Here is a 144,179-nt window from a genome sequence, read left to right on the forward strand (position 1 = left end):
GAACAAAAGGAACGTAACCAGCATGAAGCTGTTTGGATCGACAGATTACCAAATGATTAGCACCCGGGCCTTTTCCTACTCGCCTCGTCAACCTGCTGACGTTAAAGCTTAACTCCCCGAGTGAATTTAAAACACTTTTAAACAACCTGGAGAGAGCGTCTGTGTACCATGTTACTCTTATTGACACTCCTGCATTTATCACTTGAATGATGTTATTACTGTTTTGTGTCTGTCCTGTCTGTCTGTAACTCTGTGTTGTTGCTGCTCCCTCAGCAGGTCTCTCTGTGAGATCACCTTTCTAAATAAGACTAAAAAATTGAAAAAGTGTTTTGTAATTAATGTGTTTGTTTTAAAAATCATTGCTTTGATGGACGTGTGTATTATTGATGAGTTTGTTTTAACACGACTCTGCTGTGATCATCACAAGGTTGTTTAAAAAGAAGGTGCCCTGAAGTTTTAATGTAATTCGACAACTTATTTTATCTCATACCGTTTATTCTGTTGTTAGTTGTTGCTGTTTTATTCCTATTTTATTTATTTTAGTATGATTGTGTGTGTGTGTGCATTGTCTTTGTTGGACAGCACTTTGGTCAACATAAGCACGTTTTTAAATGTGCTGATAAATAAACTTGACTATGTGTTCCCCTGAAATTAAAAACACCTTAAACTAACTCATCTTCAACCTAGAAGCTCTCCTAGTCTTATATATATATATATATATTTTAAATTAAATAAGTAATACATTTATTTGCCCTGCAATTAATTTATTTTAACTCTTGATACAAAGACAACTTGAGAAATATTTCTGGTCTGAAAGGTTATGTTGATTTTGTACAGAAGGTATGAGGAAATTATTTGTTCCTTGTATATGCAATGGAAATATCTGAGTGTTATGATGTATATACAGTTAATACATTGTAAATAAATAATTATACATCTTGTTAAAAGTGATGATAAATAATCACCTCACACACATAGGCTACTTCCTAAGTTTAAAGCAACAGTTTGACTGTGTTACACTGTATAAGACACATATAAAGTGTAAACACTTTAAATTAAAATGAAATAATATTTATCTAAGGAGAAAAGTGTAACTTCTTTGTGTAACTTCTTTGTGTAACTTCTTTGTGTAACTTCTTTGTGTGCGTGTGGTTTCTGTGTTGCAGACTTCCATGGCTCGCTCAGGTTTTACAGTCACACAGCTCCTCTCTCCGGGCTCCGGGTGGACGTCGCCGGCTGTGCCACAGGCGCTGAGGACCGCCTGAGAAAGGAAATTAATTCCTCTTTGAGGGAAAATTACTTTAACAGATATCACGGGGGAGGCAGGCTGCAACTCCCCCCTCACACACACACACACACACACACACACACACACACACACACGCGCGGCCCCTCCGAAGCGTCTGAAGGCAGCAGAGCAGCGCAGCACAGAGGAAAGGCACCTCAGGTGAGTGAGTGTCAAACTCTTCTACTGTTTACTTTACAAATTAAGGCTATTAGCAGGTTAGCCGGGGCCATATATTTACTCTGAGACGTGAGCAGGTATTAATACACACGTGTTTCCAATCCTGTCGCTGCTCTCGCTGCAAAGATGGCCTGAGGTGGGGGGGTTCAGTCGGTCATGGTCGTCGCCCCTCGTGGGCTGTGAGAGGAAATATTTCCCACCATATGAAAGTATGTGTGTGAAATATATCTGAAATTTAATGGGAAAATCTGCCTCATATAACATCCATCAATTAAACGTTATTTTCTTTACTTATTTTGTTAATTTCTTTGAACAGAATTGCTTCCTGTAAGAGCTGCTATCCCCCCAAAATATGATTTTTAGTCTCCCATGACCGTGTAAGATCTGTTTCAGATGCTTTAATTAATATTTAATACAACTTGAAACTTTTTATTTGGGTGTTAAAATGTTCTCATTTCATCAACCGTCCATGACAAAGTTCTAAAACTGCCTGTATTCGCTGCCTCCTATTTATCTGAACCTTTGAAGCTCTGACACATGAAACAAAGACTAAAATAAAGGAGTTAATGTATGTGAGTCGTTGGAGAGGAGAGGTCCTGATTTCAGACGCATTCTGATGATCGGGAGGCCTTTGCGTCAGATATGATCAACAGTGGACACACGCTGAAGGTAGACCTGCGTGCTGCTCAACCTGTGGCTGTCAGTCACTCGTGCAGGAAGGATTACAGCAAACACAGCTCAGAGCCGCCGTCACCAAAACAAACACACAACTACCACTTTAGTTCAAGTTTGCACGGTCATTACAGTGCATGCTCTGGGGTTTGGTTTTCACTGAAAAATAAGCAAACTTCACTCACGGATGAAGTGCATTACTCTTACTCTGGCTTCTGCAGAAATTAGCCAGAAGATAATGCGACAATTTCTTCCTCCTTTTTACAGTTTCACATTTAGAGTTCCTAGTTTGTTTAAATCTTTATTCCTCATTTTTTCACAAGCACACGACACAGTTTACTACTTTTTATACAGAGAAACCAGTCGTGTCTTTATACCACAGAAAAGTAGTCCCTTCATGGCATTAATATGTCACAGGAGTCCTTTCAAAGCTCCTTTAACTTGAATAAAACCCTTGATTTAAGCCTTTATTTTGCATTTATAACAGAATATAGAGATTTATTTAACAGTTTATAGCATACTAGAGAGATGTGAGCAAATATTAATGCACTTTTTGACAACTTAAACTCCTTTGCAGGGCGGGTTTTAATGATTTTAGAGTAAATTAAAGTTAAAATGGTTAATAGATATTTTACAAGAATAAAAAACTTATATTGTAACATCAAATTTAACAATTTATTAAATCTTTATAAAAGCAGAAGAGGAGGTATATTCAGTTATTGAACAAGAGACCTGATTTGACATTTAAAAAGCTGCATTAAATAATTTAAATAAGTCATAAATTAGATTTATAATTAGGGGATTTTTCTGAAAATAAAGTAGCATTTCATATAAATGTGTTCTCTTCACGCTCTTTTTCCTACATTTACCACACCCGGACGTGTTATTCGCTGTCCTGCAGGAATCTTTGATGTCGCTCTCGACCTCAGACTCTAATACGAGCGTTTAAAAGGACCCGGGGAGTGTGTGTGTGTGTGTGTGTGTGTGTGTGTAATCATTATTCCCTTGTTTTTTTGATTCTCCAGCTAATATGGAAACATTTCAGAGCGTGTAGCGCTCACCGAGCCTCTCCTCATGTATAAACCATGTGGGACGAGCAGAGCGAGATGAGGACTGATGAGTTTTGTAGCAGCAGTAAACCAAACAGACTTCGTTAATGAGACAACGTGATAACAAAAGACAAACCTGCAGAGTGCATTAAAACCTTTCGGAGCTGAGAGTTCAGACTCTGTCAAATGTCTGTCCTGATTTTACACAAGGATTTTAATTTGTAATTTTCCTTTAACTGTTTTATTTCTTTAAGAGTATTTTTAATTTCCTATTTTAAGCCTACACTGAATTTATATCTGATTTCTTTTAACACCTGATAATTAAGGTCATTCTTTATTGATCCCCGGGGATGAAATTGGGGAGTTGCAACAGCACAAGGCATTGAGCAAGAAGGTAAATACAAATAGAAATCAGAGATACATATTTTAGACATTTCAAAATAAAAGTGCTCTATAAATAAAGGTTATTATTTCAGTATTATTATTCTGAAATAATTGCTGCCATGACATGATTAGTGTCAACAGTAGGTGACGTGTTATAGGACACAAATTAATGCACAGTGAAATAATGGTTCATTGCAGCCCCGTTACTTTCAGAATCAGCTTTATGATCAAGTGTGCAGACACATGCAAGGAGCTTCACTCCGGTTTACCATGACTCTCCATGTTCAGACAAGTTGACAACTTAAAACAAAAACAAGTTACAAATATTAACACACACACTAAAACTAAAGCTACCAGATACAGGCCTATGGATAGCTACCATATATGTTTTACACATTATTTAAAAACACAACACTTGTACAAAGAAGACAATGGAGAGTGCGAAGGTGTGAGATAAATATTATTGTGGACATGGTAGCTTTATATACACCAGAGGTAGATGGTTGTAGTCTTGACAGAGAGCATGGATCGATCGGTGTTTCCAAAGGCTCACTATGATGCCCTTTAACAAACCAAATATATATTCGGATAACTCTCACAGAAAATATTCACATTAAAGAAACTTAAATCAATGACTTAGTTAGCTCAGTTAGCTTCACAACTAATTCATCTGTCGGTTTGAGTCCAAAGCTTTGATTTCAGCTTCTAAAATGTGAATATTTTCTGGCTTCTTTCTTCTTTCATGTCAGTAAACTGAAGTTGTTTGTGTTTTTTGTCTTATGGACATCTGAGAAGCTTAAATCAGGTAATTTTGACTCAAACTGATTCATTGATTAGCAAAATTAAATGTTTACAACTAATTCATTCGTTGGTTTGAGTCAAACTTCTTTGGTTTCAGCTTCTAAAATGTGAATATTTTCTGGCTTCTTTCCTCTTTTGTGTCAGTAAACTGGAAATCGACAAAAAAGAGACGTTTAAATGAGAGACTTTTGATTTAACTGATTATTAATTAGCACAATTAGTAGTTTACAACTAGCTCAGACATCGATTAGAGTCACAATTCTAAAATGTGAATATTTTCTGCTTTCTTTGTGTTATGCACAAAACAAGACATTTCTGCAGCTTAAATCAGAGAGTTCAGACTCAAACTAATAAATTGATGATCTAAATCCTTCTTTAAAAGTCGACCACTTATCCGGGTGCTGGTTTAGCGCAGTAGGCAGAGCAGGCGCTCCAAATACAGAGCCATCGATGCAGAGGCTGCAGCTTCGACTCCCGCCCTCGGCCCTTTGCTGCAAGTCATCCTCCGCTCTCTTCTCTCAGTGTTTCCTGTCTCTCTTCAGCTGTCCTTTACGTAAAGGCAAAAAAAAAGCCAAAAAATTATTAAAAAGTTGACTTATCGAGTAATTGTTGACCATCTATAGACACACTTATTTCTGTCTGATGTTTTTTTCATTAAGTGACTATTCTTGGATGTAGATAAATCATTTTGTGTCCCTGTTTTGCTCCAGCTTCCAATAACAGCAGCCACAGACGGTGACAGTGTTCTCAGTGTTGAGATGAACGTCTGCGGCGGGGAGGAAACTGTCGTCGCTGCTCGTTTCCTTTCAAACTTCAGCCGCAGATTTACAGCCGTTGTCAGGAATATTGTGCGTACGGAGGATAGCAGGGACGCCTGTGATATATGACGAAGTGAGACAGTGGATGTTGTCTCCCTTTACGGCTCGATTACATGTGGAGAACAGCAGTCCGCTCAGGGAGGGAAATGTTGACAGCTTTGAACGCATCTGTGTTTTTTAACTCCAACGTGCTGGAGATGGAAAAATAACTTGTTTATTTAGTCTTCTGCAATTTACACGAGACTCAACTATTTTCTGTTTGTGCAGCAGGGGAAAAATTATCCTTTGAAGTGGTTGGACATTTTTTTTTACTTCTAATTGCGGCTCAGGCTTTTGAATAGTTAAATACAGTTTACATTTTTGTACCAAAAATGGTTGTTAGAATTATAAAAAGGTCTTTTTCAACTCGGCCTCACTGTTTAAATATTATTTCAGTCAGTTTATTTTAACATATTTTGGAATATTCCTGCTATAAAAGCACCAAAGCAGCACCAGTTTTTGTAGCTTGCTCTGTTTTCACCTAAATTAAAGCAGAGGTGCTCAAACGTTTTCACGTGAAGGACCCCGAAACTGACACGAATTACTGACACGTATCGACACTTGATAAGATTTGGTCCTACTTTGCTTTAATAATTTCTGCTTGAAGATGATTTTATTGCAGAAAATGAATAAAACCTGTCGTTGTGTTACTTTATAGTGGAAATAAATTCATGGGGACCCCTGACGGAGCCCTGTGGGACCCCATTTTAAGAAACACAGATTTAAAGGATTTTATGGCCACTTTGGAAAGAGATAATGTTCTCACGCCCAAATCCTCAGATATTCCAGCTTGGTCTTTGGCCCTTACTTTCAAAATATGACGATCTAGGTACCCGTTTCAGTTTAGCAACATATAAATATGCATTGTCTGGTTGGACGTTCAAAATAAAGCGGTCCACTCAGTGATCGTAAATTACCAATGTTGTTTAAATTTTAAAGATAAAGCTCGACACCAAATGTTTCATGTTTTCATGACTTTTAAAAGTTAACACGTGTTTAAAGTTTGGTTACGTTCTGGAAAACAGATCTTGGTTTGGAATTAAACAAGTGAGGAGGTTTGTGTTTGTTACGTAATTATGTATGCAACATAAATGCCCTGTAAGTAATATGTTCGTCAACTTCTTAAATGACGCCAACGTTTACTATTGTTTTCCCGAGAAATCGATGCCCGCTTCCCATGTTTGCTTGACCCATCCATCACCTAGACCTCCACCCACCTCGGGCTGGGGAGAATAGCGTTTGGCTGGTGGATGAATGTCGGGCTGCTTCTGTCAGCATTTGGCGGTGTCTTCTTGAGCACCAAACAAGCTGTCGTTTTATGGTCAGAAACAAAGATATCGTTGTTTCCACTCACTCACTGTTTACCCATTTGATTGAGTTGTATTCAGTTGTATGAAGAAGAGAGGACCGATTTACTTTGACGTCATTATCAGGGCATATTCATTTATATTTCTGATTTATTTAAGTTTGATTTTGGCACTTTCATTCCTCCATAATCCTCTAGTTTTTAAACTGTTTTTTTTTTTTTTTGTTGTTGCTTACATTTCAGTATTTGATCACTTGATGCTGATATGAAGCTTTGTATGCTTACGCTCTGTTTTCTATTGCGTATGTGATGGTTGGGTTCCTGGCAAGGTTATGACTTGGGCTGGTTTTGAGTTGTAATTGAGCTGCAAGCTGTCGATCTGATCTGGCAACACTGCCTGTTCCCAAAATGGACATTCGTGCTCTTCAAACCACGTCACCTGACTTCAGTGCGACATCAAAACAATAAGCTTTATATTTAGACTTGTTGGGCGACCTACCTCACTGCCGGATTTAACTTTGGAGTTGGAACGGGCTGGATTGATAGATGACCCTTTCTGATTATGTTACTCCTGAAATAAATCCAAATCTAGCGTTAAAATCAACCCAAAAACGAGCTGATTCTGTTTAAAAAGTAAAAATTTCCGATATAAAACAGCTCTGATGCCGTCTCAGTAAAAAGCTGAGTCTTAACAGTCTGATTTCCGTCTCTAATAGAGTCATTAAACACAATGAATGAGCCGTGCAGCTCTTTGGTGGCCTCTCTCTGTGTCTGTAATGGCAGCGGACAGCCGAGGTGACATCATCCTCTATAATAGGGGGGGCGGTTGGAGCCGCCTGGTGTGATGCTCCCCCCTCTGCCTCCAGCTTGAAGTCTTTGGAGCCTGAGCAGACGCGCGTGATGCTGTGCAGGGCCTCGCACCGAGTCAGACCACACCTCAAACGGCTCGGGGTCGCCGCACTAAAACCTCCATTTAGATCTGGACCCGGCACAACCCACCAAACCCAAAAGCGGCACCAGGCTCCAGCCGGCCGCAGCGCTGAGCCCGTTTCCTCCCAGACTAAATTTGTAAACGCCCTCCCTCCTCTCGCCCCCTTCACACTCCGCGCTGTCTTCAGGCGAGGGGGAATTGGTGCCAGGCGGAGAACAAAACCAGACTTCTTGATTTGTGAACGGGGCCATTAGCGATTTTTATTTGTTCAATCGGATCGCCCGCCCACCTACCGTCCAACCAACCCCTCCCCCTGCACGCCAAACTTCCTGCTCCACAACTCGAAAGCACAACACGTCCAATGGCTGCGAGATTTGTGGCCGTATTGCATCACCCGGCGTCCCTGTGATGGTCCAGCCTCGACATGCTGTTCCAATAAGACGAATCATTCAGAGTGAAGTCAAGCTTTTATGATTTTACGGCTTCCTTCTCTCCTTAGGTTCCTGGGAGTTTCTGGATGATTCCCAGAGCTTTTATTCTGCTTCACAGTGCGGGGGGAGCGGCCTGTTCCTCTGACTGATGTTCAGTCAATGTGTCACGGCTGGTGAATCTCATTAACACTTAATTCTGACTCAGTGCCGTCACTGTGAGATCTGCTAAGCATCATCATCGGTTGTACCACGGTGGGTCGTGAAAGTGTTTGATTTGCAGCCCTGTCTCCATGAAATGATGGTTATGTGCAACTAATCTGTAACAGCGCCTTGGAAGGAAATGTTGCTCGGATTTTGATTTCTGTCCTTGAAATGGGGAAAATATTGATGCTGAACATGTCAGTAAAAGTTTAATCGATGCTCAGATATCTGCTCCTATCAACTTACAACATAGTTCTACTTTGTAAGGTTATGTTTGGGTACATGCACGTGATTAAGGTTAGGCGTAAGTTTTGGTAACCGTAAAAAATAGTTGCTTTGTTGCCTAAACTCAGTCTCACAGAAGACCGCATCCTCTAATACCACATTACATTATGGTGGCGTGTAAGGTGTTAAAATGATGCGTCGCCGACACTGAAACAATGCAGAGTGCTCGCAGGAGAAGAGGAAAGCCTTTACAGCTTGGTAATGTTCCAAAGTTTGATTATGTTTGGCACCAAAACTACATAGTTAGGCTGATAAAAATCTGGGTATAAATAAGTCGCCCGCTTACCTTCCTGCAAAGTTACGTTACACGGCATAATTAAGTCGCTGTAGGTCGATGTAGATTTTTTCCCCGTCTCTCTTCAGCTGTCTAATAAAGGCAAAAAAAAAGCCCCGAAAATAATCTAAGAAAAGAAAAAATTTACCACGTATGGAGGAATTGTTGCACCTCGAGACGTAGTTATCTCTGTGAGATGCTTTTACCTGAAACATGTGTGTGCACATGTGACAAAGTGACTCTTAAAATATGCAGCGTCTGGTTAGACGTTCAACATAAAGCAGCCAGGACAGTGATCATAGATTACCAACGTTAACATTGAAAACAACGTCTGATGCCAAATGTTTCACGTTTTATGACTTCTGAAAGAAAAACATCATTAACATGTGTTTAATGTCACAATGTCACAATTTAATTTAGCAGACGCTTTTGTCCAAAGTGACGTGCATAATGTTGTGAAACGGTTGCTGTTTACTTGGTTTGCTACCATAAGCAGACTTTTTATCACCTTTCTAAAGGAGTTGTCTTTCCATCACCTCAAAGGATCCTAATCGACTTCCTGTTGGCATGTTTCTGTGGTGCCGTGCTGCAGTCACCACACAATTCATTTTTAAGACCTTTGTCAGTCACGTATTTCTGTCGATGTCGAAAATGTCGAACTTTAATCACTCAAAACACATCGTTCTTTCTGAAAATAATTCAGCTGCAATTATGCTTCAACAAAACAGGAAAATAATTTCATAATAAATAAATGTTGTATAATTTAGTGCAACTTTATCATAATACATCATCATAAGACCCAGAGGTTAGAGTAGAGTTGTCCAACTTTCTTGTTGACGCCTGATTGGTATTCTGCAGTCGACAGTGCATCATGTATCCTTTGTTATGCACTGTAAATTAAAGCCAGTACACATATTTCACCAAACTTTAACCTGTAGTCTTTAGTTCTGTAGTTCTATAGTTTTGTTATTTACAGCACTTTGTTTAGCTCCAGATGTATTTAAAGGTGTGCTACAAGCCAGGGTTACATTAACCACACCCTCTGTGAACTCCCACAGGTGCTTCTGTTCATTGTGTCTGATTTAGACCTCTCTAGGACCGTGTGGATGAGACTGGGCTTGATTGACACCTCCCTCGCTCTCCTGTTGCACCTTTCAGGGCGGGACAAATTACACCTTCATCATTCATATTAGCACGTGGCCCTCACATGATTTCCAGCGTTGCTTCACGCACTTTAAACCTGGTCAAAAGTTTAATCAGATGGAACAACTTGAAACACCTGTGTGGGGAGTTATACTGCTGCTACTACTAGTATTAGATGCTCTAAAACCACATAATAATAGTCGTGGTTCTTCATATTCTAATGATCATTTGTGATGATCGACTGTGGAAATAAAATGTGCCTCTCTGCAGAAGCAGCTGTGGACTCCAGTGATGGTCCAAATGCTTTTCACCTCTGCAAACTCAAACTAATGGGGAAAAAGTTTTTTAGGAATGTTTCTCACTTATTGGCAAAATCCATCAACGACGGAGGTCCAGAGATGTTGACACAGAGTGTTTCCTAACCTGGTGACTCATAGGATGCTTAACACTTACTAAAGGACATTCAGAAAAACTCCATCAAACTAATAAAGTTTTCACATAACTGCATTAAAGTTTAATTATCTGTAATTATGGATTCAGCTGCCTGTTGCTCCTCTGCCTGCTCCGGTGTTTTATTTACTGTACAATCGTTTAGTTGCAGCAGACACGGCGAACCTGCTCGGGCTGCTCAGTGATCCATCGTCTCTCTTGACCTCTCGACCTGGAGGTGCTGTCATCTCCTTTCCTGAGGTCACAGGAGGTGCAGTGTGCAGCAGGAGAACAGTGACCTCTACTGGAGGGAGAGGAAAGTGATGCATGGTGCGTGTGTGCATGCATGTGTGTTTCAACAAGTGTGTGATTCCAGCTAATGCAGAGATTTGTGACACGCTTGACCTGTGCCGTCCTAACAGGTGTACTTGTAGTTAATTTATCCCGACTTTAAATACAGAAACAGCTCGTTGCACAGACAAAACTATGTGAAAAGCTGCCTTTAAATTAGAGAACAAGCTTCAGGAGAAGGACGCTGAACAGGAAATAAAAAGTCGACCTCGTCTTCTGCTGAGTGTTTCTTCATAACTTGGCCTCCACTTCTCTTTATGTTTGTTTTTCCTGTTAAGTTTGAGCTCTGATTGATTTGAACTCCTCCCTCCTCTCTTTACATCCCAGACTCTTTTTAACTGGATACATGAAATCCAGAACTGTTTGCTTGACATTTATCTGCCTGCAAATAAACAGCGCGTCTCCCCCGCAGCTCTGGAGTCAAGGGTTATTGCTGCTCGCTGTCAGTCATCTTTAGCTCTCGCCCAATAGGAACGCGATGACCTCTGCATATTTGGCACTCAGCGGGGTCATGGGCGGCGTCCCAGGGGAGCCGTTCTGCTCTGCGTCTCCTCTCACGCTGGGAAGTGGAGTTCCCAAGCATTTCCCCCCCGACTGCGATCCAGAACAATCCCGAGTCGCATCCAATCAGGGACCAGTTTCAGCCGCCTGCTCCGTGTGGACATGACGCACTGCCGGGACAATGGGAGGATACAGAGGCAGGCTGGATGGGTGCAGTTACCCCCCTGTTTGATAGGTTGTTTTACAGTGTAGTGCCGATTTCCTGAGTTTTATGTTGTGACACCTCAGTCCAGCTGCAGTTTCTTGTTACAAAATGACCCAAACATGTCGGATAATGCATAAAATGTGTTCTTTGTGGATCAGATCCACCGAGAGTCACGCTACAAGCTGACCAGAACCGTCGTTTTCTGCTCTGTGTCGTGACATCTGTTGGAATCATAGCAGGCCCCCGTCCCGTCCTGTTTGCAGTTGCTGTGGTGATGGGGCGAGTGCGCAGGAGGCAGAGCAGGGTTTGGTCCGAGCTCGCTGGGACTGAAGAGGAGGCGGCGGTTTGGACGGGATGGACGGCATTCAGTTCCAGGGCTTTCCAGAACCTCCCAGGGGCTTCATTAAAACAAAGGGAGGAGGAGGAGGACGAGGAGGAGGAGGTGGGACTTCCTGCAGGAATGTTTCAGACCAGCTATGACCCCAGAGGAACTGCAGCTTTTATTGTGGACAGAAGGTCTGCAGACACACTACGGTTACATTTTATTTATCTAGTGAAGAAGTTCCTTTATGCATCAGAGCTGCAACGATCTGTCGACTATTCTGAGCAATTTACTGCAGAACAAAGCTGCTGTCAAAAGTTTCCAGATGAACCTTTACAACCTCATTTTGTCTTTGTGTGGCGCTCATCACCACCCATCCTGCCCCATGTGCAAGCTTTATTTCAAATGTACCAAAAAAATCCACCAAATTTCCAGAAAATAATCAGATGAAGAAGCAAACAGGTTGATCGTAATAAACAGAAGGTGGCTCTAGCTAGGTGGAATTGCGCACTGATTGTGTGGTTTCAGTAACTGACAGAGATGGCGATAAGTAAACTCAAGATCAGGCTGTCCTCAGTTGTAAGGCCGGAGATATATTTGGGGTTTTTTTATGCGTTCACGTACACAACCGGCTGCGTCATGGACAGCATTACCGGCATGCTTGCCTATGCACTACACTTGTTACTGGAGGATACCCCTAGAGGGCACACCAGTGAGCTCAGGATGTATGCAACTACCGTATGTGGGGGATGTAAACAACAGACATGGCGACACTCTAGGAGGTTACTTTTGCGTTAATTCTAAAATCTCAGTGGCTCGGCGAGTGACAAAATTCTGTAACCAGCTCAGGCGACTGATGACCGGTGGACAGAACACACCGTCGCCATCGACCGTGCTCCGACTCTCCAACATGTTCCACCGTGCACGGACTAAACGGTCCTGGACTTGTTTTCATTCAGTTCTGCAGGTTTCCACGTCGACTTCTAAAGTGGAACTAATCTGTCTCCAGATGTTCTGACAGGCATGTTTGTCTCTGTGTAGTGGCAATGACACATCGCACAGATGTGGATAATTGTGGACTTGGTCTATCGGCTTGTCTTCCGAACTTTCTGCCATTGTTGTGGGGGCGGGTCCAGACTTTTTTGACTGGGGTGACCCAACTGTGGCACTGACGTATGAAGGGGTGACATGAATTATGTGTCCACACACACACAAGCAAATGAATAGCATTTAATTAACCCTTCCTTCTTAGCTTAATTTTTTAAGGACTCAAACAGAAGATGTGTGGTCAGAGTAACAGTTTAAACATTAAAGGAAATGTGCAACTTTGAAATGGAAAGAAAGCTACTAGCAGCCTGTTAGAACACAGCCCAAATAGTATAACACAAGTCCCGCCTCTGACAAGGCAAATAGCCAATCCTAGTTTAGGATTTTGGGGTGGCTAATCAGATTTTAAGGGGGGCCAGGCCACCCCTCTGGATCTGATGCTGTGTCGACCCTGTCACTTCCCTCTGCCCCTACCGCTCATGTGCATACTGCATCTTGCGTATGCGTAGCGTTAATTTTTGAGGACGTGCACAGCCGACGCTCCAAACAGACGCAGGGAACGCGGAGCAGCCATCATGCACACACCAATGCGTGGTTAACAGCAAGTATATCTCCGGCTTAAGGGGAAAAATCCTCTCATGGTGTTTTAAAAAACAGCCCTAATTGAAGCACTTGTGGTTTTGTTATAGTGTCGTTGGTTGGCCACTGGGGGGCAGTATAACAAACCAAAAACACAGTGCTGGCATGTTAGCCTGTTTAATCGCATGCATGCGTCCATTTCATCATTTTTTGGAGTATTTTGCAACCCTGGAATATTCGTGCATGACAGCCCAGTAAGGCCACAGGCGACCTCAGACTGATTCTGATTCTCTACGACGTGAGGAGAACCTTCACACTCATAAACGTTTTGCTGTGACAGCGTCCTTTTTGGCTGAAATTACCTGTGAAACTTGCATCCATTTATGTCTTTGCTATGACATCGTAAGTTGCTGTGCGGCTCGAAACATTTGCTACGTGTTTGATCTGAACACCTGCAGAAGCTAAATGCTCCTCAACATGTACAAGCTCTTACTTTGTCTGCTCTTTGAGCCAGTAGAGTACAATTTAGTGCTGATGGAAAAAAAATAATTCATTATTATCAGAGAGGCGCTAACAGTCCCCTTAGAGCTGAGAGGACCTGTGGGTTTTCCTCCTGTAGGTTTGGCTTTAGGTGTGCATGTTAAAGTTAGCTGTTTTTACCTCTGCAGTTAAACATCTGCTGAACACTCTCCATGTTTTTCTGTCACTGTTCTCATGCACATCATTTTCAACAATAGACAGTCGCAGCATTGGATGCTTATTTGTTGTCGTGTTTTTCATTATCGGGTATGACAGCTGGATAATGGATACCTCTGAGGGGGCTGGAAAGCATCTCGATCCGGCTTTGTTCCAAGCGGAGACGAGGCCAGAAAAATATCAGCACAGAAAACTGATCCATGAGTCACTGCTGATGAAGGACAATCGAATCAGCTCCCTGCAGACATGACGGTGATGTGTGTTTACAGAGAATGTTACAACACATGAAGCTGATCTGAATTCAGGCGTGACAACATTAATTACTTTTTATTGAGACAGAAGGAGTGAAATGAGGCTGAGAGAGAGAAGAAGAGAACCGCACCTGTGCTGCGTCGCTGCAGTTCATCACTCAGCAGGAAACAATAGAGACGTGTTCAGTCTGAAGGAAGAGACTCGCTCAGGAGCCAGCGTGGGACGACTTGGACCAGAGATACTTTCCATAACAGTCATTTCCATTTGTAAGTGTTTGTTTTGTCCACTGAATTTCCTCTGGCCTCACTTTGGGAAGAGATTTCTCTCTTTGTCTCTTTCAGGTCCGACACACCCGTCTGTGAGCGTCTGGATCCGGCACACCTGAGACCTGCTGGATCACCAACCCACAGAACAGCTCTTCTTCTTACTGAGCTGATGTTTTTAAAGCGCTTGCTGCAAATTTTCCTTTTTGTTTTTAAAAGTTAATTATTTTCAGTCCTTTTAAGGAAGCCTGGGAGGTCGAGCTGTTCCAGACTCTCATATTAGATTTAGGTTCATGTTTCACCCGTAGGAAGCACCTTGTATCAGAGTTTTTCTGATGTTCTGGCTGCCAGATGGACATTAAAACATTTCCAATTATCTGTGTACTTCACGTTTCAAGGTTCAAGTTGTTGTTTAAAGTGTCATTTCGCTGGTTGAAGTATTTTAGTCAGGTGCCAAGATGGGCAGAAGAGTGTTACGGTGCGTTCACACAGAACACGAAAATCTGCGGCGAGATTCCACACAAAGTTAATGCAATGACACGAGGAGATGCGAATTTGCGTGAGTTGAAATAATTGAACTTCCTCTGCGAATTTGCGGCACGTGGTGTAGTGAAAGTCTATCAACATCGAGATTCTTCTGACGCCGTTGGTAACCATGGTGATAAGCCCCGCTTCCTCTCCTCCATTCTGGAAGCGAAGGGCGAATATTCGCCTGTATTTAAATGCAAATTTTGATCCGGTGGTGAAACTCGCATAAGTAACGGTGTGAACACACAGTTACAGAGGAGCTCATTTTAAACAGAAAACTGCCCCATCTCGTGTTTTTGTTTCACCTCTGGTGAACAGTGTTTCTGTGGTCTTTCCTTCCATATCAACGTTCAGTGAGCTCAATAATAAACTTTAAATAAATAAAACTCTCACATTCAAATTGTTTTTTGAGTTTTCTGCTGAATCTTTCACAGATATTTTTTATATTTTCAGCTGTTTATTTTTCATTCATTTTAGAACTTTCTGGGCAATTTGTCCAAAACCCTGCTTCACTGTGCACACTTAGTGTTGTTCGATTTGAAACAGATACAGTGCTACAGATATAAACAATAACGTCTTATAGAAGTGTTTTAGTAATGGTACATCAGACTTAACCCCACTCCACAGGGCAGGGAGGTAAAGGCAGCTGTGAATCAAGGAAACAATAACAGCAAAGTGAAGCAGAAGAACTGAAGTCTGAAGGAGCTCGACGGGTGCAAATAGTCATGAGCTAATGAGAGAATAAGGTTCAGGTGAGGAGGTGGCTGTGGAGAGTCGAGCTGAAATGAGACGGTCTGGTCTACGGAGGATTTCCTGTTTGCGTCACTAAATGCCGCCCCTGTTGCAGAGCAACAGGTAGCTAGCAGACTAACTTGCTAGCATAAAAAACATCGAGTAAGTTAAAGATGCAATCTCGAAGATGTTAATTGTGCTCTTGAGCACCTCCCACTGGTGATAATCGGTAATACCAATGAGTGTCAAATTTGCTTTCACTTCTTGTTGAAGTTGTATCTGTAGTCATCCATCTTTTCTTTGTTTGTTCAGCCATAGTAGATTACTGTTTACTCGCAACACTTGCAGAGAGCGGAAAAGCAGCCGCTTAGCTCCGCCTACCCTCTCTGGCAGACCAACCACTGCTGGGTGATGGAAAACGCGTCACTAACTGGGCGCTGCTTGGGATTTTTTTTAACCTATTATTTTAAAGATATTTTGTTTCAAGGGTCCTTTGGTTTGAATTGGTGCGCAATGCATCTCGCGATACGTTGGGCTGCGAAGGATGCAACCGATGGATCCTTCGCGGCCCGGGAAACGGAGGACGCATTAGTCGGCCGCATGTGAAAGAGCCTTGGAATCGGGACAGCCTTCGACGCGCCGCTGTGACACAATCTGCCTTCGAGTACGGCCGAGGGCACCTTGTTATGGTAGGAGAGGGAACACGTCGGGTGAAAACGTGGTTCAGATAATCTCTGAACTGTTTTTTACTCTCTGACCTGTCGCCAAAACTCCTAAAACAAGACCCAATTTGTTTTAAATAAAAGTTATTAATAAGACAACATATTTGGAAATGTCTTTGCCTCCGTGAAGAGTGTAAAAGTAGAGCGATCTTTAATCTCATTAGACCCACTGAGAGGTGCAGACGTCGGTGTAACTCCTGACACGATGTTCTGTGATCACACGGCTCCATTTTCCCTCTTAATGAAGTGTGTTACACAACCAGGCCGTGTTTATCTTCCACCTGATTGATCCTTTATAAGGCGCTGATTACAACCCACTAATTACATGATGAGGGGGAGGAAGAACACACGCATGCACGCACCCACTGAAACTCTAAGGAACACACACAGAGGTGAAATAGACACGCTTGATTAAGAGGACACAAACACATCCACGCACGCAGTATCTCTGCAAACATAAACACACACACTTTCAGGCGTGGGTATAAATACACACATTCCCTTCTTCTTTCTCACACCCACACGCACATACACACACATTCCTGTGTCCCGGCTCATGTGTGCTGTGTTTACATGCCGCCATCACTCCGTGGTCTGGCGTGAGGCATCGAAAGTGATCAGAAAGCGGACCAACAAAAAGCCGGAGAGTAAATAAGTAATAAATCTCCCCCACATCAGCGGAACGCTTCACTGTAAACACGCTCTGTAAAGCTGCTGTGTTGTGGCGTCTCTGCGCGGAGGACAAGATGGCCGACATTCCTGCTGCTCTCCACAAGAAAGAGAAGGAGCGGAGGGTTTACGGGGGTTTTGGCCGCTTCTCCTCGGAGCATCTGGAGGCTTTAATCACAACAAAACATGATTAGTCAACGTCAGAGGGACGGAGGAGGAGAGAGGGAGGACGATGTGCGGCGCTTACAACGTGTGAGAAAGAAAGGAAAGTGTATCATGCTAAAAATGTGGCAATAAAGGAAATTTATTCTGTTACTGAAAAGGACATTAATATCCAAACTACAGTATAAGGACATTTCTTAGCCCTGTAAGGAGTCTAAGAGGTCATTTTAAATCTTTCCCATCATGCACGTCTCACAGGGAACAGTACAGCTCTTACCCGCTGTATCTTTCCCGTCGATTTGTTGATGAGATTTTTCCGGTTTTAAAATGTGTAACAGATTTCCAGAGGGCATTTCCCCTTAAAAAGACGTTAAAATAATGACTTTGTTTTCCTGTGAATCTGGTGGTCGGTGCTTTTCAGCGAGTGTGTGGTAACAGTGACTGAAATTTACCATGAGGCCGTATTTCAAACGGATTTGCGCTGAAATTTATCATCCTCTACAACGTGCAAATAACAGAGCATGCGGTCACTTTGGAGCCTCAGTGAGACACCACATCCAAATCTCTGCCGAAAACCCAAATTATTATTTTTTGTTCTTTATGCCTTATTTAAGGAGAGAGGACGGTGGATAGTGTTGGAAACAAGGGAAGAGAGAGAGGGGACGACACGCAGCAAAGGGCCGAGGGTGGGAGTCGAGCACAGGGCCGCCGCATCGAGGACCGAGCCTCTGTGTGAGAGGCACGATTTAACGGCTGAGACATCTCCCCCTAATAGTCTTCTTAAATATCTTTTAAACCTAAACTTCAGTGCCGTTTGATTTTTGAAAAACTGCAAAGTAGACAGCTGATGCATGAACAGAATACAACAGAAAACTAATTTTATTCACTCATTTTGTCTTAGGAGGAACTAACAACTAACAAAGAAGCATTCATGTACAGCACTTAATTTATTATTCACTTTGTAAGGAGTCGTGTGCAACATAGAACATCTTTGTTTGTCTGGGGATGTACCAAAGTCCTTTAGTTTTTCTTCAGCCTTTAATAAATTATATTTATTGTGCTTTTTTAAAGCTCCTGTGAGGATTTTTCGCTGGTTATGAAACAGACTGAAATTAATTCTGATGAGTCTTTATGAGCTACAGAAGCAAACCAGACCATCAGCGACAAGATGGATTATGTCTACATGATTATTTTTAATGCCTGAAACTGCTGACGGGGGGGTAGGCGTCAGACTGAGCGATTAAGTGCACGCTGCCTTTGTTTACATTTTAATTTATGTGATACATATGACTGTTAAAGAAAGCAGGATGAGATTTTTTGTTAAAAACAACCACTAAAGCACGTACAGGACAAAATCAGCAACGAGGTAAGAGGTACGGCTTTGTCCACAGGGGGCGCCAAAATCAACACAAACCGAAAGTTCCTCACAGGAGCTTTAAAGAATGAAAACACAACAGATACACATTGAAAGGTCTACACACACACACACACACACACAGACACACAAACAAAGCAAAAATAAAATAATACACAACATAATAAAACAAAAAACATGTTCTATGGTTTTTATGTAGCTACATTATATTATAAGATATCATCTTTATACACATTCCATATACTCGAGTGTTCATACATCTTAGTCCTTTAGATATTTAAAGGTATAATAAGTAGGTTTTTTTCTTGCTTCAACACATTCAAACTGGGCCCCTCCTCTCCCCGCCGAGCTAACACCGTCAGCTTCACGGTTACCTTTGCTCTAGCATGCTAACCGCCGGTTAGCTTGTCCTACCCGGTTTGAGGCACCTACCTGTCCAACAGAAAGAAGGCCAACTCTGCATCGCTCTTTCGACATGTTCGCCGGTCTGAATGGGGCCCAGTTGCTCATTTGAACCACTCCCACACTCACCTGTACGCTGTGATTGGCTCAGGGAACCACAACAGCGCCCCTCCTGAAAACATCCCATGCAAAGCAAAACAACAGAACAGATGCAGAGAGAAGGGTCTCACAAGGGTCTGCACACACTCACCAACACACATGTATAGAGGCCCAGAAGTGATGATTTATATTATATTTGTTAAAAGCCTATATTTTATTTTTCTAGGAAAATCCTACTTATCATACCTTTAATAAATTGTCCCCATTTTCTGAATCAGCTGTATTTTCCGTTTAGTGTCATCAGTCACTTTTTCCACGGCTAAACATTTGGAAAGACTTTTAAACAAATGTCCAGCTGTAGGCTTTATCAGTGCTTCTCCAGGCTGCTGTTTCACACGGCTCCTGTTTAGCCTGAAGTGAGCGTAAAGTAACTGTTTTAACTGTCTTACAATTCAGGTGGAAGCAGTCCGAGGACAAATGCCCGAGGGCAGACAGGTGACCCAACAGAGATAATGTCAGTTTGTTTGACCTTTTCGCAGTTTAATTTTCAGGCAGCTCCAAAGGCAGCAGAATAATGAGCCAATACATAGATCAGGATTATTATCAAAGCGATGTAAGTGGGAGGGGTTTATGTACGTACACATATTCCATTTAGTTTTTCTTTTACAGAAATTTCCAGAAAAAAGACTAAAAAGCTGCGCAACTAAAAAAATACACGTTCTAAATAACACACAGTTATTTGTCATATATTCATATAAAACAACTGTTAATAATTATGTAAGAACATTTCTTCTTGCCTTGTCCACAAAGTTTAGAAAGTTTCGCTTCATCCAAAATCTCTAAACATCTTTTCTCTTTTCTTTCGTGGCCTTTAAAGACGACCGTGTTCAAAGTGAGAGCGTAACTTTACGACGAAGACTGAAAACGTTTTAACAGCATCTCCAGACTTTCTCTTTGTCTTCATGGTCGTCTAACTTTAACACCACTCTGAGGTTTGTGCATTTTATGTTGGTGGTTCAGTTTAGTTGTTTCTCTTCTTGTTTCTGTGTTGACTTCCTTTCTGTCAAACTTCTCTTTTAAACAACAGACACCTTTTTGCCTCTGTGACCCTCCCGTGACAGACTCCAGAGGTCAGCGCGATCGTTTTACTGGTCAACATCAGGTCCGTTTAATAGAGATGGAAAGAAGCTGGGATTTCTGGGGGAGTTTGAAACTGATCCCTCGCTCCCTTGTAAAAGTTGCACACTTGACTGGACGCATGCGAGGAGGTGAAATTGATCGTAGCAGAGTGGGTGTGAAGTATACGCACAGCTCTGGGCCACCTGGAGGTACGTGTGTGTGTGACTGAGAGAGCGACCTGGAGCTACAGCGAGGAGCGTAACCCCAATAACTTCTACGGCTCAAATTAGCGGTGCTTTTTTTTTAAAGAGGCCTCCCACGCAGCTATCAGCACGTCCACCACTGAAGAGCCTCATTATCAGCTCTGAGAGGCCGAGCTCACTCCAAACACTGAACCTCGTAAGTCATGGACACACACACGGCCACGCCTCCCTCTTTACAACGGGAACACTATCATAAAAAGGCCTTGATGACATAAAACAAAGCGATTGGCTCTGACAAGGGAGGAGATTTTAGCTCATTTGGGGTTTTTCAGAAAAGGGAACAGTTCAGATTGATCCTGCGCTTTACGGCCTGCTTCCCCCTCTGCGCTCGCTCGCTGGATTTATTTCTGCGTCTGCTCAGCAGGACATAAATCATCCTGGGACTCTCTTTCTTCTGCTCCCTCTTTCTTTCTGTCCTCTTTTTTTCTTCTCCTCGCTCTGAAGCGAGGGATGTGGCTGTCTGCAGGACAGAGTCCGGCTCTCTCGCCTCCGGAAGAATTAGGCCCGCAGACATTACCACATTGTACTTTGTGGTGCGGAGTTTTTCAAAAGGGGGAACCAGTCCTGGCTCCGCTCCGGTCCCACTCCTGCGGGCCCCTCGGGCCTCTTTCCCTCACTCTCTAATTAGATTAGCCTGGTCCCCAATCTGGCAACCCACGGCTCCAATCTGGCAATCCGGCTACCTTTTGCGGCCGCAGAATATCTGGTCTTAAGAGCAGGAAATGACCTAAATGTTGGTCACTTTGGTATTCTGTTACGCTCCATGGTGTGCTGACAAAACGACTTCAGTAATGAAGACGTTAGAGAGAGGGGAGAAGAAAAAGAGGATTTACAGCCGCGCTCTGAAAAGTGCTGCGCCAAGCGAAGGTTTGTGGTCAGGGCGGCCATTTTGGGAGGAGAGCTGGCAGGCGAGGGAGCCGTCGCAGGTCGGGTCAGCTTCAAAACAGCCAATTAGGCGCTCCGGGGCTGTCGCATATCAATAAATATCACCGGAGCATGTCGCTACTTGGAGGCCCAGAGTTAATGTGTAATAAAAAAGCTGAAGTGGATCTTTCAGGCAGGATGAACGCTGAAGTCACTGAAATATAAGCGGCCACTCTCTGTCCGTCTCTCTTGTGCGCAAGTGTTTCAGCATCTTCAAGCGTCTGAGCAGAAGGCCGTAAAATATCACATCGGAAAGGAAGTCGTCAAGCCAACATGCGAAGCCAAAGGTTTGGACGGTTTAGGAGCCTGAGAGTCTTACAGGCGATGTATTTCTGTCAGTACGACGGCTGAACTCGCTGCCAGAGAGATGATTAAGAAACGTAAAGAAAACACAAAGTGAGTCTGTGCGTAAAAGCGGCAGTTAAATCCGAACGAGGACGGTCAAGCGGCGCACAAGTTCCCGCTGAGAAACACATGTGCAGACAAGACTAATCCAGCCGTGCACTAAATTCCTCCGCCAGCCATCTCGATGGGACGTGACAGCATAAAACAGGGGAGGACGTCTGGAGATTTCTCTGACAGGAAGTGAGCGCTGCGAGTGATTCGGACTCATAAATCATGTTATCAGGGGGAGAGATGCAGGGAGCTTCCAAACGCCCGAGGCTTTTGGTGCGGCTGTAAAAAGGTGCTGTGTGTGTGTGTGTGTGTGTGTGTGTGTGTCTGTGTGTGTGTGTGTAACAGCTCCCACGCTAAAACACAAATCAAGATGTTATGGCAGGTTGTGATGACTGTGTTGCTGTTGTTGTGTTTGAGGTTTGGTTGTGGAGAAAATAGTTGCAATCCTTCACTGAGGCCCGGAGGGAGCCGAGGATCGGAGCGCCGGCCCGCTGAAGGGAGAGTCCTGAGTCAGGGAGACATGTTCATGGGAAAGATCAGCTGGGGATTTGTCTCTGCGGTGTATTTAGTCTGTGAATGTGTGTGCGTGTGCGTGTGTGTGTGTGTGTGTGAAAGAGGCAGCTACGTTGGAGCAGATATTCACAGTAATTCAGATACATTTGTTTTGGCGTTCATATCGATGTTGAGCTTCTGTTTTTTGGCCCCCGATCTTTGCAAAAAGTTCTCTCTCTGAGGAGTTTGGTCTCTGAACATTGCAGTGATTCATTGGGGGTGGTGGTTGGATTCCCTGGAAAGCTGAAGGACAATAAATGTTCCCTGCAGCATTTCCTAAATGGACCGGACACATTCTGACTCACATTCCTGCACATTCATGCTCACAGGCGGTCCGCGATCTCAGGCCGGGCTGTTCAAAGAGAAACCTGAATGTCTACTTTATCTACCGTGTCCCTGCAGCGGTGCAGCAGCTCAAGTGAAAACTAAAAGATTAAACTACACTGTAAAAAAAAGTTTCACTATGTTTAGTTCCTGAAATCCATCTCTCCAGGATCACAGGGGGGCTGCAGCCTATCCCAGCTCTGATTGGGCGAGAGCCGGGGTTACACCTGGACTGATCACCAATCAATCACAGAGCTGACACACAGAGACAGGCAACCTTTCACACTCACATTCACACCTGCGGGCAATTTAGAGACACCAACCTCTTTGGACTGTGGGAGGAAGCCGGAGTGCCCACATGCACGGGGAGAACAAGCAAACTCAACACAGAAAGGTACCCTAACCTCCAAACCGGGATTTGAACCAGGAACTTTCTAGCTGTGAGGCGACAGCGCTAACCACTGCCCCGCCGTGCAGCCGCGTTGAATCAACATTTTTTTTCCAGTTCTACTCAAAAGTTTAGAAACTGTCGGTTTAATCCGGATAAAAAACTAAAGTAGATGATTTCAGAATCCTTTTTTTCTTTTGAACAAAAAGTTCTCAAGATTTGATCCAAACGACAGCTTTGATCAAACAAGCAGCGCGCAAAGAGTTCTCTGTGTGGTTAACAGGTGCTAGAGCCAGAAGAGCCGTTTCCTCCTTCTTCGAATTGAATTTTGAATTAGAAAGTTTATTTTGAGCCAAAAAAAACAACAGACAATGAAAAGTTTGTTCAAAAAGGAGTGGGAAGAAGTCGAAACTTATCTAATCCCTGCACAATGATTTATAAATCTATAAATCTATCCTTCCTTAGAAATACTACTATTAATAACAACAACAACAATAATAATAATAATAATAATGAACATGATTTATACTAACTATACACCAATATATTCATCTACATTTATAGAACGACAAAACGACCTAACAATAACAAAACACAACATAAAAGAAATGAACCAACTAATAATAAACATAAATATGTATAAAAAACAACAATTAAAGAAATAAATAATCAATAACAGTATCCTGTGCACACCTGCGCTCTGCAAGGCGCCTGGTACTCCCATCACAACAGGGCCCTAAGTCTCTAAGGGTTGCAGGACTGCAGCGAGTGATTTGCTGAAGGGAGGGGCAACCGTAAGCTGCAGCGACTGAGGGTCTGTTGGAGCCTCTGTTAGTAAAAGAAGTGTCCAAGAAAAGTGTCTGATCTTTGAGATCAAATAAAAACAGACAGGATCAAAAACAGAAAGGGATCCACTCTGTAACATGTTGGTTCCGCTCTTCGTTGTTGCAGAGCGCTGAAACATGAAGGAAAGGACAGAACAAAGCTCGTGTCGAACGTGTAATTACTCTCAGTGTCTGAAGGGGGAGACAAAAGTTCCACACTGCAGGTTAACTATGAAGATGTTGTAGATAATCACTTCAGATTCATTGACGGTGAAGCTGGAGCCCATCCCTTGTTTGCTTTATGTGAGCTGTCATGTATGAACGTCCTGTCTGCTGGAGCCGGGCGTGATCTAACGGCGCTGGAGGAGCAAATGAGAGCTGCCGGGATGGATGCAGAGAGGACACGCAGAGCTCTGCTGATGTTCCATCATCTGAGTCATGAGCAGAGGAGCAACATGGCCGTCAGCGTGATGGAGATCCTGTCGAGGAGGGGGGCGAGCACACGGAACAGGCCCACAGCTGCTTCCAACTAACTCCACTCCTCTCTCAGCTTCAGCTCCGTTCAATAAACTTTATCAGCACAAAGGAAAGAGACACTTTCACTGTGCGAGATAAGACATTACATGTCTTCCTCCTCTTCGATCAGCTTCTGTCAGCGGCTGGTTCAGAAGCTGGAAGCTTGTTTCTTTCAACCTCTTTTCTCTCCTCTGGCTTTTAGTCTTTCTTTCCTTTGTGTTTTTATGAGTTTTTCTGTCTCTTTATTTCTGTTTTTCTTCTTTCCTAACAGTTTTATGGTTCCTTCCTTCCTAGTTCTACTTCCTTATTTTCTTCCTTCCTTCAAATTGTGCTTCCTTCTTCCTTTCTTTCATTTCTTTCTTTTCTTTCTGTTAAGTTAATTTTAGTTCTTCCTTTCTGCATCCCGTTTTTGTTTACATCCCATTGTCTTTCTTTATTTCCATTTCCCTTTTATGATCCTTTTACCCACTTATTCTTTCTCTCCTACTTCTTCCCCTCCCATCTTCATTCCTTCGTTCGCTCTTCCTTGCAAGATTTACTTCCTTGATTAATTTGAATCCTCATTCCTTTCTTTATTTGTTCACTCTTGTCTTGTTTGTTCCTTCCTGTTTTTTGCTTGTTTTTGTCCTCAACCCTTCCCTCTTTTGTTTTATCTCCTTCCTGTTTTCTTTCAATCCTTCACTTCTTTTGTTCGACTCACTTTTTCCTTTCCCCTCTTGCTCCTCCAATATTTCTACTCATGCATTATAAAGGATTTTCACACTCCTGATTTTAAAGACAATCACAGCTCAAACTGAAAAGACGCACTTTCACATCGTCGGCTGATGAGTCATCCCCTCCTCCTCACCTCTGATGATGGAGCACCCGTTAACCCGCAGCACCCGGCCGCCTCCAAACACAATAATCAGCTCTGATGTACCATCGCCTCCTCACACCGACATAATTGTAGAAAATTGTTGGACCTAATTTGGCCCAATTCACCCCTTTATAAACTCTCACTGCAGCTAATCTGCCCGTTTGGCAGCGATCGTGTAGACACGGTTTGGATCTGCTGAGCGAACGAGTTGAAAGATTTAAGGACCGGAAAACTCCTCAGCTTCTGATGTCAGACATGTGGATGTAAGAAGAACAGAATTATCTCAAACTTTTCCATCTTTTAGCCTCGTTCGGCTTCTTGTTCTGGTTTTATTGAACATGTTCTCGTTCAGTTCAGTAAACCTCGTCTCCAGCAGCTGTTTTGAGCAACACGTTCCTGATAAACCCTCCAAACATTTCCCTGTCCAGCATCAAACAGCAGATGGACACAGTTAGCAACTGGCGACTGAACCAAGAGGAGCCTAGGGCAGCTTTAGACGCTGCCTCAGGAGCTGGTAACGACCAAAAACAGAGCTAAAAGGAGATTGAATATTGGACTTAGGTTCCCCACGTGGACACAAACACAACTAACTGTTACTCTGTAGCTCCGGATGCAAAGATTGCTTCAGCCAACATGTCCTACTACTGGACAAACACGTTGTGAACAACAATGTGGTGAAGTGGTTGCACTTTAGTTCGGTTAACTTAAACAATACTTAGGATGGCTTAGAGGATCAAGGTTTAGGATTACGTAGTCATGTTAGTTACATAAGTCCATCCATTCCACATCCTTCATACACACTGTTTCTCGCTGTCTATTTGGCGTCACCTGACTTCCTACTGTCCTGTCATGATTACTAGAGCCACTAGAGGACGCTGACAACCTTTACAGCCATGTTTTTACTGGAGGATGGTGACAACATTAACAAGGCTAGGTCTAAACCTAGTATGTGGCTGACCGCATCGGGTCAATGGGGGCGATGTGTTACAAGAACTGTCCTTATGAGGCCGATGACAACGTGTTTGAAAGCAGGTGCGCGCTGTGGACGTAGGTGAGGACAAGTAGCCCCACCTACTCCCCTGAACAAAGTATCCAGAGCCGTATAGACAGAGAGTTGCGACCCTCCAACCTCTGTGCGATCACTTCAGCTGTTTCTTTCTTTGCTGAACTTGATCAGAGTCTTGCTGCTGCTCACCTTTGTCGTAAATAAAACCCTCCTAAATGAATCTGCAGCAGATCTCCACAGCATTGCCACTCAGCACCAGGTCCCTCTCCATACACCTGCGGTTCACCACGTGCCCCGGGGCCCTGCGGCTGCAGCGTTCAGATGAAGCTTCACGCCGAAGGAGCGACTGACTCCTCGTCTCCAGCAGGTCGTTTCAGACGCAGCTGTCAGCGAGACGTCCAGCGTCCTGCTGAGCCTCATTTATAAAGAAGCGTCAGCTGTGAGTGGAGCAGTGACAGCTCAGGAGGAGAGAAATGTGAAATTCATCTGGCCCTCAGGAGCGGTCAGCTCGGGGGGGATGCAGGAAATATGTGGGAGTGGGTACGGGGGCCGCAGAAGACAATAAAAATATAACAGTGAAATCAGTTTGTTCTGTTGTGTTCCAGCAACACCGAGCCGCACTGCGAGCTACTCTCTAACAGTGATCTGTGTCATCTTTTCCTTCAGCTGCAGGTTTATACACTAGCTGTTTATTTTCCACTCACAGTGATGTTCTGTTGCCTTCAAGTGCTGCGGGAAATTCTACAATCACACACTGAAAAAGAACCATAACATCTATAAATGTCCCTCCAGTTGACTTACTGAGGTTTTCAGACTTTGGGATACTATAAGTGAAGCCAAATCACAGTTACAAGTGTGTGTGTGTGTGTAAATAATTTGCATTATTAAATATTCTAATGTTTGCTGCCTCTGCCAACTGTACAAAACGTAATGTCAGTCATACGATCAATCATTAACTAAAACCAATCGCAATAACCTCTCCGTTCAATGACTCCGGGGGGACACAGAACAATCCGCTGTGAAGCTCCACAAACATTAAATCATGTCATCAACCAGCAGGCGCATTATTATAAAAGTCCAAATCAATTTAAGATGACAGTGAGTGTTAACATCTGACATTGGTTTGAGGACACTGGGTCACATGAATTAACCAATCAAATTGTATTTGTGTAGCGCCATATCACAACCAAAGTTATCTCAAGACACTTTACAAACAGAGAAGGTGTAGACTGACTCTTTGTTATATTATTCAGAGAGAGACCCGACATTAATCACCATGAGCAGCAACATTTGGCAACACGACATGGAAGCTATAAAAAAAAAAACACCATAAAATTTACAAACAAATATTAAATCCAATGTAGTGAGGTGTGTCTGATTTGTCCAAGTGAGTGTTAACATCTGGCATTGAATTGAGGACACTGGGTCATTTGTCATTTGGGTGAAGGGCGGGGTACACCCTGGACTGATCGCCAGTCAATCACAGGGCTGACACATAGAGACAGACAACCTTTTCGCACTCACACCCACACCTATGGGCAATTTAGAGTCACTAATTAACCTTACAAGCATGTCTTTGGATGAATGGAACAGGTTCTGCTACTTCATTTATTTAAGTTACCGTAACAATAAATAACAGAGTTTGGTTTCCTCAGATGGTTTGAGTTGAACCAACTCATCAGGTGTTACAGTGTACTTGGAGACATTAAGAGCTCACATCTTCAAAACTCTAGACTCAGATAAACACAATCATTTCCCGACACAGTTAAGTTCTTTGACTTACTTTTCCCAAGCTGATCGGCTGACTATTTTTTTTAAAGTGAACTCAACTTGTTAGAATTTACAGTGTAGACCTTTATTCATGCACACAACACATCAGCAGAAAAGCTGCACTAACGTGCGATTGATGCATTTCTTTGGTGACGATCCTGATGATGCTCTATAATAAATAAGCATTAAATAAGCCGTTAAGACGAGAGAAAACAGTCTGACTCTGTCTTTAAACCTAAAATCACAGTACTACACCCCCCATGCTCACACTGCAGCTTCTCTGACCTTTGACCTCACAACAATCCTTTCAACTCAATCTGTCTTTGCAATCTTTTACATCACCTTCCATACAGTATTTGTGTCTGCATGTAAGACTGTTTTAAATCCACTAAGAAATCCAAAGAGATCTCCACCAGGTGGCGTTGTTGTCCACGGTTGTTCCTCTTTGAGTTCAGGTGCTGTTAGATGAAGTTCTAGCGCTGCAAACATTTACGTTTATATTGCTGGCATCGTTTGGAATCCATTGATTCCAAAAAGATGTTTAATCCGATCAATTTCCAAATCAAAGTGTTTTCTTTCTCCAGGATACCAGACGTTGTTGCTTCGCAGTGACCTCATGGGGTCACATTCCTGCACACCTTCCTCCTGTATTCATGGCTGCTTTATTGTACTTGGCATCCGACCTCACGCAGCTTCCTGACCCGTCCAAAGTCCTCATATTCTTCAGTCTGCTCCTTTGACCCCCTCGCTGTTTGTTTTCCAGTCTCCAGGAAGAGGTGCTTTCTTCTGCTTTCTCTCTGCGTGCCCTTACGTTAGGCGTTGCTGAAGTGGACGTGCCGCTTTTATTGTGATCCAGATTTGGGAATCCCTCGGCCAGGATGGACTCGGAGACGGGAAGCTAAATTTAAGTTAGTCACATTCACTTGAACTGATGCACACGGAAAACCTGCAGTAAATGTGGTTGTATGGAAACCTTTCGTCTAAATCAGGTTTTGAATGCTTGACCCTAACCCCGACCCTGACCTAAGTATTTTTACAGCATGAGAAATACTTTTGCTTAAGTAAAGGATCAAATACTTCTTCTGCTGCTGCTGCATAATAAGGCTGTAATCAGAGCTGTGGTTGGCTGTCGGGGTGCCGACGTGCTGTCTGAGCCTGGCAGACCTACAGACGGTCAAACTGCAGGATCTGGACTTGGTCTCCCTCGCTGCAGCACCAGCAGTGGCACTATCAAAACAGAACCTGGCCTGAGGTATCAGCCCAGACTGGTGGCTCTGGTTAGCATTAAGCTAGCTCTGCTCAGACAGAACACAGCGGCTCTAATAACCAGCAAAAAAAAATTAAAGTTTGGGAATTTGTAAAGAGTTTGCAGGTGTAGAAATGTTGTGTGCACACAGAAAAGATCTGCAAATGTGTAAAAAGTTTCTGTAGCTGTGGAGGTTTCTGTATGTGGACTTAAAGGGAGGGTGGGTAGCCGGTTCAAGTCCTGCCACGGACCAACCATAGATTTGGGGCTGGTAGCTGGAGAGGTCCCAGTTCCCTTCCTGGGCACCGTCGAGGTGCTCTTGAGCAAGGCACCGAATCCCCAACCGCTCGGGGCGCATGTCCATGTGCAGCCCCCTCACTCTGACATCTCTGCATTAACTGTCCATAGTATCCTGTTTGTGCATGTGTCAGGCCTTTATGTGTGCAGTTTGTACTAACAGAGTGTTCTTAGTTACAGACAAATTTCCTATCTGCATGAGTGAACCTGAAGTTTCAAGCCATGAGCTACGAGTTACAAGCTGAAATTTTGACCATTTTACGCCTCAGCTCTCCACTGACCATCCAATCAGAGGAAGCTAAATTGTCTTAAAAAATCTTGAGCGTTGACAGTAAAAAAAAAAAAGGTAAATAAAAGCACAAACTGCAGCCTCAAACCCCTCTGCTAATGCTATACACCATGTTAGGGCTACAGAAAAGCTAACTTTACACTGTTTACACTTCAATCTGACCTTTCCTACACACACTGAAGAATGCCTTCTGAAGGCTTGTTGTGGATAACCGTCATCATAAAGGACAGAAAAAGTGCCAATCTGAGACGATTTGAAACTTTTAAATCAAGACTGAAAACATATTTATTGTCCTCCAGTTAAATACTAGATTCCTTGTTCTGGTTTCTCAAAGTAAGAATTTAAAATAGAGTTATTATTTGGATTTTACAAAGTGAAAACAAATGCTGTTACACAACATTTCACACCAAATTTGCAACACTATAAAACACTTATTTTTGTCTTTATGTGGACTCAATCTTTTCAAAACACTTGCACAATTTGATACTCCTTCTTTAGAAAAGTCCAATGTGGCCCCCTGGTGGACAGAGCATGTCTAACACGCTCGTGCTACCACACTCATTAACCATGCTGTCCACCAGGTGTCACTACAGTCCCAGAAATCACTGATGTACAAATCCTGCAGGTATGTCGTTAGTTAAAAAATGTGCCAGTCTTACCCTTTCAGAAATCACACCAAGAGTTAGAATAAAGTGATATAAAACATACAGATGGGAAACAAGAGGAGAAACCCGAGTAAATGAATAAAAAAGACGAGATGCTTGCAAACATATTACACCATCATTTGCTTGCATCATTTGTCTCTGTGGGTTCCAGTCTCCAGAGAACCCCCTGAAATACAAGCGTATGTAGTGAGCAGTTCATCACAGGAATCTGAATCTGAACATGGAGCTCCTCTCGCCCGAGGCGGCTCTCTATCAACAGTCGGAATTCCACCGAGCTGCAGAGGACGGAGATGAGCAGGAAACCGGAGACGCTCTGGAAGTGTGAGAGGCGGAGACACAAAGCGACCGGGCCTTTGTGGCCGTCTGAGGAATGTTCCGGCATCAACACTTTTAAAGACTCTTTGATGTGCAACGCTGTTTTCTCCTCTCCAGTGACAAATACGTAATCCCCAGGACGCCTGCCGTAACCTGAACATACTCAGAGCTCAAACACAAAGTTTAATCTGTCTTAATGTTGTCAGACATTTTGATATATTTATTATGCTTCACTTTATTTTTCACTTCAGGTATGTGCAGTTATGTGTAATTTCCTTTCCTGATAAAAAATGGATGGGAGACAAATAAAAAGGGCGCCAGCAGCTAGTTACAGAGCATCAGCGCGAAGGAGACTATATGTAAAGACCTGATCCCCCATAGAGGGCACTTAATCATGTTTTACCAACCGTAAGGGCACCTGAGGGCACATTTGCAACATTGTTTCAAACATAGACGCACCAGGAGGAGAGGTCATCTATCTTGCAATTGCTCTTAAAGGGACAGTACATATTTTTCAAGTGGGGGAGTTTAAAGTAATAATCTTGAGGATTTTAATGTAAATAAATGTCTGTTAAGTCTCTATCTATCGCTGAATGAGGTAACACAATGGTGACTGAGCCTATGGCCCACTGATGAAAGCCTTTGCATTTGCAGTATTACAGACTGGGTGTCTGTGGCGACATTCGTGGGAAAAAATCCCAAGCAGCGCCCAGTTAGTGACGCGTTTTCCATCAGCCAGCAGTGGTCGGTCTGCCAGAGAGGGTAGGCGGAGCTAAGCGGCTGCTTTTCCGGTCTCTGCAAGTGTTGCGAGTAAACAGTAATCTACTATGGCTGAACAAACAAAGAAAAGATGGATGACTACAGATACAACTTCAACAAGAAGTGAAAATCCAAAGAAGAAGAAACAAACTCGACGCTCAGATGAAGCAAACAGTCTGAAAAGGAAAGCGACCGTCAGCGAGGAAAATCAAGAGTTACAACCGGAGCCAACTGTAGACGTCTGGTTAAATAGAGAAGTGTCCTCCAGCATTTACCGCATATCACCATTGGGGGCGCCCAAGAGAATGAAACAGAAATCTTCGGATTGTCAATTTAAGGAACTTATCAATTGTCAGAGTGTTCCTTAAAGAAGATGCTGTCAGCATACAGATGTTAGGAATACAGAGCCATGGCACCTGGAACATATCCCACACAGGTAGATACTGATCTCGTATTGCAGCTTTCTGGTGTCTAATATGTAACTTGGGTTGATGGTAAAAACTGCTGAAGGATTTCAGACCCAAAAGAACATGTTCTGAAATGAGGACGTGTACAGTATAATATGAAAAACATCTTTATTGTTTAAATAAACTGTTCTAATGGAGTACAAAAATATAAGCAGCCCCTATTATATATGAGTGTTTCAGGCACATCATCCAGTGGTTCTGACGTAATGCAGTGGTTTAGCTGTTATCAGTTGCACCCTGAAAGCTCCCCAATCTATCGCTTAAAAACGGGACGAACAATGTTTTTTTCCTTTTCTTTATAACAAATGTAGAGTCCCTATTTGTTGATTTTTTCCCCCATAATTGCATGTGTTGCTTTCTGCATTGCTGTGTCTTCTTTAATACTACTGAGTTCTCCAAAGAATGAAAGGCATAGGAGCAATAACTTCTGAATGTCTGCTGTCAAAACTGATGCATAAAGCCCCGTACAATCAAGCCAATACAGAAGCAAAAAGCGTGCATGTAGCAGCTTTACAATGTGTTCAGTCATGTAGCAGAAAATATGGTGTTTTGCTGTTTGATTAAGTCAAACATCTCTCCGTCAGTGATTTGAGTGCAGATTTGGGAACTTTTTCTAGCTAACCTACGAAAGAGAGGCTTTAATGAAAGACACCACTGAGGTGCATTATGGGAAGTGTCAGACTCTTGGGTTTCTGGAGCTCAGTTCAGTAGTAAAAACTTGGGAGTTCATTTTGATGTAAGCATAGAGAGAAACATAACTGTCTCATCCCTGCAGAGTTCATGAGTCACATCGAGGGGATTTCCTGTTGGTGGTGTTTCCGCTCATGCCTGTAGAAGCTGTCCCACCAGGGCCGGGCTCCTCTCCCGGATCAGGGCTGATGTGATCTCCGCAACCTTCAACACCGACCTCTCCCAACGCTCTGTGTCCTGAGAGGATCAGAAAAGAAGAAGAAGAAGGTAGAAGAAGAAGAAGAAGTGGGAGAAGGAGAAGAAGAAGAAAAAGAAAGTAGAAGATGGAGAAGAAGAAGGTGGAAGAAGAAGAAGACGGTAGAAGGACAAGAAGAAGGTAGAAGAAAGAAGGAGGAGGAGAAGGAGAAGGAGAAGAAGAAGAGAGGGAGTCTGTTTGTTAAAAGACATAAAATACACACAGATGCTAACAACACGCCACCCTGCCCATTCCATTAGCTCAGTTGTGCGATCCTGCAATAACAAACGGAGACATCCACACGCAGACTCACATTTGTTCCTGTTTATCTCTCCCCTTAAGAGTCACGACTCTGTTCGAGCCTTTTGAATGTTTGCACACGGCGTTATGGGACTGCCAGCCAGCAGCATGCAGTTAGCATTAGCAGCCAGCTCAAACTAGCAGGAGAAAAAGTTACACCATATGTTGTTCCACTTGGGAAAAGTAAGAACCTGTTCCAGAACAATTAAAACGTTGATGACTTGACACATGGTATGATGGAGGTCTGGTAGTTCTTTAAATATTGAAACACTGATAGAAATATCTGAACTGCACCTGAACTTAACACGAGGACGTCCCGTACCTTTCTCTGCTGTGAGGCCCAATAAACTCATCATACACTGAACAGCAATCTGAACACAGCACATTTAATTCTCGTGACTCCCTTGTTATTTCACGGTTTGTTCAATAAGCAGACGAAAGCAATCTTCCACAACAGGGGAAGAAAAAGCCACAGAATTGAGCCACTTTAGCTTTTTTTTCTCCCTAAATGTGTGTTAATGTCAAGCCCTCTGAGGCTCGTGAACCCATGCGGCCCACTCTGAGATTTACGGCGCATGATATTAGACAGATCTACGCTAAACCACACACAACACAAAGGGAGGCCATACATCCACTCAGCCTGTTTTTTTAAAGCTAACTCCACTGTTGTGGTTGTTTTGCTTTCGTGATTTCTCTCCTCTGTATCTCTTTCTTCTTCGCAGACCGCCTGCACGATGCACTTTTAATGGCTTCACTCCCCTGACTTCACTCTTTAGCCTCCCTTACTTTGATTTACTTTCTTGATGAAGCCGAAGAATGACCTGTTTTCCATCTTTCTGAAGCGGCTGCAGTTCAAGGAGCTTTGCTTTGTTTTAACCACAAGCTTGATCCTCACACTGATTTATGCTTCATGCTCTACCTGGACTTTTTCATAAATCGCAGACTTTAATACGGCTTTTGACAAAGCTTTTGATGTAGCAGAATGCATGAGGGACAAAATATAAAAAAAATAGTTAATTTCTTGAAAATATACAGTACACTGAGAACACAAAAGAAAGATGGATACCACAAAGAAGAAAGAAAAGCCTGGGACTGATTTTGGTTCCTGCAATGAGAAAAAGGGTTTCGCACGCTAGTTTTGCATTCAAATACGTAAAACTTTTATATCTTAAAGAAGAAGTCTATTACAGTATATCTGCAGTTAATAATGATCTCATTAGCAGATTTACCAGGATTCATTGTAAATCATTGAAACAAGAAGTCAAACAAAAGCAGGCTCATCATTTCAAGCTGACAACTGTAGCTAAAATATTCTATTAGTTGTAGCAAGCTAGCTAAATGAGCTAAATGAGCTAAATTAGCTCCATGAGTTGGTTAGTTGCTGACTTTTGAATGTTTCTTGTTAATGAGAACCCTGTAAAAGATATTATCATTCTAAAAACTGGGCAACATGTCCGAGACAGTTTTTTCCTTATAACATAACCTTGTTCTGCTGGTCACTCGTGCAATTCTTATTATGTTATAACTTTGAATATTATAAGAGAAATGTAGCATTACATTTACCGTTTTGCATATCATTTGTTTCGTGGCAATGGATGTAACGCTAGGTTACTCTTGTTGTTCCGATTCATATCGATTCTCATTTGAATAACCCAATATCGATTCATTAATCCCGAGATCGATCTTTAAAAATATGTAAAAACGTGTCTGATCACTCACGTTTCTGAGCGCTCCTGAACGCACCACGACTCAGCGCATCCCCTCGAAACAGGGCAGTGAGGGAGACATGCCCGGACTTGTTAACTGCAGCTACTACGGAGACATCAGTGATCGCGCTCCATGAATATGTAAGTTAGTTTTGCACTGATGTTTATGTTACTCTCTGTTAGCGTCGGCTTTGGCTGCGAGGGGATTTTCGGCTTGTATGCCTTTCCCTGTAACTCTTGTGTGGCTTTGTTCTTCGCGCTATGAGATCTCGTAGCCAAATCTCGCGCAAGTTGAAGCCCAGTTTGTTTAATCAAAACCATGAGCCAGATGTTCAGACTAAAAATCTGAAGCTAGAAAAAACGTTCATAATGTTAACTGTTTAATTCATAAGATTGTTAATATTGTGTTGCCTACTGTGTGTTGGTCATACTAAATAAGAAGTACATGGTGTAACTTCTTTGGAGTTAATTCTTAAACATTAAACATTTTGATAATGCACCAGGTTAGAGGTGCACTGATATTATAATTGAAACACCCCCATCAAAAATCGATATTGAATCGAATCGGATCGGATCGGAAATCGAATCATATTGAGAAATCCATATTGATACCCAGTCCTATTTGGAAGTAAGCTAGTTAGCCATACATGGTAACAAATACAGACAAAAACACAGTGGAGAACGAGACGAGTATCTCCTTTATGACAGCCCATACACACTGCTTGCAACACAAAGGGCCTGCTGTGCCAGCTAAGCTAAGCTATGTGGCTATCTGGGGAATGGGATGAGCAAGAGGTCCATTGTGGTGATCTGATCAGTTTGAAAACATTAAAGTCGAGGTGAAATGAAAAATGTCATTTTCACATCCCTGGTAATATTGTGCATCTATTTGACAATCTAGGCAAAAAAATACAGAAAATCCATTTCTTCGTATACTTTTATCAAAATCCGATAATTTTTTATTCCGGTAAACCTAAATTTCATGTGTGCTTACGTAAGTTAGAACCAAACTATTTCAACCAATCAATCTGCAACATTTAGCCGCAGAGCACCAAGACCTCGACTTAAGCAGTTTTAGCCAAATCAGCTACCACTGTTTAGCAATGTCACCACAACCTCAGATCTCATCGACCTTTTCCACAGCAATCTCTTTGACATGTCACAGCTGTAAAAGCACAAGTTTAACACATTAACAATGGCTCTATGTTATTTAGGTGTTCCAATGAGCAAAGACAGTAAGACAGGATGGGCAACACAAGGGGCCTGGAGCTGCACCACCAACTGGAATGCAGTGTTAGCTCCACTTTTCCTGCTATGAGATGAAAAATGTCTGCTTTGAAAAAGGTCTATTAATTTGGCAAGCATAATGTTAATAAAGAGAACAATGGCCCAACCTACGAAAACTGGAACCAAACTGTAATAACCTGCAATTATCCTTTAAAACAGGATTTGATTTGAACTACTTCACAATAAAAAACAGCAACCAATCCAACACCTTTTTCTGGGTGTGGAACCAACTTTGACAGCCAGCTCTCAAAAGGCAGGTTTGCTTAGGCGTGAAATAAAATAATCTAAGAAGGCTTAAGAAAGCTTTTCACAAAGCTCTTAATGTTCTCCCAGAGAGGAACATAAAAATATATTAAAAATATATCCCACTAAGACGACAAAACAATGATGATTTGTGATCTGGAACATTAAATTGAGCATGACTTCAGATATGGCTCCCAGATTCATTTTGTGTGACAAGTATGCGTCAGAAGCTGAACACATTTGGAGCAAAGTGTACGATCAACAGGAGAAAAATAATCTCTCTCTCACTCTGTCCTTTCTTGAAGTTATAGCCGGCTCCAAAGAGCACCGTTTGTGCAGCGACTGGACGGGAATGTGACGAGGTGTGAGAGAGATGAGCGTGGAATCGGGCCTGACCGTGGTTAATGGGAGCGAGAGACCCAGCGTTCAGAACTCCCGGAGCACTCCTGCCTAATCAGAACCAGTGGACGGCGGAGTCGGATGACATGGATTTTCCACTCTACCGATCTACTGAAAAGGGAGAACTGAGGCACTAGAGTGCAGACCTCAGCCTCTTATTGATTAAAGCAAAACAAGGGAAGAGAAATCAAAATATGATAGCTTTGAATGGGCTCCAGAGGCATGCTGCGTCCACTTCTACAATCTTTTCTAAATAGGCTTTTACATTTACAATTGGCTACGCCTTTGAAGAATCAAAGGAAGCTGAGTGGAGTAAAAACAGTGAGACGTTTCTATTTTTCTTCACGATGCACCCAAGTTATCGTTCTTTGGCTTAATCAATAATACGAAGAGATGGGCCAGTACATCTGTAAGCAGTCGATTGTTACAGCTGACGTTCTCGATATATTCTGAGAAATATTCAGATGTTCATCAGCGATCAGTCTGCAACTCGGTGACATCAAAGAGTTGTCGTCAAATGTGATTGCGTCTTATCGTTGTTTACACCATCAGCAGTGCGATAAAAGCATTCCTTCGACTGTTATCTAAAACAAATTACAACTTCACACGGAAAGTATTTGAGATGTTACATGTGTTCGGACGAGCTAAAAGGCCAGGGGGATGATGGATGTGACGAGCACGATCATTGGTCGATTACCACCCAAGTGCATTGATGAGGACTATGGGAAAGTCACGAACAACTCTGGTTGTCTTGTGCACATTAAAGACAGCTACAGGCATTAAACCACAGCTAATGACCCTATTACAGAGGGCTGTTTTCTTACAGGCAGAACACCAGAAAATAAGAAAATGCAAAGAAGGCGAGTCAAGATCACCAACGAGGATCAAAGTTTTAAGCCCGTCTAAGCCCTTGCACTGAATTATTTCCACTCCAGATATGAAGTCTTTGAAATATGAATCATGCTTCATGAGGCAGCATTATTAAATCAAGTAGTTGCTTGCACAGTGGAACACAAATACAACTTGAGCTCTTCATTGACTCGTGGCACAGCTTTGAGTAGTCACAACTGCCACTCAGGCTTCAAATGTGGTGGAGAAGAAAGCACGATGGAAGGGGTAGGATTTCTAAACAGCAACAAACTCGGAGGCTTCAGAAACATTTGCATATCTAACTGCTCTCAGGCTGAAATCAATATGACTTGTGCGCGAGGACTGATCGACACGCTGGGAGTACCGAGAGAGGCGGCGCCCCTCCTGACATGAACTTTACTGCCATTGGCGAGGGTGGTGCTCCTCGTTCCGTCGAGGACAGCATGCTAATAAGCAGCTCGCTGGCACGCAAACATCGAAGAGTGGAAATGTATTTATTGGGGATCACCATAACAAAGAGAGAACACATGCATGGACTGGGTAGACCCTTCAGGAGCACATGAGTGCAAGCTCGCACAAACAAACAGAAGTGGAATGTACTCCTGCTGGGGTTTGCATGTCACAAGAACTTCAGAGTGTCTGTCCTCCAGCTTTGACTCAGCTGGTTTCTGTCGCAACGTCTCTATCAGCAGAATACAGAGATGGAGACATTTGTTAGCCAGTGCTCGAGGATGAATATTTCTTGCTGTTGCAGCGCTGAAACAAACGATGTATTTAAACTGAAATTAGATCAAAGCTGAAGGCGCAACTGAGCCTTTGAGATGAAAACACTAAGTCTGATTGATAGAGTTGTTTGAGCCAATAGGTGCTCCTCACCTGTTTACAGTGTGGAGTTAATCTTCAGATGTTTCAAAGACAGACTACTCGAGAGTCAAGTCTCTCAAAAGTGCTTGTTTTTATGAGATTTACTTTACTATTATTAGACGTAAGGGAACCTCAGTTTCCACTTTAAAATGATCAACGGCCACAAATCCTCCCTCACAGCCAAAAGTATCATCGTTCATTCACGTAATTGGAAGGCCTATCACCACGTATGTCATATTAAATGGGAAAGCGACACATTTACATTTTGGAATTCAACGTTTTTTCCACTGACAGCAGAGCCTCTGCTACATCGATTACTGACGAATCCAAATCCCTCGGTGGCCTGGATGACATTTATATAGTTTCTCTTGACAGCTTTTACATTTAAAAAAAACTAAGACTGTTCACAAACTATATATAAACTGGTGTCAGGGGAAAAATACCGCTGCGTAAGAGTCATAGATGGAGAGAGTTCTGGGGATTTTATTTTGACTTCATGCACCAAGAACCTGGATTCCAGTCCAAGAGACAACACGTATTAAGATGAAGTGACAGCGTTGTTGTAATAGACAAACAATGCCATATATAATGATTAGAATAAGGCACTGACTGACAGTAAAATGTTCTCAATCAGTCCCATGTGTGTGAGTTCCCAAATACATTCGACAGCCTTGTTATTCCAAACGGCGACCACAAGTTTATGGAATGGAACTTCAATCATTAGCGTCTATTTTTGCTTACTGTTTAAAGGGAGGACTTTGACAAGCTGTGAGGCGACAGGTCTTTGAAACAGAGCAAAGGGTAAACGGGGAAGAGAAGGGGGGGAGGAAAGCATCCCCGGACCACACAATAAGCAATCCTCAAACTCTCTCTTCTCTTAAATGCCACAGTTGCAATCAACCTTTCCGTCTAAGAGGAGCGGCGCAGCGGCACTTCTGCCACACAAGAAGAGCCTGCTTTGAAGCTTAAAGGTTTCAAGCAATTAGGACCTTTAACAGTGACAATTTGTACGCCTCTGTCATTTTCCCCCAAGAACCCAACCCTGAGGACTGCTGCTCCTGCTGCTGCTGAGGGCTTCCACCTCTGTTCCCTTCATGAAATGCCAAGAGCGACCGGGTCCTAATTGAAAAACAGCTTATGGAAAAGCTTGGCGCAGAGCCCGAGCCAAGAGAACTGGAAAGGGTTGTTAGAGTCACACCAGCTACCATAACCCGAGTGGCCAAGAACATTCAGAAAGTTTTTATGGCCTCTTTTCATCGTCCTAACATTTTACTGTCCTGCGACATGAGGGTGCTAGAGGACTAACAGTTGTTGCATCCACTTGAGGGCAGTATCATTACTAGCAAATGAAGCCAGACAACACTTCACTCTGGGACTCTTAAAAGCTAAAACCACCTAACATGAACTTCACAAAGCATTACTCTGACTTCTGCTCTTTAATAGATGAAGTCATTTCTCAGAAAAACTCTCCCCAAATGACCTGCGTGTTAAATCCTAGTGATACAATACAGCTAAAAACACCCCGTGCTTTGGTTCTTAGAGGGGATAGAGTTACAGGGTTTCTGACAGCTCGTCCCTGAGTGGGTATTGTGGTCCTGCTGCCCTTACTCCCCTCCGTGTATCACTGCAGACAGGCAGTAGCTTAGGGCTAAGCTGTGAAGAGAGAAGGGGGCAACAGGTCCAATTACTTGCGAGTCCAACAGTCTGATTTGAGCCCCAAATTTTACACCGCTACAATCCTGTTGAGACTCATTTGAAATGATGAAGAATGGTAGCAGTGAAGCTGAACATATCACAGGGGGAAAACACACCGAAACATGTTACAAATCTTTAACCACCAATGTCCCAGTTTTATTTCCCTTTAGCAGCTTTAATGTTGGAAACAACAGGGTTGGTAATTCCACTCTGTCTAAAAGTATCATATAGATACTTCACCTGCTTGTTCCAACTTTTTATTGAAGGTACAAGAGGGAAATATTCGAGCCCAAGTCTCCACGTTTTTATGGCTAGAAATACTGCGTCTCTTGCAAAGTTTTATACACGGTTCCTCCAAAGTTTTGTCTGACATGTTTGGTGTTTTTGGAAACTGTGGGTCCTCCACTAAAATTTAAAAGACAAATCTGTGGGTTGGAAAAATACACAGCGTGAGTTTTGATGACTGAGCCATCAGGAGGTCAACGTGATTCAAAAAAGTAAAGTAGAATAAAGCAGTAACATATTCCCAATTATCACAGTGAAATGAAGTGTTAAAGGTTTCCTGTTGGCTGAAATTTAAAGTTATTAATTAAGTTATATACTAATATAAAGTACTGACCCGATGAAGACAGATTGTGGGAGGAAGTTTTTTGCATGATCCTGATCTAAAATAAACAATAAAGTTCCTGCAGCTTTTGTTCTAACTGTAGAAGAAAACTAGGACTTCCTTTTTTGGCATTATCACATTGTCCATTATCACCTTGTACATTTGCTGATGACATCATTGCCTTTACAACAGGATAGATAGATAAGTAGTATCAAGCATTTGAAGATACTCAATGTACAATACCAAATAAACGCCTTTGCACTCTTGCACTCATGAATTGGAAGATAAACCAGAGACGACCACCAACCCTGCAAAAGTTTAGGCCTGTTTAAGTCCACAAAAACGAAAGAAAACACGCTTAGATCCAACCTGTCTTAATATTTACAACTTTAGGAGTTGAAACACTGAAAGTTCAGCCATAAATATAAAACTTTGCTTGGACCCAGGCTCAGAGACTTGGAGCCAACGTTGTCAAAGACGACAGCGACGTTATCCTGACAGATGAAGCGTCTCCTGGGAACGTATTTTATTAAACTCTTGCAGAGGTATTTATTGTCCTTTGCCTGAGTGTCTGTCTTTTAGATACCCGTGTCGTTCCCACTCTGCCTGACTTCATCTGAAAGGGATTGTAATGTAGGAAAATGAATTAGTCTGTATCCCACCCTACATTTGTGCGGCTGTGCGTTCCCTCAGACTTTCCAGTCACAGAAAAAGCAAACTTTTGTATTGATAACTGCTTTTCAGACCCTACTGAGAGAACAATGGCCGCCACACAAACCTTCCATGGTACACTTGTAAAGCTCTTTCAACACGGGTTTCCAAAATATCCTGTCTAGGGGCGACCATGAGGCAAACACAGCAGTTTGTTAGTCACGTCTAATGTACGACTTGTCTTTCTGTGTACCCTCTTTAGCGAAGGCAAACTCTGCTAAGAATGGGACGTCGAGGGGGTCTGCGTTTCCACTGGATCCCCTCAGTGAGAACTTTTTCAACAAGCTCTGGTGAGAGATGACTTTGTTTGGATTCAACTCAGCGAAAGACATACCTCAAAACAGTGAGCAGGACAATGGATCTTTAGTCGAGGAGGTATGAAAGCATGAAGGCATGGGTGGGATTTATGAACTGGGACATACCAAATCCCACATGCGCTAAGAGAGCCCCAAAAGCACACACACACCCTCAATGGATGCCTCATTTACTTATCACACTGTATCACTTACACCAAACCAGGAAAGCCAAACACAGTCTGTATCCCAGGCCATCTGAGGTCAGGCGCAGGTGCAGGAATATTTCACCACGCAAGACATTTATTACAAGCTGCCTTTTCAGCAGCTCACATCCTGGCCGAGGCTTAGTGCCCTCACTTCCATCCTCAATACTAGCACGAGATTGCTATCGCTTTAGGCCGTAAGCCAAACACACAAACATAGGTGAAACACTGTGTTTTTGTACGGCTGTCAAAATATCAGCGTACCACAGACTAAACAACAGGGGGATACACCCGGCTGTGTGGCTTGATAGATGTAGTGTGAGAACAAGAAAGGACCAGCACAAGAAACCGTTAAGGAAAATCATTTTCACATGACACTTCATGAGAAAACTCCAGGACTGTGAAATTCATTTGTGGTTATTGAATACAAGAACAGATTTAAGTTATTGAATCTACTTTGAAATGTGGTTATTTATAACTCAAGAAACGTCCAGTTGGGGTTTCCTTCGGAGCAGGAAATTTGATTTGAGCATCGGGGCCCAAACTCGGCCATTTCGAACGTGGAGACAAAATTAGGAGGTTAAAGAAAGCCTTTTCTTTTTAGCACAGAATTAAAGATCCACCCCTCGGCGCACTGTGATCACCAATCTCAGCCAAGGAGAATGAATTAACAGACACACAAATTGCACATCAGTAGTAATCTATTCCGTTACGAGACACTAAACACTGTTCACCAATTAGACACTTCATATTTTGGTCCATAACTCTTTAATCATGGCAAATCTGATTTAATAGATAACACAACTTTGGTCAGCTTCAATATTCTTGTGGGTGTTGCACCAGTATAATCTCAAGTTTCCGGGCACATACACATTGTTACAGCCATTTTTTGTGTGCTGTAGCGTGTTGTCCCTGGTCGCCACAGCAGGTGGCGCATATAGACAACGGCTCATGTAAGAAATAATTAGAAGAAGAGTTGATTACTCGACAGGTGTGCTGCTTACCGGGAGAGGCACACAGTTTTTCGACCGCCTTTTAGTGGCCTAACTCTTTGGTTGTTTGGATACAAGTTATTAACAATATCAGTGTGTGTAGGGTAAAGAAAGTGTATCGTTTTAACGGGATTGTTGCAGCATAAAATAAATACGTTTGAGCACGACTGGATGTTTGGATTCATCTCATTGGAAACGCCACAGAAGACGCGTCAACTAGAATTTCCCGGTAACAGCCCCCTTGTGTTTTAGGTCTTTTGTGTTGTCGAAAGATCAAGTCCCTACACACATATTAAACTGGAAGGATGGAAATAACCTTTGTTCTCTGGACTGTACTTTGTTGTTCCAAAAGTCCAGCATTGGGTTGTCGGCACCCTGCCTGGAACAATCAATCTCAAACTTCTAAACTTAGTTACCCGACTTTACTTTAATCTAAAATCCATGAAGTCGAGGCTGTCTGTGTGTAAATGTGTAATGAAGCTCGGGAGGCTGGGATTCCTTTGAGGATGTATTGTTAACTAAATTAAAGGTACACACATGCACAGGCACTGTTCTTGTTTATAATATTACGTGGGAGCGTGGTTCTAAAATAAAGAGGAAAAAAAAAGACATCCACGTTAGCTACGTTACCTACATACACATTATGCCATCTCTACAGTTCATATAAACCTCACAATATAAAGTTTATACACAGGCATAAACCGTGCTAAGCAGGTATTAGAGACTACAACAGAAATACTTCCAAATAGGCCACATACAGGACGGATAAAAACATGACTTAACATAAACTAGCTTGTTAATTGTTTCATAAACAGCTGGTTAACTTACAATATTATGATATAAATTGCCAACAGAAACTATCTTTACAATAAATACACTCATTAGCACTTACTTGTGATCATGGACGCACACAAACTGTGAAAACAACTGAAACTAAAACTAAACTAAAACTTTTAGCTAAAAACGAACTGCCACTTTAAATGAACCAGCGCAAGCCGTGTGCAAAACAGTCGTTGCTTGGCAACGGTTAAACGTCACTGTCTATTCGTCTCCCTGTTACCTGAGCCTCTTGCACAAAATGTTTCACCTAATAATTCAAATGTTGCTTCAAACTACTTAATTAGTTGCTTTATTAGTTAAAGCTAGTCTTGGCCACGCCTTCCTTGTTTAATCAAGGCTGAATTAAAAACAATTAAATATCAAGTATATTACAACGTGTATGATGACCCAGACGTGAAAATATTTCAGCAGAGGTTCCTGTCCTCTACATATTTTCTAGTTTCCTAAAGTGACTCAAAGAGCAGAGTTTTACCAGCATTTTGGGGCATCTGGTGGTATTTTCCCTGGTCTAAAAACACTGTTTGCCTTTGCACAGCTATTTTCCACCACGCCCAACCAGACAAACATGTGTACCGAGAGGTCCCTGCAAATAAAAGCACGAGCAGAGCAGGAAGGCAGGAAGGTGAATGCCACGAAAACAATCTTTGATGAGGCCCGTTAAATGAAAGCATAATCCCTGCAGAGCCGAGCTTCCCCCACGACAAGACTGAAGAGCTGGGAGAAAACTCAAACCAGGACTACGGTGGGTGGTCAGGGCCAGTTCAGAACCAAGTGGCAAAACAAACATACACGCATGTTTTGCCTTTACTCTGAGTGATTGAATGTTTACAAACTAATTGTGGAGAGCTGGCTCGCATTAATCCTCCATAAGAACATGGCGTCTGTTTGTAACACTAATCCTGTCTTGGAATGTCATTTCCAAATTATCTGTAAGAGCTCGCGTCGAGTCACATCAGCCCAAACAGAGCGCACGCTGGTCCTTTTAATCTACGAAATCAAAGCTGAGTAAACACCGCTTTGGTATGTCTTATTCCTCGAGCCAAACTCCGGCGGTCAAGTTTCACACATACCGACACACATCTGGAGCACTCTCGGCATGGAAGATCAAGCTTGATATCCTGCACATGTTGCGGCAGTGCGAGCTTCTCCAAAGGCTCTGACCCTAACACTCTGCAAATACATCACTGACGAGGAGAGCATATCCCAGGCTTCTGTCTGTATGGAGATGTCAGGGTTGCATTGAGAGCCAAATGCTCTCATCCATATTTCCAGGGGGATCTCAGATAAAGTTTTAAGACATAATTGTCAGAACAAAGATGAGTACTGTGAGAATGGGCAGGATGGATATTGCGCTATTACTCTGATGGTTAGTACTGTTGATCAATGAACTGTCAGCTCTTTAAGTGACGTCATTTCGTATCCTTGCTGCTTCCAAATGTTTTGATTAACTTACTTAATGTCCATTCAGTTAAGCATCTCTTGTTAAACAGCTACTTGATATCACAGAGCTTTTCCCTTGAAATTTCTTCTCTGCAGTCAGTCGAACAAGGCTAGCCAAAAAGGCTAATAGTTGCAATTGCTGTAATCACATCCATCGCGTATCGGAGACAGCTCCTCATTCTGAGAACCCTGCTTGATGGTAGTCTCTCAAAGTGCATTAAAGGTTACACCGCTCTTTCATGCCGGAAAATAGAACGCCGGCCCCTTTTTCATCCAAGGACAATTGTTGGATTTACTCAGAGAAAGGTCGGGAGTGTGCTGAGACAGCAGAGACGGCAGCCATCCCCTGATCTCCCTTGACCCCGCCAGGGTGCGAATGCATAGGTGTCACAGCAAGAGCCTCATCTGCTTGTGTAGGGTTTCACCTGTCTGCCTTGTCTGCCTGAACAGGATGAGCTGCTGCGTTTGTGGCCTGACAGATGTGGTGTGAGAAAAAAGTGCGGACAAAGAACCTCTGGAGAAATCATTTTCCCTTGGCGCTCCGTATCGAAAAATTCTCCGGGAGTGTGTCATTCATTTTAATGAATTAACTACAAGAACAGATCTCAGTAATGGAACTTTGCAGTGAAACCTGATTGTTTATGACTTTATATACTTTGGCTCACTCTAAGACCCTTTTTAACCGGGCAATTTCTTGCACTCGGGATGGCAATGCAAGTCGGTTGGTTCCAACGGACATATCTCACAACAGCTTTTAAACTTAAATACCCATGACAACTTTTATACATCTATTGCATGGATTGAAATGAGTTATTGCTCTGACATTCATTGTTCCCCTGATGGTTATAATGATGATGATGATTCTGCTGACTTTGGCGACACAAAGACGGATGGAAAAGTCTGATAAACGTGCGTCTTACAGGTGGATTACAGGCGAGTAGATCAATACAGGTTTTAGGAGTTTTGTGAGGTGCTGAACTTATAAAAAAGAAATTTATTGTATCGGGAGATCAGAACACCTCTGCCTATATCATTAGTAAGCTGACATAGTTTTTGTGAGTATGTTAGCCTACTGGTGCTAGCTTTTAGCTAACAGCACAGCAGAGAGTCGATTTAAACAGGTAATAATGTTCCTTAAATTAGTGGTTTCTTAATGTTTTGGTGTCATAAAAGGAATCAGTGTCAGGTCTGCCACGCTTTCCTGCTCCTGTCTCCTCTCAGATCATCCCGTACTCCCCGTTAAGACCGCTCGTTTCTTTCAGCAGATTTAGGTGGATTTACTCAGAGAAAGGGCGAGAGCGTGCTGAAACCACGGAGACCACAGTCTTCCCTGATCACCTTGACCCCGGTGAGGGTACAACTCCAAGAGTGTCACAGCAAGAGCTTCGCTGGGCCATGTACAGTTTCACCTGTCTGCCTTTCAGACCTGGATCTGAACAGGTAGAGGAGAATAGACCTATAGAGCCCTCTCCTTTTCTTCCTCCCTCCCCTCCCTCTTCTCCTTTCTCTGCCTCTCTTTTCTTCCCGGCCGGCTAATCTCTTCTCAGGTTTAGGATTCCCGGTCCGGGCTCTTTGAGGAGGAGGAAATATGGGGTTGGGTAAACATCAGGGCTCTCACTGCAGGGATTACAACACCCATATATCACCGTGACAACTCCCTTTTCAGCGGATGACAAGTCGCCAGGACCCTGTGCGAGGAGGGATCCAATGACACTTCCTATCGCCGCTGCAGACACTGATAGCGTATACCGTCACCGTTTTCACAACATCGTGTTATGGGGATCCGGTGTCCGCATACTCTCAGCCAACATCTTTAGATCAGTTTGAGGTTTTCACACATTACTGCACCTGATGTTTGGCTTGTGGGCATCTTCAGAGAGGCAACAACACAAACGGAAAAAGACTCTATAGAAGCGCTTTGATCACATGTCCTCTCAGAGAGGCCGCTGTTCATTGTCCGTGACTCCATTTCACTCTCTCCTGTGTGAAACGAAGTGGCACACATGGCGACGCGCTGCTGGATGCACTGCGCCTCAGCGGTTGGGTGTTACTCAGATTAATGTGAAACCGCAGTCAGGCCTTGTTGGAGAAAGTCAACTTCTATCCAGAAATACGTAACTTAAGGTCAGTGAGATGGATCGTTTTCTGAAACCTCTCCGGGACGAACACAGCTCCATGCGCTCATCCATTTTAACCGTCAAAGTTAAAATTCAATTAGCCAAATAGCCGTTCTTTTCCAAAAAATAAAGGTGGGTGCATCCAGTAATTCCTCAGATTGATACATAACGAGAGACAAGGGACGCTTACATGTTCTCCATGGTTGTTCTTCTCAGCGGTGTGCAGCTGACAACCACCAGTCATGTCAGATCACGAGAATGAAATCATTTAGGGAGGAACACAGAGGACTAAGAGTTTACGGCTGATTTTCTTTAACGAGGTTTTGTGTAAAAGTATTGATGTCATCCCTTGTTAAACTATCAATGGCAACATGAAGGCATCAGAAACTTTGGCTCATAGATAAAGAGCTTTAGTCGTGTGTTAAACAAATCACGGTCTGAGTTATGAAAATACACCAAAGGACAGAAAGAGTGTCTGTTTAAAGTGAGCACAAAACTTTTATACAGAAAACGTTTACTGGACTCTAAACATTTATATTTATGGGCACGCAGCTCTGATTATAATAATCAAGCACTGTACACTCGCAGCATGCTTCACTCATTTCTTCTGACCTTTGTGGTTAAATGTAGATCTTTATACAACAGTTAGTTCCGACCAAGTAATCTGATTGGACAAGAGGCATTCCATGAGTGGCTTTTCACTCTATGTATCACTCCGCCTCAGCCAGGTGTTCTGAATACTGTTAATTAACATCACAGCAGACCGTGTGTGTCTACACTGATGAAGCTGGTTCCTCTGAATCACACAGCAGACTCTTCTTTCACTGGTTGATGATGAATTAACAGATAAACGTGCATGATAAAAAACAGCTGATCTGTGGTCACCTGTGGACGCAGAGAGCCGGAGAATGTTTGGGTTGCTTGGCAACAAAAGTCCAGTTTCAGTTCTAGTTCAGTTGGTGGAACAAAAAATAATCTTTTGATTGTTACCACTGCGGCCTCGTGCCTACGACCGAATCACAGCCGTGATGATATTCAGTACATCACTCCCTCTCATGTGATATTGCTTAAATTTAATTCTTGTGTCATCACACACTCCCTGACTCAAAGCTTCACTGAAGCAAGGTTCAAACTGAGCACATTTCCACTCATATCTACCCATTTTAGTTGTTCTACAATGGCTGCCTGAAAATGTACCTAATTTTGTACCTCTAATGTGAACCTAATTTATAGGACTTTAAATTAGCAGGAGCAGCAGCACACTCAGCTCCTACATTAGCCTACATTATGTTTACCTGCCTACAATTTAAAATACTATTATTCCACACAATCACAACAAACAAAAGTGCGTCCTGGTCAAAGTTCAGTTACAGAATCCCAGCGCAGCATTTAGGGTCGCTGATGGCGAGCTGCGGGCGACGCTTTCAGAGGATGAATCAATCACGCTGAGGATGTTGTACCAGCATCTGGTTCAAAAGTAGTTTGGCCAACGTCTGTGTCAGTCAGCACCGGGACTCAGAGCGTCACTCTTCTCTACTTAAACCACAGCTAGTTCAGTGGTTAGATCTTCTGAGACAGCCTGCCATCCTGTTGCTCCTACATTGCTCTGTGTACAGCGATGCATCCTAAAAATATAAAGTCTACTCCAAGGGGCAACTTGTATTTTCACACAATCATTGCCGTTCTTAGTTTGTTGGTTGTTTGATAACACAATAGACTCTCTACAAAGGTCCCAAACCAGAGCAATGTCTTACTGTCAACCATCTGGCAGCTTTGTTCTGAATGGGGAGCGTCACAGATTGAGTCGGGGCTTTTTTAAATTCAATTTTAAGTGATGCTGAAGCTCACACGAGTGCACAAAGTCACTTACAAGGAAATATCTCCACCTGTGCGAACTCACAAACAATTAAAGTGACACTTTTTTTTTTAAGAAAAGCAGCTCGTATAAATAAGAAGTGGCTTTTTAATGACACAAAGAAAACCGTCCAATGTCACAGCAGGACCGTCCGTTTCAAGCTGCGGACAGGAGCATGACAAAATGTTTTGGTTTGACGTTTCGAGACTTCCAACCTCTGCAGAAAAAGTAATCCAAACTGTTTTGTTGTGGGAAACAAAGCCAGGCATCATGTGGCAAAGATGAAAAGCTTCCTCCGGGTGTTAAAAATGCTGAATTTTATAGCACATAATCCTCCGCTGTGCCTGGTTCTCTGTGACTGCACGTAATTGCTCACATAATCACAGACACCATCTCAGATGTTCATTGTTTTCAGAGTGCAGTTTCTCATGTTTTAATTAAAACACTAAAGACAAAAACAAAATATGGAAAACAATCATCTTTCACTAATCACGCTGATTGCCTGGAAATGTTCGCAATGTGTGCATTATTGCCTGCTGTCAGATCTTCTTTGCTGGAGCGGAAGAAATAAAACAAACTGAGAATTCGCGAGCCGTTTTCACAAGTGTTGGCAGGCATCTCGACAAGTATGAGAACGGCCATCTGGAAAGAGTTATCCTCATTATAACAAAAAGCTAACGGTGATTTATGCGAGGCTGTATTCTGCTGTTCCACTATCTCATAACGATAAGCATTTTATCATGCTGCAACGCGCATTATCTCCGTCCGCTCCCTCCTCTCTGGTGTCCCTGAGAAGCGGAGGCAGGATGACTAATTAACAACATTAGTCTCCATAATTCGGAGGAAAACCATGATGTCCAACATCCGATAGCAGAATCAAACTCATATGTGGACCGGCAGAGGATCTCATGCCTCACTATCAAGAGTACACAGCGTCTCGTTTTAATTAGGCGGCAGTGGGACGCCAAGGCCCGACGCTGGATGACAAATCGCCAACCAGAGGAGGCCAGGCCTCTTCCTTCAGCTCCTCGTCTTCTTTTGTAGGAGAGAATAAACCTTTCCTGCACAAATATCCTCCACCCTGGGGCACAGAGAATTGATTTGTGAAGTGCAGCTGCCAAGGAAGTTCATTTATCACCCTGCTGCAGCCAGTCACACACATAAATCATGATGGATGTCATATTTAAGACCAAAGACGCGATAAATATTCAACATTTAGCTTGTGTTTGCCTGCACATCTGGTGCAAATGTTGTGAATGGACTTGACTGCTTTGGTAGCACGAATCCTGACATTTCTCACTGTGCTTAATGAGTTGTTTCACCTTTTATAATCCCGTAATAGACGAGCAGTCAGTTATGGATTTCAGGTCAAATATATCCACCGTGATGAATCCAGTGCGTACACTTGGCGGGCCTCGAGGTGAGGTCTCCACATGCGGTAGTTTAGCCGCACTGTTCTTCAGACCTTACGCACGCAGCATCCTTTTCATCTCTTTGGATTCAGTTGAAACAATGCAGCACAACACATATGGCGGAGGGTGAAAAGTTCCTCTCCTTTTAATCACGTATTCCCGCTCACGCATAAAATAAAGACTCACCTGTCCAAGAGCGCGCACGCACGCGAATAAATGTGTGATAAAAGAGAGCAGTGTTGCCTCAAGCGTAAAAAGCATGACAAGACATTGGAACGAGACACTTGAAAGAAAATTCCCATTCTGTTTTGTTTGGCCTCTGCTTCATATGCATTAACAGCACAGGAACACAGAGAGGAAGGAACTAAAGAAAAAACACAAAGACGTGGACAGACTGAAGCTGCGTTAAGGGCAAAGAAGACGCTAATTATTGCCATGCGCTACTCGTTGTTGGAGTTGGTTAAATATTCTGATCTGGATGCAGAGTGCCATCCATCTGTCTCTGGTGAGGGGGCAGGTTCTGTCCTGAGTTTCTGGTTTTGTCTTGTATTTCGGTGTTCAGTTATTGTTTTAAATTGTCACTTTGTCCCTTGTCATGAGTTCTCATCGTTTAGTTTTGTATTTAGTTTATTCTGTGTTGTTGTCAGTGGTTAGTCTTGTTTAGTTAAGTATTTCACTTGTGTCTCTTTGGTTTGGTTGGTCATTTCCTGTTTTACTTTGTCACCTTGTCTCTCGTGTTGGTCCACTTCCTGCCTTTGTGTTTCCCGCTTGTTTGATTGTGTGCCCTGCCCTGATTGTTTTCACCTGCCCCTTGATTGTCTCACCTGTGTCTGATTAGCCTCACCTCCTAAGTTTATTTAGTCTTTGTGCTCCCCTGTCTCTGTGCTGGTTCATTGTCTTTGGCCCAATCTCCACACTCACGCACTTACCGGGAACGCACCGCAAAGTCCGTGAGTGCTTAGCGCTGTCCCACTGTCAGATCAGCAAGTGTGTGAGGGCTCTGATGTGGACTTTACAACGCCAAATTACGGACTTTCCGTGAGTCCGCATATCTGCAGACTTTCCTGAGGGACTTACCCAGGGTTCATAGCGAACTTGGTGACGTATACAAGCATGATTGTCCAGCCCCCCCACTTAATGTAAACAAATGTTCGTACATTGAAGAAGGATTCAGTAAAGTTTCACCAAAAATAATAAGAAATGTAAACAATGCGAGCGTGGACGGTGACGGGAAACGCAAATACGTTTATTTATAAGTGACAACAATTAAATAGTGGCAAATGATTAACATTAATGCCTTTCTGACTTTTGATAGTTTGTTAAATAAAGCTGATCTTATCTTAAAATATGTAAACACTGTAAGACACACAAACACATGCTGCAGGTCGGCTTTTTTACTTATTAGATTTAATGGCCCGTCTGTTTCCAGGCAACGTGTGATGCCATGATAGTGCGTCCCATTCCTCATTTTTATGCAGTTCTCAAACCCTCACTGTTCAGTGCTTAGGCTTTAGGGTGGAGATTGGGATTAGGCCTTCCTGCCTTTGTGTTTCCCACTTGTTTGATTGTGTGCCCTACCCTGATTGTTTTCACCTGCCCCTTGACTGTCTCACCTGTGTCTGATTAGCCTCACCTCCTAAGTTTATTTAGTCTTTGTGCTCCCCTGTCTCTGTGCTGGTTCATTGTCTTTGTCGTGTTACCTGTGGACTTTTGTCATCCTTGTGGATTTTCCCTGTTCCCTTGTGGCGTTCCCGTTGTTGTGTGTGTTTCCAGTTTTTCCTTTGGATTATTCTCTTACCTTGACTGTGAGACTTTTTGTTCAACCATTTAGTTTTCCGTTTTGTCTTTTGTTGGATTCTAGATTTTTTTTTTGCCTTTTGTTAATTAAATCATGTATCTAAGTCTGCACCTGGGTCCATTTTATTTTGACCCAAACCGTGACAGTTTCACTGGATCTAGCAAGTCACAAATTGGTTTCAATGTGGCTTACATGAACAGTAGTAGAGTTTGTAATGATGGTATTGCAATACACAAATTAAATAGATCACAAAATAACTGCTCTGATAGGTCTGCATGAAGACAGGAAACAACCTTTAAAAAGTTCTTTTTTGTTTGGATCAACCATTTCTGACGCAACCTTAGAATCTATGAGACACGGTCACGCAAGAAATTCAACTCTGCGACAGGACTTTGCATCGCCTAGCGCGGATGGCTCCACTTCTGTTCTGAAAACACCTAAAGAGCTTACCTTTGACTGATGTAGCTGGATGCCGTAGAGGAGAATATTCTTGATCTTGGCTGCTGAGGCCAGCTCCATGATAGCAGCTGGCTGCACCGCTCCCCCGCTGATGGACAGCTCGTCTGAACAGCTCAAATGCACCTATCAAAACAAAAGGCTCCGTATCAGAACGCGCTTGCCAATAGTGAGAATCCTTCAGCAATTATGCCCCTTTTTTGGAGCAATTAGAGCTCATTGTTCAAGCCGTCGTTTTAACATGTTGCGACTCACTAGGTCTGTTTATTTAAGGTTGTGTGGAGAGGATTAGGTGGGCGAGAGTTCTGCTGTGCTGACAGTAAACAGAGGTCGGTCCTGTCTGAAGATATATTATTCTCTTATTCAGTTGCAAATCTTTAGGCCCTCAGGGGTTTTACTTTCTCCAATTGAAGCAGCATAATGCAGACACATCCAAAACTAAGCCAATTTCCATAACGGTCCCACTGACAGAAGCTTTACTCGTGATTTATTTACTGCAATTATTTTGTCATATGTCCTTAAAAACTGTGGCAGTGAGACAAAGAATTGTTTCAAATATGTCGAGACATCTGTTCTGAACCTGCAATCATTACGCTTCAACTCGAAAATCCATCAAGTGTTGGCTGTCGTCAGGCAAAGTTCGAATTGATGACTTCAGCACATTAGCAGGTGTTAAACATCAGCCTGCTGAAACACTGATGCCCCGCTGATATTAGTGCTGACAATGTGAATTACTGAGCTCCAGAATACCAAGTGACACGTACAGAAGAACGAGAGCATGAGATACGTATTAATATGTTATTCTAGGCTTGTAGGGCCAAATTTATGAGTTTATGAAAGAGTTTGTTGACTTGATTTGAACTCAACAGCAAAACAAATACTTCAGTGCTACTCAGAAGCTCTGTCCCCGGATTAATGGACATGCATCACCAGGGAAGCGAATCCGACAAATTCTTATTCCCAAGTTAGCCTCATCAGGACGCTATTTTATCACTATCATGGTTTAGCGTTGTTCCATGAGGATCAAGGACGTGAAAGTAGGAGAGTATCCTGATGGAAGTTTTATTTCTTATATTCATTGAGTTACACAGACTAACAACTTTGGAAATGCCCACTAAAACCACTCCTGTCGACCTTCGGTAACTGGGTGGGTCTATTTCAACCCAGTCTCACATCAAAATGTGCAATAGCTACGTTGGCTGCAAAACGTATTAGTTTCACAATATCGGCTCTAAAATTGTGAGATGCCTACGTTTGTTTGCCTTATTCTCTTCTATGGGCCTGCGTCCCGTCATGTGACTAACAGGTTTCCCTTGGCTTAAACAAAAAAAATGGCGGACATTCCTTTTATTTTCAGTGGAAAATGTAATATGTTAAGATTAGGTTTTAAATGTACATTTTTTTTCCACAATCTTCGCTCATTGGACGTATATGATCTTTAGTTTGTTAGTTATTATGAAGATTCTTTCAGCTCTCGCCAGAGAAATGTAGAAATGCAAAATTTTCTGCTGTTGCTATGGTGGTTGCTATGGACTCTGATATTTGGGTAAACCCAGAAGTTCCGTTCACAATTGCTTCGCCAAAACATAAACAAACCAAGATCACTTTTTATACCGTATACAATACCGGTTTTGAAGCAAAAATGCAATCAAAGTTAATGGCCGACGCTATAAACATAGTAGACCAAACTGTCTTTTTTATTCAAGATTATAAGATATTGAATTACATAAGAAAGGCATCAGACATACATCTATACCCCCGGAGACTTCCAGTGGACCCAGAACCCCCAAAAACCGGTCTAGTTGTTCATGGGATGGGACCCTGTCACCCCAGAAAATGTCAGCTTCCTCTGGAAGCCAAGGGAAACCTGTTAGTCACGTGACGGGACGCAGGCCCATAGAAGAGAACAGGGGAAGAAAACGTAGGCATCACACAATTTTCGAGCCGTTATTGTGAAACTAAAACGTTTTGCAGCGTGGACCAACGTAGCTATTTTGATGTGAGACTGGGCTGTCTATTTTCAATACCTCAACACAACAGAAATAATGTCAAGTTTTATGGCGTCCAAGCCTCATGATGAAAGAGTGATGGCTTATATAGAGCCCAACCAGAAATTCACCGCAGAAGAAGACTCTCTCCTCTGTCAGTAGCTTCATAGACAAAAATGAAATGCACAAGGTGTTTTCCTCAGACTACAGGTGCAGCGGGTGTCAAGCACAACCTGGTCGTTATAAAGTGGCTCTTCAGGTCGTAGAAGAAGGTCAGATAGGGGTCTCCAAACAAATAAAACTGCAACACAGAACTGAAGTTTGCTGTTGCATTTTCACGGACAACATTCAAACCACCTGCCTCATATTGTGCAGCCCCCTTTGTGCCTGATCTGATCAGTCAAGGCACGGACTCCACAAGACCTCTGAAGGTGTCCTGTGGAATCTGGCACCAAGACGTTAACAGCAGATCCGTTAAGTCTTGTAAGTTACAAGGTGGGGCCTCCATGGATCAGACCTGTTGTTCCAGCACATCCCAAAGATGCAGGACTGAGATTCTGGGGATTTGGAGGCCAGGTCAGGTGAACTCTTTATTTTCCTCAAACCACTCCTGAACAACTTTGGCCTTTTGGAGGGGCGAGTTATCCTGCTGCAAGAGGCCACTGCCATCAGGGAATACCGTTGATATGAAGGTCTTGGTCTGCAACAATCTTTATGTTTGGACAGGTGACATTAAGGGGAAAACCCTACCCTGTTTGACCACTACAATGAGGAGATCTAGTGGTTCTGTTGTGCTATGTGGGGCATTTGCTGGAATGGTTTGGGTCCACTTAGAGGGAAGTGTCGATGAAAATCAAAACCTGAGATGTCTCCTTTATTTGATCATTAAAAATGTGTAAGCTGATCCAATGTGTCTCCCCCTATTGACAATGTTTCTTACACAGGCAAAAGAATTTGGATGTGAATCATACGCTATGGTGTTCACAGTCACCAGATCTCAACAAGGTTGAGCAACTGTGGGACATTTTGGACCAACTTGTGGGACAGCACTGTCCATCAGCATCATCAAACAGCAAATGAGGGAAGAGAGAGGAGCAGAAGTGCTGCTGGGTCTTTGTAGTAATCAAATAGTTGCTCTTTGGAGGGATACAAATCCAAGGCAGGTAGGATTTATGTTGAATTAAAGTCTTTATTTCACATTGCAAAATACCCGAAACACTGTGACCGACTTCATCAGGCCCATTTTTTGAAGGACAGTTGCATGTTTACTTTTTTGATTGAGTTTTTGATTTTTGAATGACTTAACCAAATGAGAAGAATATCCATCCGTCCAGAAGAGCTCTCGAAGCTTGTGGAGGCCCACCACTTCACTAAGCATCTGAAGCTCATGTGCCCATTGGAGGCACTTTTGGTGGTGGACAGGGATCAGCATGGGTCTACTCTGACTGGTCTGTGGATACACAGCCCCAAGCTGCAATGCACTGCATGTTCATGGAGCTTTCTATCATGGAAAATATTAACTTCTTCAGCAAACCGTGCAACTGCAGCTCTTCTGTGGGATCAGATAATGTAATGAGATGATCAATGTGGTCATTGGTTTTAATACTGAGGCCCAGTTACCAATGAAAACAGAGGGTGATGGTGTTTAAACTGTCATAACTTCAACAATATCTTAACCTGACAATCAGAACACATTATCTGTGGTGATTATATGCTAAAAAATAACAACCTCAGACATCAGTGACAGATTTATGATACCTAACATGAGACATACGGTGGTAATATCAGCAACGTGGGGTTCTTTCTGTGAACACCTCGCTCAGGGCCATAGCACCTCATTTTCACAGGCTGTTTGAAACGGTGACCTTCAGTCTGCTTCCCTGCCCTCGAGGCTACCACCTACACGCCAAACTCGATTACCCCTCCACTGATCACTACCATGTGATCAAACCTGTTATAAATAACGGTCTACGTGTGTAATCTTACAACAACCCCCCCGAGAAAGAAAGGCAAAAAGATAACTCAGGCGCTGAACTCATCATCCCATCATCACTCACAACCGTGAAACGCAGGCGCCGAGTTCAGACACATTCTAACGTGACCATGAAATCTGGTCCGACGGGAAGATTGAAGTAAACTTTGTGTGATCTGTTAAAGGACCGGATGGTTTTCCTTCTTCAGAATGCCCCTTGCATAACACTACATAGACACAGTAGCTTTTAATACACATACATGTCTTATATAATATATATTCTAATTTATATTGCACTGTATTCTTTTTCTTTTTTAGTCAGAGCAACAAAAACTAGCCTTTAATCAAGTAGTTATTTCAGCTCTTACGATTTGTTTGAACTTGAATCAGTGCTACAGAAACGGATGGAGCAGAAAAGAGTTTAATAGAGTAAAGAGGACCAGAGCAGAGTCAAGTAGAGTTAAAAGAAACATAGACTGAAGCAGGAGTAAAGTGATAATCGTTCTCTTTGGCGATAAACGGTAACTGCGGGGGCACACTTCCCAGATATCCAGACAGTGCTGCATGTGTGACGTCAACGGTCGGCTCCGGTTGTAACTCTTGCTTTCCTTTTTAGTCTGGTTGCCTTCATCTGAGCGTCAAATTTGTTTCCTTTTCTTTGGATTTTCACTTATTTTTGAAGTCGTATCTGTAGTCATTCATCTTTTCTTTGTTTGTTCAGCCATGGTAGATTACTGTTTACTCGCAACACTGCTGGGCGATGGAAAACACGTCACTAACTGGGCGCCACTTGTGTTTCTTTCCATGAAAGTCGCCACAGACACCCAGTCTGTAATATTGGAAATGTAAAGGCTTTCATCAGTGGGCCACAGGCTCAATCACCATTGTGTTACCTCATTCAGCGATAGATAGAGACTTAACAGACATTTATTTACATGAAAATCTTCGAGTTATTACTTTAAACTCCCCCACTTAAAAAACTGTGTACTGTCCCTTTAAGAGCAATTGTAAGATAGATGACCTCTCCTCCTGGTGCGTCTATGTTTGAAACAATGTTGCAGATGTGCCCTCAGGTGCCCTTACGGTTGGTAAAACATGATTAAGTGCCCTCTATGGGGGATCAGGTCTTTACATTTAGTCTCCTTCGTGCCGATGCTCTGTAACTAGCTGCTGGCGCCCTTTTTATTTGTCTCCCATCCATGTTTCCTCTGTAATACCTGGGAGTTATATCGGGAAAGGAAACAGACATTTATTTAAATGAATCTTTAAATCGAGAAGAACAGAACAAAATAGAACAGAGTATTTCCATATAATAGAGTATAGTAGAGTTGATCAGAGTCGTAGAGCACAGAAGAAAATAGAAAAGCACAGAAGAGCGTGGAGTGGAATAATATAATGCAGCAGAATAGAAAGAAATAGAATGTAATAGGGCAGATTAGAAAAATGTACAATAAAAAAAAAGAACAGATTGGAGTGGATAGTAGAAAAATAGATGAAACAGCAGAGAGTAACACATGTTGACAGTGGGAGCTGTGGGAACCTGGTTTAATTTTGGTGTGGCAGGGAGTCAATCCCTCTAAAGCCCAGCCTCAGACTGTGTTTACATGTATGAGCGCGTGCGTGTGTGTGTGTGTGTGTGTGTGTGTGCGCTCCAGTCTTTATTGAAAACTGCAGTGCAGTAATGCTGCGTGACATCTGCACTGATTGAGACTTGTCGGCCTCTGTAGGTTTACTTCTTTCTCATTACGTGCCATTGCTTTGGCACTTGATCCGTGTGTTAGTTGAAGAGGTCCAAACTAAAAGAGGGTAAACAGGAATTTTCCACAAATATTTAAACGTTTCTCGGAGCAGATTTTGATCAGTTTGTTTTAGGTTTTTCTCTCTGCGAGCGCTCAGGACAGCGTTGCTCTGTTTGAGGCGGACGTCGCTGTTTGAACGGGGAGCGAGGTCGAGCCGCAGCGCTCCCCTGGGAGGTGTAGGGTTTCCAAACAGCTACAGAGCTCATCAAGGGACCCAAGGTGGACTACAGGTGACGTTTTTACAAGCGGGGAAAAAAAAAAAGGGTTGGCTTGTCGTGCAGTACATGTACCTCGAAGAAACTGTATCCGTCCTGCGCCAGATGTCTGTATTCAACTACATGTAAAGAAAAGTTCATTCAAAGTGTGGGAAATGATACTGAGACATGAGCACACAGACCTACAGGAGCTCGTATGCACTGACTGACTTCTGAGCAGATTTTAAGGAGTCACAAGGTCCGCTGCATTTTTACTTTGGTTTAGATAAATATGGTTGAAAACTGAGCCAGCAATAATCATAATTTGGGATGCCTTTCTGACTACTAAAGTGCAATTTTGTTGCTAGTTTGCAATAATAGAGAAGGCAGAGACAACAAACCTGAGCTCGACAGATCAGCACTGTAGGCAGGAGCTTTGTATTGATGCTGTTTATCTCTAAGTGAAGGTACACCTCTTGTCTTTGTCTGTACATGGTAGCACTACAACAGTAGTGCGGCTAATTACTGTGGTTATGACTGTTACAGCTGTATGTTTCCCTGCTCTATTTGTCTTTTTTCCTCTTCTGTCGTCTCCACCCTGCATGTGAATCTGATTGAGGCGCACCTGTCCTGAAATAGTATTTAATACCCCTTTACCACCAGCATTAGACACGCTGACGCAGGTTTTTCAGCCCCGTGAAGACCCGCTTATAGATGCCGATTGTCTCTTTTCCCATTGCCAGTGAAGTATCCTGCTTTCGGTCTCGTTTCTGCTGCGTCCCCGTCTGACGTCACAATCGCACAGGAGGGAGGGTTAGTAAACAGTGAAGATGTTACGGTGGTCTTTATTGTATCTATTACAAAATTTGGAACGATGTTCGAGCGCTGCTCAGACGAAGACGGGCGGAATTTGAAGCTGAGATGACGAGGAGTCACCAACCGAGCAAAGCATCGCTCCAGGAAGGGGGCGGAGATTAGCGTGTCAACACAGGCTTTGTGTTCCCATCAATGCCGATCAGACCCGAGGAGATAATTACCCGGGTCTAGAGCAGAGTCATTTGACCTGGGTCTGAATGCCGATTGTAACCTTTCCCATTAAGCAAAAAAGCCGAGTGTTTGCGGGTTTTTTGACCAGTGGGAAAAGAGTTTAAGACACCAGCACTGCAACCGAGCAGAGGCTTCATGAATGAGGACTGCTGCTCTGCCTCTCAGCAGGGATTCTGTGTTGTTGTGTTTTGGTTGATTTCCACTTGACTTCAGTTATTGTTTGACTGACCTGAAATAAATCCCACGTGTTTGAGTGTTTTAAGGTGTTTCAGGTGGTTATTGCTGGGTCAGATTGTGGATAGCTGTTAGCGCCATAGAGCCGCCTTAGGGTGGGGCCTTATGAAGAAGACACAACCGTTTCTGCTGCATAAATATTAAATAATCATCTCTTACATTTCAACTGATAAAAAAAGAAGAGCTGCTTTAGTTGTGGCGTGACAGATACTGATGAAATCTGGTGTTTTTAGACTTTGATTTTATTGAAAGTGAAGCGTATCTCACACAAATCAAGGTAGTGGTCTAATGGAGTAAGCTGAGTGACATGTGCACTTATTATCTGGAGTTTGGGGGGGCTTATTTTCAGTTGAAACACACCTTACAGGAGCATTAGCAGGCTTTCCAGGTTCTGTTGGCAGGTCTGAGTTTAGATAAGTTGAAGGCAGCGCTCAAGAAACTATTTTCTCCCTCCTCCTAACTTTGCATGCCAGAGTTTATGTGCAGTTAATGCAGAATAGCTCCTGTATCTCTCTACTTCTTCTCCTTCAGACAGCAACAAGAACACTCACCGCACGGCAGGAGTGAAAAGCTCTGCCGGCTGAGGAGTGCAGGAGAAATTAGTTAAAGCTAAGGCAGCTTTTAAGCTATTACATCACCATAATCATGACTTTGGTACACACTAAAATGTTTAATTGGATGGTTTTGCCAAGATGGTACAGACTTTCCCGATCCCTCAATGATGTATTATACTGACTTTGGCAATGCCCTGACTTTTTATCTGAAGGCACCACGAGGTTCATTGTGCGGTTTTCAGTGAAGCCAACATTTGGACGGCCTGCCGTGACGTTTTGTGCAGATATTCGCGTCCCTGTCAGGGGGAATTTCTATCACTTAGGTTTTCCCTTAGCTTTTCCTCTCGGTCCATAATCAGGTCAGAATTTTTATATTTCCAATACTTCATACTCCAGTGCTAAAAACATTCCCATCAGCCTCAGCTGTTCTTTGTGTTAGCGAATGTTAGCTTCCTCGATGGTCAAAGCAGTACATATTAGACCTGCATTAAATAAGCATATTAGCATTTTCGTTGTGAGCGTGAAAGCACACTCACATTTACCGAAACACTCGGTGGATAAGAAGCACTTTTAATACATTTTTGTTCATCTAAAAAGTCGGCGCCGTCCTTTATACTGGAGTGACCAATATATACGTATAAAATGCAGAGAGGTATTATGTTAGGGTATTTTACCCAGACGATGGCGCTATCCAGTTGTTAAGTGGCGACTCCTGGACGACTCCATCTCCGCATTAAACTGTTTCCAGGTCCGAGCCGCTACAACGTCTCCTGTTTACAACATGCCGCAGTGCTGTTTTCCTCACTGTTTTAAGCGAGGAAAACTAACTTGATTGTTGCTAACGCTTCGTCACGGACACGCACCATCATGATCAACATTGCAGCGGCCACCCTCACAAAAATAGACGGGATTGCAAACTGGACATGGCGAAACAGATGGTAGGCTGTAATTTAAAAGTGTTTTAAATGAAAATAAATTGAAATAACTTGTATACACATTTTTTATTAATAAATAGCTTTAGAAAACCTTTTTCCCTCTGGGATACCCCAAAAAAATTGTGACTTATATTTCGGTGCGACTTATATTCCAGATTTTATGGTAGCTCAAAACACTGCTGTGCATACATATAGCTTCAAGAAGCTTTTGTAAGCAGTGGCTACAGTATCTGTGTGTGTGGACTCACCCAAATGACGACCACCGGGTGGAGTAGAGCCCGATTTGCTGCATCCAAATCCCTCAGTAAGGCCTCCACCTCAGAGAGGGAAGAGCGATTGACCTGGAGAGCAAGGAAATGAAAACTAGATAAGAATATTTTATGCAAAGATGGAAGTCTTCTACCTGATGACCAAGATAAAAAGTAAGCTAGGAGCTTGTGGGAAATGTAGACACTCATTTTGCCAGAAGAGTTCATGAATATTTACACTGACATGTTCACAGAGGAGTGGTGCTTAAACGGGAACTTACAGAAACCTGGATGAAGTTCCACTCCTTTAACAGAGAGCCGGCGTTTCCTCCCATCAGATCTGGGACGACCTCCAGCTCCTGTAGGACAGAGATGCAGAGATATCCTGATGGTAAATATTCTGCTTGTTACAGGATCCTGAGTGATAACACTTGAAGCAAGAGCTGCAGAACCAGGGACCTCATGCATCTTAAGTCAAATGACTGATTGAGTGCAGCGCTCAAAGGTCAGAAGCCGTCTGGTTTTCGTTTCAGCCACTTCTTCAATCATGTGGTGTGCGAGTGCACCCACCTGTATTCCTGCCATGAAAGATTTTACGGATTAAAAGAACACTAAATAAACTCAGTGAATACAAAACTGAATGGCTCATTTCCATCAACTGTAATCAGAAGCTTATTACAACAAATGGAAGAGATGTTTTTTGGGCTTCTTTATACTTCTGAACCGGCAGGAAAATTCTGTCACATGCAAAATCCCGGGACAGCAATCAGACACGAGCCAACTTAAATTTCATTACGCTGCAAATTGAGTCAAAGGCCGACTCCAGCCAGGAATCGTAAAAGCTTTTTTGCTCAGAGAAACGGGACATTTCGGTCCCGGTCTTTCCGTTCAGTTTCAGGGCTCGGCGTGTGAGTGACATGAGGCAACTGGATAGCACAGTGTATCCACCGTGTCCGTTTAACATTCATCTCTGTTGTTGTGCCTCTAATTGCAGCCTGGTACTACAATTTCACACACGCAGGAAGTAAACACAGAAATAAACATCCAGAGTCTGACACACAGTTGTTGTACACATTAAAATAACAGAAAGTAATTGGGAATGTGAAATGGATATGGGAAACATATGTCGGAGGGTTAATTGGTCCTGAAAGATAACCGCCCGTGGCTTCAGGAGGAAAATCATTTCAGTCTGAAATGTAGATTTGCAGGGTTTAAGAAATGTGACGTGATCTAAACCAGGTTGGGCATGAAATCCCAGAGTAGGAATGTTTATTTAAATTTAGGCATGGCCTGGAGAGCCAAGGAGGCACGGAGACTCGAAGATCTAACGGCTCTGTGGACACGGGAAAAACAAAGATTCAGAGCCCAGCACAGCAGCGAGCTAATGATTAAATGGATTTTAAAGGCGTTAAGGAAGAGAGCGTATTCTAGTCATTTAAGTGAGGATGGGTCTAATGTGAACATGACACAACAAATGACATTAATACAGTTAAAGGTATAATAAGTAGGATTGTCCTAGAACAATAAAATACAGACTTTTACAAATATAATATAAATCATCACTTATGGGCCTATACGTGTGTGTTGGTGAGTGTGTGTGCAGACCCTTGTGAGACCCTTCCCTCTGCATCTACTCTGTTGTTTTGCTTTGCACGGGACGTTTTCAGGAGGGGCGCTGTTGTGGTTCCCTGAGCCAATCACAGCCTATAGCATAGCATGCTACCGCAAAGGTAACCGTGATGCTGTCAGTGTAAGCTCGGTGGGGTGGGCATATTCTCGCACGAGAGAGTGAGAGTGAGCGTCTGGTGACGAAGAGCTCAGGAGGAGGGGCCCAGTTTGAAAGTGTTGTTGACAAAAAAGGAAAAATCCTACTTATTATACCTTTAAAGGCTGCAATATTCTGGGTGTTCGTCAACTTAGAGGCAGTGAAATAAAGCCGTTACACACAACTGACATATTATCTTGTAATCACAAAGCAACAAAACCTTACTCCACACAGTCCATTCATAGAGACAGATTTAAACAAAAAGAGAGACGAGAATGAAACAAGTCAAGGGCCAGATTGAAGCTTATGTGGAAATTTTAATGTCTCAACTACAGTTTTTACTTTATTGAATATCCGAGCATGTGGCGACATCAAGATGGGAAAGCTGCTGCTGGTGTAAATGCATCACCGTCTATTTACCACATTTAAAGGTCAAGCCTGAACTCTCGGTTGCTGAAAGACTAAAAGCTTTTATTAAAGTGTGGTGTTTGCTCAACAGTACGCATAGCTCTCTCTAGGTTGACTATAAACCTTCACGAAGTTGATTCATGAGGCAGAGGGTCGTCTTTGATCCTGGCTGAATAAATGAATATTATCATACATCAAGATAAAAGCGTTAGTGATATGTGGGAGAATTCAGAGGCGGTGATTTGGCCTGTTTTTATGCATCGTTATGTATTTAGATTCCTATAAAACATGTCTGGGATTTGCCTTTGATCCAAATTCACTGCAGACAAATGTTGGAATAATTGACAGCTCATGATTATGTAACAGAAGAGGAGAGTAGAACAGTGATGGAGGGAAAAAACTGATTCAACACGGGGGGAACTTTTGGACAGGAAAATGAGGTTTTCATTTCTATACAGATGTGTGCACCGTGTGTAGCACAAAAAGATCTGTTACATTTGGTACACCTCTCTCTTTCTGTCTTTATTAAAGATTCAGCAAAGAACCCTATTTTTTTTCAAATTGCACCTCTGCTGAACCTCTTTTGTTAAAAACTGCTGCAACGAGTATTTGTCAAGACTAGGGATGCACGATATTGGATTTTTTGGCGATATACAATATGCCGATATTTTACAACTCATTTAGCCGATTACCGATGCCGATATTTTTATCCCGCACACCTAATTGCAGAGATCATCAACTCTCTTCTGTATTGGAATTAGCGTACAGTATAATGGTGATACTCTTATCACATTTGTTACAACGGTCGGGGTGACGGGTCTTGAGATGGTTAATCAAGTTTGTAGTGTTGAAAGACTTTGCCTTGGCTCCTCCTCGCATCACCGAAGCTGAGCAGTCATTGCAAATACCAGTTTTGCTGTCTATTTCGGACACTTTGAAAAACTTCCACACCACGGACATTTTGGCTTCTAACTATCTCATGCTGCAGGTAGACACACGTGACGTCATCACGCTGCACCGCGCAGGTCTTCTTCGCGCCGGGGATATTGCGCCGAGGTCGGGCATTTAATCAAGTATGCAGCAGCCCATTATTTTATCGGTTAATTAAATCGGCGGATATCGGCGTGTTGGCCGATGTCTCATAGTTCATTTTTCAAGCCAATATCGGCCGATACCGATAACGTGCCGATAATATCTTGCATCCCTAGTCAAGACTATCTTATATTCTAAGCCAAGTTAACCATACAGATTTTTTTATACTGGCAAAATACCTGAAAAAATCTTAAGCCGGACCCTTCAACCCACTCAGGCTAATGACGATGTTCAGTGGCCAAAAGATAAACTGGTTAAAACTCAGCTTCTCGGTGCGACTGTGAGTAACTGTGTGACTGTGAACAGGACGTTCCTAAAGCTTCCCTGGATAAATAAAGGTTAAAAACGACTTCCTACCGGTCTGCGGTATTTTTAGGAGATTAATTTTGTATATATTTCATATCAACTGAACTTTTCCGTTTTCTTCATAAGCCCGGATTTAAGCTGCATCAAATGCATCTCTGAGATAACATCCTGCTGAGAGAATCCCTTAATCACAGTGTCTTCCTCTCACTCGCACACGCTGCCAAATCCTCCACCTGCGCACACACACACACACACACACACACACACTTCTGCTGAGCTTGGGCGGCCAAACCTTGCTTATCCCTGTATTAGATTCACATAATGGCACTGGGACAAAGGTAATTCTTCAACTTCTGCTTCTTCCAGCCCGCCTTTCATCTCCCCCTCCATTCTTCCTCCCTTCCCAAACTCCCTGAAAAGGATGTATCTTGTTCCGAACACGCGCACCGGAAAAGCACAGCCCCACCGGCCACCTGAGCACGGACGGGAACGGCTCCAATCAGCCGCTCAGAAGAGACAGACACCGACCCCAATCCGTCTTTGGGGCCCGGTCCAGCACCGGACAGCGAGATCCGCTGGTTTGACACCGGCTGATGAAGGACTTGGAGCGAGTTTAAAGGAGGATGGACTGTCTGGATCACAGTGGGACATGGAAACACGTAATGCGGGCGTGCTCTGTCGCCCCTTTCCACTGTCAACAGGTACACTTAGGGCACACACACACACACACATCAGGATGAACCAGGAAACACGTTTCTATAAATGAAGCCATGTGTGGGCGATTTGTCAGCCTGGGTCTCTGCCCTGGAGATCCATACGAGGTGATGGGCATGAAATATAAGCACATAGGGAGCGATACAATATCATGAAGACATTAACGTTTGGTAAAGCTGATCAAATTAAACTAAACTCTGTTCTGTCCCCAGGACTGCTTTACATTGTTATTACACTCCAAACTTTGGATGTCAACAAATGAAACTATCAACAACCCTGATACCAACACACCAAAACATGAATAACTGTAATATAAATATAAATCTAATAACACAATTTATAAACACACTAAATTATTTATAACCCCATTATAGCGCTCCAAATCCCACCCCAGCATCGCCACATAAAATAAGTAATCACCCAAATCTGACCACTTCAAATCTTAAAAATGTCCAATATCAAACTCAAAATCCTCTTTAAATAAACTCTCCACATTATCAAGAATCAGTTATCTAAATATAAAGTCTCTAAATGATCACAAACCCCAAAGTGAACACTCCAAATGAACAATAACCCAAATATAAACACTCCAAATCATCAGCACTACCAATATCAACTCTTCCAATTATTAAGAACACCAAAGTGGACACTTAAAATCACCAATAACCACTCAAATCCTTCAGTTATCCACATATAAACTCTTTAAATGAGCAAGAACTCCAAAGTCGACACTCAAAATTGGGCTCAGAGCTCAAACAGCACCAACACTGTTCTTTCTGATAGTCCAACAGTCTCAAGTCTGTGTCAACAATTCTGCTTCCTCCATTTTTTAAAGATTATTTTTGGCAAATTTTGCCTTTATTTGACAGGACAGCTGAAAAGAGACAGGAAATATGTGGAGAAGAGAGCAGGGGATGACGTGCAGCAAAGGGCCGAGGGCGGGAGTCGAGCCGGCGGTCACTGCATGGAGGACTGTAGCCTCTATACATGGGGGGCCTGCTCTACCCACCGAGCTGAACCAGCGCCCCCTCCTCCCGTCTTTTAAAAGAACCAGTGCCGTGTTCTTTCAGAGCGGCCTGATGCAGAGCTGTCGGGTTGTGCCTTTTTGGAGAGGGTGCCTGTTAGAGCAGGTCAATCGCTAGTACTGTCCAAACTGTTCTTACAAACAGCTTCTTACTCAAAACTACACTCCTTTGGACCTTCAGCAATACACCTCACACGTGAAGACAGTTGGATGAACCACGCCCGAGATCTGCAAAGTCCACACATAATACAGACATACGTACGTACAGACAGGCAGACAGACAGACAGGCAGACAAAGATCATTTCCCTTACAGTTAGAAGACGATAGCTTGCATGAGTTAGTGGTTGTGCGGCTTGCTCTCAGGAAACCCAACAGTTGTTGAGGGAAAAGAGAGACATTCACATATGGAGCTTCTCTGTGGTCTGTGCCGTCTCACTGAATATCTCAGTCTGTCACTCACGTACATATTTTGCATATGGATATTGTTTTCCATTGTCGATTAGGAACAATTTTACAAATGAAATGGAGGAGGTTTGCTGCGTAGGAATTTGATGTGCCCAAAAGAAGATCGAGAGTGAAAGAGAGGGATTTGAACTGTGGTGGAAACTGGGAGCTTGTCAGCTCTGACAGAGCAGAAGTGGTAGGAGGATGAGAAGGAGGAGGTAAGAACCCATCACCAGACACTCAATTAATCAGGCAAACTCCCACAGTGCAGAAAATACGACTGCCATCTGCTCTCCTGCATGCAGGGGAGTGAGAGTTGGAGGTCGGGATGGAGGGATAAAATGAGGAGGAGGAAAGCTGCAAAGAGTGGATGTCCCAGACAGGCTCGATCGGAGGCCTGACCACAGATGGTAAGTTTCAGCAGCAGGGCCACCCAGGCGGAGCTCACATCGAGCTTGTGGGGGGATTTGAGGTAAAAGGATGGTGGGGAAGATAAAGGAAAATAGAAATGGAGAACTCATGGGATCAAAAAAGCTGTCATCGACAAAACCAATATGTTAATCTGCTGTAACTGTCGCACTCTCACCATGTCGAGAGCTCCAACAGCCTTCTGGAGTGCATCAGCCAGCGTCACAGCTTGTGCAGATCCACCTGTGATAACACAGGCCGAGCGTGACAGAGTATCTGGAAGAGAAAGACATGTGATGGGTTTAAAACTCCTGTTTTAATCGCCCTATCAGCTGTGAGAGCAATCATTGGCTTAAAAAAAAAGATGAAGAATAATAATTGTTGTCCTACAGACGCTTCTTCTTCTGTGACAGATAAATGGTTCACAACATTACCCTCCTCTGAATCAGTTCACCTCCACCTTCACCTACATCGTTGATTATCCACATTGATGGAGAACAAAACAGAAGCTCAAAAAAGTAGAAATAGAAACTTCCTCCCTGCAGAGATTTGATGCACTGACAAGAATTTAAGAGGTGTTACAGGTTTACAGCATGAGTCTAAGTTTGAACTATTGCAGCTGTGGCTCAGTGGTTGAGTCGTCGTCTCTCAATTGGAAGGTTGGGGGTTCGATCCCTGACTGCTGCAGTCACATGTCGAAGTGTCCTTGGGCAAGACACTGAACCCCAAATTGCTCCCGGTGGCATAGCCATCGGGTATGAATCATAGACTGTATAAAAAGGTGGACGACATGACAGCTCCCTAAAAGTGAAGCCAAACCCTCTCTATCGCCCCCTGCTGATTGGCTGCAGTATAGGTCATAAAGCCCGCCTCCTCCATGTTAACAGATGGGACATGAGTCAAACTATAAAATCAAAATACACGCCCAATACATTTTTCTCAAACATGGTTTCTGTCACTATAGTTAGTTATTATCATGCTGATTTACGTCCAAGTGTTCATTTTTCGACAAGTTTATTTTTAATTAGTTATTTGATGCTGTCAAAATGATGATTGACAGCTCTGTTGACAAATTCGGCTCCTGCAGCCGATCAGTTCCGGGTGCGCAGAGAAGAGGACGATCCACGAGTGGAAACGTAACTAAAACAGTCGCTGCAGTCATTGAAGTTTCCATACCTGTGAACGTTAACCTCAGACCAACACAGAGAAGCTGTTCTGCTGTTAAACACGCCGGCGTGCGGGATCCTTGCTGTTTTTTCGGTAAGTTAAGTGTGTGTTTTGGTTAGTGGAAGTGGCTACGGCCGCTTCACTCGCCGATCTCTACTGTGCAGACTCTGGCTCCGTATGACGTCACCATCGCAAGATGGCAGCGCCTATCACAGGGGCTATTTTGGCATCAATTTCTTACAATGGGAGCAGATGGAGACGCGTTGTCCATCTATATATACAGTCATTAGTATGAATGCATAGATCATTAACTCTCAGATGTACATCGCTTTGGACAAAGCATCTGCTCAATGAAATTGTAACATTGTAACAAATTGGTATTTTTTGGAGTATGGTTTGGTGGGTAGCTCCCAAACACTACAGTACCCATGAGCCTTGGCCAACACCAGTCCAGTGCTTTTTCTTTAATGTTACAATGTTACAACCGAGGAGACCTCTGTTTGTGTTTGGTGTGAAACCAAAAGTAAACTTTGACTTACAATCATAAAAACCAAAGTGCGACCACTTTGGTTTGGATTAGGCTCCAAATCTTTCTGGTTCGGTTTATAACAACATCATGTTTTGGGTTAAGTCTGCAATTTGTATGTTGTAAAACATCAACTCATCAAAGCCAGTGCTGCTAAGGACCTCCAGTACAGCTCCCTCGCTTTAAAGACAACAAATAAAATATCAGTCAGTAAGAGTCCACACAAATACACTTCTTACCAGGTTACACACAACCAAATGTCTGCAAACGCACACACACACACACACACACGCAGTGGAAGTCCGTGCGCGAACACAGGAACACACAAACTATAAATCTCGACAGTTACTCTGACAGATGTGAGAACTTTCTTCCACATCCTCCCTAAAAAACACACAATGAATTCATTCACATCAGAGGCTCTGGGAATGATCGCTGAGCACCTTATGTCATCATCAAACAGGTAACTGTTGGTCCAGGTGCTGGCAGGGTGAAATATGGGGCTGTGTTTGTTTCCATGTCTCTGATTGTGATAGTCTCCCTTGTCCTGACTTGCTCTCCGTAGTGTTCACAGACCGACCGAGCTGAACAATGCTTCAAAGAATTTCTCTCTCCGAGTACGATGAGGAGCTGTTTATTCTATTCAGCTCTAACTCGACACTCGCACACACAAAGACTCTACATGTTACCTGTCTGGGAGGACCTTAAGCTCTCAGCCTTTCATGTATACATGTCTACATGAATGCTTCATGTATGTACAGAGCATGAAAGGAGGGAAAGTCAATAATGCACAATACATACAGGAAATGATGGAATGTTAAATGTTTATATAGATATAACTCACCTTTGATAATAGACTCTGCAGCAGCCAGATCACGTTTGTAGGTTACCTGAGGGACAAAATCACGTTTAAAGGAGCAGTTCACAAAGAAATGTCTGACAATGCAACATGCAATTAGTTTTTTTAATTAGTTAGAGGCATCTGCAACTAATAACCCCCCCGCCCAATGCACTGAAGGTAACTGGAACATTTTTCATGAGAAACAAAATTTAACAAATTCATCAACAGCAGTGTTTCACCAGAAACAGACTGTTAGTTAGTCTAGACCAGGGGTCTCCAACCCTGCTCCTGGAGAGCTACCTTCCTGCATGTTTTAGGTTTCTCCGTACTCTAACACAGGGGTTCCCAACCCCCGGTCCGCGGACCGGTACCGGGCCGTAGGTTGTTCAGCATCATCACACTATGGATCATATGGATCGCGCCGTCCCTCTCGTCGGCTCGTCCCGTATAAAAAAAAACTTAGATGCAGTCTCCTCCTGAATAAACACAGATACGATCAGTCTGTATTTCCGTGCGTGCGTTGACACTACTGTCCAGTCCGTGTATTCAGAAAGGTTGGGAACCCCTGCTCACACACACTCCTGATTTGAAGGATCTGCTCGTTATCAACCAACTGCAGCGTCTCAGGGGATTGTTAATGAGCAAAACATTAGAATCAGGTGTGTTAGAGTGCGGAGAAACCTAAAACATGCAGGAAGGTAGCTCTCCAGGAGCAGGGTTGGAGACCCCTGGTCTAGATCAATGGTTCCCAATGTGTCACAAGATAACTTCAATTTTTGACTCTTCAAGCCTCTAAAATAAAACACATCTTACAGCATGATTCTGCTGCAACTCTTCCATGTGACCAGGGTGCAGGGCTGAGGTTCCTGTTTTCCTGTATGTAAGAATTGCATCTGAATGTAACTTTAATTCCTTATTGACCGTTGCATTTCAGACCCTTATTCGGCTGATCCTCTCAGTTCATCAGCAGCAGCACTCACACAGGAGTGTGCAGAGGGGACGTGTAGCCTCGTTCATCCGGCTCCATAGATCCTGGAACTTTTTGGACAAAATTGAGCACTAAGAAGGAAAAAATGCCTCTCTGACTGAGTGACTCAGTCATGGCTTTACATGTATAACAAACACAAGGTTTGGTTACCAGGACATTGTTTCTGGGGAGACGAGACGCTCCTCAAATATTTTCATAACTGCTTTAAGCACCACAAACAGAAGTCTGTCCACATCCATTAAATTAGGGTGAAGACAGAAAACTCACATCCTCAGGCCATAGAGCCAAAACTATCTACATGATACTAAAAATCTGAATGAGGGTTAACTGCACATTTAAACTCATCTCTACATGCTAATCCTGGATGTCACGTTCAATATAGAAATGCTCAGCACCCCTCACGTGTAATTCATGACCTCTCTTTGAGCCCATACGATAAATCAGCAGCGGGCATACCACTGCGCGTGTCAAAAATCAACAGTGTTCACCCCAAATCCGGCCCCTGGCGAGCTCACCTTCCACAGTGTTGGCGGACCCTGGATGAGCTTGGCGTTGGTGCCACAGTACTGCAGAGCCAGATGGAGGCACTCGGTGCCAAACTCGAAGTCTGACTCGGTGCACTGCAGAGGGGACACAACAGATAAAATTACGATGGCTTCAAACAAATGGCTAGTGCCTCTGCAAGGCTGTACTTGGTGAGGATGTTAATGTCTTGCATGCAAGTTGGAGACTTTTTGAGGGTGCTGCAAGGAAAACGTTGAAACGTCAGACATGGAGCACAAATATGCATCGATTTTGAATTGTCTTATGAATGGGAAATAGCGGCCTAAGGAAGAAGGGGAAAGGCCAGCAGGGCAACAAATCAGCAATGTTCACAGAAAACCACAGAAATGAAGAGGTCGGAGTTACTCCTTGGCCAAAATTGGGTCCATGGAAAAAATCTAGATTAATGCAAAGGGGTAAATCATAGGGAACCATGCTCTGGGGATCTTCAATGTCTAGGGATGCACCGATACCGAGACCAGTATCGGGCTGTATTGGAGCTTAAGTACTCGTACTCGTAAAACTACGACGAGTACCTAACCCGAATACCACTTTACGACTTTACGCCTCCCGTTAGTTAAGCAGGTCAGCGGGGAAGCAAAGTTGAGTGTTAAAGTGTCAGCAACAGTTGCATCATTGTGTCTATTTACTTAGTTACGGTCAGAAGGTGAGGAACATCTGAAGAAAATGAAACATGTTAAAAAGCGGTATCAGTGCATCCCTATCCAAAGAAATTAAATACGATATTTGGGCAATGGTTGTTGGGACACATTGCTCCGCAGCAAAGTTTTCAATGGACTGATCACACTACAAACATCGCCATCCTCAGGCTCTAACTCTAAGGAGCCAAAACATCTCAGTATGAAGCATTCTTGGAAAGGTTTCAGACTACTTGGTACACCTGTATTCAAGAATAACCTCACTGATTTACCTCTGTGTTAGGAAAGCCTCTGTTTTTGTCCAGGCATTCCTGACATGATTTGGTTTTGCCCAACATACAGTCGTCTCCCTGATAGATTGAATTCCTCTTCAGCTTGAACTTTCTGCAGATATTTCACTAAAAGATCTAAAGCATTTTAAATGCTGACTATCTTTGAGTTGAGAAACACGCTCATAACACGACGCTGCCGTCACCACATTTTTCCGCACACACTTCAGATGTTTTCTTTGGCTGGCGGACTGTTGGCCCTGTAACAAGCTCATCTTTATGAATTAAGAACTTTGTTTCATGAGGTTGAGAGAAAGTTTCCCACATTGTTCTGCAAGCAGGGATGCTTTTGTTGTAGAACTGAGGATGCTGCACCCATTGCTGTTCCTGCACATTAAAGTTGATTGATGTTCCAGGATCCTGGAGTGGTCCCCTTCTTTCACAAAAATCTTCTGCTAACCTTTCAGCAGAGTAACCCACAGGTAGGTGTTTGTATGACCCCCCCAAATAAACCAATAAGAAGGTTTTTACTTAAGTGCACCTTTCAGCAGAGGGCGTTTGTTCAAGTGCGTTATCTCCCCTCGCTATTAAGTCACAGTTTCAAGCCTCTCTTGCAGCTAAAACATGTGGCTCCAGTACATTTCATTGGCAGGAAATGCTACACATGCAACGTGTAATTTATGCTTTAATTAACTTTAAAACTGTAAAAACAGCTACCTTTTACACATAAACGCACGTGACTGCGGTTGCAAATGCTCTGAAAGGGCAGAAGGGTCAAGTGGTCATAATCGGCTGAACATCACGTATGAAAGTGAGGAAATAACTAAGAGCCATGAAATACAGGCCGGACAAAGTATGATAGCACGCTCAAATAACACAGGAAATTCTGAGCTATGAGAAATCAAAAGTTCTTATGAGCTTATGAGATTATTTCATCACCTGGATGTGCATGTTGATGTTTACAGTCCCAACCCTTCATGTAGAAGTGGTGCACTGCAGCATCCACCTCTTTAGACTTTGCTCTTCCTTGGTTTTGTTCAGTTCCCAAGGAAGTAAAAATGTAAATGTGAAGGCCTGCGTGTGTTTGGCTGGATATTAGACCACTTTACTTTATGAGTACAGACTGAAATCCTGTAACAAAGAGAATCAAACGAGTAGTAAATGTTGAATAAAACAGCTGCTGACATGTTTGTTATTCAGCCTGCTCACTTAAGCTTTGATTAACAAATGAATGCTCTAAATCATGGTGTGCATTCTACTGAATATTAAAGTTCAGCTGAATTAATTGGGCTTTATTGGGAAGTTAAAAACGCACTAGTGTTTATTTGCGTATAAAGTTTAATGGAGAACTTGTTATGCAAGTCCAATATTCAATCTCCTAACTTTGTTTTGGTGTCAATAAACTCCTGACGTGTTTCCTAAACGATCAGCAGCTCTGGGCCAGAGAACACTGCAAAAAGCTTTTTTTCTCTGGTTCTAATATTTATAGGTTTGTGTTTGAAATTAAAGTCGAGGTCAAATTAAAAATGTCATTTTAATCCTTTTAGATCACATCCCCGGTAATATTGTGCATCTATTTGACAATATAGGCCAAAATAAATACAGAAAATCAATTTCTTCGTATTCTTATATCAAAATCGGATCTTTTTTTCTTCCGGTAAAACTAAATTTCACGCGTGCTTACGTAAGTTAGCACCAGACAATTTCAACCAATCAATCTGCCACATTTAGCCGCAGAGCACCAAGAACACTCGGTCAGTTAGCTAGCTGCTGCGCTGTGGAGAACGTCTGTCTACGCCCACTTCTCAACGATCAAACCAAATCCCTCTAATGATATGTCCCGCCTGCACGTCCTGTTTCACTCGGAAATACGTCACGATACGGAAGCTAGATACTCTCGAAATGCCGTTTCAGCTCGACTTTAACTTTTGTTTTATTGTAAACAACGTTTCTCTCTACTTCCAAATCAAATACTCTCATGCATCTCTGCGTGCTCTCCTCCAGTCTGTCTCAGAGCTGCTGGGTGACGTTAGGCCGCTCTTGGAGCAGCTCGGCTTTGTTCGATGGCTTGTGACCGTCCATCTTCCTCTTGATAACATTCAGGAGGTTTTCGGTGGTTCACATCTGGACTGGGCTGACCGTGACATGAAGAGAGAGATGCTGATTTAAGGAGCATTTGGAGTGTTGCAGCTTGTTGATAAATGTGTCTGGCTGCTGTTTGATGATGGGCTGTCAATCAGGAGTTTTTACTGCTGAAAGAGCTGCAGAAATTACCGACGGAGCATAGCATCGCACCGGAAAGGGGGCGGAGATTAGCGTGTTGACAGGAGTTTGGTGTTCCCATCAATGCCGATCGGAGCCGAGGCGATAATTACCCGGGTCTACTGCAGGTTTTTGGACCCGTGGGAAAGCGGCTCTAAAGGTGTCACAGATCTGAGAAGAACAACAGAGTCTAGTGATAATAATTTGTTACCACGTTTTCATACAATCATTCATTAGAGCAGCTTCAAACAAAGGTAGGGTAAAAAAGTATTCTGTTAATATGAATACCGAAACATTTGTCTTCCTGAACGAACGTGTATAAAGATGCTGAGGACTGAATGCTCATTGTATTTGTGCTTCTACTCTCAGCAGGGAAAGCTCAGTTTGTGTAGATCACATGGACCTCTGGGTCGAGGCGATGAGCTCATTTGGTTTAAAATACAAAGACAAATTCGTGCTACCTGAGATTTTACCTGGGTAATATTTTATCATGCTATACAAGAGATGTGGGTCTTTTATTCCAGGGACCGAGGAACATTAGAGAGAAATTACGGCAGAAATACGCTCTGGCTCTGAGGTAATTTAACCTTTAGCATTTTCTCCTGGTACAAAAGCTTCCACGGGGGACTGGATAAAGTGTCTCCCCCTTTGTCTTTTCAGCCCTAAGTTCTTCTGCTCTCAATGGATGTCAAGCTACAAATGTGCAGCTCTCAAGAGATTTTTCACCAGCATGTCCTACAGTGCTAACCTGACACTTTCGCTCTCTTTTGAAAGGCTGGAGAAGAGGAGAACAACAGGAGGAGAGAGGGGGACACAACCCCAACCTTCTCCTTCTGCAGCGACCTCCCAAGTTTGTCCTAATTTTTTTGCATCCTAACTGGCCTCGACACGGCGGCACAAATGTGAGCTCATGTTCTGAAAAGGCCAACACCAAAGCCAACGAGCCTCTCAAAGCAATCTGAGGATTCACGTGTGCCAGGAATAAAAATAACTGCAGACAAACGGGGCTCCAAGTGTAGGCATATTTCAGCTCTTAGCTCAAAGTTCGCTGCGTCCTTCAAAAAAACGTCTGATGGAGTCAAACTGAAGGTGTCTGAAAAATAACTTCAACTTCTGTGACACAAGTTCCACATCTAGTTGGCTGGGATTATCCTGCCAACTCGGAGCAATAAGACCCCGCTTTTAGATAAATTAGATAAATTCTTTCCATTTTTCAGGTACACATCTCAAAATACTCTCAACTGCTGAGACTATGAACCCAAATCCACCTGAAGGTGCCGGGTCGTTTCAGCGCTCTCTACAACTTTCCGAACGGAGTCGTTGTTCACTTTTGCTCCACAGACTCATCTGCTGCCGTGTGGCAGAATACATTAACGTGTGGTTTCTTTCCCAGACGCAGCAGAGGGCCAAGTGAAAGTGATAGCGCCCTCGCCACCAGCTCTTCGGAGTGAAACCCTGCAGGTTCTGGCACATCAGCCGAACAATGAGGGCCTGTTATGATGTATGAGAATCAGAAAGTCTTTTGTCATCTAAGTGCTGTAATTTTAAGAGCATAAATCTGAACCTGACTGTCGTTTAATAAGATTTTAGAGACGATTTTAGACACCTGGAGTAACTAGCACAGCCCTGCAGGACCTGATTTGTCCTGTTATAATATTTTCATTATGGGTTGCATTTGTCTCCCAAAGAGGCAGATGCTTATTTGAGTTTATTGATATTACAATAGAGAAACAGAGATCATGACTAAACACCTTAAGAGCTTATCACAAAGGATTAGATGCCACAGGGACAAGCTTTACTTCGTCTAACGTTTCCATTACACTGACGTATCGCTCTCTGCAGCCACTGACTTCTAACTCTCTCCATCCTTGGCCCCGTGTTGTTATTCATACTGGTCATAAACAGAAGGGCACCAAGTGTTCAGTTGTATTCGAAGCGTCGCTACGACGACACAAGGGGGAGGAGAAACATCGCTGCAATACAACAGACATTGAAATCTGCCTTCATGAGCTTGTTTGAATGGCGACAAAGAAAGGTGAATAAATGGATTTATTTTCATCCCAGAGCATGTGTCCGAACCTCACTCGTCCACACCTTCGAGGCTTATTTAGATATAAATTGGTTTGTTTAAAGGTCACTACAATGATTAATGTTATTATTTCAATAAGCTAATTCATATTTTGGAGGGGTTAAAAATGGAAACAAGACGAGGTCAAAACCTAGTATGAGGCTGATCGCATCAGGTCAGTGTGCGCTTTTGTGGGCAATGTGTTAGAAAGACTGTCCTCGTGAGGCCGATGACAACGTGTTTGAAAGCAGGTGCGCGCTGCGGGCGTAGGTGAGAACAGCGGACGAGCAGCTGAGGAGCAGCCCCGCCTACTCCCCGAACAAAGTATCCAGAGCCGTATCGACAGAGAGTCGCGTCAGTGGAGGTCCAATATGCTCCATGATCCGCCAGTGCGATGTCACAACTCTTTGTCTCTACGGCTATGACGATACTGTCACTCAGTCAGTCAGTCAGTCAGTCACATACAGACCTGTGTGTCGGGCTGAGTACTGATTTTTTTTTGCTGTTGATTACCATGGCAACGATTGAAGCTTCAAAGCTTCGAAGCATTCGGGTCAGCCCTAATAAGCAGCAAATACATGTTTCATTAAACAACAACAAAGAAGGCTTTTTCCTTCGCTATAATCTCGTCCTTCAAATAAAGTGCTCATCTCCCGAGACCTGCAGCCAGATCATTTCAAAAAACATACTCAACAAAAAGTATTTAAATTATTTTGTTAACTGAAGAGCATCTCAAAAATCTGGTAAAGTTGGTGAGCATCTTAAATGTTTTACACCCCTCTCTCACCACCTCCGCTGAGCTGCACCATTTCTTTATGTACTACTGCTGCGACATACGACTTTCCAGCCAGGGATGAATAAAGCATCTGTGTATGCATCTTTCTATCTTGTGTACAGTGTAAAAAAGCAGACTCTACCCTCTGATAGGCTTGACGGATGACGTCATATGTGAACCCCTGAGGCATCTCGCTGGCTCTGTACTTTGCTCGCTCCAGAGAATGATCCAGGTATCCCTCTGCTGTGGTGGCTATCACCGTGGACACAAGAGGTCGGATAGCTCCTGCAGCCTGGGAGAAGTAAAGAAAACAAAGGAGTCAGTTCTTCTTGCATGTTTTGAATTAAGGAATAACTCTTCATTTCCCTAGACGAGCTCTGTAAAGGATGACAACAGCCTCAAGCTGCTCTCACAAAGAAGCAAAATGCACTTGTTAACATAAATTTCCCTGACAATACTATTACATCGTTAAAGTAAATCCATAAATCTGACAGAAGTGTCCTGCAAATGAAAGAAAAGCAAACATGTGTTCTGCGTGTTACACATGCTGTTAGCATCAAAGTAATGTGCAGACAGGCGTTCTGCTGTGAGCGTGGATACTGGCAGGATAATAAAGACCAGACCGCCTGCTGTGAAAGTTCATCAGGCAGCACACACGCTCAGAAACACGCCATAAAAGTTAGTCTCACGTCAGGAAGCTCTTGCTTCTTTCACAACCTGTGTGACCTGCAGTCAACAGAGTCTGAGCCATGAATCATTACATGAGTAATCATTGTGTTTTTGTTACAGCTGCTGTGACTTCAGCCCAAATGTTTTCCGTCCATCACTGATCAAATAAACAATACAACCAGGAGCGATGGACCCGTCACTCTGATATACAGTTTATGAATAGATGGAGGAACCTCCTGTGCAAAGGAGCGAGCTTAAGATGTCATCACAGGACCTGTTTGTCTTCTGTGCTCTGAACCTGACTGGAAAACTTTGTTCTCTGTCTTAGCATTCGGTTTATTTTTGTTCACACTGCAAGTCGAAAAGGCCGCACACACTAAAGTCACGAGAACTTGTCATCACACCAGGTGAGAGGTTCGATTCCAGCCGCTGTTCCCGAAGCCAGCTGTGATGGATCTGTTTACACTCGGAGCTTAAATGGACCTTCTCTGGTTTTCAGCTAGAATCACATGAAGAAATGCACATGAGCTAGACTCAATTAGCTGTACAACGCTTTCCAAGCGTGAGGAAATACTGGCATTTTGCAGTTGTTTCCTCTAGCTGTAGGGGGATTACGATCTGTCTCTGAACTGCTGTTTTCTTGGAAAAATCCTGCATTTATGAGCTACTGGAAATATTTTCAAGCCATTATTACAATTTGGCGTTTAAAGATAAGTTTAATTAGGATCGTTTCCAAGTAGCGACATTTACAGAGCTTTGAGGTTTCCTCGTGGCAGAATGACCCAAATGTTTGCAGTGAGAAAAGACGCAATTTACACTTATTTCTGACGGAGTGAATTAATGAGAATGAGTCTGTTTTTTGTTTTTTTTGTGGTTGTAAAAACATTTATTTTTATTGGGAATTACGGCTCTTTGAAGGGAGCCGGATCTTATGGCTCCGTTCCTTTCCGATGCAACTCTGTATGACTACTGAGATGTCAACAAAAAAACTTGGCGGAGGGTTATAATGTTGCTCACTATCGGCACTGTGTTGTGGTGACATGATTCTGCTGCACGTGACCTAGTATAGCAGAGTTACAGTTGAAAAAAGCTGCCTGTGGTAAGTCGGCATAAAGGGCAGTGGATCTCGGGCGGGCCGTGAATTTTGGGCACCACTATAAGAAGAACGGCTCTCACCTACGACTCGGTTCCCATCGTTCGCACCAAAGAGCCGTTCACAACAATCGGATCGTTCACGAACGTCACAACACTAGTTTCCCGTTTGAATGCAGCTTAAGTTATGACTTCACAAGTGGGGCAATCTGGGCTCCTAATGAGAATGTGTTTTAAGGCTGCATCTGAGATTATTAGTTTACATTTTTCTGTCGGTCTTACTTATCCAAAAAAAGACACATGCCATTTACACAGGACTGATTAAGAGTTTTGTCCTCATATCGGGCAGCAATAAACAGACATTGTTAATCTGCTGTTTTTTTTCTTGATTGTTTGATAGTTTGGTCTAAAAAACAGCAGAAAAATGTAAAATAAAAAATGTTAGTTCTAGTTTCAGAGAGTCCTTGGTAGCACCTTGAGGTTCCTAGGTTCCTAGATTTGTCTGATAAGAGGTTTAAACCCCAAATATTTCTAGTTTAAAAGTATTTTAGACAAGGACTGTAAAAATTAGGAACTTAAACTTGGACTCTGCAAAACTGGGATGTTTTTTTTCACTATTTTCAGATGTTTTAAAAACTATATTTACAATATTATAGTATATTCTCAGTTGCAGCTCTATATAAGACAAAATTGCAGAGAAACATCCCATTAGAGAAGATGCTACTGATGCAATTTAATTGAATGTCGGTTAATTTAAGTGATTATGTATCTGGAACCAAGGTTCTTATTTGAACAAACAAACCTATACAAAAAGGGGAAAACAGAGTTCAAATAGGGAGCAGATGTAACAATATGGAGGAATTTCAGCTCCTGTCCCTCGAAATATCCATATCTTTTAGTCAAAACAGCTGTTATCATACTGACCCCTTGTTCCTTGGCAGCCATGGCTATCTTGTACAGAAAGTCCTCCTCCACAAAAGGCCGCACTGCATCATGGATAATAACCACCTTTGGTCTGTCAGCCGCCGGACTCTCCTCCTCCCCATCGCCGCCCAGAGCCAGGACCCCGTTATATATGGACCTGTGACGAGTCGAGCCACCTGCCACCGCCCGAACCTTCCTGTGCTGGAAGCGCTGGATGATGTCCGTCATCAGGGCCATGTTTTCTTTGGCAACAACGACCACAATGTTCTGGATCCATGACACCCTGCAAGAACAAAGAGACCGCTCAGCAACGTCTGTTTTTTCACAAAGGCCAGACAAGGCTACAACTTATCTATTGTGTATTCTTTTCTTGTTTAATCTGGAGAATGTAAAAGGTTAACAGAGCTGAGGTGACGTCTTCAAATTGTTTGCAACAGCCGACCAACAGTCCAAATCGTAGACAAATTTCATTTAAAGAGACATAAAACAGAGAAACATAAAACCCTCAAATTTGAGGTGACGAAACCAGCAAATGTCACTACGACAACAAAAACCCCGACTGTTACAATTTCAAGTTGTGGTTTAGCTAGATGTTTCCCGAAACATCCAGTCTTTCAGCAAAACTAAGCTAACTTGCTGCTGGTTTTGGTATAAAATTAAGTGTCCAAACATGAGAATGGTGTCAATCTTTCATCAAACTCTTATTAAGACAGTGAGCAAGAGAATTTCCCAGTCCTTTAATTACTGACTCAAACTTGTGGTATTTAATTCCTGTTGCTAGGAGTCTAAAACAAAACAGAAGATGTGGTTTGATGAAATCTTGAAGTAGCGTGGGATCATGGGAGTTGTTGTCTTCATCGTTTAAAAGCCACAATTTCTGTTAAAATTCTCTGATTAGATCTGATTAGAAACACCAGTTATTGATCCTTTCTTCCACTGTGATCCACTATGATGGAGCCAGAAGAAAAAGTCACTGTCTCTCCTCCAGTGATGGAAGAATGACTAAAATCCTTTAGCAATACCATTCATTCATTTCTGTATTTAAATGTAGTGCATCAACACGCTTATTTTCTGTGGGAAAGGGGTATGCTAACATTTGTGTCCCCACGTCCTGAATAGGCCACCTGTTTTCTATGTATTGTTTCTTTTATGCACTGTACAGCACTTTTTTCAGCTCCGGCTGTTTTTAAATGTGCTTTATAAATAAATTGACTTGACTTAATTTGATTTCCAAAGTAGTATTTCAATTACAGCCAAGGTCCCTTAGAGGTGCATTTTCTGGTGGACAGGTATGAGCAAGTAGTTAAACCACATAACAACATAAATATGTTCTCATATAACTTGAGTCAAATTAAAAAAAGAGATGTCTCTGCCTGAGATTTCTGTCTTCACGTACATACTGCAAGATGATACATGTGTAAAGCTTAAAAAAGTTGCCATAAGATGTTATTTGAGTGTATGAAGCCATCCTGGAAAATGTTGCAAATCACTTACATGGACTGACTTGTGAAAATACTCGATTTTATATGTTTTTTGCATCAATATGCCTGAAATGCACTCGACAGGTATTTAATTTACCGGATCAGCCAACTACAGACATTCCCATCTGGTTATTTCATGCATAAATAGTTTCCTTATGGAAAGTTAAAATATTCCCAAAATGAAAATACTTGCAGGTATTTAGTTCCACGTTTCATTTGGTATTAAATTGTTAAAGCATAAAGGAATGCACAGTTAATTCATTCTGACTGCAGAGACACACACCGGCCGTTAGAGGAAGTGGAGCCCTGACTGAGTTAGACGTTGCTTCACATCTCCTGCTGTCACTCTACCTACTCTACATAAGTACCTGTAAATATGTACAAACACAGTGCTATTTCATTTCAACCTTTCCCTACCTCTCGAAAGCCTGGACAGTGTAGCTTATGAGCGGCCGACCCAGAAACGAGCAGAACTGTTTCGGTGTCTGTAGCCCGGTTCTCTCGCCGGTTCCACCGGCAGGAAGAACCACAGACACCGGGAAGTCCACGCTGAGTTCCAACGGCTCGTGGTCGCTTTTCCCGGCTTCATGGGCTGGGAAAATCCCGGGATGAGCGGGCCTGTCCGGATCACAGTCATCGCTCTGCATGATAATCTGTTTATACTCCATCAGTTCTTGGATAGAGGGGCGTGGGGGGGTCACGGCAGGTCATTCCCAATACTGTGCATTCCCAGGTAATAGGAGGGGTGGGGATATAGCGACAACGTGGATGGAGATTTGGGAAACAACGCTGTCAAGTTATAACAGTTAAACTGCGCACTTCCGGTGAAAGCTTTCAAAATAAACCCTTTTATGTGTGTTTTGGCTCTTACAAAATTGTACCCAAAGTCTGTAAAGGGGCTTCAGCTTTTTAATGGGGGAACTTGTTAGTCTGTTATTTTAGTAAATTATTATTTTTAAATCCCTTAGTTCTCGCTGTGAATTTTTTAGACACTTTGCTTACTATGCTTATAAAGAAATGCCACAATCAAAATAATAATAAGGTGATGCATCAACTCTCTTAAGCGCTGGCAATGTAATATAATTTACAGCTATGATATCAAATACCCTTAAATAAGAAGTAAACCTAGACCTTGAGTTTTTAATGTATTTATTTTGTCAAAATACCAAAAACCATGGAACTGGTTAATTAAATAATAGCCAAAAATTACTGTAGAAGCACATAAAATAAAATGTACTTGCAATAAGTAGCCTATACTTTAAACTCTTTTACTGTTTCCTCTATTTTAATAGCGATTGGTTTGTTGTAGTTTAAATACTCCTTTGATTTTATAAAAAAATCATTTCCGGCCGAATTTAAGTAGCTGCTTGACGAATATGTTGGAATGTATCGGCAGCTGTTGCTTGTGGCCGCAGATCTGGATTCTCGCGTGATTTTGGTTTCAGAAAGTTAGTTAAATTTAGTATTTCGAGATGGTGCCCAAATATTCTAACAATAATTTCTGTAAGGAAAAATAATAACAATTTCCGGCGCAAACATTGTAATGTCAAGTCTTCATTCACACTTGGACTAGGATGATATAGTTTCAAATGTTCACCCTCATGTAGATGTATCGTCGCTCTGAATGTTTTTTAACGGTAAATTGGGGTGTCCTACATGGTAAAATCTCCACTGACAACAATACATGTGATAAAAGTGATATTTATTTCATATAAAGTTGTTACAATGATTGAATGATGACAAAGCTTTTCCATATTTTACCAAATTGCTGACACCACTTAAGCAAAACACATCATCTCATATGTTGCCACAGAAAATATATTACATCATACATCATAAATCTTTCTACACATGGCCGTACTTCAAAAGACAAGTAAGAATTTGATATATGTACAAGTATTTACAGAGGATTCTTTAGTTACTTGGTGTTTACTGGTGTTGGTACTTAAAAAGCTGACTGCAGATCTCCATCTGTGTATAAAATTAATATATAAATGCATGCTTGTGGCTATATCTGGGGCAAGTGGGCTTGGTCTTGGCTCCAGAGAGCCCTGTAGAATATCTGCCTCCGTTTTGTTCACATTATCTTTAACCACATGGTTTCAAATGTCATAGAAAGTCCTTAGCATGGCATTTGGAGTTCTCCATCATAGCGAGGAACCAGCGTCACCTAAATCTAGTCCCAGTCACATTCAGAGATAATCCACAAGCTCTGGACATCATGTCTCTTTATCACAGAGACAAAACTTGTAGGTTCATGTTTATTCAGAGTCTGCCTGCCTGCCAGCTCTCAGGGTTCAGACTCGTGCCAGTTCTCACTCAGCCGGTTCTTCCCCAGCCTCCTCTTGCTCTTGGACTTGTGCTTGTGCAGGAGCTGCGGCGGCGTCAGAGACGGCTCCTCAAACTTGTTGCCGGACTCGTTGTGCTGCCTCGAGTACCTCTTGCACTTGCAGGAGGTGACCACGGTGATTTTGTACGTTCTCGTACTGCCGTCCTGGCACTGTAGCTGGATGCGCTGGGTGCGAGTCTTGTCGTTGACGCACCGCCAGTCCTGGCTGCTGCTCCGGCGACCCCAGAGCTTCCTGCTGTAGGCGCCGCCGATCCAGTTCTGAAGCATCTGCGCTGGGAGACACTCGCCCGTACACACCAGCTCTTTGATGGGGTTGATGCTGGTGCAGTGGCCATCAGAGATGTACTTAGTGGACCTCAGCTCTCTGCATCCGATTTGGCTTCGTTCTGTGAAAACACACAATAAGAAATGTGAGAAGGAAGTGACAGTGAAGATTTGGAAATCCTTAATAATGTAAGATGCATTTAGGTAGATGATTAATTATTAAAATTTTCAATAGAGCCTGACTGATATTTGATACTGATACCGATTTTAAAGGGGAAAATTCATGGATTACAGATATAGCGGCCGATACAGTACATTTTTTAACCCTATTGTGTATCAATTTTGCACAAATATGACAAAAGTTATAAGAAGGCTGCATTTTTAAACAAATAACCTAATGAAAGAATTTTTAACAATATTATGCATTGTCAACCAATCCCACTTAGGACCACCGCTGTAATGCTCTGCTACATGTGCTGCAGACAGTGCTGAGAGTTATAAACTATTAGAGTGCTCTCTGCTGGTCAAACTGGGATGAAACTATTTCTAAACCACCCCAAGCATTGTTTTCTGACTTATATGTTCTCTAAAGAATTTTCATAACAGCACATATTGGAAAACTTTATCTCTGTTATAGGCCCATATCGGCCTGGTAATATCGGCCAACTGATATATCAGCCAGGCTGTAATTATCACTTTCTCCTTTTCTTCTAGACAATGCCAGTAAATGGTCAAAAAGAAGCAACGAAAGATTGTCAAATGTTTTGCTTTATTCTAGGGATGCATGATATTATCGGCACAATATCTGTATCTGCAGAGTGTGGCTTGAAAATGACATTTCGGCATCGGCAGATATGTCTTTTTTCTACCGATATTTTCCGCTGATAAAACAACACTTTAATTATGCCTAGGAAAGCCTGAAGTAATGCTATGACACTAACTCTGCGCGAGTGTGTCCGCACTGCGTGCACCACGCCTCTTTTGTCGAGCATGAAGAAGGGTGCAAGATGTCTGCGGTGTGCAGTTTTTCAAAGTTTCCAAAAAGGACATCGAGGTTGTGCTCAGCATCGGTCATGCGAGGAGGTGCCAGACCTGGTTTATTCAACACTTCAAATTGAATCGCCCATCTCAAGAATTTGCCAGTGGGCCACTACAATAAGAGTAGGCATGATATAAATTCCGCTACAGGGGAGACTTGATGTTCTCTGCAATTTCATGTGCCTAATATATCGGTATGGAAATCAGCAATCTACAAAAAGGGTTGGAAAACATCGGCATATCAGATATCGGCAAAAAATCCAGAATTGTGCATTCCTAATTTATTCTAAAAACAAAATATATTCAGTTACATGAAAAGAAAAAAAGAAAAGCCTTCACCTTTGAGAAGCTGAAACAACAAGAAGTTTAATGTTTTTTGCTTTAAAATTGACGTAAACAAATTTGTCATTAAAATAGATGCTGGTTCATTTGTTGCCGATGGTTCAACTACTACTTGTTGCAGCGCTTTCAGCGCTAATTGACACACACACGTCACAGTGACTCAGTGTCATTATTACATCTAGATGTTGAAGGGTTAATACTTAATAATAGGGGATTACTGCCCAGCCAGTCTCCTTGTACATTATAATGTGTATTAGCCCCTTTGTAGCCTCTGGGGAGTCACAAGAACACAGAGAAGAAGCACAATAACTTTTTGACCTTTCTGCTCCAAAATTGAGGAATTATGTTTTTTTTTAAAAAGCAGTTTTTTCTGCAGGGATTTACTACAAGGATGAGAGTATTACTCTGCTGCAGGCTACACTCACTGTCCCCCTGCTCTCCCCTCCACCACTGTAACCTAAGCTCAGGTCCATTCATGCAGCTCCATACACCTCAGTGACAATGCCTCCTACTTCTGTGTGACAGGGTTTGATGAATGAACAGGGGTGAGTGTCTCTTACTCCCCCTTCCCCTCCCTCACGAGGCTTCCTGTTTATGGAAGAACACCTCTGTTCAGTCTGGACAGCAGCCAGTCAGGTGTGTGTAACACTGAGTGTTGCTTGGGCTCACTGTGGGGAAACAGTCTGAACTACAGCAGCCGTGAGGGTATTATGTTATGACATGAGCCTCTGTTTATAAAGCTTCTAAAGTAACCCTACTATGCATGGTGTGCAGTGAATATTGATGAAAGTTTTACAATGTTTATCTACTGTTCGACAGCTGCAGGGTGTTTGTTAAAGGCTTTCCTTTAAGCAAACGGCAGCTTTGTGGTATTTTAATGGGTTTCAATGACACGTTGGCTACAGTCTCTTTAAAGAGTAAATGATGGCAACCTGTTGATGGGATTAAGGGCCTGATTAAGAGGTCACTAATTAGTCTCTTTGAGATGTAGATGCATAAGACAAAAGGAGAGTATCTAAACTTTTAAGAGCTTTTGGCTGCATGCACTATTAAAATGAAGAAGAATTAAGATAGCAAATAAAGAAAAGGGATAAAGGAATTGAAATTCTAAGTTTAACAGCGTTGGGAATTGCGTTTTGTGCAATAGTTTTCTCTTTTCATGCACATTGGGCGACATTCACTTCCAAAAGTAAGTGATTTGACTAAAGCTGAAACAGGTCATTCTTAGTCAATTGATAGACACATACAAAGGAAACTATTTTGATATTTGATCATCATTTATGTCGGTTTCTGAGGAAAAATTCAAAATATTTGATTGTTCAAACTCATTAAGTGTGAATAAAAACGGCTTTTTACTGTTTTACTGTGCAGAATTTTAAATTTCTTTGTGGTTTTGACAACTTGAAACACAAACAGCTGTTTTGAGATGTCACCTTTGGTTCTGGGAAATTGTTTAGATACTTTTTCAAAGTTTTTTTGGTGATTTAAAGATCAAACAACTAATCTATTAGTCTAAGAAAAAAATGTATTGGTAGGCTACTGAAAATACTAGTTATTTGCAGCCTTATATTGGACTACACTGATCCACAGTCAAATCTTTGACAAATTGCCTAGTATTCAAATATTAGGACCATTTTTAACCATGAAAATAGCCTCAGATTAAAAAATACGATAAAATAACAGGAAACAATCAAAAAAGACAAATATCTACAGAAGTACAATAAGGCCGCGGTAACTCATTCTAGAGGTTACACAAAGGTTATAATCTAATACAAATATCACAGGACCGTACGAGAACCACGGACACTTTCCTCCGGATGCTCCCTCACTCACCTCCTCTCTCGTGCGCAGCGCTCCCTGCTCCTCTCCCGCCGTTCCGCGCGCGGTTCAGCGTCACGTTGCTCTGAACCTCCGGTACCGGCGAGCTCACATGAGAGAACAGCAGCTCCGTGGCGTCGTTCTTCAGGGTCTGGCAATTCCTCAGGAGGATGCAGAGAACCAGCAGGGAGTGGCACGACTCGTACGCGCTCAGGTGCATGGTTGTGTGTGTGGGTGAGAGAGGGGGGGAGTGTGGGGGAGATGTAGGTCCGATCAGAGGCAGGCTGATGCTCGGTGAACAACATGAGAGTCTCGTGGTTTTATACGTCGGACCCGCCTCTCGCTCTGGCAGCTGCTCAGGTGCGTCTCTGTTGCGAGGACCTGATTGGTCGGCACAAATGTGCGCTCGTAAGCTAACCACGCCCACTGCGTGTATTTTGGAGGGTTTAAAGTTTCACCCATGCTGCTGCTGCTGATGACGATGGTGAGGGTGATAGGATTAGACGCCGGAATCGTTAGCACTCTGTCACGTGGTTTTGGTTGACTTTGGTTCATTAATAAAATTGTAATATATATTTAAAAACATTTTGTCAGGGATTTAATTATGTTATATTTGCCTTATTTTTTTATTCAATCCACCAACTTTCATCATAGATGAAGACAGCGATTCTTGTCTATGGAAGCCCATTGTTGCCAATGTAATGAAAAAAAGATAAGTAAGTCTCATAGCTAGATAATTTCTACAAAAAAATAGAAATTCTCTCAAAAAGGGACTTAATTGTGTCAAATAAATGAGTAAAATTATGAGCATATTTCTTTAAAAAGTGAGGAAGGCCTAATATGTCAAACTAATGACTTCTTATCCCAAATAATGAGAAACTTTCACAAAATAAGGAGAAATGTCCCTAAAATAACGGAGCTGAACGTATAAAATTCTCCCAAACAGTCACTTAATTATGTCAAATTAAAGAAAAGTTGTTTTTTTTAGCAATGATTTGGTTTCTCGAATAATGGCAAACTTCTTCAAAATAATTACAATCTCAAAATATTGATTTAGTATTTAAAAACTTACAATATCATGTGAAATTAATGAGCTGGTATCTCAAAAGTTATGACTACATATCTGATTTTTAGTACTGTTAGGGCCCGATCAGACAGGGCGCGTTTTGCAGGCTGTAAAACATTGCAGATAAGTGTTGCTCATTTCTTTATCTGAGCTTTTGATACTATTAAATGAAATATAATGAGCAGCTTGGAGAAACACGATCTTCTGGAGGCAGGAAAGAGGAACAAATTAATAATGTCAAACTGTAAGTAGAAAGACGGCTGGTGTGCAAAGTCTGTCCTGATTAGATCAGGTCAGCTTTAGTTTAAGGTCTCTAACTGGATTATCTAAATGCAACAGCTTCTAAACATTTAATGTGACTGGAACAGTATTTTATGTCATAAACTTATTAAACCGACTCTAGAGGAAAAAAAAGGTTTGTAGTTACATAAAGATTTTTCTTTGAGAAACTGTGACTGAATAACTTCTTTTGTTAAAAACAACAACAAAGATCTGAGCGTACATTTATCCAGATTTGGCCGCTGAACACAGACTTAACAATCAGATTTTAATGCAGTTAAGAAGGATAAATACGTGTTTGTACTTTGACTAGTTTGGAGGTTATTCCAGGAAAGCTTTGCTGGTTGGTAATAAACAGTCTCGCTGTTGTCTGTATTGACATTCCTTTTCGCCATGGAAAGCAGAGATTGTTTTGTTTAATGTTTTGTTTGTACCACTCTATCTTCTTATGCTTCTTTGGTCCTCATATGTTGTTCTTCTCAACAGTAGCCGAGTTGCTCGGAGCAGAATATCCCGGCTTGTTAAAATCCCCGGATTAATGAGGTAATTCGAGGAAAAAGTAAACAAAGAAATTTTTCCGTCTTCCACTAAAAAGCAAAACAAAGCTGCTGCAGCCGAGCTGAAGGTTTGGTGGATCGGCCTTTCTACATGCTTCTTGTGTGCATTTCACGTTTTGATACATATCGTCATTTTAAATTTCTGAAACATTCACGTAACATTTGGCACACCTACGTCTCTGATCACAGGAGGAGAGGATGTTTTAAGAGAGAGAGAGAGCATATTACACGGCTAAATGGGCTGTAGCAATGAAAAGAGACAAGGAAGGAAAGATGAACAAAAATGTCACTAAAGCCTCAGTCCTTCAGCGTAGCTAAAATGTGCATCAACATGCTGAAAGAAACCTGCCCTCTGTCCGTCTTTTGACATATTTATTAGTTGTTAACAGCTTTCTTTTGCCTGAGGAAAAGAGTTTTTACACATGGCTTTCCTATTCGTTCAACAAAGATGGTCAAATTTGGAAAGATATTGCAATATAATCCATCCATCCATAATACGTCCCTCTCCCTAGCAACACTTTCCAGCTCCTCCTGGGGGATCCCGACGCGTTCCCAGGCCAGGTGGGAATGGATGGATGGATGGATGGATGGATGGATAAATACATGGTTGGTTGGTTGTCTTTTAAAGTGGTAATCTCGAAGATCTCAGTTTCGTTCTCTTTTGCGGAACCCTATGGCGATAAACCGTAACTGCGGGAGCACACTTCCCAGATATCCAGACAGTGCTGCAGGTGTGACGTCCACGGTTGGCTCCGGTTGTAACTCTTGATTTTCCTGGCTGACGGTCGCTTTCCTTTTCAGACTGTTTGCTTCATCTGAGCGTCGAGTTTGTTTCTTTTTCTTTGGATTTTCACTTCTTGTTGAAGTTGTATCTGTAGTCATCCATCTTTTCTTTGTTTGTTCAGCCATAGTAGATTACTGTTTACTCGCAACACTTGCAGAGAGCGGAAAAGCAGCTGCTTAGCTCCGCCTACCCTCTCTGGCAGACCAACCACTGCTGGCTGATGGAAAACGCGTCACTAACTGGGCGCCGCTTGTGATTTTTTCCACAAAAGTCACATCAGACACCCAGTCTGTAATACTGCAAATGCAAAGGCTTTCATCAGTGGGCCATAGGCTCAATCACCATTGTGTTACCTCATTCGGCGATAGATAGAGACTTAACATTTATTGAAATGAAAATCTTGGAGATTCGTACTATAATATTATATTTTCTAGATTTAATCCTGAATTAAAAACATTGTTTTGTCTGACATTGAATGCCTGGTAAAGACAAAGGTAGCTTGACTGTAGAATCATCAGTGACGACAGTAGAAATACGCTCAGGACTTTATTGTTTTATCCCTGCTAAAGCCGGATTTGTCGTATATTATAAAAAAACTATTTTTCAAAGAGCCAAATCAGTCCACCCAAAAACAGATGCATTAAAACTCAGCTGAGCTATTGATTACTGAGCTCATAAGCTGAATGTCCTCTGAGATCGTTAAAAGTTTGAGCTCTCTGACATCAGTCATGTTCTCCTGTGTCAGATAAAACTAGCTGATGATTTAAGACACCAAAGTCATGTTAAACCGTCTTGTTCCTCAGATTAGATGTTCTCCATGTTTCTGCACGTTTAATTTGAGTATGAAAGCTGATATCGTCTGTCTGCGTTGTCCCACCTCTCAGTCCCTGTCAGTCACCCGTCTGATGATCGCAGTGCCCAGACTAACTGGAGTCTTTGTGAGTCCGCTGCACAAAACAAGAGGAGATATAATTACTTTTGTGGGGAACATTAAATCCAGGCTCGTCTTACTGACGTGAAAAGAGGCGGCGTGCAGAGACACTAATTGTTGCTCACGTAAAAGAAAGATGATGCGCAGATCACTTACCTGTTTTATTATCACTTCTTCAGGGTGGGAGCGGAGCAGGCCTGAGGACGTCCTTCTTCTCCTGAGTGAAATTTGATTTTTTAATCAGTGGTGGAGGAAATAATCTAATTTAGCAAAACCACAGTGAAAGTTTAGGAAAAAGTACAACATATAAATATTTGCGAGGTTTACTCGTTGTGAAGAAAAGATGTTTAGTTTTGCAGTCAGTTAAAAATGTAATACCTCCAATTTTGGTTAGTTTCAGGATCTTAGGTCAAGAAGAAGGGAAACAAACAGAAGAGGATAAACAGAGGAACAACCGGAAAGAAAACAGGATGAACACAAAGCAGGAAGAGGAGAAGGAAGATTACACAGAAGGAGATAAAGGAAGAAAGAAAAAGTAGTGAACTAGTGATGCACCAAAACATGGCCACACCTGTCACCTTACATTTGTGTGCTTTTGGTCTCAGTATCTTTGTGATTTTAGCCTCTGAGTTAAAATGAAGGAAAAAGTCAATGCTGCAAAGTTATTATAGACAATTGTGCCCTCATGACTTTGTGTCAGTTTGTTAGCCTTCCTCTATATGATGATGCCTCTATGGAGCAGCCAGGTATCAGATATCACGCTAAAGCACTTAAACTACAACTACATGGGCTAGGCAAAAAGTTAGCATCCTCACCAACTGATTATCTAGACATGGAAGTAAAGGAGGAAAGAAGGCCTAAGGGGCCGGTCAGACATTTTTTACTGTTGTTAAGGCAACCATGACTAAATCATTAGCTGTCATTAACCTAACCGTAATATTGTCTCCTTTAATCCGATTGGACAATAAGAAAAAACGCCCATGATGTCGGGCGCTTTTCTGCTTTGAGTTTTTTAAACTCGAGGCGCTCAGAGTGTTTCCTCAAAAATGTCGGATAACTGTTGAGTTTAAAGTAAATTTGATTAAATGTTATTCCTCCTTTACGAACTCTGGCCTCAACAGGTGAGCCGGCCCATCATTAAACTTCACACTCAGATTCTGTGAATGCTTTCCTCTCTCTTTTGTTCGCTCCACTTCCGAAAGAAAATAAAGGACAGCATGGCCAGCAGACTTTTTACACTCTGACGCCCCTCTGCGCTCCACATGGGACCGGCTGAAATGAATGCAGAAAAGTGAAAACGATAGTCCGCAGGTATTGTGCTCTCACCATGTAAACCGAACAGCAGTGAAACTCAGCAGCAGGAAGTCGGCCGCCCCTAACCCTCATGGGAAGTGAAAGGTGGCCCGGGTTAATAGCATATTGACAAGCAGCATGGCGGGAGTGTGTGCATGATCAGGAAGCGCCCTCATGCAGTAATGGGAGGTGTGGCGAGGGCGAGCGGAGGGGAACAAAAGGAAGGCACAACACCTGGAACAAAGACGAGGAAGAGAGGTCAAAGTGGCAGCCGAGTTTGGGAAAGATCCCAACAGGAGACACATGATGGATAGAGGGTCTCATTCACTGTTTTTTTCCCCCCTGAGATATTCAGTGGTACTTTTACTATTATTAAAAACGTACAAGTTCTTTGCATTTGGTTGTAAACAAATAGAACTTGTGAGCATACCAACAAAACTACAGAATATGTGACCAAAACAGGAGCGTTTAAAGGAGATTTCAACCACATTTTATCTGATCTTCTTAAGCAAATAAAAATGGCTCCGGTGTTATCACGTGATTTATCTTCTGAACATGCAATCACAAAAACAAAAAGGAGTGAGACACCGGCTATTTCATGAGGCAGAAAAGGAATTAACAAGTTTCTACAGCTGTTAGATGAATGGTAAATGGACTGCACTTATACAGCGGTTCAAGCTACATGTCACATTCAGAAATATGTGACATGTAAATAAATCTTCCCATCAGTTGCCTTCAATCATGTGAGTAAAGAGTGTAGAATTTATTTCACTGAACCCTGCAGCTTGCAGGATTTTACTCATGTTCTACTTGCTGAAAGTGAGCATCAGTGAAGCCAGCTGTTTAATAAGAATGCAAACATACATTTTTATTACATTATTAGGAATCACAATGTCTATAAAGCTGACAACTAAACTGAATCAACCTTACTTGCCTTTCAATTCAGGTGAAACGCTGCCCTCTGCTGGATATTTGCTTTACCTGCAGAAATCCAACAAACGAGCAATTTTCTTTTATCACCACCTCTACAAAATGAAACCGTAAAATACTCCATAATCCATACAAGAAAGACTAATCTAATTATACAACAGTTAGTTCCGACCAAGTAATCTGATTGGATAAGAGGCATTCCATGAGTGGCGATATAGACAACAACATCACTGGGACTTGTCACTCTGTGTATCACTCCACCTCAGCCCAGTGTTCTGAACACTGTTAATCAGTGTTGTGACCAAGTCATCTTTGCTCAAGTCTCAAGCAAGGCTCGAGTCATTTTTTCTTGGTCAAGTCAAGTCGAGTCCTTAGTTAAGGCAAGTCAAGTCCCGAGTCAAGTCACCTTTTCCACCCAGATCCAGCACTCTTACCTGTAGTATCCAGCCTTTATAAAGAGAAAGGACAAAGTGTTAGTAGCTCGTCTGATAATGATATTAATGTCCAATTTATATAACCAGTAGTAAAGTAGGACAATGAATTGTATCTGTGTTATCTTGGCACAGACACATGACGACTGATGTTGTGTGTTGCCATAGCGAGGAGTTTGACTGACAGCCAGTCATCCAATCATGACGATCACATACCGGGAGCTTTTTGAGTCGTCCAATCATGATTCACAGTTTGCGCTGCGTACATACTTGAAAGTTAAACAGAAACTTTGAATTATATCATATTATATTTAACAGCTAACATTCAAAGTTAAGTCCGAGTCATCGTGCCTCAAGTCCAAGTCGAGTCTCAAGTCATTTATTTTTTGTCAAGTCGCAAGTCATCAAAACAGTGACTTGAGTCGACACAAGTCCAAGTCACTAAGTCCAAGTCCACGTCTCTGCTGTTAACTGACATCACAGCAGGCCGTGTATGTCTACATTAATCAAGCTGGTGCCTCTGAATCACACAGCAGACTCTTCTTTCACTGGTTGATGATAAATTAAAACCTACAGTTTAACGTACATGATAAAAACAACTGATCTGTGGTAACCTGTAGACACAGAGTGCAGGAGAATGTTTGGGTTGCTTGGCAACAGCAGTCCAGTTGCCTACTACCGAATCACAGCCGTGATGATATTCAGTACAACATCACTCCCTCTCATGTGATATTGCTTAAATAATAATTACTTTTTCAAATACAAGGGAAGAAATAATTTTTGTTTGTTGTGATTTTGAAGCAGGAGTTTCCAGGCAACAGGTGTGGCTCATCCAAAGGTGACAGACAATGGAGGTGGACAAGGTAGATGGCTTTATCTCACTCACTCTAAAACTCCAGACTACAAAGGCACAGGAATGAAACTTTAAATAATTTTTGCCTGGGTTTTCTTCTTCTCTTTGAATACAGGACATCAAGGACTCTCTCCTGAAATGTGGAATAAGGAGGGACGTCGATGTTTGCCAACTCAGCCTTGCTAAAAAGTAAGACAAAACAAATGACACATGAACATGAGATTCAAAGTGCTGCATATTTACTCAAATTTAATCAGATATTTCAACTTCTGCTGTCTTTCATGGACAGAAAACTCACCAGCGTCCCCGACTTATCAAGATTTCACTTCCTGAGGGAGTTGTGGCTGAATGACAACAAGGTAAAGCTTCTGTAAACTTTGTGTCTCAGCGACAGGATGAGACCTTATTTAACGGAAGAATCATTAAAAATGCATTTTGAATGTTTCAGATCAGAGAGCTCAGCTGTCGCTCCATCAACTGCTGCCTGACTGAACTTTACCTCCACAACAATAACATCACGTCTATACACGGTGAATCATTACGTCTCCTTTGAATGCAGAAGATCATGTGAAAATGGAATGGGTTGGTTTAGCATCGGTTTCTGGTTTTAAATGCTAGACAGAAAGAAAACAATGGTACGCTCCTCTAAACTTGATCCTAAGACACCTTTGAATACAGCCATAAAACGGATTCAAATGTTTTTATAGTGACCTGAAGCAGCGAGAGATGGCTTATAATCGGAGGCTGATTTCTAGTAAATGATAGGATATTGTTGCAGAATAGATGCTACAGTCGGTACTTGTTACGTTTCAGTAGATAATAAAAAGCACATAATGCTTCTTTTTGCCCACAAACAAGAAAATAAAGAATATGGAAGATGTGTTGGAAGAAAAGATAAGCTTAAAGGCCAGTTCAGATCAATGATTCGCAACGAGACTGGACGCAACTGCCAAAAGAATCCCTCGACATCTGATCGTGAACCTTCTAAAACTGGGCCGTTCACATCAAAGCAACGCAACGGAACGCACCCAGACACAGCTGACCATCTCCATAGCAACGACGCACTGACATACCCCACTACTTCTGTGTTAATACTATAACGTTAGTTAATACTATGTAATGTTAGAATTAGGCCTTGGAATGAATTATCTAGCTGGATTTCTGTTATCGTTCTAAAAAGAAATTGATGACAGTGAAAGTGACATGCTCACAATGTTAGCTTTAACATTGATTAATAAACGTGGAAGACAGAGAGTTTGGAAGGATCTGGAGCCGTCTTTGGCTACTGCAGCGCCAGAGGCAGGGTGCCTACGCCAATTTATGCCGCTTCCTGATTGGCTGAAGTGAAATAGCGACATCATTCAGTTCTAAAACTGCATGTGGAGATATGACAAGTCAAATCTTCTGCAACTCCTCGCAACGGCTTCAGACACTCTGCAACTAACCAGTTTACACCGCAACATTCTAAAACTGTTTTGTTGCGTTGTTAATCATTAATCTGAACTGGGCTTAAAATGACGGGAAATTAAAACTACATCATCAAAACGTACATGCATAAACACATATTTTGTTTGGGAGTTATTTGTAGTTTGTCTTATCGCCTTTTTCTGTTTGTTTGTTTTTAAATAAATAAACCTAAGAAAAGGTAAAGACCCCTGTCCCCTCTGACTTTATCCTTTCTTGCCCCTAATACAGGAGCTCTAAACCATCTGACCTGCCTCCGCCTCCTTTTTCTCCACAACAACCAGATCAGAGGGCTGGAGGAGACGATGCACGAGCTCAGGAGGATGCAGCAGCTGCGAACTGCAAGTGAGTGATGGAGAACAGTCAGGCTACATGAGTACACAGTAGACCAAGAATATGTCTGTTAAAAGTTGGGAACCTCTTTGCAGATTTTTACCTCAATCCAATCTCCCATGCACCCGGGTATCGTCTCCATGTGATCCACTGCCTGCCGTCTGTCCAGGTGTTCGATGGAAAAGGTAAGATCGAAAGACATTCAGCTGGTATCATGTTGCATTGTTTCCGGTTAACGTTTGCTGTTAGTGGTTTCTTTCTGTTGTTGTTGTCAGAGGTGAGGCCAGAGGAGAGGAGGAGGTCGTTCCAGATGCACGAACAGGAGCGTCATCGCGTCCTCCAGACTGTGGCCTTCTGCAGACGGGCAACATAGACCTGTAACTGTGATCCATATAAAAGGCAGCTCCAATGATTCACTGCTTCTGCGTAAATTGTGAAAGACATCTTTGGTGATGACGTCCACTAGCTTATTAAGAGAAGTCTGCAGGTGTGGAGTTAGAAAGAAAGAGCTTACCAGACCACTGCTGCCCCGCTCCTGATCTGTGCTGCAGCCTCTCTTTATATACAGAGTTGTTAACTTGTGCTTGGTGGTGCTTTTTAAATATAAGGATTTGCTGTCTTAAAGTTATTATCTTGAAGATTATAAATGTCTGTTAAGTCTCTATCACTGGATGAGGTAACACAATGGTGACTGAGCCTATGGCCCACTGATGAAAGCCTTTGCATTTGTAGTATTACAGACTGGGTGTCTGTGGCAACTTCAACAGAAAATATCACAAGCGGCACCCGGTTAGTGACGCGTTTTCCATCAGCCAGCAGTGGTTGGTCTGCCAGAGAGGGTAGGCGGAGCTAAGCGGCTGCTTTTCCGCTCTCTGCAAGTGTTGCGGGTAAACAGTAATCTACTATGGCTGAACAAACAAAGAAAAGATGGATGACTACAGATACAACTTCAACAAGAAGTGAAAATCCAAAGAAAAAGCAACAAATTTGTTGCTCAGATGAGCTGCACGTCATCCCCACTACCTCCACCTATATTTCTAACCTCTGTCCTCTTCAACAGGGAGAGGCCCAAAAAATAATCTTTAAAACAAAAAAAAGTACAATATCTGATCACTACCTGTTCAGTACCAAACGGCAGTTTCAGACAAACTTTGTGACCAGCTAGTGACAAAAGTTGAAGAGATAGCGAGCTAATTATGCAAAGATACTTTTAACACAACCAAAGAACTAAAAGGTGTACAACTGGAGTTAGCATTTGTAAATAATCAGTAATACAGCTACAAATAAATGCTAATGTCCTGCTGTGTCTGCTGGATGTGTTAAAAACTCTTTGCTAACAGGTTAGCTATAAGAGGTTGTTGCATTTAGCCGAGATAGTCATAGTTACGTGAGCACATCTCCTGTATTCTGGCTTCTCTTCACCGGCTCCCCGTGCGTTTTAGGATTGACTTTAAGATTTTATTATTAACTTATAACTCATGAGATGGGCTTGCTCCAGCCTATCTTTCAGACCTTTTAAAACCTCATCTTTCATCAAGGACACTCAGATCCAGAGACCAGTTGCTTCTGGCTGTCCCAAGGTCAAGGTTGAAGCTCAGGGGTGACCGAGCTTTTTTTACTTGCCTCTCCAAAGCTCTGGAACGCTCTGCCTCCTCATGTCCGGCTGTCCCGCACACTGCCTGTTTTTAAATCAAACCTCAAAACGCACTTTTATTCCTATTGGTCTCAACGCTTTTAACTATTTTATTGTCCCGTTGTCTTTAAATTGGTCTTAGTGTTTGTGTTGTTTTTATGGTTTTTGTGTTTGATTTTTCAGCACTTTGGTCAACGTTTGTTGTTTTTAAACGTGCTTTATAAATACATTTGGATTGGATGCCTGAGAATCTGTCGGCTTGTCTGCATGTTGTGTAACTCAAGATCCCCTCGTTGATGAATGCAGCTTCAACTGAACCCTGTTACAGGATTTCTGCACACTTTTTGAACCCAAACTCTTAAGACTTTGCAACACAAAGTAAATGTAATATTCTTTCCAGAGCAGAGCCGTCAGGACTCTGCAATATGTTTGAAATCAGAATCAAACCTGGATATTTTTTAAGATATTGACATGCATCTCCGTACTCATGAAAGTATGTGTGCTTTGAATTCAAGTTGGGATTGTTAATTTGAATAAACATTTATTTTCTTGAACAATAACTTAATATGATCACAATATAAAGATATACAGATATATACAGACACATCAAATTTAAGTGATGTAAATCTTATTATTTTATTTAATTTTATTTTGAAGCCAAATTAAAATAGTCAAATTTAAAAGAAAAGTCCAATTAGACTGCACATTTGTAAAGTAAAGCCTGCACATTATGTAGTTTTCTTTGGTCAAATTCCTTCTTTTTTTTTTTAGCTGTTAATTATTGAATTACAGTAAATGGGGGCAATTTCGAGTCACCAATTAACCTAACGAGCATGTCTTTGGAATGTGGGAGGAAGCCGGAGTACCCGGAGAGAACCCACGCACGCACGGGGAGAACATGCAAACTCCACACAGAAAGGCTCACTACGTCCGACCTGGGATTCAAACCAGGAACCTAGCTGTGAGGCTGCAGCGCTAACCACTGCAAGCACCGTGCAGCACTAACTAAAGAAAGCTATCATGTAATATTAGCCTAACGCCCACGTAAAGATTACACCTCCTCAAGCGGGCAAGGAAAAACTCCCACACTGACCCTTTAACGGGAGAGTCTGGAAGAAACCTCGGGAAGGATCGCACAAGAGGGAACTCCCCTCCAGAGATATTACAGCGTCGAGTGGGCGCTTTGTATTAACTAATTCATGTATTTGTTTTTTTAGGGAGGGAGTTCTTTTTATAAGTAACTCCCAGAGTATCTCCTCCTCTCCTATGGGTTAAAGCTGTACTAGGTTAGGGCTTTACTATTGTTCTATCTGTGCAGTCGCGGTGCTCCTGAGGTCCCTCGTGGCCGTGGATCTGTCTTTCTTGGCTCTTTCTCTCCTGTGGAGCAGCAGGCTGGACCTCGACACGTCGAGCCCTCGTACAGTACAGATAAAAATCACTTCTACTTACCTCGTTCTGTGTTTCAGCTGTGAAGGTTCTGTGCTTCATGATCTTCACAGCCACCGTTTCTTTGGTGGCCATCTTGAAACATTTGGCCACTTTCCCAAAGGCGCCCTCTCCCAGGTATGACTTCACGAGGTACTCAGACGACGGGGAGGAGATGACACCCAAGACGGCGTTGGAATCTTTGTCTGAAGGGGGGGACGATGAGGCGTCCTCCCCTTCAGATGATGTTAGAAACTGTTCTTGTTCCCGGTATGAACTCTGGAGGTGAAATAGAGTGAAAGACATTTTGTTAGTCATTTTTGTAATGCTCTCTTTTAAGTTAAGTTCATTTTAGGACAAGAATTAAAAGTCATTTTAGCTCATTTCACTTTTTCAGTTTAACCAAAGGTAAACTCAAGAAAAATGTTATTAAAAAGCTTGTAGTAGATGTTTTCTTTTGGTAACTTTACTCCCACCGAAAATTAAGTTGTTTCAACGTCCGTTTGAAAAACAAAATTCTGTTTCACTTATTTTTTTTGGACAATTTTTAGTCACATTTGTCTTTTTTTTCATGCTTGAAAATTTAGTTTGAGAACTTATAGAAGGAAAATCAGCCAGAAAGAAATCAGAAGTCTTGTAGTAGATTTCTGGTTCTTGGGATTTTCCTGCTCGACATATCTTTGTTTGTAACGAGAAGCCATTTTATTTACTTTTGACAGGGCTGTTTTATACAGCTCCAAATAAGTCAGTCTGCAGCCAACGTAAATTAAACATTTTTCAAATCAGATTTATTAAAGGTTTCTTTCAAATGATCAAAGAGCCACGAAAAAAAACAAAAAAACGTGTTGTCTCAAATAATTTTCTAAATGTGTTAGATTTTAATCGTTTGTCATGTTTAGGTTATATCACGTGTTTCAAAGGCATCTGCGTACTGTGTACATAACAGAGCACAATATGAATTAAAATTGTAATTTCCAATAGTGACAAGCATTATTTATGTGCATTCTTAAATTTACACAAACACTACGCGTGGTCAGCAGCATGTGTAGATTTTGTTAGTAGCTACGAAAAGATCGGAGCTACTAAAATATTGATGAATGCGGAGATGCACGTAAATTTCCGTCTGCGAACAGTTTACACACAAATTCGTTTTGCTCACGTTTCATGAATGCGACTCACTGTGTGCTGTCAGCTAGCCAGCTATTGTCAGCAGTGATACCTGCAGCGGAATCCATTAACACGCCGAACAATTCAAGCTAGCAACCCCGGCCGAGAGAAACATGACGCCTGGAAAGTGGGAATAATACAGGAAGAAATACACAAGGGACTGGTAAAGTGAAAACGGAATCAAAGACTGGTTAGGACGTGTGGCTGGAGATAATACAAAAGCTTTTTGTCGGTACTGTAAAATCGAGATCGCAGGGGGTGAGAGGAGTTGTCCATGATGCATGCCAGTTTTGATAGGATCCTCCTCTCACTCACCTCTATGACCGCCTGAGTTTAATTAATCTGTGTATTTTATAATGCATTTGGCAATGATAGCAATGCTGTTAGACTTTAAAAGCAGTTGTATGGTTTGACAGGGGTACATTTTGAGTTCTAGTATTGGGCTGGTGTTTGGGCTGGTTTTGATAGGCCATTGGGCTGGTTTTGTCACACAGACCTGGCAACCCTGATCACATATCCCTTTAATCAGCCCCAAACACCATGCAGGCCAACTTCATCATAACTAAACCACATAAATTAAAAAGCGTTTCAATAATCAAACTTCTATCAGATAATATCCGGGAGCAGAGGAGAACATTCGGTCACAATGTGAAGTCATTAATGTGGTTTCTGTAAACATATTTATACAGCGGGGACACTCTTGCGTTATGCTGCTGATGGACGGCACCGCAGGTGAACTACGTGATGCTGTAACACCATATTGTCACTCACTGTTTTTTCCTCTGTTTGTGACCCTCGTGACGAGCACCTCGAGCTGTCAAAAACTTCATCACCTTCGTCTTCCTCTCGGTTGTTTCCGTGATTCACCGTAAACAACCTCCTGTGGTCAGCTGGCTCATTTGTATGCATTTTCCATTCACGAGGTGCTTTGCATCGACCATTTATGGTGTAGTGTGGGCGTGTAGAGGGCGGAGGAAGAGGCTCATTCACGTTCGTACATTTTTTCAGGTGGATTGTGATTTATAAAATGAAACAGGCGTAGGACGTGACATTTCCGGGTTTGCTCCGTACAGGCAGTTTTAGTCTGGATTCTACGCACTCTTTTATAAATGAGGCCCCTGGACTTCTCAAACAATCACTGGGACTTTTACACATCTATCATTTCATTCTCCCCAACATATTACCCCCCTCTCACCCTCAAAAAACCCTGCTAAACACACATTAGCATCCTTGTTTTCCTGTTACAAAAAAAATACTCACACAGGCTTTCTTTCTCTCCGTCGTCTGAGCAAACATATTCTGAATATTTTCTTCTCATATATGCAGTTTAAAATAAATCCAAACCCTGAGCATGTTAATGTTTGTCCAGGTCTGACACGGTACCATCAGTCATCAGGTGTACACTGCGATGAGCTCTCTCAGGCTGGTTGTCACTCTGTATTGAAGGCAGGTATTATAAGCACTGCTCCAAGAAGAACAAAATATATCCAAACTTTGCTTTTGTTAATATTTGTCCAAGTCTAAAAGCCATTTAACTTTTGTGACTTCATTAAACAGACTGCTGATGAAGACTCAACTCAGCAGACAGAGAGACAGACAGAAAGAGGAGGCGGGGCCAGAAGCTGTGCAGAGAGCAGAGGTGCAGGTGTGTTGGGGGGACTGAAGCAAAGCAAAGTGATCAGATTAAAGTAGAATTAAGGTGAAGAAGAGAGTACAATTAAACTGTGGAAGGAAGAAATAAGCATCTAGAAAGAGGGTCATCCAGACTGAGTAAGTCTACATGTGAAGTGCTTCTCACACAAATCATTGATATATGCGATGATTGCCATGTGATGCTTTCAGCATATTTTTTGAGCATGCAGTACCTTTGAGGTTATTCTGTAGAATATTCTGGACAGTATTTGTCATTGTTTTGGAATGTTGCAGAAATAATAAACATACATTTGCATAAAGGAAGCATATTTGTCCATTCCCATGTTGATAAGAGGATTAAAATCTTAAAAAAAATATCTCTTTAAGGTACATTTACAACAGGTAAAAAATGTTAATCGCGATTAAATATTTTAATCGATTGACAGCCCTAATAATAACATTAGTTGCACACCTGCACCAAACTACCACGTGCCTCTGGAGTCTTGACAGATCATTACGTCAACACACAGATAATAAGGATTTGAAATATGTAGAAAAATATGAAAAATCGACACCAAAAACCAGTCTGATGACAGGGCACTTGATGAATTTGGTCTTTATTTAATATATTGAAGCTCAAGTCGTTTGACATGTTGGAAATCATCAGGAAAATTGAAGCCCTGAAGGACCGGTGCTTGACTTAAACTTCTCTGTCCATTCAGGCTGCACAATACATGAAAGCATACTTATTAATATCGTGTGCTGTGTACAACAATGTTGACTTCCTGGGGGGGAAAGGAACCTTTCCTTTTGTTACAGTTTGTAAAATCCTGAGCATAAACATCATCTCTCACCGTACACTAAAAATAATTCAGTTTATGTTTATCTTTAAAAAATATACATTTTTGGTCGATATTGTGCAGCCATGCGATCCACACACCAGGTTGTCCGTACCAAACAAACACCCCAATAACAAATCAAGTATATATCGCAGACAAACGACAGCTCTGATTGGCTACAGTCACTTCCTTCCCACACAGGTTGCTACAGTTTCTTAAGGCAGAATTACGTTCCAACATCGATGTGAACCTTCAGCGTTTCACATGTTACCCACAATTCCTCCCAGTGACCTCTACCACAAACACATCAGCCTATTTTTACATTCACATATGACATTATCTGAAAAATCAACATATAAAAATGACAAAAAGATGACCACTGTGGCACGAACCTGCCTGCGTGACAGTCTCAGGTCGGTAATAAATATGGGTTCTTGTCTCTGGCTGGTCCAGTCCTTTTCTGGCTTTCAGTCTCACTGCCAGTCTGTTTCTCTGTCTGTGGTGTTTGGATGTCTTCACGAGTAGATGAGTGCAGATGTTCCTCAGTTGTCAGCTGCTGGGATTGGAGTGGGGTTTGTGGTTTCTGCAGCAGAGTCTGAGGGGGCGACCTCGCTTTCGGAGTCCACTGAGAGCTCCACCATGGAGTCTGTGACCTCCTGCCCTGCATTGCTCTCCTCTGAAACGACAAAGACAAATTAGGATTGTCCTTGCTTTTTTAGGAGCATGAGAATCAGGATATCGGAGGATGAGGTTAGCTTGCGACAGTTTTCTTGTTCTGTCATGTTTTTTTGGACTTTTATGCCTTTACTTATAGAAGATAGTGAAGAAGAAGAATAGTGTTGGAAATAGGGGAGGAGAGAATGGGGGATGACACGCGGCAATGGAATTCAGTGTCTCACATGTGACATGTGACCGTAGCAGTCAGGGATCGAACCCCCAAACGACGACGACCACTGAGCCACAGACTATGGCCGCTTATATAACCGCTGAGCTAAACAAGCGTCTGCTTCATGTTGGTTTTTTGGTCTTTCATTCATCCTGACAAAGTGAAACGATGACAAGAAATTTAAGCTTTTTATGACATTTAAAATCAAGGCTTCAACATTGTTCCAAGTATTTTTTGTGGGTCATCTTTTCACACACAAAACAAACTGCATGCTTTTTAAAAAAAAACAAACTAGTTGAAACAAAGTTCATCTAGATTTCATATCCTTCTGCTCATAAGGTTGTCTGTACCTTTCTGCATGAGGACGGCTTTTTACAGAAGTTGAAAATAAGCACATTCCCACAGGAAAATGCATAGGGTCTTATGATTTGCATGGACAGATGTGGAATAAATGTCATAAACTGAAATTATGTTTATTCATTTTAGTACTAAAAAATTAATTAAACAACAGTGTTTGTTCTACTGATTTTTATTAATCTTGGAGTTTAAAGCTGAATCTGAAAAGCTGTTCATGAAAGAAATCTGTTAATTTGTATTGTTTAAATTATCTTCTTTGAGACGCTGCTTATAAGTAAGTTAAGATTTAATTTAGAAACTTTTTAAAACAGTTTTAAAGTGCTTCTCACAAAAATAAATGAATAGATAAACAACGACAAAATCAACCCCAATATTTAACACAATTAGAAACATGCAAAACCCCGGCACACGACAGACATGGAGCTCTACAAAAAGTTTTTAGAAGCCGCTTAAAAAGTCCAATGATTCATATTAGGATGAAGTTTTCACCAATAGTATGTAACATCTGTGTGTGGGATGCATGTTCACCATGTTGTAGTGTTTCACACTGTGACATATTTAGTTCCTCAGGAGGATGAAGTACCTTTGCTCTGCTGCATCCTCAGTTTGGCTGACTCGGCCTCCTGCTTCTCTCTCTGCTCCTGGAGTGTCTTACAAACCTTCTTGTGGGTGAACCAGTGCATCTTTTGGCACGCTTGGTCACAGTAGATCACCTAGAGCCAGAAAAAAAAAACATTAAGTTTACTTTGTTTGAACCTGAAACTGATTAAAAGCAACAAACAGGAGAGGAAAGAAAAGAAATACCAACAAAGAAGCATCTTAAAACATTATGCTGTTATTCTTTGTATTCATTCTTGAGGTAACTGCATTGTTTTTGTGGATGGAGGAAAATGTCTCATGTCTACGTTTCCATGAACAGGGAGGCCCTTACTGAATGCATTACCAATTTAAACATATTAATTCAATAATGATATATATAGGATTCAAGAGGCTGACCACAAACTGCTACAGGAATATTTCCTGCATCTCCCACCCTCACTTTCAAAGAAAAAATGTTTCTTTTATCTCAACTGTAACTGATTTTTTCATCGTTTTATAAAAAGGTTTACTGGTGAGGATTTTGATTTAAAATGATGAGCTTTTTGCACATTAAATTCACGTGTAAACTGCTATCTTGCTCTTGTAACCACATTTACCATTTTACAGATGGAGCATCTCTTCTCGGCTCCTTTCTCTCCACAGGACGTACAAAACTCTGCGTCCATGAAGCCGACCTGACCCGTGATGGCCTGAGTCAGCACTGACAGAGCTGTCGGGTCGTTACCCTGCGATAATTAAAAAGAAAAAGGGACAAGAAAACAGATTAGGTTTTGAACAACAAAACAAGACTAGGTCAAAATCTCGTATGAGGCTGACCGCATCAGGTCAGTGTGCACTTTTGTGGGCAATGTTTTACAAGGACTGTCCTTATGAGGCCGATGACGACGTGTTTGAAAGCAGTTAGGTGAGGACAGCGGACGAGCAGCGGAGGAGCAGCCCCACCTACTCCCGGAACAAAGTATCCAGAGCCGTGTAGACAGAGAGTCGCGTCAGCGGAGGTCCAATATGCTCCACGATCCACCATTGCAATGTCGCAACTCTCTCTCTACGGCTGTGAAAGTACCGTCACTCAGTCAGTCAGTCAGTCAGTCAGTCAGTCAGTCAGTTAATCAGTCACATGCAGACCCGTGTGTAGGGCTGACCCCGGTGGTCACTCAGATAAGTATCAAAAAATCTAATGTAAAGTTTAAAATGTGTAAAGACGAAAGACATCAAGTCAGCAACATTCACAAAGATTAAAATGAAATCATCTGGTTATAAACTTGATATAATCTCCACTAATGAGATTTTCTGAATTCATCCTGACTCACAATCTCCACAGGAGCGATACTCCGCACCAGCTGCTGCAGCAGAGTGGCGTCACAGTAGGGAAACTTGCGTATGCACTCTCTGATGAACTTCTCCTGGTACACGGGGAAGCCGTCGCTGTCCCGACCCTTCAGCAGACTGCGGGACAGGGATCAAGCGGATAAAAAATATTAGCAATCCTTTTCTATGGGACTAAAAAGAGCTTCTGATATCTAATTATGGCTGCAGAGAAGTCAATAAAAGTAAGAAGAAATAGGCAGGAGGGACCGGCAGAAACAGACTGCTGCTCTTGCACCTGGTTTTCCCAGATGTGATCTGATACAGTTTAGTCTCCTGTCATGATTAAACTGATAAATCTAGTGCGGTGTCTATTTGTATTGATGTAATATCCCTCCACCCTACTGTTTTACCAGCATAAACTCTCAAAGTGGTCTTATGTGGTACGACTTCGCTGTCTTGAGTAAACATGTTCTTACCTTTTGATGAGGCCGTCCAGCTTGTCATCGCGGTCCTTGAGGAAGGAGGCACATTTTCCCAGCACGCAGCTGATGTAATGCATCTTCATGGCCAGCACCTCGTTCATGTCCTGCTGCTTGATGCACTTCTCACAGATGAGCTCCATCACCCGGCGGCATTTGTCCAGAGCCTCGGGCTCAGCCAGCAGGGGGTTCTCCTTCACCAGCATCACCATCTTTAAAACAGATCGCGGACTGAAGTAACGATGAGATATACAACTTAGTTTGCTTATATGTGCCTTGTCTGGCCTGGATGTGCGTGCCTTGGTAAACTTTCATCCTCTACAGCTCTGTGGTTTATCAGTGAAATATATGAACTACACAGCAGACTGCGGAGTCTCTGTTAATATAAACTACGACGAACTTATCGCAGGTTACAACTCCTGCTCGTGTCAATCACAGTATGTGGAGACGTAGTTTATACTTTATAGTAACTTTGTGCGGACAAATTGCGACCTTTTTGAGCCAGGGCATGAGAAACACACAGGACTGTGTTATATCTGTTCGTCTCCCAACGTCTGTGGCTAAAAAGGAAAAAAAAAATCCTGAATTTTGCTGTTGATTACCATGGCAACAATTAAAGCTTCGAAGCATTTCGGGTCAGCCCTAAATAATATACACTCTTTGCAGGTCTTCAGCGCAATACACGCATGTGCGTCTCTCTCTGTTTCTTTGCAGAGCACTTGTGGTTTTCAGGTGAAACCCCCCCGCCATATCGGAACTAACAGGTAGGGGAGGGGCTAGATTGCCCAGTGCCACTATTTAATCGATCGCGGGTGGCGTAGTTCTCTCGGATGGATAAAAAAAAAAACTAATGTTAAAATGGGTCGCTGTTAATATACTTGGGCGGTCCGTCCAAGTAAAGTCTATGTCTGGGTAACCCTGTCAACTGTCACTGGCGGTGTCCTACCTTGACAGGGTTCAGGTTGGTGCTCATGATGACCTTGTGGAGCGGTCCAGCCAGTTTGGCGGGCAGCTTTGGTTCCTTCTCCAAACCCTGCGGCCTGCTGTAGTAATCCAGTCTGGCCCGGGAGAAGAAGTTGTTGATCACAGTGACACAGTCGTGTTGCCCTGAGGAGGCAGACGAGGAGGTGGGTCACTTTAAACTTGAATGAAATCTTTGTAACACGATTATATTTAGTCAGAGTATGTTACATGCTATGTAAGTACAACACTAGAACACTTTTTTTAACCGATGTTTCTGTTTGGTCAGTATATTAAAAAAAAACTATGATATGAACACAACACAAGATGTTTCTTCCCTCATCAACAAGCACACAGCCATGATCATACACCATCTTTCAAGATCCAACATTTAAGAGGACCCATCAAGGCTGCATTTTCAATAAATTCACCTTGTGTCTATTGGCGAATTTGTTAAGGAATAACGTTCCTGACTGACAAACACGTGCTTTGTGATCTCTTGTCTTTGTGTGTGTGATGAGATAAGGCTCAAGAACACTGGACGTCACATCCAGACGTACCAACAAAGGCGGCCATCTGTGCTGCAGTCCTCCCTACAGAGTTGACGACGTCTGTTTCTGCCCCCGCGTCCAACATCATCCATGTGATGTCAGTCTTACCTACATGCATACAAGAAGAAAGGTCATCAGATTTGTAATGATACTGCTGAGATTATTAACTCATGCATTAACAGCGTACCTGACAGGCCGGCAAACATCAGTGCTGTGTATCCATGCTCATGTTCATTGCAGTTCACATCGGCTCCGTGTTGCAGCAGCAGCTTGCACATGTCTGCTTTTCCTTTGTAAGCAGCGTGCATGAGAGGGGTCATGCCATACTGTGGAGGAGACAAGAAAGAGCAAAGAGAAATACTGAGAAATGTACATGAAACAATTTTACTTTAACGTCACACAGCCTTCATTACTTAACATGACATCAGTTTCAAACACCTGATTTTGACAGGTGGACACAAAACAGTGAGATAAAAGAAAGGACATGAAGGACCTTCTTCAAAGCTCTCCAGTGTGACTCTCTTGTCCAACACATATGTCACCGAACAATAGAAGCGCTTTCCTGAGAGAACTTTGCATAGTTTGTCTTCTAAAAAACTAACAAACTGTTCACTTACACATTAGCATGAGCCACAATTTGTGCCTCTAGTGTGTTCATCTCATTTGCAATCACTTTCATCGTGACAATTTAATTCAAGCCAAAGATGCAAGTTTTAGAAACCGTTTCATGCAGGAAAATATTCCATTGTTCTAATACAATAATACTGAAAATCGGGTAACGTAGCTGATTGTAAAACTTGGAGGTTTCTGCATCTTCGCTATAGGATAAACCAGGGGATATGTTGCTCCTTGATGTTCTCTTTATTTGGTTAAGAGAGATTCATTCATTAAAAATCTACTTTGCAGTGTCAGAAATACTTTTGATACTGGCCATAAACACACAAATATCAAAAGTATAATTAGATCAAATTGGCAGGGGGATTAACGACATTAGACATACGACAGAACGACCTTCTCAATAACACAATTCTTTGGTTTATCTTTAAATGTGTTGTGTTTTTGAATAGTTTCATTGCCTGTGCACAATAATAACAACTTTGACCTAAATAATCAAACTGTAAATGGTGAAAAGCATACATGTAAATTGAAATAAACTGAGGTTTGATTGAATGTGTAAATCTGCTCCTGATAGAAAGTTACCTCATCCAGACAGTTGACTCGAACATCTTTACAGCCCAGCAGCCTTGAAGCCTCTTGAACATTTCCTAAGTGCGTAAAATTCAAAATTATTGCAGAAAAAATACAGTACCAAGATTTACCAGCTTTATGCAGCACTAGAGATTCAATGTTTCTCTGTTGATTTCGAAGTTATTATTTCGTTTTAACTTAATCTGTAAAACATTATTGTTACTCTAAATCAACAGTGCAAACACTTTCACAGACACTACGATATCCTGCAAGCATACCTCTCATTGCAGGCTATCTTAGGCATATTAACATAGCAGGCAATGACAGGTAAGCAACTCATACACACAGTATTAGCTGTCAGCTAATGTTAGCTATCACCACGCCTAGCGAGAAAACTCACATTTAAGTTAAATGCTATGATTTGACAAGGTAGACAAGAAGCACAAATACAGTCAATCAGATGATGTCTTCGAAATACATTATTTTGTAATAGTTGTAATTTGACTTATCATAAAAGCTAACAAGTGCTAACCCTTGTGTGGTTTCTGGAGGGATTAGCGTTAGCTGTAGAGGCTTACCTGCAGTGATAACCTCAAACAATTCCTTTTCGCTTGCGGACAAGTCTCCCTTTTTTGGAGCAGACATGTTGGAGATCGATGGTTTAAAATTAGACAATAACAGCACTAATAAAACGCTTAGTTCTTTGATAAAAGTGTGCTTTGAGTAGGTCTGGCAGTCTGATGCTCGGGCATGAAGGCTAGCTCAGATCGAGCTGTCATTTGGAATGTACCATTGCGCACTGTAACAAGGGGTGTGAAGGGTAACAGCCAAAAATGTACATCCAATTTTATTCCAAAATCTCAAGTGTATTTTTTTAAGATCAATTAAAAATTTAATTTTAAATATATGTCAGATGCATCAGCATAAAATTAATCAATACAGCCTAAAATGAGTTTGATTGATGGGATGTCCACCTCTGTTCTTTCGCGGTAATAATCAGTTCCACGGAAGTCTAGAAAGTTCACGTAAAACCGCAGCACATGTGAGAGGAGGTGTCATCTCATGCACATTTAAATCCAGAGTGATAAACTTTACAATAAATTGATAATGGAGTCAAATTTTCAACAATACTTTAATAAAGATTAATAAGAAGAAACAAGAAGTACAGTACAGATACTCGAGACCATTTATCAAAGATAGTTACCACTTAACTAAAGGGCCTCTAAAAATAACTCAAGAGAAAAACATTTGGACCTTAAACTGCTAGATTTTCTCTATTAGCTAAGTTAACTACTATGCTAATGTGCTGTCATGCTGTGAAGTAAATTAAGCATAGAGTAAATGTGCAGGAAAACCAAAACAATGAGCTAATGATCAAAAGCTAAGCAGCACAGTTGATTCTTCTTTGGTTTGTTACTGTGGACTTAAACTAAACACACAGTTGTATGTAGAAGTACATTAAATCAGAGTTTACAGTTGCTTCTCTGATTCTTCTCTTCGCCATGTCCGTTTGGTTCCTTGATAAAAACGTCGCCCTCAGGATTAGTTTTCCACTGTATTTGGATACCGTCAGACCCACCTGAGTTACTCAGCTGTTGCTTGATCTGGGGAAAATAACAAAAATCAAATACTAATTAAATATAATTTATATGTATTTTATAATTATGCTTTTGATACAACTAAAAGCACAGGTTAAATTTGCAATAGTTGAATTGTGTTGGGTTGAGAATGTCACATTGATACCCCTTTCCCACCAAAATTAACGCATCGACGTGGGTTTTTCAGACCGGGGAACACCCGCTAATAAATGTCTCTTTTATTTTCTCAATTGTCTCTTTTCCCATTGCCAATGGAGTACACTCCTTTGGGTCTCTTTTCTGTTACATCACCGTCAGATGTCACAAACGTGCCCGAAACAGAGTCTACTGCAGAGTCATTTGACCCGGGTCTGAATGCCGATTGTAACCTTTCCCACTAAATAAAAAAGCCGGGTGTTTGCGGGTGTTAGGGGGCTTTTTGACCAGTGTGAAAGCGGCTTGAGATTCACAAACATTCAAAAGTTTGAATGACAAACCCATAGACTGTATAAAAAGATATATATATATATATATATATATATATATATATATATATATATATATATATATACAGTCATTGGACAAACCACAGTTTAAACAAATTCAATCCAACCATTGGCCAAGTAGAGTATGTATCCTACATTAGGATAGTTTCAAATTATACCGGTTCAAGACTTCTGCTATTATTATTAGAATTTCTTCTTATAAAATCTGCATCTGCCACACTCACGTGTTTCAAGATGTCGTCCTGCACTGAAGGATCATGTGGATCCAAACCTGAGTCCTGAGAGCGGATCCTCACTCTGAACACGTACCTGAAACCTGCTTTATAGAGACAGACACACTTTACTGACAGAGTAGGATGTGAAGTGTGCTCTTCATGCTGCATGTTCCTTTAATTTAACATAAGATCAAAACTCAACACAAAGTATCACAAGACACGACAATATTAAAAAAGGAAAACATTTCAGAAACAACAACACAATTCATTTAACACAACATCTAACAAGACAACATAAGAACATTTCTGAGAAACGACTTAAGAAAATACGACATTTCACAAGACCAAAACATTTTAGAAAACATAACATTTTACAAAAACAAGAACATTTCATGGTTATTTCTGAGATATTCTGTGACATGTTGTAGTGATTTGTCCTTCAGGGTCACCATAGATTTTTATCACAAAGGTAATGAAAACAAAAACAAAGCAAATCATATTGTTTACTGAAATCAATCAAAAGAGAGAATGGAAATATCTTACTTGGCTCACAGTCGCAGAGGAACGGATGTGTTGTATCACAGAGAAGTTTTCCCCATCTGCCAGACTCATTTCTTAACGAAGCAGCACAAAGTTTGTCATGTTTGCTGTCCAAAATTGTTTCACTATCTTTCCAATATCTGAACGAAGACTCAGCCTGGTTTGACCACTCCCACGAGTCCTTGTAGAGGCCAATCCACACCATCTGATCACCGGCTACTTCCTGAATTATCTGGCTCTCTTCCTCATTCCTCACACTGGCCAGGTCTGTGTGTTCTTTCCTGCAGTAATCCCGAGAAGACACCCAGCCCATCTTTTTGGTGGTTAGAACGTACTGTTCACGACCATGTTTTTTTCCTACAAGAGAAAATAAGTAAATAAATCCGTGCTATGGTGTTTTGTACTTTAATTTATGTGTATAAATGAAACCTTACCATCAAAGCAAACTGCCTTCTTAACATAATCACGATGGGATCCATTCAGAATTGCATTTTGAAAATAACCACAACAATAATCAAAATTATCTGTAACAGTCAAGGAGTTTCTTTGTCCTTTCCCCGTCAGAGACCAGTACCACTTCCGATGTTTGCCATTCCGAAGTCCTATCCACACAGAATCAACGTCTTTGCCCTGGACAGCTCTGAGAGCAGCTTCCATCTCTTCAATGTCGTCAAAGGTGGCCAGGTCAACACATTTCTCTCTGCAGTAGATCTGCGCGTTATACCAGGTTTCTTCCTTTTCGACCAAGTGTGGATGATGGAGCACACATGAGGACAGAAAACAAAGGCCTAAGGGCGGAAATGGGATTAACGAGTGACATTGTTTCCAAGCAAATAATGTAGATGTTGGTGATCTTTCTTGGTTTAAAAATAAAGACGTTTCTCTTGTGTGAAAAGATGTTGGTAATTTTGTATAAGGACACCATCTGATGAGAAACCTTAAGATGTGAAAAAGCTGTCGGGATGTATTTAAAAATTAATTTTCTAACTTAAATACAGAAACTCACCTGAAAGAAGAAGAAGCAGGGAGATGATCTTTTCCATAGCTGTTTTAAAGAAAAGACAAATTTACTTCATCTTGTAACAATGCTTCCAACACTGATAGTTGTTATTATTATAATGTTAGTTAGTTACAGCACCGCTTTCTCGAGATAACGAGATAAATAAATCGAGATCTCAAGAAAACTACTTGTTTTCTCAGGAAAACTCTCAGTGCTTCCGTAAGGAAGAGAGTATCGAACAGACTTACCTGATGTTTGGTGGATCCTTGTCTCTCTGAGGGTAATAGCATTTGCTCTCTCTTTATCGCTCAAATTTATATTTTAAATGTATTCAAACTTCTTGGGAAATGAGCTAATATTATTTGCGTATCTCTTAGATTGAATCCACACAGGAAATCCTCCAGAGCCGAGGTTTGCCTAAAACATAATCATTAATAGAGTCTCTGCAGACGGTTTGCATGCAGACCTTGATGCTTCATAGCAATCGCTAATGTTCCAGAATTGAATGATGATAAAACAATGAACCAGTCTACTCGTGTGAGCTGTGTTTTACGTGTAAGGAATAATGCTTTAGTGATGTTAATAAGTTTTAGGTAAAATAAACTAAAAAGATAGTTGAAGGGCGACAAGGCAGAGAGTGAAAATGTCAGTATACCTGCACTTTTTCCAAATGCAAAAGTTTATTATAAAGCAGACAAATATTGCAGACAACATAAAGAACTAATTTCTAAAAAGGAAATGGAGGGCTACTGCTCTGAGAGACATTCATTTTAGGTTCACTGTGTGGCAATTGGTTTATTTGAATTAAACGAATAGAACATATTTGAGTATGTAACAATATTTGTTTTCTTGTCGGGCAAAATCTGGGAGTCCTGGTTGGTTCTGCTACAGCCCAAAACTCCATTCATGTGGTTAAGTGCTTAAATGATATTTATGAGTTACATTTTTTTAAGCCAGTATTTGTTTACATTAATTCCGATTATGAAAAGTATTTTGAAACGATCATTAGTTCTTCCTGTTTGCAAAGTACCCTTTATGTGATTCTCAGGCAAATAGTAAGATCATTTCCTACGATATGAGATTTTTTATGAGTTGGGCAGCCGGCGACTTTGACTGGACAGTCAAAGGAATGTTGCTTTAAAACCATCGTTCATGAAGATGCAAAGTGAGCCACCGTCTTCTCAGACTGGGAAAGATGTGGCGGCTTTGGACTTTCAGTATACATTGACGGGGACTGTGGGATAAATGATGTATATTTTTTAGGAAGCTGCGAGGAGATGGAGTATGAAAAGAGGTTACCAGACCTGCTGGACTACTTTCTTACAGAATTAAAACTACCTGTGAAAAAAAGACGTGGACTTTGTTGCTTTAGAGAGAGTGGAGGGAGGTGTTTGCATTCTCCTGGTCAGAAGGTTTTGCACAAACAAAAACTTCAACCAAAATCCTCAGAGAAGTGATTGTGTGGTTGGAAGGTGTTCAGTTTTAGTTTAGTTATTATTTAGTTTTCGTGTTAGTTTTAGTTTTTCGGGTATTAAGAGGTACACCTTGATTTAAAGAAGCTGAAAAGGGTAGGATGGAAGAATGCATGACTTCAAATATGATTTTAGTGGGTGGGTGTCTCTCGACAAGTCAAACAGAGCAGGACAAAGTGGTAGCTAAGCAACCATAGTGTGAATTGAGGAGGGAAACAAAAACTAAACTGATTTTACCTGCAATCCTATTTAGTTTTAGTTCGTGTTACTTTGTTAATTGTAGTTTTTATTGAGTTATATTTTTTATTTTTATTTCAGTTAAAGAAATTATTTTTTCACTGTTAGTTTTAGTAGTCTTAGTTTTCGTTAACTACAATAACCCTGCTCTGGTCTCAGAATATATTTGGAAAAACGAGCTGCGCTGCTTTTGGAAATAGTTATTTAGTTTAATTTTGTAGTTTAAATATAAAGTGTCTCCGATGCTGTTTAAATATCTGTAGACTAGTATTGGTCCGCCCACTTGGCCGTTTATCAGCAGTTTTTTCTCTGATCAGCTGTTGTGGGGATGATGATGACGTGTTTCCGGTCTCACACCCGACATTACAACAACAAGGCAGGCGAGCCGAACTGGGACGAGGAGACGACGGCACCGCAGTAGTAAAAAGGTACGAAAACATACCTCTCTGCAACGATAACCAAGCCTCCGTTTACCGAGTAGCACAGTTAAACGTGTTGTCCTGGAGATAAACGGTTCGCCAGGGCAACCAAAATTCTAGCGAGCAAGCGAAGCTAGCTTAGGTTAGCTAACAAGCTAATCGTTTAGCTAACCTGGCTTCACGACACCAATGGCGGCACCAATGGCGATAAACGGTAATTGCGGGAGCACACTTCCCAGATATCCAGACAGTGCTGCATGTGTGACGTCCACGGTTGGCTCCGGTTGTAACTCTTGATTTTCCTGGCTGACGGTCGCTTTCCTTTTCAGACTGTTTGCTTCATCTGAGCGTCGAGTTTGTTTCTTTTTCTTTGGATTTTCACTTATTTTTGAAGTTGTATCTGTAGTCATCCATCTTTGTTTGTTCAGCCATAGTAGATTACTGTTTACTTGCAACACTTGCAGAAAGCGGAAAAGCAGACGCTTAGCTCCGCCTACCCTCTCTGGCAGACCGACCACTGCTGGCTGATGGAAAACGCGTCACTAACTGGGCGCCGCTTGTGATTTTTTCCATGAAATTCAAACCCAGTCTGTAATACTGCAAATGCAAAGGCTTTCATCAGTGGGCCATAGGCTCAATCGCCATCATGATACCTCATTCGGCGATAGATAGAGACTTAACAGACATTTATTTAAATGAAAATCTTTGAGATTATCACTTTAAATGCAACATTTATATTGATAGGTGCACGTGATATTTATTATTTACATAATACACAATAATTATATAAAACAACATTTAGCTTCAAGTCATTTGACCATGAAGTAAATACCCCATCATTCTGTTTGAATGGTCCCATTTTAAGCCCATGTTTGTTTACATTGGGTCAGAAGATTAGCACAATTAAAAGGAATTTTGAATTAACCATTATCTGTTCCTGCTTGCAAAGATCCCTTTATGCAATTCTCAGGCAAATTGTGAGCTCACTTCTGTGATCTATGTAAATCAGTAGATTTCCATAGATCACTTAGAGAACTATCTGAAGTGCCATGAGATGTGGGTGACTTTGACCTGAAAGGGCCAAATCAGCAGAATAAACTACAATAACTAACCTTTATCCTGCATTGCCCTTCTCCCTCCCCCTCATACAACCAAAGTCCCCCTTTATAGTTTACCACAGCTAGTCTAGCATAAAAGTTACATTTTTTAAGTTAGATGTGTTTTCTTTTAGATTGTGATTGCTGGATGTCTTTGGTTAAAAGTCTAACAAAACAGCAATGCACCATGGTATTTTATTGTTAGAAAACATTTAAATAATCTGTTTAAGTAGTGTATCATCAACACGGCCCTCCACACAGTGTGTCAACATCTTGAACAAGCTGGCAGTTATGCAAGGATGTTTGTGGACTTCAGTTCTGCTTTCAATACTCTCATTCCAAGCAGACTGTTGTCCAAACTGTTCAGTCTGGGTATCGGCGAGCACACCTGCAAATGGATAAGAGACTTTCTCACCAACCGTCTGCAGTCAGTCAGACTGGGGTCCCATCACTCCTCAGTCCTGACAGTGTGCACTGGGGCCCCTCAAGGCTGTGTGCTCAGTCCCATGCTGTACACCCTGTTCACCCATGACTGTGCACTAATCCACAACAGCAACATCTTTGTCAAATTTGCGGATGACACTACTGTGGTGGGGCTGATTCACAACAATCATGAGACGGCCTACAGAGAGGAAGTCCTGAACCTCACTGCCTGGTGCTCCCTCAATAACCTGGCACTCAACTCCTCAAAGACAAAGGAGTTGGTGCTGGACTTCAGGAGGAAGAGGGAGGACCCCCCCGCCCCCCCCCCCCCCCCTCCCTTCTCATCCGAGGGGACACGGTAGAGAGGGTCAGCGACTTCAAGTTCCTGGGAACATACATTTCACAGGACCTTAAGTGGAGCACAAACACCAATGCCCTTGTGAAAAAGGCACAGCAGCGACTGTACTTTTTAAGGTCACTGACAAAGGTCAACCTGTCCCAGGAACTGCTGCTGTCCTTCTACAGGCGTTCTGTAGAGAGCATCCTCACCTACAACATCTTAGTGTGGTACAGGAGCAGCTCTCAGGCTGACAAGAGGGCTCTGGAAAGAGTCAGGAAGTCAGCACAGAGCATCATAGGAGTACAGCTGTCCTCTCTGTCAGACATCTACAACACCAGATGTCTGCGCAGGGCCAGAAGTATCACCTCGGACGGTTCACACCCCGGACACAGCCTGTTCTCACTGTTGCCCTCAGGAAAGAGGTACAGATCCATCCAGGCACGCACATCCAGATTCTTGAACACTTTTTACCCAAGTGCAATACGGTTACTGAACAAACAGTAGTTTCAGTGTCCTGAATAAATCCTTGTTCAGGATACTGAAACTATTGTGTTATGTTCAATGTGCAATATATTTATCTCTACCATTTGTGTGCTTATATTCATTTCTACTGTATATCTTTCTTATTCTTACTATTTTATTTCTTTTTTTGCACCACAAGAGTTGTCTATTAATGTCGTTGTACACTGTGTGTGTATAATGACGATAAAAGCATTCAATTCAATTCAATTATTATAAATTACGTACTATCACAGTGACCAAACGTGTTACACTGATACACTCCAGTCCGGCAGGTGGCAGCAGTGTTCAATCATCTAACTTAATGTCATGACTGTAGCTTTAAACAGCACGCAGAAGGCTGTGGTGAATACTTCCTGTTTCTGGCCAGTGAGACAAATTTGACATGAGCCGAATTTGTGCTCAGTGTTTTTTGCATAAAGGAGACAGGTAAAGTTACAAAGTGTACTTACAATTTGTTTTTTATCATGGCTTATGTTTCACACGTCATGGAAATGGTGGTGTTGGTGGCGTGAGAAAGAAGGAAGGAGTGCCGCCTGTAAGGTAAGAGATACTAACACATAGTGACACTATAGTAACATGGTTTTTATAGTAGATGTGTGTTCAGAAGAGTTAAGAAAAAATGTAAAATGCTCAGTGTTTTTGTAATGTGTGTGTGTGTGTGTGTGTGTGTGTGTGTGTGTGTGAATATTACTGCTGTATTAGTGTGTAGGTTGCATTTTCCTGTTGTGATGTTTGAGCTTATTTTTAACTACTTCATATACTCATAGGTGGCTTTTTCCTGCAGCAATGCAACACATCTTATAAGATCATCATATGTTTGTAGCAGTGCTGTCTTCTGTGAGAACCGAGTATTTCTAAAAAAGTAGAGACGTATGTCGAAGTTGTAAGATCGGTTGACAGATTCGGGCCTGTGACAAAAACATTTACCTGATTGCTGATATATGTGCAGATATCAAAGACTACATTTGATGCGGAGGCTGAGCTCTTCTAGTGTCTGTGAAAACATTTTATGTAGCTTCTAATCTCCTTTTATTCAAAGTCATTTTACCTTTTCTTAATTTGCTGGTTTAATGGTATGTCTGTGAAGGACAAGAACAGTCTGAACTACACTGTTAAAGTCTGCTGGAGTCCATCTTAATAACTTGAGCTCCCTCTGAAGTAAAACGCGTCATCCAGAAAGCCAAAAGCATCATAAGTAATTCAGACTATATTCTCTCAGCTGTATTCTCTTTAATGCCCTCAGGGCGGCGCTATCTTGCTTCTCCGAGGAGAACAAACGGATACTCCAACTCTTTTATTCCTTCTGCTATCAGACTGTAAAATGCTGACAGCAGTCATTGATTTTACACAGTTCCTGTGCACTTGGGTTATTAAACTGTTCTGGCTTCTCACTTGGCGACCTGTGCGTCTGCCGCTATGTGCTCCGGTTCCAAATCCTTGAGCTGAAGTCACTGACATGTTGTTGTTGTCTGAATGCTGCTGAGACTGCGTGTTACGTTTTCTTGTTTGCTTGTTAATTTCTATCCGTATGTTATTTGGTAGGCTGTGAAATAGGGCTGAATGATTTTTAAAAATATGTAATTGCTGTTTTGATATGATTTGCGATATTAAAGGGAATGATCATTTTTACATCATTATTCTCATTTTCAGTGAAAAATCTGAATTAGGGATTATGTTGTGATTTTTGCAGAGATCTGTATCAAGCGAAGATATTTGATAATTTCGTCTGTGTATGATGTGTAGGCCAGAGCATCTCTGCAGCACAATATTCAAATTAAAATATTGCTCCTCCTGCGATTTGAAAATTGCAGTAGCCCTGCTGTGAAACTGAATTTCCCTCTGGGATAAATAAAGTCTGAAACCGAAAGTGTCGAACATATAATGCAGAAAACAATGCTCGGGGCGATTTAATTATGGCACCATCGCATCGTTTACGTCTACTGCACTGTTCACAATACTTCAGCACTGTGTGCAGAACATGTTGCAGAGCAGCTAAGCAGACATGGTCACTCTAGAATTACTTGACATTATATTATAATGCTATAATGCCTTTTGAGTACCTTCTTAAGTCATACTAGTGGAAAACTGGTATAAAATCTAAGTTAAAACGTTTTTTTTCTTTCAAATATCCTTCGCCTTATCTCTGTGAAATGTTTTTTAAAATCGGTTTTGTATTGGTCTTAAGAACTCTGTATCGGTCGAGCTCTACTAAAAGTCCACTTTTCATGAGCTAAGAAACAGTTTTGTTTTCAGATTTGTGACGATGAATTTTCAGCGAATCCAAGAAGGGTTTAAATTGTTATTTTATTTATGTAGGAGATTTTCCCCTAAGGAAAAATGAACACTTGGTCCTTCAGTTTATCTGAAATATTCAAATTCAGAATCAACAAAATGTAGACGGGGCGCTGGTTTAGCTCAGTTGGTAGAGCATGCGCCCCATGTACAGAGGCTGTAGTCCTCATCACACTGAACGCAGGTTCAACTCCCGGTCTGCCTATCATTTGGTTCATGTCATCCCCCACTCTCTACCCCCAACGATTCCTGTCTGTCTTCAGCTGTTCTATCAATAAAGGCAAAAGCCAAAAAAAAAAATCTTTAAAAAAACAAAACAAAATGTTTTGACAGAAAAGGTGTGGAAAAACTTGACACCTGATGAGTAACTAACAGTGTTGCGACCAAGTCCTCTTTGCTCAAGTCCCAAGTAAGTCTCAAGTCATTTGGTCAAAGTCTCAAGCAAGTCTCGAGTAATTATTTCTTGGGCAAGTCGAGTCGAGTCCTTAGTTTAGGCAAGTCAAGTCACATTTTCCACCCAAGATCCAGCACTCTTACCTGTAGTATCCGGTCTTTATAAAGAGAAAACACAAGGTGTTAGCAGCCTGTCTAATAATGATATTATTGTCCAATTTATATAACCTGTTCAAAAAGTATGACAATGAATTGTATCAGTATTATCTTGGCACAGACGCATGACGATGGGAGACAGTATTGAGTAGTAACGAGTACGACTGATGAGGCTTCTCTTTGGGGGCTTTGATGTTGCGTGTTGCCATAGCGAGGAGTTTGACTGACAGCCAGTCATCCAATCATGACAATCACATACGAGGAGCTTTTTGAGTCGTCCAATCATAATTCCCAGTTTGCGCTGCGTACAAACTTGATAGTTAGAAACTTGACAACATAGAATTTTATCATTTTATATTTAACAGTTAACATTAAAACTTATGAACACACGCAAGTCCTCTGAGTCATCATGCCTCAAGTCATTTATTTTTTGTTAAGTCAAGTCACAAGTTATCAAAACAGTGACTTGAGTCGACTCAAGTCCAAGTCAGCAAGTCTCAAGTCCCCATCTCTGGTAACTAAAGCTGTCAGATAAATGTAGTGGAGTATAAAGTCTATATTTGCCTCGGAGAAAAAAGTGAAGTAGAAGTATAAAGTTGCAGAAAATAGTACCTCAAATTTGTACTCTGACTTCAACACTGAACAGAATGTACCTTTATTGTCTGCTCCCATTATAAAGATGCTGTTACACACACTTTTTTTCCTTTGTCCAAAAGTTTATCTTTGACCAGAGATGAAACAGGAGTACCAGGACCTTATCCTGCAGGCGTGTGGAGCTTCATCTCTGCGTGTGGGTGCAAAGATCCAGACTCTGTGGAGCGGTTATGGGGAGATTGTCCGGCTGCACCTGGAGGGCTGCGACCGACCCTCTGTGGTCGTCAAACACGTCAAGTTTCCAGAGGAGGCCGAGCACCCTCGAGGCTGGAGCACGGATCGCTCACACACACGTAAAGTGAGATCCTACCAGGTGGAGACTCACTGGTACCAGAACTACTCCTCCAATCAGAGCTGTCGGATCCCGGTCTGTTTGGCTGCCTGTTCCCATGGAGACGAGATGCTGATCGTGCTGGAGGATCTGGATGTGGCTGGTTATGATCAGAGAAGGTATGACTGCAGGACATTTTGTTCGAAGTCTGTAGCGTCGCAAAGCTTAGGAGTTTAAATAAATACACTTTTTAACATGTTATTGGTATGGAAGAGAAATGATTAAAAAAATCAGTGTGAAAGAGCAGGGAAGGAGCAAAGATGATAGAAAGGTCATGAATTTAAATTCTCATGACCTCCCCTTCCCCTGCTGACAGTAAATTATTTGACATTTATATACAATAAATACAATTTTATCTATATGTTTTCATAGATACTACAACATTATTCTCATAATCTTTGTTTTTTTTAATCCTCATTATCACTGTTTTATATACTCGTGTGTGAAATGGTCAAAATACTGTAACTCTGCTGAAGAATTACAAATTTCCCTGCTTAAAAACAACATAAAATAAAGGTAGAATGAAAATATTTTGTGTAACATGTCGGTAAATACGTAATGAAAACTCTCCTTCATGTTCCTCGTGTCCTGAATGGCAGCGACAGTGTTGGTGAAAAGTATAGAAACGGTTGCCTGTTTAAAGCCCGGGACTCTTTTCATTATAATTTGTTTGTTGGGGACATAAGTACCCCAAATATAAATATCAATTTGAGCAACTCAATCTTAAAAATATTTCTCCAGGGCACTGGTTTAGCTCAGTTGATACAGGAGGCCCCACATATACAGAGGCTTCAGTCCTGATCGCTGGTTCGACTCCCGGCCTGTAACCATTTGGTGCATGTCATTCTCCACTCTCTCCTCCCCACATGTCCTGTCTATCTTGAGTTTTACAATACAATAAAGGCAAAAAGCCAAAAAAAATGATAAACTCAAGGGATCACCAAAGTCAGTGGGATTTATTCTTTGGGAACCACGAAATGTTTGTTCTGAATTGCATAGAATCCATCTAGTAGATGTTCAGATGTTTCAATCGTGACTAAAGTCAGACACCGACCGTAAAACCGGCCTTATAGAAAATTTCACGAGCATGAGCAAAGCGCAGCTCCACAGCTTACTAGATGTGGATGTGAGGACCCCAAAATAAATCTGAAAGTCAGCTGTTCTTTGGCACAGGACCATAATAAAACCAAAAACATTACAAACTGAAATGTAAAGCTGGCGCGCCTGTCCTGCGTCGTACTGTCCTGTCCTCAGCGCACTGTGTCAGGGCGACAGCGGCGAGAGAGTTACACATACGTATCCTTGCCAGAGTTTTAGGAAAATACGACTGCGGCAGTCAGCAGACATATGCCATGGGGGATTACAGTGTTTAAAAAATTAATTAATTAATAAAAACAAAAGAAGGGGTAGCTGTGGCTCAGTGGTAGAGTCGGCCGTCTTTCAATCGGAAGTGTCCTTGGGCAAGACACTGAACCCCAAATTGCTCCCGGTGGCATAGCCATCGGGTATGAATGTGTTAACTGATTGACAGTTGGGCAGTTTACAGCAGCCTCTGCCATCAGTGTATGAATGTGTGTGTGTGAATGGGTGAATGTGACATGTGTAAAAGCAGCTTTGAGTGGTGGCAAAGACCAGAAAAGCACTATATAAGTACAGTCCATTTACCATTTAAACTGCCCTGCCTTTTAAACACCCTACACACTGTATGTTTTTCAATTTCAGGTCTTTTAAGGCATTGAGACCTGTTGAGAGAAATAGAAATCTTTGTGCTGAATAAAGTTTATTTCTCTTTTTAGGACCAGTGTGAAGGACCGAGAAATAAAGGCTTGTCTCAGCTGGCTCGCCCACTTCCACTCTCTCTTCTTAGGCGTAGCTCCAGAGAGTCTCTGGCCTGTCGGTACCTACTGGCACCTGGAGACGCGGCCGGACGAGTTGGAGGCCATGGATGACGCCGAGCTCAAAGCAGCAGCCGGCGACATTGACAGGATACTCAATGACTGTCGCTTTAAAACCATTGTTCACGGAGATGCAAAGTTAGCCAACTTCTGTTTTTCCCAGAGTGGGAAAGATGTGGCAGCTGTGGACTTCCAGTACGTTGGCGGGGGCTGTGGCATGAAAGATATTGTGTATTTTTTAGGAAGCTGTATGGAGGAGAAGGAGTGTGACAAGAGGGTACCAGGCCTACTGGACTACTATTTTGCAGAAATGAAGCTGTCTGTGAAAAAAGACGTGGACTTTGCTGCTTTAGAGAACGAGTGGAGGGAGATGTTTGCATTCGCCTGGACAGATTTTCATCGTTTCCTGCTTGGATGGATGCCTGGACACTGGAAGATTAACCGCTACAGTAAACAGTTGACCAAGAAGGTTCTGCACAAACTAAAACGTGAACCAAAAACCTCAGAGCACTGATTGTGTGGCTGTACAGTGTTCAGTTCTGGAAATCTTGGAAGAATAAATCACTCAACAACCCAAACTCAAGTGCCTTCAAATCATTTCCTGGATTAAAACTCGATAGCCTTTAGGAAAACAATGTAACCACATAGATATAAAAATGGTCACAATTTTTTGTAAATGTAAGAAAAAATAAATAGATGCAAAAAAGTCCAAAAACTTGGACAAATATATTGAAAAAGAAATTTAATATGACACAGAATAATGCACAGCTTTGGTAAACTAGTAAACAAAAACAATATGGTTACATAGGAAAGAAAAATATTGTTATAAAGAATAAAATGGAGTCTATACATATTAAATATAACATAACAAGAAGTATTACAATTTTTTTTAGCTACAGAGAGGTTAGCAATTTTATGTGATTTTTGAGACTCCGTCTAAACACGACAGGACTAGCAATCTGACTAACAGTTACACAATTAGTTAATAAAATGTAATATGTGGGATAAATACGTGAAATTTCCACTGTCATGAAATCTGAGGGGTCACAAAATTTGTTGCAACACGTGTCCTCTGTTCCAGGCAACTCAGAAAGTAATCACCAATGTAATGGTTATATGTTAAATTTGGTAGTGTTACTGCAGTCATTTAACTTTATTGTTTACAAATTAAAGTTTTTCAAATTAAAATGTTTCAATATCCTCAGACTAGTATTGGTCCGTCATCTTGGCGGTTTATCAGCTTTTTTTGTCTGATCAGCTGTTGTGAGGATGATGATGACGTGTTCCCGGTGTACCCTTTTAGCTACCCTGGCTTCTTGACAATAAAGCTATGTTTTATAATAAAACAAGATTAGATTCACGTGAAAATTAAATATGTTTATGTTTTCTTCCTACTGTAATAAAAGGTGTAACTGCTATAAAGTTCTTAAAACTAGCCCCAACTTGATCTGGTTTGATCTTAAACAACTCAAGAGAAAATATTGAGACATTTACCTGCTTTGCTAAGTTAAATGCTAATGTGTTGTTATGCAATGTAGTGATTGGGAAGTTGCTTTAAATCGTCTTTTTTTTTTTAATGGGAAAAAGACTAGTGAAATAATTTACATGTAACTATACTGGGCTTATCAATGTGTACTTTAACTCAACACACAGTTATATATGTGCATATGGAAACTCTTTAATTCAGAGTTTAAAGTAAAAAAATGTTTGCAGATTCTTCTCTGTTCAGCCTTGTGGGTTTAGTTCCTTGATAAAAACTCGTCCATCAGGATTTTTTTTCCATCGTGTATGGATCCCATCAGTCCCTCCTGTGTTACTCAGCTGCTGCTTGATCTGAGGAAAAGAACAACAAAAATAAGCAAAGCTTAAACAATAGCTGATTAGTTAACAATAGTTGATAGCTGATTAGTTAACAATAGTTGGTTGAGAACGTCACATTGAGAACGTCACATTGAGATTCACAACCATTCAAAAGTAATGACCATTCATTGGTAAAAGACATCGGCAGCGGATATATAAATAAGAACCGGTTTCACATTATACTGGTAAATCATTCCTGCTCATTATTAAAATGTCTTTAATTAACTCTGCATCTGACAGAACATTTCTATAAAAAAGACTCACGTGTTGTAAGATGTCGTCCTGCACTGCAGCATCATTTAGGTCCAAACCTGGAGAGCTGATCCTCACTTTAAAAATGTACCTGAAACCTGATTTAAAGAGACAGACACACACTAAATTATATCATCTTGATGGACAGACAGAGTAGGATGTAAAGTGAGCTCTTCATCTTCATGCTTGATCGTCTAATTAAACAAAGGTATGAATATGATCAGTGTTAACTTTATATTTCTGCGCTTCCCTTGAAGATCAAAACACATAATTTTCCAAAACATAACCACATTCCAGAAAACACACAATTTTACAAAACAACAATTTCAAAAACAAAATTTCAGAAAAGACAACACTTTACAAAACACTGACATTTCATGACACAGCACTTCACAAAACACAAAAAAAGTCTCAAAAAAAAAGAATGAAACACGATTACACTTCACTTTTCACTAAACACGTTTCAGAAGACACAAATACCTACATTTCAGAAAAAATTCGCGAATTTTCACAAATCACAAGATTACACATTACACAAACGAAAACAACAAAGAACAACACTTCACTTAACCAACATTTCATAAGACATTAACACAAAAACATTTCAGAAAATACAACAACAATACGGGTGACGCAACGTTTAAGAAAATTACATTTCACGAGACCAAAACATTTTAGAAAACACAAAGTTTCACGAAACACACAGACAAACAGTGTAACATTTAAAAACCACAACTTTCACTACACACGTTTCAAAAGACAAACTTTTTAAAGTTACGAGATTTACAACACACATAAGAGTATGTAGAAGACACAACATTTCACGAAACAAAAAAGTCACAAAACATAGTTACATTAAGAAAAACACCTGTCAAACCACAGCCGAGGTTTACGAAAACCATTTCAGAAGACAAAACATGTTCAGAAAAAAGGACTAACAACAACATTTTACGAAACGCAACATTTCAGAAAACCTGACATTTTACAAAACACGTCTTTTCACAAATCACAAGATTTAACAAAACACATTTCACAAAACACGACCACATTTCAGAAACAAGAACAACACTCCACTTACCCAACATTTCATAAAATATTAAAATTGAACATTTCAGAGAGCATGACATGTGACACAACATTTAAGAAAACACAACATTTCACAAAACACACATGAACATTTAACATAGACATAACATTTCAGGAATTTTCTTTCATGAAAAAAAAAATTCACGGAACACGGTTACATTAAAGAAACACTCGTAAAACCACAGCTTTTTACATAACACATTTCAGAGTACACAAAAAACAGGACTTTACAAAACACAACATTTCTGAAAACTAGTTTCATAAATTACAACATATTTTACAACATACACATAAAAACATTCAGAGAATACAACAACAATACAGGTGACGCAACGTTTTAGAAAATTACATTTCACAAGACCAAAACATTTTAGAAAACACGTTTCCCGAAACACACAGACAAAACATTTCACAAACAAAAAAAAGAACGAAACAGTGTAACATTTAAAAACCACAACTTTCACTACACACGTTTCAAAAGACAAACTTTTTAAAGTTACGAGATTTACAACACACATAAGAATATGTAGAAAACACAACATTTCACGAAACCAAAAAAATTCACAAAACAGTTACATTAAGAAAAACACCTGTAAAACCACTGCTTTTTACGAAAACCATTTCAGGAGACAAAACATGTTCAGAAAAAAGGACTAACAACATTTCACTAATCAAAACAACATTTTACGAAACGCAACATTTCAGAAAACCTGACATTTTACAAAACACGTCTTTTCACAAATCACAAGATTTAACAAAACACATTTCACAAAACACGACCACATTTCAGAAACAAGAACAGGACTCCACTTACCCAACATTTCATAAAATATTAAAATTGAACATTTCAGAGAACATGACATGTGACACAACATTTAAGAAAACACAACATTTCACAAAACACACATAAACATTTAACATTAACATAACATTTCAGGAATTTTCTTTCATGAAACAAAAAAAATTCACAGAACACGGTTACATTAAAAAAAACACTCGTAAAACCACAGTTTTTTACGTAACACATTTCAGAGTACACAAAAAACAGGACTTTACAAAACACAACATTTCTGAAAACTAGTTTCATAAATTACAACACATTTTACAAAATACACATAAAAACATTCAACAAACGAAACAGTTTACGAAACAAAACAAAAAATCATGAAACAGAGTTACATTAACAAAATACCTGTAAAAACCACAGCATTTCACAAAACACATTTCGAAGACACAAAAAAAATCAGAAAACAGGACTTTACAAAAGACAACATTTAAGAAAACATGAAATTTAATGAACTTACTTTTCACAAATCACAAGATTTTACAACACACATACACACACACAGAGAGAGAGAGAGAGACACACACAGAAACATTTAAGAAAACACAACATTTCATGCAAAATATTTATTTTAAAAACATGGTTACATTTAAAAATTTTCTGAAACATTTCAGAAGGCTAAAAAACATTATCACACAAAGAATCATTTAGAGAATTTCATTTGACCAAAACATTTTCCAAAAAAACCCAACAGATATTCTGTGAAATTACGTTGTGTTTAAACCTTAATGGTTACCATAGATATTAATCACATATTGTATTTTCAAATGAAATCAAAGCAACCAAAAGAGAGAAAGGAAATATCTTACTTGGCACACAGTTACAGAGGAACGGACGTGTTGTATCACAGAGATGATGACTCCATTTGCCAGAATCACTTTTTAACAAAGCAACACATTTGTTTTTTTTGTTGTTGTAGTTGTACATAACAGTTTTGCCTTCTTCCCAATATCTGAATGAAGATTCAGCCTGGTCTGACCACTCACAACGGTCTTTGAAGAGGCCAATCCACACCTGCTTGTTAATAGCTACTTCCTGAAGTATCTGGCTTTCTTCCTCATTCCTCACACTGGCCAGGTCTGTGTACTTTTCCCTGCAGTAATCCCGAGAATAGGCCCAGTTCCTTGTTTGGTTGGTGAGAATGTACTGTTCACGACCATGTTTTTTTCCTAAAAGAGAAATTATGTAAATAAGTGGTGTTTTTGTACTTTCTTCTGAGTGTATCAATGAAGCCTTACCGTCAAAGCAAATTGAATTCAATTCGGTAGAACATCCTTCTCCATAGATTTTCCCCTTTTCAAAAGAAACACAAAACTTATTTGGTTCTCTCCCCCAGTTCAAGTAGTTTCTTTCTCCTTCCTTGTAGAGATCTTTCCCCGTCAGAGACCAGTGCCACTTATAATGGTTCCCATTCCGAAGTCCTATCCACACAGAATCAACGTCTTTGTCCTGGACAGCTCTGAGAGCAGCTTCCATCTCTTCCATGATGTCAAAGGTGGCCAGGTCAACACATTTCTCTCTGCAGTAGATCTGCGCGTTATACCAGGTTTCTTCCTTTTCGACCAAGTGCGGATGATGGAGCACACATGAGGACAGAAAACAAAGGCCTAAGGGCGGAAATGGGATTAACGAGTGACATTGTTTCCAAGCAAATAATGTAGATGTTGGTGATCTTTCTTGGTTTAAAAATAAAGACGTTTCTCTTGTGTGAAAAGATGTTGGTAATTTTGTATAAGGACACCATCTGATGAGAAACCTTAAGATGTGAAAAAGCTGTCGGGATGTATTTAAAAATTAATTTTCTAACTTAAATACAGAAACTCACCTGAAAGAAGAAGAAGCAGGGAGACGATCTTTTCCATAGCTGTTTTAAAGAAAAGACAAATTTACTTCATCTTGTAACAATGCTTCCAACACTGATAGTTGTTATTATTATAATGTTAGTTAGTTACAGCACCGCTTTCTCGAGATAACGAGATAAATAAATCGAGATCTCAAGAAAACTACTTGTTTTCTCAGGAAAACTCTCAGTGCTTCCGTAAGAAAGAGAGTATCGAACAGACTTACCTGATGTTTGGTGGATCCTTGTCTCTCTGAGGGTAATAGCATTTGCTCTCTCTTTATCGCTCAAATTTATATTTTAAATGTATTCAAACTTCTTGGGAAATGAGCTTATATTATTTGCGTATCTCTTAGATTGAATCCACACAGGAAATCCTCCAGAGCCGAGGTTTGCCTAAAACATAATCATTAATAGAGTCTCTGCAGACGGTTTGCATGCAGACCTTGATGCTTCATAGCAATCGCTAATGTTCCAGAATTGAATGATGATAAAACAATGAACCAGTCTACTCGTGTGAGCTGTGTTTTACGTGTAAGGAATAATGCTTTAGTGATGTTAATAAGTTTTAGGTAAAATAAACTGAAAAGATAGCTGAAGGGAGACAAGGCAGAGAGTGAAAATGTCAGTATACCTGCACTTTTTCCAAATGCAAAAGTTTATTATAAAGCAGACAAATATTGCAGACAACATAAAGAACTAATTTCTAAAAAGGAAATGGAGGGCTACTGCTCTGAGAGACATTTATTTTAGGTTTAGGTTCACTGTGTGGCAATCGGTTTATTTGAATTAAATGAATAGGACATATTTGAGGGGAAATACACCACAAATGAACAATATAACTTTGTATTCTTGTCGGGCAAAATCTGGGAATCTCCACAGCTTACTAGATATGGATGTGAGGACCCCAAAATAAATCTGAAAGTCAGCTGTTCTTTGGCACAGGACCATAATAAAACCAAAAACATTACAAACTGAAATGTAAAGCTGGCGCGCCTGTCCTGCGTCGTACTGTCCTGTCCTCAGCGCACTGTGTCAGGGCGACAGCGGCGAGAGAGTTACACATACGTATCCTTGCCAGAGTTTTAGGAAAATACGACTGCGGCAGTCAGCAGACATATGCCATGGGGGATTACAGTGTTTAAAAAATAAATAAATGAATAAAAACAAAAGAAGGGGTAGCTGTGGCTCAGTGGTAGAGTCGGCCGTCTTTCAATCGGAAGTGTCCTTGGGCAAGACACTGAACCCCAAATTGCTCCCGGTGGCATAGCCATCGGGTATGAATGTGTTAACTGTTTGACAGTTGGGCAGTTTACAGCAGCCTCTGCCATCAGTGTATGAATGTGTGTGTGTGAATGGGTGTATGTGACATGTGTAAAAGCAGCTTTGAGTGGTGGCAAAGACCAGAAAAGCACTATTTAAGTACAGTCCATTTACCATTTAAACTGCCCTGCCTTTCAAACACCCTACACACTGTATGTTTTTCAATTTCAGGTCTTTTAAGGCATTGAGACCTGTTGAGAGAAATAGAAATCTTTGTGCTGAATAAAGTTTATTTCTCTTTTTAGGACCAGTGTGAAGGACCGAGAAATAAAGGCTTGTCTCAGCTGGCTCGCCCACTTCCACGCTCTCTTCTTAGGCGTGGCCCCAGAGAGTCTCTGGCCTGTCGGTATCTACTGGCACCTGGAGACGCGGCCGGACGAGTTGGAGGCCATGGATGACGCCGAGCTCAAAGCAGCAGCCGGCGACAGGATACTCAATGAATGTCGCTTTAAAACCATTGTTCACGGAGATGCAAAGTTAGCCAACTTCTGTTTTTCCCAGAGTGGGAAAGATGTGGCAGCTGCGGACTTCCAGTACGTTGGCGGGGGCTGTGGCATGAAAGATGTTGTGTATTTTTTAGGAAGCTGTATGGAGGAGAAGGAGTGTGACAAGAGGGTACCAGGCCTTTTGCAATACTGTTTTGCAGAATTGAAGCTGTCTGTGAAAAAGACGTGGACTTTGCTGCTTTAGAGAAAAAGTGGAGGGAGATGTTTGCATTCGCCTGGACAGATTTTCATCGAAGTGCCTTCAAATGATTTCCTGGAATAAAACTCGATAGCCTTTAGGAAAACAATGTAACCACATAGATATAAAAATGGTCACAGTTTTTTGTAAATGTAAGAAAAAATAAATAAATGCAAAAAAGTCCAAAAACTTGATAAATATATTGAAAAAGAAATTTAATGACACAGAATAATGCACAGCTTTGGTAAACTAGTAAACAAAAACAATATGGTAACATAGGAAAGAAAAATATTGTTATAACTGTAAAGAATAAAATGGAGTCTATACATATTAAATATAACATAACAAAAAGTATTACAATTTTTTTTAGCTACAGAGAGGTTAGCAATTTTATGTGACTTTTGAGACTCTGTCTAAGCACGACGGGACTAGCACTCTGACTAACAGTTACACAATTAGTTAATAAAATGTAATATGAGGGATAAATACGTGAAATTTCCACTGTCACGAAATTTTTGTTGCAACACGTGTCCTCTGTTCCAGGCAACTCAGAAAGTAATCACCAATGTAATGGTTTTATGTTAAATTTGGTAGTGTTACTGCAGTCATTTAACTTTATTGTTTAAAAATTAAAGTTTTTCAAATTAAAATGTTTCAATATCCTCAGACTAGTATTGGTCCGTCATCTTGGCGGTTTATCAGCTTTTTTTCTCTGATCAGCTGTTGTGAGGATGATGATGACGTGTTCCCGGTCTCACACCCGACATTACGACAACAAAGCAGGCGAGCCGAGCTGAGACGAGGAGACGACGGCAGCGCAGCAGTAAAACGGTACAAACAAAAAGCACTCTGCACGATAACCTGGCTTCAGTTTACCTTCAGTACCGAGACAGTTAAATGTTTTGTCACGAAGAAAACGTGTTAGGAGACCAACCTAACTTCTAGCGAACAAGCGAAGCTAGCTTACTTTAGCTAACAAGCTAACCCTTTTAGCTACCCTAGCTTCTTGACAATAAAGCTATGTTTTATAATAAAACTAGATTAGATTCAAGTGAAAATTAAATATGTTTATGTTTTCTTCCTACTGTAATAAAAGGTGTAACTGCTATAAAGTTCTTAAAACTAGCCCCAACTTGATCTGGTTTGATCTTAAACAACTCAAGAGAAAATATTGAGACATTTACCTGCTTTGCTAAGTTAAATGCTAATGTGTTGTTATGCTACGTAGTGATTGGGAAGTTGCTTTAAATCGTCTTTTTTTTTTTAATGGGAAAAGGACTAGTGAAAGAATTTACATGTAACTATACTGGGTTTGTCAATGTGTACTTTAACTCAACACACAGTTATATATGTGCATATGGAAACTCTTTAATTCAGAGTTTAAAGTAAAAAAATGTTTGCAGATTCTTCTCTGTTCAGCCATGTGGGTTTAGTTCCTTGATAAAAACTCGTCCATCAGGATTATTTTTCCATCGTGTATGGATCCCATCAGTCCCTCCTGTGTTACTCAGCTGCTGCTTGATCTGAGGAAAAGAACAACAAAAATAAGCAAAGCTTAAACAATAGCTGAATTTGGTTGGTTGAGAACGTCACATTGAGATTCACAACCATTCAAAAATAATGACCATTCATTGGTAAAAGACATCGGCAGCAGATATATAAATAAGAACCGGTTTCACATTATACTGGTAAATCATTTCTGCTCATTATTAAAATGTCTTTAATTAACTCTGCATCTGACAGAACATTTCTATAAAAAAGACTCACGTGTTGTAAGATGTCGTCCTGCACTGCAGCATCATTTAGGTCCAAACCTGGGGCCTGAGAGCTGATCCTCACTTTAAAAATGTACCTGAAACCTGATGTAAAGAGACAGACACAGTCTAAATTATATCATCTTGACAGACAAACAGAGTAGGATGTAAAGTGAGCTCTTCATCTTCATGCTTGATCATCTAATTAAACACAGGTATGAATATGATCATATTTCTGCGTTACCCTTGAAGATCAAAACACATAATTTTCCAAAACATAACCACATTCCAGAAAACACACAACTTTACAAAACAACAATTTCAAAAACAAAATTTCAGAGAAGACACCACTTTACAAAACACTGACATTTCATGACACAGCACTTCACAAAACACAAAAAAAGTCTCAGAAAACTCATTTCACGAAAAAAAAGAAAAAAAAGAATGAAACACGATTACACTTCACTTTTCACTAAACACGTTTCAGAAGACACAAATACGTACATTTCAGAAAACATTTGCAAATTTTCACAAATCACAAAATTACACATTACACAAACGAAAACAACAAAGAACAACACTTCACTTAACCAACATTTCATAAGACATTAACACAAAAACATTTCAGAGAATACAACAACAATACGGGTGACACAACGTTTTAGAAAATTACATTTCACAAGACCAAAACATTTTAGAAAACACAAAGTTTCACGAAACACACAGACAAAACATTTCACAAACAAAAAAAAGAACGAAACAGTGTAACATTTAAAAACCACAACTTTCACTACACACGTTTCAAAAGACAAACTTTTTAAAGTTACGAGATTTACAACACACATAAGAATATGTAGAAGACACAACATTTCATGAAACAAAAAAGTCACAAAACATAGTTACATTAAGAAAAACACCTGTCAAACCACAGCCGAGGTTTACGAAAACCAATTCGGAAGACAAAACATGTTCAGAAAAAAGGACTAACAACAACATTTTACGAAACGCAACATTTCAGAAAACCTGACATTTTACTAAACACGTCTTTTCACAAATCACAAGATTTAACAAAACACATTTCACAAAACACGACCACATTTCAGAAACAAGAACAACACTCCACTTACCCAACATTTCATAAAATATTAAAATTGAACATTTCAGAGAACATGACATGTGACACAACATTTAAGAAAACACAACATTTCACAAAACACACATAAACATTTAACATAGACATAACATTTCAGGAATTTTCTTTCATGAAACCAAAAAAATTCACGGAACACGGTTACATTAAAAAAACACTCGTAAAACCACAGCTTTTTACATAACACATTTCAGAGTACACAAAAAACAGGACTTTACAAAACACAACATTTCTGAAAACTAGTTTCATAAATTACAACATATTTTACAACATACACATAAAAACATTCAGAAAACGGAACATTTTACGAAACAAAAAAAATATCATGAAACAGAGTTACATTAACAAAATATCTGTAAAAACCACAGCATTTCACAAAACACATTTCGAAGACACAAAAAAATATCAGAAAACTGGACTTTACAAAAGACAACATTTAAGAAAACATGAAATTTAATGAAACATTACTTTTCGCAAATCACAAGATTTTACAACACACACACACACACACACACACACACAGAGAGAGAGAGAGAGAGAGAGAGAGACACACCCGGAAACATTTAAGAAAACACATTTCATGCAAAGAATGTATTTTACAAAACATGGTTACATTTAAAAAAGAAAGAAAAAAACACCTGTAAAACCACAACCGCTTTTCGCTAAACACATTTCAGAAGGCAAAAAAACGTTATCACACAAAGAATCATTTAGAGAATTTCATTTGACCAAAATATTTTCCAAAAAAACCCAACAGATATTCTGTGAAATGACGTTGTGTTTTAACCTCAAGGGTTACCATAGATATTAATCACATATTGTATTTTCAAATGAAATCAAAGCAACCAAAAGAGAGAAAGGAAATATCTTACTTGGCACACAGTTACAGAGGAACGGACGTGTTGTATCACAGAGATGATTCCACCATTTGCCAGAATCACTTTTTAACAAAGCAACACATTTGTTTTTTTCGTTGTTGTAGTTGTACATAACAGTTTTGCCTTCTTCCCAATATCTGAATGAAGATTCAGCCTGGTCTGACCACTCACAACGGTCTTTGAAGAGGCCAATCCACACCTGCTTGTTAATAGCTACTTCCTGAAGTATCTGGCTTTCTTCCTCATTCCTCACACTGGCCAGGTCTGTGTACTTTTCCCTGCAGTAATCCCGAGAATAGGCCCAGTTCCTTGTTTGGTTGGTGAGAACGTACTGTTCCCGACCATGTTTTTTTCCTAAAAGAGAAATTATGTTAATAAGTGGTGTTTTTGTACTTTCTTCTGAGTGTATCAATGAAGCCTTACCGTCAAAGCAAATCGAATTCAATTCGATAGGACATCCTTTTCCATAGATTTTCCCCTTTTCAAAAAAAACACAAAAATGAGGATCACTCCCCATATTCAAGTAGTTTCTTTCTCCTTCCTTGTAGAGATCTTTCCCCGTCAGAGACCAGTGCCACTTTAAATGGTTCCCATTCCGAAGTCCTATCCACACAGAATCAACGTCTCTGTCCTGGACAGCTCTGAGAGCAGCTTCCATCTCTTCCATGTCGTCAAAGGTGGCCAGGTCAACACATTTCTCTCTGCAGTAGATCTGCGCGTTATACCAGGTTTCTTCCTTTTCGACCAAGTGTGGATGATGGAGCACACATGAGGACAGAAAACAAAGGCCTAAGGGCGGAAATGGGATTAACGAGTGACATTGTTTCCAAGCAAATAATGAAGATGTTGGTGATCTTTCTTGGTTTAAAAATAAAGACGTTTCTCTTGTGTGAAAAGATGTTGGTAATTTTGTATAAGGACACCATCTGATGAGAAACCTTAAGATGTGAAAAAGCTGCCGGGATGTATTTAAAAATTAATTTTCTAACTTTAATACAGAAACTCACCTGAAAGAAGAAGAAGCAGGGAGACGATCTTTTCCATAGCTGTTTTAAAGAAAAGACAAATTTACTTCATCTTGTAACAATGCTTCCAACACTGATAGTTGTTATTATTATAATGTTAGTTAGTTACAGCACCGCTTTCTCGAGATAACGAGATAAATAAATCGAGATCTCAAGAAAACTACTTGTTTTCTCAGGAAAACTCTCAGTGCTTCCGTAAGAAAGAGAGTATCGAACAGACTTACCTGATGTTTGGTGGATCCTTGTCTCTCTGAGGGTAATAGCATTTGCTCTCTCTTTATCGCTCAAATTTATATTTTAAATGTATTCAAACTTCTTGGGAAATGAGCTAATATTATTTGCGTATCTCTTAGATTGAATCCACACAGGAAATCCTCCAGAGCCGAGGTTTGCCTAAAACATAATCATTAATAGAGTCTCTGCAGACGGTTTGCATGCAGACCTTGATGCTTCATAGCAATCGCCAATGTTCCAGAATTGAATGATGATAAAACAATGAACCAGTCTACTCGTGTGAGCTGTGTTTTACGTGTAAGGAATAATGCTTTAGTGATGTTAATAAGTTTTAGGTAAAATAAACTGAAAAGATAGCTGAAGGGAGACAAGGCAGAGAGTGAAAATGTCAGTATACCTGCACTTTTTCCAAATGCAAAAGTTTATTATAAAGCAGACAAATATTGCAGACAACATAAAGAACTCATTTCTAAAAAGGAAATGTAGGGCTACTGCTCTGAGAGACATTTATTTTAGGTTCACTGTGTGGCAATTGGTTTATTTGAATTAAATGAATAGGACATATTTGAGGGGAAATACACCACAAATGAACAATATAACTTTGTATTCTTGTCGGGCAAAGTGGTGGCAAAGACCAGAAAAGCACTATATAAGTACAGTCCATTTACCATTTAAACTGCCCTGCCTTTTAAACACCCTACACACTGTATGTTTTTCAATTTCAGGTCTTTTAAGGCATTGAGACCTGTTGAGAGAAATAATAGAAATCTTTGTGCCGAATAAAGTTTATTTCTCTTTTTAGGACCAGTGTGAAGGACCGAGAAATAAAGGCTTGTCTCAGCTGGCTCGCCCACTTCCACTCTCTCTTCTTAGGCGTGGCCCCAGAGAGTCTCTGGCCTGTCAGTACCTACTGGCACCTGGAGACGCGGCCAGACGAGTTGGAGGCCATGGATGACGCCGAGCTCAAAGCAGCAGCCGGCGACATTGACAGGATACTCAATGACTGTCGCTTTAAAACCATTGTTCACGGAGATGCAAAGTTAGCCAACTTCTGTTTTTCCCAGAATGGGAAAGATGTTGCAGCTGTGGACTTCCAGTACGTTGGCGGGGGCTGTGGCATGAAAGATATTGTGTATTTTTTAGGAAGGTGTACAGAGGAGAAGGAGTGTGACAAGAGGGTACCAGGCCTACTGGACTACTATTTTGCAGAATTGAAGCTGTCTGTGAAAAAAGACGTGGACTTTGCTGCTTTAGAGAAAGAGTGGAGGGAGATATTTGCATTCGCCTGGACAGATTTTCATCGTTTGCTGCTTGGATGGATGACTGGACACTGGAAGATTAACCGCTACAGTAAACAGTTGACCAAGGAGGTTCTGCACAAACTAAACGTCAACCAAAAACCTCAGAGCACTGATTGTGTGGCTGTACAGTGTTCAGTTCTGGAAATCTTGGAAGAATAAATCACTCAACAACCCAAACTCAAGTGCCTTCAAATCATTTCCTGGAATAAAACTCGATAGCCTTTAGGAAAACAATGTAACCACATAGATATAAAAATGGTCACAATTTTTTGTAAATGTAAGAAAAAATAAATAAATGCAAAAAAGTCCAAAAACTTGGACAAATATATTGAAAAAGAAATTTAATATGACACAGAATAATGCACAGCTTTGGTAAACTAGTAAACAAAAACAATATGGTTACATAGGAAAGAAAAATATTGTTATAACTGTAAAGAATAAAATGGAGTCTAGACATATTAAATATAACATAAAAAGTATTACAATTTTTTTTAGCTACAGAGAGGTTATCAATTGTATGTGATTTTTGAGACTCCGTCTAAACACGATGGGACTAGCACTCTGACTAACAGTTACACAATTAGTTAATAAAATGTAATATGTGGGATAAATACGTGAAATACCCTGTCACGAAATCTGAGGGGTCACAAAATTTGTTGCAACACGTGTCCTCTGTTCCAGGCAACTCAGAAAGTAATCACCAATGTAATGGTTATATGTTAAATTTGGTAGTGTTACTGCAGTCATTTAACTTTATTGTTTACAAATTAAAGTTTTTCAAATTAAAATGTTTCAATATCCTCAGACTAGTATTGGTCCGTCATCTTGGCGGTTTATCAGCTTTTTTTCTCTGATCAGCTGTTGTGAGGACGATGATGACATGTTCCCGGTCTCACACCCGACATTACGACAACAAAGCAGGCGAGCCGAGCTGAGACGAGGAGACAACAGCACCGCAGCAGTAAAACGGTACAAACAAAAAGCACTCTGCACGATAACCTGGATTCTGTTTACCTTCAGTACCGAGACAGTTAAATGTTTTGTCACGAAGAAAACGTGTTAGGAGACCAACCTAACTTCTAGCGAACAAGCGAAGCTAGCTTACCTTAGCTAACAAGCTAACCCTTTTAGCTACCCTGGCTTCTTGACAATAAAGCTATGTTTTATAATAAAACAAGATTAGATTCAAGTGAAAATTAAATATGTTTATGTTTTCTTCCTACTGTAATAAAAGGTGTAACTGCTATAAAGTTCTTAAAACTAGCCCCAACTTGATCTGGTTTGATCTTAAACAACTCAAGAGAAAATATTGAGACATTTACCTGCTTTGCTAAGTTAAATGCTAAGTGTTGTTATGCTACGTAGTGATTGGGAAGTTGCTTTAAATCGTCTTTTTTTTTTTCAATGGGAAAAGGACTAGTGAAAGAATTTACATGTAACTATACTGGGTTTGTCAATGTGTACTTTAACTCGACACACAGTTATATATGTGCATATGGAAACTCTTTAATTCAGAGTTTAAAGTAAAAAAATGTTTGCAGGTTCTTCTCTGTTCAGCCATGTGGGTTTAGTTCCTTGATAAAAACTCGTCCATCAGGATTATTTTTCCATCGTGTATGGATCCCATCAGTCCCTCCTGTGTTACTCAGCTGCTGCTTGATCTGAGGAAAAGAACAACAAAAATAAGCAAAGCTTAAACAATAGCTGTATTTGGTTGGTTGAGAACGTCACATTGAGATTCACAACCATTCAAAAGTAATGACCATTCATTGGTAAAAGACATCGGCAGCGGATATATAAATAAGAACCGGTTTCACATTATACTGGTAAATCATTTCTGCTCATTATTAAAATGTCTTTAATTAACTCTGCATCTGACAGAACATTTCTATAAAAAAGACTCACGTGTTGTAAGATGTCGTCCTGCACTGCAGCATCATTTAGGTCCAAACCTGGGGCCGGAGAGCTGATCCTCACTTTAAAAATGTACCTGAAACCTGATTTAAAGAGACAGACACACTTTAAATTATATCATCTTGATGGACAGACAGAGTAGGATGTAAAGTGAGCTCTTCATCTTCATGCTTGATTGTCTAATTTAACAAAGGTATGAATATGATCAGTGTTAACTTTATATTTCTGAGTTACCCTTGAAGATCAAAACACATAATTTTTCAAAACATAACCACATTCCAGAAAACACACAATTTTACAAAACAACAATTTCAAAAACAAAATTTCAGAAAAGACAACACTTTACAAAACACTGACGTTTCATGACACAGCACTTCACAAAACACAAAAAAAGTCTCAGAAAACTAATTTCACGAAAAAAAAAAAAAAAAGAATGAAACACGATTACACTTCACTTTTCACTAAACACGTTTCAGAAGACACAAATACGTACATTTCAGAAAACATTCGCAAATTTTCACAAATCACAAGATTACACATTACACAAACGAAAACAACAAAGAACAACACTTCACTTAACCAACATTTCATAAGACATTAACACAAAAACATTTCAGAGAATACAACAACAATACGGGTGACACAACGTTTTAGAAAATTACATTTCACAAGACCAAAACATTTTAGAAAACACAAAGTTTCACGAAACACACAGACAAAACATTTCACAAACAAAAACAAGAACGAAACAGTGTAACATTTTCACATCAAAAGACAAACTTTTTAAAGTTACGAGATTTACAACACACATAAGAATATGTAGAAAACACAACATTTCACAAAACAAAAAAGTCACAAAACATAGTTACATTAAGAAAAACACCTGTAAAACCACAGCTTTTTACATAACACATTTCAGAGTACACAAAAAACAGGACTTTAAAAACCCAACATTTCTGAAAACTTGACATTTTACAAAACACTAGTTTCATAAATTACAAGATTTTACAACATACACAAAATATCAGAAAACAGGACTTTACAAAAGACAACATTTAAGAAAACGTGAAATTTCATGAAACAGTACTTTTTACAAATCACAAGATTTTACAACACACACACACAGAAACATTTAAGAAAACACAACATTTCATGCAAAAAATTAATTATTATTATTAAAAAAAACACCTGTAAAACCACAGCTTTTCGCTAAACACATTTCAGAAGGCAAAAAACATTATCACACAAAGCATCATTTAGAGAATTTAATTTGACCAAAACATTTTCCAAAAAAACCCAACAGATATTCTGTGAAATGACGTTGTGTTTAAACCTTAATGGTTACCATAAATATTAATCACATATTGTATTTTCAAATGAAATCAAAGCAACCAAAAGAGAGAAAGGAAATATCTTACTTGGCACACAGTTACAGAGGAACGGACGTGTTGTATCACAGAGATGATTCCACCATTTGCCAGAATCACTTTTTGACAAAGCAACACATTTGTTGTTGTTGTTGTCGTACTTAACAGTTTTGCCTTCTTTCCAATATCTGAATGAAGATTCAGCCTGGTCTGACCACTCACAATCGTCTTTGAAGAGGCCAATCCACACCTGCTTGTTAATAGCTACTTCCTGAAGTATCTGGCTTTCTTCCTCATTCCTCACACTGGCCAGGTCTGTGTACTTTTTCCTGCAGTAATCCCGAGAGGACATCCATTTAATCTTTTTGGTGGTTAGAACGTACTGTTCCCGACCATGTTTTTTTCCTAAAAGAGAAATTATGTAAATAAGTGGTGTTTTTGTACTTTCTTCTGAGTGTATCAATGAAGCCTTACCGTCAAAGCAAATTGAATTCAATTCGGTAGAACATCCTTTTCCATAGATTTTCCCCTTTTCAAAAAAAACACAAAATTGAGAATGACTCCCCAAATTCAAGTAGTTTCTTTCTCCTTCCTTGTAGAGATCTTTCCCCGTCAGAGACCAGTGCCACTTTAAATGGTTCCCATTCCGAAGTCCTATCCACACAGAATCAACGTCTCTGTCCTGGACAGCTCTGAGAGCAGCTTCCATCTCTTCCATGTCGTCAAAGGTGGCCAGGTCAACACATTTCTCTCTGCAGTAGATCTGCGCGTTATACCAGGTTTCTTCCTTTTCGACCAAGTGTGGATGATGGAGCACACATGAGGACAGAAAACAAAGGCCTAAGGGCGGAAATGGGATTAACGAGTGACATTGTTTCCAAGCAAATAATGTAGATGTTGGTGATCTTTCTTGGTTTAAAAATAAAGACGTTTCTCTTGTGTGAAAAGATGTTGGTAATTTTGTATAAGGACACCATCTGATGAGAAACCTTAAGATGTGAAAAAGCTGCCGGGATGTATTTAAAAATTAATTTTCTAACTTTAATACAGAAACTCACCTGAAAGAAGAAGAAGCAGGGAGATGATCTTTTCCATAGCTGTTTTAAAGAAAAGACAAATTTACTTCATCTTGTAACAATGCTTCCAACACTGATAGTTGTTATTATTATAATGTTAGTTAGTTACAGCACCGCTTTCTCGAGATAACGAGATAAATAAATCGAGATCTCAAGAAAACTACTTGTTTTCTCAGGAAAACTCTCAGTGCTTCCGTAAGGAAGAGAGTATCGAACAGACTTACTTGATGTTTGGTGGATCCTTGTCTCTCTGAGGGTAATAGCATTTGCTCTCTCTTTATCGCTCAAATTTATATTTTAAATGTATTCAAACTTCTTGGGAAATGAGCTTATATTATTTGCGTATCTCTTAGATTGAATCCACACAGGAAATCCTCCAGAGCCGAGGTTTGCCTAAAACATAATCATTAATAGAGTCTCTGCAGACGGTTTGCATGCAGACCTTGATGCTTCATAGCAATCGCTAATGTTCCAGAATTGAATGATGATAAAACAATGAACCAGTCTACTCGTGTGAGCTGTGTTTTACGTGTAAGGAATAATGCTTTAGTGATGTTAATAAGTTTTAGGTAAAATAAACTGAAAAGATAGCTGAAGGGAGACAAGGCAGAGAGTGAAAATGTCAGTATACCTGCACTTTTTCCAAATGCAAAAGTTTATTATAAAGCAGACAAATATTGCAGACAACATAAAGAACTCATTTCTAAAAAGGAAATGTAGGGCTACTGCTCTGAGAGACATTTATTTTAGGTTCACTGTGTGGCAATTGGTTTATTTGAATTAAATGAATAGGACATATTTGAGGGGAAATACACCACAAATGAACAATATAACTTTGTATTCTTGTCGGGCAAAATCTGGGAATCTCCACAGCTTACTAGATATGGATGTGAGGACCCCAAAATAAATCTGAAAGTCAGCTGTTCTTTGGCACAGGACCATAATAAAACCAAAAACATTACAAACTGAAATGTAAAGCTGGCGCGCCTGTCCTGCGTCGTACTGTCCTGTCCTCAGCGCACTGTGTCAGGGCGACAGCGGCGAGAGAGTTACACATACGTATCCTTGCCAGAGTTTTAGGAAAATACGACTGCGGCAGTCAGCAGACATATGCCATGGGGGATTACAGTGTTTAAAAAATTAATTAATTAATAAAAACAAAAGAAGGGGTAGCTGTGGCTCAGTGGTAGAGTCGGCCGTCTTTCAATCGGAAGTGTCCTTGGGCAAGACACTGAACCCCAA

At 41.2% G+C, this 144,179-nt stretch overlaps 5 protein-coding genes across 5 annotated transcripts; 2 read left to right on the top strand and 3 right to left on the bottom strand.

Moving 5' to 3' along the window:
• Positions 1-32,241: 32,241 nt before the first annotated feature.
• crppa (CDP-L-ribitol pyrophosphorylase A) lies at positions 32,242-83,250 on the bottom strand. Its single transcript, XM_069656807.1, has 10 exons — positions 82,940-83,250; positions 81,042-81,324; positions 78,499-78,648; positions 72,296-72,400; positions 70,796-70,841; positions 68,437-68,534; positions 62,378-62,455; positions 62,097-62,189; positions 53,120-53,251; positions 32,242-33,036 (listed from the first exon to the last, which is right to left on the bottom strand). Exons 1-10 carry the CDS (start codon positions 83,188-83,190, stop codon positions 32,932-32,934), a joined length of 1,341 nt encoding a protein of 446 aa, XP_069512908.1. The 5' UTR covers positions 83,191-83,250; the 3' UTR covers positions 32,242-32,931.
• Positions 83,251-84,205: 955 nt separating this feature from the next.
• Positions 84,206-88,574, bottom strand: sostdc1a (sclerostin domain containing 1a). The gene is made up of 2 exons (XM_069656810.1): positions 88,350-88,574; positions 84,206-85,258 (listed from the first exon to the last, which is right to left on the bottom strand). The coding sequence occupies exons 1-2, from the start codon at positions 88,552-88,554 to the stop codon at positions 84,813-84,815; spliced, it is 651 nt and encodes a 216-aa protein (XP_069512911.1). The 5' UTR covers positions 88,555-88,574; the 3' UTR covers positions 84,206-84,812.
• Positions 88,575-95,453: 6,879 nt separating this feature from the next.
• LOC138584238 (leucine-rich repeat-containing protein 72) lies at positions 95,454-97,628 on the top strand. The gene is made up of 7 exons (XM_069656416.1): positions 95,454-95,468; positions 95,574-95,647; positions 95,748-95,817; positions 95,907-95,988; positions 97,154-97,267; positions 97,351-97,440; positions 97,531-97,628. The coding sequence occupies exons 1-7, from the start codon at positions 95,454-95,456 to the stop codon at positions 97,626-97,628; spliced, it is 543 nt and encodes a 180-aa protein (XP_069512517.1).
• Positions 97,629-103,721: 6,093 nt separating this feature from the next.
• On the bottom strand, positions 103,722-110,998 carry ankmy2a (ankyrin repeat and MYND domain containing 2a). The gene is made up of 10 exons (XM_069656574.1): positions 110,859-110,998; positions 110,293-110,357; positions 109,280-109,418; positions 109,102-109,200; positions 108,528-108,688; positions 107,579-107,793; positions 107,105-107,240; positions 106,391-106,519; positions 105,778-105,907; positions 103,722-104,627 (listed from the first exon to the last, which is right to left on the bottom strand). Exons 1-10 carry the CDS (start codon positions 110,923-110,925, stop codon positions 104,494-104,496), a joined length of 1,275 nt encoding a protein of 424 aa, XP_069512675.1. The 5' UTR covers positions 110,926-110,998; the 3' UTR covers positions 103,722-104,493.
• Positions 110,999-119,004: 8,006 nt separating this feature from the next.
• Positions 119,005-125,088, top strand: pkdc (protein kinase-like domain containing). Its single transcript, XM_069657022.1, has 3 exons — positions 119,005-119,168; positions 122,186-122,573; positions 124,251-125,088. Exons 2-3 carry the CDS (start codon positions 122,203-122,205, stop codon positions 124,861-124,863), a joined length of 984 nt encoding a protein of 327 aa, XP_069513123.1. The 5' UTR covers positions 119,005-119,168; positions 122,186-122,202; the 3' UTR covers positions 124,864-125,088.
• The last annotated feature ends 19,091 nt before the right edge of the window (positions 125,089-144,179 follow it).

This window comes from Semicossyphus pulcher, unplaced genomic scaffold, assembly GCF_022749685.1.
Source record: "Semicossyphus pulcher isolate SPU_LCO1_2020_fin unplaced genomic scaffold, fSemPul1.0.p SCAF_9, whole genome shotgun sequence".
Classification (NCBI taxonomy): domain Eukaryota; kingdom Metazoa; phylum Chordata; class Actinopteri; order Labriformes; family Labridae; genus Semicossyphus; species Semicossyphus pulcher.

Excerpts from the sequence above, each read along its gene's own strand:
- crppa (XM_069656807.1), bottom strand. The coding sequence starts at position 83,190 with ATGGAGTATAAACAGATTATCATGCAGAGCGATGACTGTGATCCGGAC. Across the intron at positions 81,325-82,939 it reads ACTGTCCAGGCTTTCGAGAG|GGTGTCATGGATCCAGAACA; the intron begins GTAGGGAAAGGT and ends TTGTTCTTGCAG. Across the intron at positions 68,535-70,795 it reads TGCAGAGTCTATTATCAAAG|ATACTCTGTCACGCTCGGCC; the intron begins GTGAGTTATATC and ends TTTCTCTTCCAG.
- pkdc (XM_069657022.1), top strand. The coding sequence starts at position 122,203 with ATGAAACAGGAGTACCAGGACCTTATCCTGCAGGCGTGTGGAGCTTCA. Across the intron at positions 122,574-124,250 it reads GCTGGTTATGATCAGAGAAG|GACCAGTGTGAAGGACCGAG; the intron begins GTATGACTGCAG and ends TTCTCTTTTTAG.
- LOC138584238 (XM_069656416.1), top strand. Across the intron at positions 95,648-95,747 it reads CAACTCAGCCTTGCTAAAAA|AAAACTCACCAGCGTCCCCG; the intron begins GTAAGACAAAAC and ends TTTCATGGACAG. Across the intron at positions 95,989-97,153 it reads TAACATCACGTCTATACACG|GAGCTCTAAACCATCTGACC; the intron begins GTGAATCATTAC and ends CCCCTAATACAG.
- ankmy2a (XM_069656574.1), bottom strand. The coding sequence starts at position 110,925 with ATGTCTGCTCCAAAAAAGGGAGACTTGTCCGCAAGCGAAAAGGAATTG. Across the intron at positions 108,689-109,101 it reads ACAGATGGCCGCCTTTGTTG|GGCAACACGACTGTGTCACT; the intron begins GTACGTCTGGAT and ends CTGCCTCCTCAG. Across the intron at positions 107,794-108,527 it reads CCAACCTGAACCCTGTCAAG|ATGGTGATGCTGGTGAAGGA; the intron begins GTAGGACACCGC and ends TCTGTTTTAAAG.
- sostdc1a (XM_069656810.1), bottom strand. The coding sequence starts at position 88,554 with ATGCACCTGAGCGCGTACGAGTCGTGCCACTCCCTGCTGGTTCTCTGC. Across the intron at positions 85,259-88,349 it reads CGCTGCGCACGAGAGAGGAG|AACGAAGCCAAATCGGATGC; the intron begins GTGAGTGAGGGA and ends GTGTTTTCACAG.